General features: G+C 41.3%; 1 protein-coding gene, 1 long non-coding RNA gene and 1 pseudogene across 24 annotated transcripts; 2 read left to right on the forward strand and 1 right to left on the reverse strand.

Moving 5' to 3' along the window:
• Positions 1-7,669: 7,669 nt before the first annotated feature.
• LOC107525945 (cleavage and polyadenylation specificity factor subunit 7 pseudogene) lies at positions 7,670-8,747 on the forward strand (annotated as a pseudogene).
• A 5,121-nt stretch (positions 8,748-13,868) lies between these two features.
• Positions 13,869-30,938, reverse strand: LOC148094088 (uncharacterized). The gene is made up of 3 exons (XR_015714040.1): positions 30,920-30,938; positions 28,183-28,289; positions 13,869-13,883 (listed from the first exon to the last, which is right to left on the reverse strand). It is a non-coding gene; the product is annotated as an uncharacterized LOC148094088 (long non-coding RNA).
• A 3,159-nt stretch (positions 30,939-34,097) lies between these two features.
• TRIM9 (tripartite motif containing 9) lies at positions 34,098-118,571 on the forward strand. 23 transcript variants are annotated; one of them, XM_087814312.1, is made up of 14 exons: positions 34,098-34,919; positions 75,649-75,744; positions 77,979-78,101; positions 86,830-86,940; positions 88,054-88,207; positions 93,159-93,197; positions 95,609-95,766; positions 96,959-97,097; positions 109,218-109,406; positions 112,080-112,121; positions 112,538-112,561; positions 113,390-113,693; positions 115,958-116,120; positions 118,509-118,571. In XM_087814312.1, the coding sequence occupies exons 1-14, from the start codon at positions 34,098-34,100 to the stop codon at positions 118,569-118,571; spliced, it is 2,427 nt and encodes an 808-aa protein (XP_087670438.1). The 23 variants fall into 23 exon arrangements, with proteins under 23 accessions (XP_087670438.1, XP_087670435.1, XP_087670470.1 ...); XM_087814309.1 differs by lacking the exon at positions 93,159-93,197; XM_087814344.1 differs by lacking the exon at positions 93,159-93,197 and having other exon boundaries at positions 113,390-113,639.
• Positions 118,572-129,523: the final 10,952 nt, after the last annotated feature.

The raw sequence follows: 129,523 nt of genomic DNA on the forward strand, positions 1-129,523 counted from the left end.
TGTAGACAAACTGGGAAGCTATGTATCTAACTACGAATATTATGACTAAGAAGATGGGGAGGATAGCTACTGGGAAGCATCTACAGTCTCTGAGACAGCTAAAACTTTGATCTCCTGATTTGCTTCAAAGATTAATTAGAAGCTGTAACCCCTCATCCAATCAAAACAAAATCTTTAACATACATTTATTCAGCACATTTAAAATCCAGTTATGTTCTTACTGCTGCCATCTCCCTAGATTCATGCTCTTCTAACTCCAATAGGAGTTTCTGGTGCCCCACACCCCTTATCTAATAGGTGTGACTGCTTTACCAATGATCACTTTCTAAGGCCTGACCTCCAAACTTTCAGGACGATTACTCTATACCTTCCTCTCCTTTTTTCATGGAGAAAGAACAAGCAGCCCATGGGGAAAGCTGAATATTTTGCTTAGAAAGACCTGGGTTTTAATTACTGTAATTTACACAAGAGTTTTTTGTTTAGTAATGGACAACATGAAATGAGGTGTCTGTTCATGTGACATCACACTAAGTGAAAGAACAGCCCTCCACAGACAACATGTCAGTGAGTTAATTTCCTGCTGTTTTAACTGTTCTGAGAACCTCAGTCATCATCCCCCCTTTATGAATAATTTTCCACTTGTCTCTATGGGTGTCTGACTGTTGTTTACATTCACATTGGGAAAAAAAGCCAAAATTACTTGGCTTGTAATCAAAAACTGCCTCTATTTTTGCTTCACAGTGCTCTCATTCAATGCATTTTAATAAGTTTTTAACAATGCGTGAACTTGAGTCAGAGGAGCTGGAGGAGAAGCTAGGGTGACACACACTTATTATAGGATACAAAGGGACGAGACGTCACCCATTGTTTGCCATGCCAACAACCCTTAAATTAATGGCCTTTCTCCTTCGGAACTGAACTGTTCTCGTTTCGGCGCCTGGGCACAAGCAGCTTGGCATAATTTGGTATTTTCCTTTAAGCAGTTTTAAATCTGAAGTTGTGCTGGAGTTAATCTCCAAGTTTCATCTCACACAGATTTTATCAGCTTTCATTAGGGTTCTGGCTTTAGAAGGCTTCTTCCCTACATGGCCATTAGATGTTTGTAGTTCATTTTGTGGAGGTAGATCTTGACCCAAGCAAAGGCAGACAGGAAATGCAATACCGTTTTCTTTAGAGGCTGAAATAATCCTTTTTCTGCTTGCTATCCTCTTGCTCTTTGGGCCACAGTATTGAACCAAAAATGAAACAAACTAAAATTTAAAAGCGTTGAAGTATATTAATTTTTTCATAAGTGAAAAAGCAATTTGGACTCTCTTATTCAAGTCTTGTTGAGCAGCCCCTGTATCAAGGAAAAATCAATGTATTTAAGTTCCCTGCCATTTCTTTCTGTTGTTGGAGGGAGTCTGAATTTTAAGTTGCTGAAACTGAAAAACTGCCATCTGGGAGTCCATAGCTAATTTCTGGATGTTAAAATAGAAGTTGGAATCTATTCTGTGGACAAGCTCATGTTAGGTTTTGCACTGCAGATATATGTAAAGCAAATAACTCCACATTAATTTTGGGAAACCCTTGAACCACTGAAACAACACAAATATAGATGCCTCAGACTGAGATGTTTTCATTCAGTTGAGAAACAGGAATTAGATATGTCTTTAGCCATATTGTGTCCTTGCAGAAAAATGTCTTTTTTCTAAATATGGATTTGAACTGTACTGAATGTGTCCCCAAAGGGTAGTTATTAAGGACTGAGTAACCTAGACTTTGGTTAATAGTCACCCATTAATTACTGGGATTGCCTTGCAGGAGAAGGGGTGGGTTATCAAACCACATTGTGTTTTCCACCTGTCAGTCAGACTAGAATGGAAAAAAAGAGAGGTAGGCTTTGGATTGAGGGAAGGAGAACTCTCTCTCTCTCTCTTGCTTTCTCTCACTGAATGGCTGAGAGAGGTGGGAAACTAGGCTCTTGGGAGACATAATATGGGGTGGGCTATTTGTGGGCATGAGCAAGTGCTGCATATAGTGAAAGATCAGGAGAAATGACCTGTATGGAACCTCTGTGAGGGGGCATAGCCCATGGTCTCTACTTAACTTTTTTAGCCCAGGATTTCCTAGACTTATTCAAATAAGGAACCCCTGTGTCATATAATGCATTTTAATATGCCATAGAATACTTTTGTGAAGAATAAACTAGAAGAAATGATATTAGCCAGACTTCCTCCTGGCATGTACTGGATGGTTTGTTGGAACACAAATTGCTGGCCCCATCCTCAAAGTTTAGGCTTCAGTAGGTTTGGGGTGGCCCTGTAAGATTTGCATTTATAATAAGTTCCGGGATGTATGCTGGTCCAGGAACTGCATTTATAGAATGAATCACAGACTAAAATAGTCTGGGATTTTTTCTTTCTCTTTCTGGAGTAACACGAATCAAATCAAGTAGTCATCGAAATCAAAGCCAAATACAAGAAGACCACAGCTAAAATCATATTCGGTGGTGAAAACCTGAAAACTAAGCTCAGGAACAAGGCAAGGATGTCTGTTCTTGACATTTCTATTCAACATAGCACTGAAGTCCTAGCCAGAGCAATCAGGCAAGAAAAAGAAAAGACATCCAAATCAGAAAGGAAGCAGTAAAACTGTCTCTGTTTGCAGATGACATGATCTTATATATACCAGGTGTCCCCTCCAAAACGTATACAAACTTTAACAGCTGATTTTATAACTAGTTTTAACACTGCTTTTATAATTCAAAGTGTATGTATACATTTTTGGGGGGACACCCTATAAATAACCCTAAAGACTCCACAGGAAAACATAACTAACAAACTAATTCAGTAAACTTGCAGAATATAAAATCAATATACAAAATACAGTTGTGTTTCTATACACTAACAACAAAAACATTGAAAATTAAGAAAGAATCTCATTTATAATAGTACCAAAAAGAATAAAACATTTATAAATAAATTTAACCAAGGAGGTGAAAGACTTGTATACTGAAACGACAGAACACTGATGAAAGACCCAAATGCTGAGACATCCTGTGTTCATGAATTGGAAGACTTAATGTTGTTTAAATGTCCAGGCTATTCAAAGAAATTTACAGATTCATTGCAATCCCTATCAAAATCCCATTGGCATTTTTTTACAGAAATAGAAAAAATATTTATAAACCACATATCTGACAAAAGGTTAATCTCCAAAATATATAAGGAGCTCCTATAACTCAATAGTAAAACAAAACAAAACAAAAACAACACCCCGCCTCCCCCCCCCAAAAAGCCCCAAAACAACAAAAAATACCCCAATTTTAAAAAATGGTCTAAGACCTGGAATAGACATTTCTCCAAAGATGACATATAAATGGCCAACAGGTATATGAAAAAGTGCTTAATATCATTAATCATCAGGAAAATGCAAATGAAAACCACAGTGAATTATCACCTCACATCTGTCAGGATGGTTATTATCAAAACAACAAAAGACAGCAAGTATTGGCAAGAATGTGGAGAAATCTGAATCTTTGTACAGTGTTGGTAGAAATAAAGAATAGTGCAGCCACTATGGAAAACCATATGGAAATTACTCAAAATAATTAAAAATAAAATTACCATATAATCTCGCAATCCTACTTCTGGGAATTTATCCAAAAGAATTGACCTCAGGATCTTGAAGAGATACTAGCACTTCCATGTTCATTGCAGCCAAGATATGGAAATAACCTAAACATCCATCAACAGATGAAAGGATAAAGAGAATGCGATACACACACACACACACACACACACAATGGAATGTTCGAAACCTTAAAAAAGAAGAAAATTCTGCAATATGTGACAACATGGAGGAAACTTGAGGACACTATGCTAAGTGACATAAGCCAATCACAAACCACAAATACTGCATGATTCTACTTACGTTAAGAATTTAAAATAGAAAAAAAAAAAGAATTTAAAATAGTCAAGTTCACAAAATTAGAGAGAAGAATGGTGGTTGCCAGGGACTGGGAAGCAGGAGAAATGGGGAGTTGCTAATCTACACGCACAAAGTTTCAGTTAAGCAAGGTGAACAAGCTTTAGAGATCTGCTGAACAACATTGTATCTATAGTACACAATAGTGTGCTATACACTTAAAATTGTATTAAGAGGGTAGATCTTATGTTAAATGTTCTTACCACAATAGCATAAGACTAAGAGAACTATATAGTCATTGAATTCATACCATGAGTAGGACGTAGAGGGTTGGTTCTATCCTGGAAACTCCAAGACACACTGATAAAGATCCCAGAGACAAAGATTTAAAATAGTCACCCCTCAGTTATTGCAAGGTAGTTTTAAAAATTAATAAGCACTTATGTTATCCATGCTTCATGGCTATTTTGACCACTTATCAACTTAACAGTGGTTTTTGTGTGTGTGTGTTTTAATGCTCACCCGAGGATATTTTTTCCATTGCTTTTCAGAGAGAGTGGAAGGGAGAGATAGAAACATTGATGTGAGAGAGACACATCCATTAGTTGCCTCCCCTACTTGCCCCGACCAGGCCGGGGATCAAGCCTGCAACCAAGGTACGCGCCCTTGGCCAGAATCGAACCTGGGACCCTTCAGTCCTCGGGCCAATGCTCTAACCCCTGAGCAAACTGGCTAGGGCTTAATAGTGTTTTTGTTTCAAGTATTAAATAATTGAAAGGAATTTTACTCTTTAATATTAGCTATAGCAAATTCTCTGCAATCTTGTCAGCGTAGCCATTTGGGCATGCTGGTTTATGTTATCACAGCAGTTCGACATGCAGTCAATTAAATCTGAAGAAACCCAGTTAGTCATTAGGCAATTTGGAATGTAGAGCAATAAACAACTGGTTTTGTTGATTGCTTTGGCTGAATTGATTAAATGCCTCAGAGAAACAGAGGAAACACTTCAGTATGACAGCTTTACATTTCTGCTTTTCAGTAATTATAGTCTCTGTTGAGCCAATACTTCAAAGGAAACACTGAAAATTTCTGAATGGGTGTCTCATTTACAACATATTATTATCTTCATTATATTTACCTGAAACAGAGAATTAGCAAAATCAAAAACAAAGTAGGGCAGAATAGATGAGCTGCCTGTCCCCAGCCAGAGTTCATCTAGGGAAGTTAAAAATTTCTGTCTCTGTGAGGCAATTAGAAAGTGGTATGCTTTATCAGCCCACGAATTCAAATGTGCTTCACTCCACGTTGCTTTAGGCATTGCCTCTTGGCCCATCTGCCTGTTTGATGAACTTCAAGAAAAAGTCAAGGTCACTCATTCTGTGTTTCAAAGACTTAGGGAACCATTCATCTATCCATCTTCTTATAATGTGCATCTTCGTGACCATGGCAGCCCTGAACTTGTGCTATTCAGACAGCCACTGTGATGAGCATAACTGACTAAGGTCCTGGTCGCTGCCCCTCTGACACCATATTTATAACAAAGTCACAACTTCCACAGGTTGCTCCCAGTCAGTGACTGAGCATGATGCAGGTACAAGTGTGGTCCTATTCCTGTGCAGCAGGAAACTCCTTCAACGGGTAACTTGGCTCCACTCCCCGTTGCCTTGGCTGAACCTCTCTTGGGACTGCACTGCAGTCTGAGACTATTACTACCAACCTCCCTTCCTTCTCCACTTCCAAGGGGTCCGAGGGCCCTTGTTCCCTCCAAGAGCTCTTTCTGCCTACGCCTGTTCTCTCCCCCTTTACTTTTCACAGCTGCTACCCTCTCTCACACATCTAACCCCACCTTGGCATCTGCTTCTTGGAGGACCTAAACTCATTAGGACCATTATTTTTATACTGCCTCACAAAGCAAAATCAAGGTAACCTGTGGTTTACAAATAAATTTTAAATAATGGGAAAAATAATGCTGGGTCTAGAATAAAAACAAAAACAGAAAAATTGAGTTTTCTTCTCAGGGTCACAAATTAGCTATAAAACCAGATATTTTCTGATGTTACCTCCTTGGTATTTTGCATGACAAAAGTATCCACAGCAGCACATCGCAATGATAAAAAGTCTGGATTCTCCCGATGTGCACCCTCTATTAGTCAAAGACTAATGCTGAAACATCGAAAACTATCTTTTATGTAAAATTTATAGCTTTTGATTAACTAATACATTTTAGATCATCTTACTTGTTTCTGTTTAGAAGTTTTTCCTATTGGAAAATCACTATGAAAAGTATAAAACTTTTTTTTTTTTTAATTAAAACCACCACCTAATTCCAGCACCCAAAGATACTATAACCAGTTAGCATTTTAGTATGCTTTTGTCTGTATTTTTTCTCTGTTTATATTTATGTCTACATAGGTGAAATAATATACACATAGATTTAGTATCCTGCTTTTCCCCACGTTATGAAATTTTTAAGAATACTTTGAATGACTACATAACATTTCATTGTGCATTATTTTATCATTCCATTGTTCTTTATTTACTTAACTATTCTCTTTATTCTTGGAATTTAGATAATTTCTAATTTTCTGGCTATTAAAAACAGCCTCTGATGAATATCCTTGTTCATAAAACTTTAGTCTGCATTTTGGGATTTTTTTTCTCCTTCATATAGATCCTCAAAAGTCCTTCCTGACCTCCTGATAAGCCTGAAGCTTGAGGAGAATCAGCAGGCTTACTCCCCACATCCACATAGTATGTTAGAAGGATACGGGCCTAGGCGTCAGAAGACTCACTGACCCACTAACTAGTTGGGTGTCCTACACAAACAAGTCTCTTTACCTCAGAGTCCATGAGTATAAAATCAGGGAGCTGAATTAGATTATCTTTATCATTCCACTCATGTTTAATATTCCTTAAACGTTTATTTAGTGGACCTAGTTCCTATCCAGTGACATAATTTTTCTTACACCTTTAGGGCTGTATAGACACAAAGGAATACCACTAGTAATAGATCCTAAGATATTACTATCTTTACAGCACAGAGAACACTCAACATTACATAGGAATGTGGTTGGGCCTGTGATTCTTCTCTCTCTAACTCATATAACTTATTGTCTGTATGTTTTTAAATTACTTTTGGCTTCTAAGCATTAAGGAGTATATCATAGCTGTGTGAATCTGCTCCCTGGGCCTCCTAATATTAACCCAAGGCAAAATACTGTTCACTTGTTAGGTATTAAAAAATATCACACTTAAAAATTTTTATTTGTTTTTCCTGAATTTACATCTGGCTCAATCTTCATACAAAGACTGTTTTAAGTGTTTCTCTATGCATGACCTTGTGCTAGGAACTGGATAACAAAGACGTTATTTTTGATGTTGTGGAATTTCTAAATGAAAAACTACAACACTGAGGACAAAGGAACATCTAAGCAACCCATCCCAATCTCAGGGCCTGCCAGAGGCTGAGGGTCTCTAGATGGAGGTCAGGGAAGGAGGGCTCTGAGGAATTCTGGGTTTGGAGAGGCTGGATCCAGGACTATATTGTGCTCCTCCAAGAGAAGATATGTGAAGGAAATGGGATTCCGGAAATTTCTCAAAGGAAGTGGAAAGGCTTAGGACCTGCCAGGGAGAGAATATTTCCAGATCTGGATCTAAATCCTGATAGAGGTGGAAGAAGAACCATTTAATTTCTACAGATTAAATACCAGTCAGAAACAGAATAAACAGGAATAACTTACGGCAAGTCTTAGCAAACGGCATGCCCACGAGTAATGGGAGTTGGTGTGGAGACCAGCTGCTGACCCAGGTTACTCAGTTGGTAGGAGCCCATGATGTGGCGGAACTGAAATCTGCAGAGAATGGAGCAAGTGGCCAGGTATGCTGAGGAGGTAGCAGCCTCTGAAAACTCTGTTCAAGAGTGATTGGAATTCCTGCCAGGAGGAGTTCTTGAAGGAGAAAAAGTGGACATGAGGTCAGCCACCTAGAAGAACCTGTCCTAGTTTGAGGCATAGGCTCAGAAACATGAGTAGGTTTGAGTCTCGAGTGGGAATAGCTCTAGAGGACCATGCCCGAGATTCTAGTGACTCTGCTTATGGATGCGCCGCACCCTTTGAGTACCTTACACCTACCTCAGCCCTTCACCTGATGGGTCTGCTCCCACCCCCGATTCCATCCCCACCACTTCTCTCCTCAAGCTTTGGAGCTCTTCCTCCTCCTGGCATCCAGTGCTAGCACCTCATGACTCCTCCACTACCTCCTCATGCAGCTGTCCCTCCCCCTGGGCCATTTCACCTGCCCTCCATCTCAATCCAGCCTACTTTTCCCCACCAAATGCTATAGGGGGCATCGGCCAGATATTTATAGGAAGGCTTTTGAACTCTTTAAACACCATGGCAGCCAAGATTTGGGCATTCCACCCGCTGTGGTAGTGAAACTGAATTTGAAGAGATCATGAAGCGAGACAGCAATTTCCAGCAATTCCATTTCCAAAGCCATATATATCTGAAGCCAGTGCAACAGACGACAGTGACTCGATTGAGATGCTGCCCACAGCCATTCCTGTTATCAAACAGTCTTAGACTGTCCATGATGAGCATTGTTGTGTCCTCCTCACCTTTATTAAAAGTTGTCTTCATGGCATTGAAGCTGCCAGGAGGAGCTCTTCCAAAAAAAGACATCTGTCCCAAGAGGGGTCACCTAGCTGGTCCTCTAGCCAGGAGAGCAGCAGGATGCACTGGGACCTGTTTCAGAATGAAGATCGGCCTGACGATTATTTCCAACAAAGGTACCAAGAGCATGACAGATACCAGAAGAGAGAAGGGGACCCATACTACTGAGAAAGGAGTCTGGTTGGAAGCAAATGTTTTTTAATGGGCCTGCATTACCTCACCTCCATCCAGACTAAAGGACAGAGGCCTTCTCTCCCCTTCACCTTCCTACAAACCTGTAAACCCCTTTAGACACCCAGGGAATATAATCTGCCCCACAGGATTGAAGACTTTCTGACATCTCTCCCAATCTCACAATCCTATTTGCCAGTGGAAAGAATCTATCAGACAGAATGCAAGGAAAAGAAAGGGATGATTAGGTTAAAAGTGAAAATACATCTTTTTTTAATGAACAAGACGAATACATAATGACTGGGGACATTTTATCACAATTAGGAGATAAAGCTATTTGAAAAGCAGCAATTACTATAAAAGTAATTGGGGAAGAAAGTGTTCATCATGAGAAGGGCTTCTTAAATGGAAGGCAAAGCTTTATTTTCTGACCTGGATAGTAGTTACATTTATAAAAATCCATGCTGTACATTGTTTTGTGTATTTGTTCTGTATATTGTTATTGTACATTCCAATAAAAATTGTTCTAAAAGAGAGAATGATACCTAAAAGACATGGTAACTAAATATAACGTGTGGACCTTGTTTGGATACTGATTTGAACAAACCAATTACAAAATATTTGTGAAATAATCAAAAAAAGTAGAACATTGATTAGGCTTTTCATGATATTTAGGAATTATTTAATTTTAAATATGACAATGCTATTGTGTGTTTTAGAAAAAGAGTCCTTATTATTTAAAGATACACACTGAAATAATTTTAGATACTGTTTGAGGTTACTTTAAAATAATCCATGTAGGGTAGAAATAGCAGCTACGGGTATAAATGAAACAAACTGGTGAAATTATTAATTATTGATAATTGGTGAGACTGCAGAGTACATGGGGGTTTATTACATATATTATTCCTTCTACTTTAGTGCACATTTGAACATTTCCATAGTAAAAAAAATTCTTTTATTAAGATGATTGAGATGAGTGGTCCATAAGCAAAAGAAAAATGGGCCCAGAAGTTCTGCACGTGGATAGCTCAAGCAACTTCCTTTCTCTTCAATTAACTGTCTGAAGTTTCTGCCTGCGTGGGACAATTGTTTAAACAAAAACTTTAGGGCCAAGTGTCCAGATAAAATGTCCCTCAGTACCAAGTATCCCAAGGCTTCCTTCAGATCATACTGGGAAAATAAAACATATTTTAGCTTCTCTCAGGACCACTGGAGACCAGAAGCACAGGCTAAATTTCAGGGAGCACACTGTCCAGGAGCTGGCTCCCAGGTTGGTGCACCTTATAGGACAGAACCTCCCATTCCATTCCGCAGTTTTAGATCCAGACCTAAAAGCTGTCTCTGAAATGTCTCCCACACTTGTTGAACAGCTGCTCAATCTCAAGTTAGCGTCCAAGTAAAACATAATAATATGGGTTGTTTTTTTAAGGCCTTGCTGCCTCAATTTTGTCATGCTGGCATCAGCACCATATGCCGACTGGTGTGGCAAGTTGAGAAGAAAATGTTTCTATGACTGTGCTGATTTTAAAAATAACATATCTAATGAGCCAGCTGTGATTAGACAAAAAAACATTAATAATAACTTCTGCAGTCTATTTTATCCAGAACAGTTCTCAAACATTACTCTGTCCTTTCAAAACTGTAATGCAGATATCATACAGATGGAAAAATAAGGGGAAAAAAGATTGACCTGAGCATTAAACTATGCAATGGATATATAGTGACCAGAGCTGAGAATGCAAATCTGCTTATATGCCAAGCAGCTGTTAGGTCAGCAAGACTGAGCTATGAAAGAATGAATATATTATGATACCTAAAGAATGTATTTATCAAACATATGTGGAAGGGGGTGATGATGCCCATCACAGAAATACAGGAAAATGAGCATCACTAAGGCAAGTGTTGGCTATGCATGTCTAAACATTATTCAGGGGACAGGGAAGCTTAACCAATAGCTCTGGGTATTCAAGTCTCAGAGCAAGACCACCTCTCCTTGAGCAGATGCATTATCAGGCTATGGAAATTCAAGAAGAGGTCACAGAATGGAATGCTGGACATCTAACATGGCTCACAGATTGATTTGTCTGCTCCTATATGTTTTCAGTTTAACATTCAAATTAACTGGAAACATTTTCTTAAAAGATTTTATATAAGAGTCTCCATTTACTAATTTTCTTGAAAAAGCCCACATTCTCACATGGCAGCAATCAGCTAGACTGTATAAGAGCTGTCCCTTACAAACAGCTTTCCAGCTGTCCACAACACCCACCAGGCACCTTCACTCAGCTCTCTCAGTTGCCTGGTCCCAGGAGGCATCTGTGTTGGCCACCCCCAGATTAATACCTTCAGCTAATCAGTGGTCTCACTTCCTGTGTTCTGAGTCCATGCTCATAATACACTCTTCTGGTGCTAACTTTGGCTTCTGTTGCTAGTCTTCTACAGAGAGGAAGTGAGAACTCCTACCTATGTGACAGTTTTATATTTCAATATATATTACAATAAGAAACTGGTATTTTGATTTTACACATCAGTCTCCAGTAAGTCAGCCCTGGAGAGATGGACCCACTCCTGAGTCCAACCAAATCGAGGGCCTGTCTTCAAAGCAAGGGTCAAACCCCTGTTGCTGCCAAGCTCACAGTGGCATGCTCCCTGGTACAGTGACTTAGGACTGAACTATCAAGGTCACCATATGGAATCCTCCACATAGAGAACATTTTCCAATTTTCATTTTATGTTTGGAAGGTACTTCATGTTCTAATTGTATTTTATAAATCACATTTTTTTTACATAATACTTTTGTAGTTTTATGTATGTGTGTGTGATACCCAAAAATAGGAGACTAGGTTAGTGGAAGAGCATACAAAATGAAAGTTTTGGTTCAAAAAGAAAATTATCTTGGCCTTCCTAGCACTTCCTGCCGAGTGCTGAGTGTATGCTTTCAGGTGCTTTATTCTTCCTATTAGTATCAGATTTCATGGCTCTTTATTAATTGAGAAAGAATTATTGCTTTTTCTAACTCTCAAACCTTCTCTTCTCTACTTTGTTAATGTCATTGCCTCCACAGTCACCCACTAGCCTCCTATATTTTATAATTTAGAAAATGTCCACCTACATATTGCACCTCAATTGTGTCATCTGCCAAAAAATAAGATGATGGGGAAAGAAAATCTTAAAAACACTTCCTACACATTCACACATTGCAGAGGCTTTTCATCACAGGCATGGGAGTCCCACTGCGTCTGGGAGAACTTTAGAATGATTTGTACAGGAAACAACTTGGGGAAAGATGAACTCTCAAAGATTCTCCTTAACATGAGTGTTGTCATGTTCACTCACGTAGAAACTCTAAAATATTTAAGATCCTCCAACTCTCTCTCCATTTCAGCCATAAACAGAGGCATCTCATTCATTCACTCATTCATTTAGAAAATGGTTTTGCAGGTGATCAAAGGTACACCTGAAGACAATAGAAAGCAGTTTTCCTCAACTTATTTTTAATGATCATAATAATGATGGTGACAATAAAATAGACAAGAACATTTTTGCCTTTGCAACCACATATCTGATTTCAATCGTTTTGTTTTCTGCACTACAAGATAGAACTGTTACGCAGCACCAAAGAATTTCCAGAAAGTGCTGTGTAGATCTATACTTAGGATTTGGTTTTTTTAAAAAACACACACACACACACTAGACTGTCAGAAACCCATTTTCTGTCTCTGTTTCCACCTATACCTTTCCTATTCAACATCACTTATAGTTGAGCATCTTAAAGTGAAAAATGAGTATGTGGCATATTGAGAAATGATAAATAAGCAGGTGTCTTAACATGATGTTTTTGAAATCACATATGCATTTGATTAATAAATCAGGTACACATAAATGGATCTTAACTGAGTCTCTTCTCAGACCTTTCATTTTTACAAAATGGAATACTTTCAAAAGCTGATGTTTCAATAACTAAAAGACATCTTCAGTGACAGAGAGAAGTGTTTGGGTCAACTTTAAGTTTATTTTAGATCTTGCTTTCTAAGAATCAAAGAGAATGATAAAACAGAAAAGTGACCACATTTTTGAAGGAATAAATATTGTTGTGTTAATTATGCAATTGGTAGTCCAGATCCAGCAACTCAGATAAGGCACCTGGCATTGGCCTAGGAAGGTTTTATCCCATAAAGATGTTACGTTTCTTGCCTTGAATGAATATACTTAAACTTCAGATAAAGATAGGAACATCAAGATATAATTTCAATGTAAACATTATTATAGGCAGGATCTATTCTTTTTCCTAAAATAGATGTGCTTGCCGTGTAAACTCTGTCAGCAACAAGTCAAGGAACTTAAACTTGACAAATCATGTTTTGGAAGCTATGTGAGATTATATGTTGTTAAAACTGTTAACTTTTAAATAACAACTGTACTATTTTATAGTGATAAAATAATGACTCTGTGAGCGCCAGGTGGGAACCTTTCAATTTATTTGAAAACTTCCTTAGAGATCTACAGGTAAGCTCAGAGAACTGACAGCCAGTAAGGACATCTGATGGCCTCAAGGGGGTGGGTTTAATAAGGTATTTTATAATAGAAGGGGGAATATCAAGATAAATGCCAAGTAGCACGCAATCCATAAGTAACCACATAATGACCTGCCATACATATTTACCTGTACTACTCAAAGCCACTACCAAGCTGCTCTAAACTTGAAGGACAGAAGGCAGCTGATTCCCCTGCCTGGTATTCACTTTGCAAAGCAAGGACTGCAGTAAGTCTACTCCACTCCAGATCTTCGGACTTCAAAACTAGGCACTAATGATCTTTGTGACCTTGGCTGGTTTCCATAACCTGACTCTAAAATTTTTATCCATAAAGTTAATAAATTTAATTTATAAAATAGAATAGAAATACCTATCCATAAGAATGTAAGTCCATCGTGAGGGTCCAATGAGATGACATTCTTAGCAGTATGCTGGGTGGATAGTAAGTGCTCAATAAGTGAGAGGATTTTGTATTACCCTCCCCACGCACCATCTGCCACAGCTGGAGGCAAAGGAACAGAGCTGCTCCCGCTTTGCTGTTTTACCTCCTAGATGTGGTCACCACAGCTGAGCTGATGCAGCTTCTGGTTTCTTTCTAGAGAAAGAAACATATGTTAGGAACATAATGTGTGTAAGTCCCCTTACTGACATTGGTGAGATGCCAAGAAAGAAAGATGGTTTCCTGAGGAGGGCTGACTGAAGGGGAATATATGTATCCACTTCTGTGTGGCAGTGTGTGCCCGCTGCCCCAGTATAATTTAGAATGCCAATTGGCCACATAGGAAACACAGGTGAAAACCATGTTTCTCATTATGAATGGGATTGAACTCCCCTCCCCGCCCTCAGCCTCCATAGGTATTTTCCAACTCAAGTTATTGCTTAAACATCTTAAATATCACCTTTTCAATGAGGTGTCCTCTAACCACCATGCTGACGTTACAACCCACCTTTCCACATTGAGTCTACTTCTTTAATGTTCTTTTTCTTCCTTTTTTCCACTAATCTAATGGAAAATGTTGTTTTCAAATTTATTACATCTATTGCTTATCATCTGTCTCTTCCAGCTAAAATGTAATTTTGGGAGGAGAGGGGGACAGGAGTCATTGTTTTGTGCCTAGAACACTTGATAACATCTTGAATGAACAAAGAAATAAACAGATATATGCATTTGCTTGTATATGCACAGAGAAACTCTGGAAAGCTTACTGAGAAAATAATAACGGATGCTACATGGACAGGGAAAGTGGGAGGAAGAGGTGACCTCTATGAACTGGGGACTATGATGGGAGGAAGATTTCAGTTTTTTATTTTTATATAAAAATACATGAAGGATTTTATACATATCAAGCAACACTGTTTCTAAACTTACTTGCTATCTCTGACTTCCTTCTCTTATCTTTCCCTAAAGAGACCTCTCTCCTTTCCCTTTTACCTACACCCCCCAATTTCTCTGTCAAGCCTCAAAATAGCAAATGTTCTTCCTGCTACACATATATATATGCATCTGTACACATCTTTTCTGTGTAAATGGATGTTGTAAGAAATGTGTTAAACTGAACTTCAATTTCAAAACAGAGACATTTTACTCAAATACAGAATGTAACCAAAAGTCTTACCGAACTGTAAAAGCTTAATGAACAAAAGTGGCAACAAAAAGTTGAATCCAAAGAGGAAGGCCAACCAGGAAGAGCAGTGTGATTTTAGAGGGTTTGATAAACAGATGGTACATGACGGCAACTGCTCTGCCAGGCACGAGCCCTTACTCCAGGGGTCACATGATGGAAGGCCCATTCTGTAGCAGGAGAAGTGGCCTCTGGCCTAGGAACAGGTGCTCTAGGATGCTCCCTGCTGAGCATTTTCCTGAGGCCAGGGTATGTGCTCCTGGCTGCACCTTCCACCATTCTGATCAAAGGACTCATTCGTGTTAAGGTATCAGCCTCAGACAGACTGACAGAACACAAACAAGCATATTGCAACGTGGTGTGAAGAACACAGAAGGGAACCATGAGTTGGGATATGTTAAACATTATGAATTTATTTACAGTCATCAGTAGAAGCAACATGATCTGAAGTCAAGATGCAGCCAAGAGCCTTGCTTTCCAATGTCCAGTGTGTTGGAACATAAGTCAAATTTAAAAACATACGTGCTTTCTTCTTCCCTTCCATTTCTTCTTCTCCTCCCTCCCATGCTTGCCTGCCAATTTTAGGCAAGTGAATTATTATTCTAGCCACATTTCTCTAAGAGGAAAAGAATAAACTCAATCTATCTTCATTTCTCTCCTCTTACAAAGTAGATGAGACAGTGATAATATCGGTCTTTTAATTCACAGGATTTTGCTTGGAAGGGTTTAATGAATATTCATGAATGCACTTTGATAAGCAATGCAAAAATATGAAGCACAGCAAAGTGATAAAGGTCATAAATTACAAATTCCTAAATGCTTATTATGCAGAACACCAGTTTCTTGTTACTACTCCATTAAGAGCTCACCATCCCTAGACCCAGAGCCTTTTGTGTACTCCTATGAAAGGAGCTATTTTAAGTATAAGGATTTATTCCTAATTTCCCACAAAATGACTTTTCTTTATTAAAAAAACAACAACAGCCCAGTCAGGGGTGGCTCAGCAGTTGAGCATCCACCTAGGATCCAGGAGATCGAGGTTCTATTCCCAGTCAGGGCACATGCCTGGGTTGCGGGCTCGATCCCCAGTCGGGGGCGTGCAGGAGGCAGTCAATCAATGACTCTCATCATTGACGTTCTATCCCTCTCTCTCCTTCTCCCTTCCTCTCTCTGAAATCAATAAAGATATATTTAAAACAAAAACAACAACAAAGACTGTAAGGGAACAGTAGTCCAGCATTGAAAATTGTTAGTCACATACTACAATGACCTATAAATGTCTTATATTAAAACAAAGTCTAAAAATAATTTTTAAATCAACTTGTTAGATTGTATATTGTATTTCATCCACTAACTTAGAAAATCATGTTAAGATGATTGGAAATTAAAAACAACATTTTCTAAATTGTTGCTGGATATTCCTTAGGGCTGGCTGTTGCTTCTATCCAGAAGCATTATAATGACACCAACCTGAGACCCTGCACCCAAAACAAGACTGTCCTATACTGCCAAAGCAGCACATAGTTGCACTTCATTCAATTCTTTGCTGCATCCCCCCTTACTCACCACCATAACTGTAGTTATTTTTCCACTGTAGGAATCACACAACGAAAAAGCAGCAGACTATCACGCCTTCAGGTTACATAAGCACCCAACCTGAAGGGAGAGACCCAGGTCCTCTGAGCAGCACCCACTGGTAGAGGGCTTCAGACCCCAAATAGCAACTTAGCTCTGAGCAGCAAAAAGTAGACACAATTCCGCTTACAATATTCAGAGACCGCCACCCAGTCTATGAAATTGGGCTTTCCTACAGCACTAAACCGAAACCACGCTTCAGCAGTCAAGTGCTGGAGGAAGAGCCCAGACAGAACCAAAAGCTCTAGCAGTTGCCATGGCAGCAGCAACAGGACTAGGAAAGGTTTCCAGAACCAGAGTTTATAATACAATCACATGCTGTCTGTGTTTAACACATGCCGAATGAAGACAGATACAGTCTGTTTCCCGACTCCCTCCGTCAGTTTGCACTAAGATTATTTGGTGAAATTCTGGAGAGGGGAGCGTGATGTGCTCTCTGACCCAGGTCTTCAGGTTAGTCTGCAACAAAAAAGGCTCAGGCTGTCCTTCCCAGCTTAAGCAGGAAACAGCACAGGCCAATCACTGATGTAGGGTTAGCCTGGTAGGCAGAAATCTCCAGTTACACTGTAACATTTACTAGTCTCTAACTGCAGAGTGATTGATCTAATAACAAAACTGATTCAATCACTGTAGTATTACTTGGAAATATTAAGGGCTAATACATGGACAGGGGAATGTTCTTTGCATCTGAATTCATTTCATAAAAAGCAACAAAGGGATATTTCTCTTTTTTTCTCTTTATTTCTCTCTAAGTAACTTGTAGAGTAGAACCAGGCTCCGATTTTAGATATCAACTTTTTCCTGGAACAAGAGGCCGGACCCTTAGCTGTGAGTTCAATCTCTAGATAAATTTTACCCTTTTCTTAGCTCAACGGGACCGAGTTACCTTTTTTTTATTGTGGCAAAATATACATAACTAAACATTTACCATTTTAAACATTTTTAAGTATACAATGGCATTAGGTACATTCACAATGTTGTATAACCATCACCACTATCTATTTCCAGAAATTTTTCATCATCCAAAACAGAAACTCTGTAACCATTAGACCATAAATCCCTGTTAGTTCTTCCCCTCAGCCCCTGGCAACCATTATTTTGCTTTCTGTCTCAACGAATATGCCTGTTCTTGGTACCTCATGCAAGTAAAATCATGTAATATATGTCCTTTTATGTCTGGTTTCTTTCACTTAGTATAATGTTTTTAAGATTCATCCATGTTTTTGCATGTATCAGAATTTCCTTCCTTTTCAAGGCTGAATAATATATAATTATTATTATATTATAATTATAATTATATACACTATAAACATATTGTATATATTTTTGTTTATCCATTCCTCTGTTAATGGACATTTGGGTTGTTTCTACCTTTTGGCTATTGTGAACAGTGCTGCTATGAACACTGATGTCAAGTATCTGTTTAAGTCCCCATTTTCAATTCTTTTAGGTATATATCCAGTGGAAATACTAGATCATATCCATAAAATACTTTATGTTTAACTTTCTGAGGAACCACCACAGTGATCACCACAGCAGCTGCACCATTTTACATTCTCATAAAGTTCCCCCTCTTGCTACCTTTAAAAAGATATAACCTCTGTGTCACTTTCCCAAATATCAAGGCGCTGGAAGAACATTGCCAGTAGAGCCAACCCTATGAGTCAGTGTTGATACATTTTCCTGATATCACACTGAAATCCTGATAACTTAAAGCCAGTTAACATGTGTGGACTGCCTACTATGAGCTAGAGATAGGCAACAGAGATACAAAGAGCTCACAACTTAGGAAGATAGACATTTAAATGCAAAAATGTAGTGTGATGAATCCACTAATAGAAGGATGTGCAAGGCAATAAAAGGGCAGAAAAAGCTTTGCAGAAGGGATGATTGAATAATGAATAGTGAATTAGTTTGCAAAGAGGGAGGAAGGAGAATAGCCTAAGTAGGAAATAAGTTCAAAGAAATTCAAAGAGAAGAATATGGCAATGTTTTTTCACTTTTATAAAGCCAGTAGGAGAGCAGAGCAAGAGTTAACAACAAGCAGCCTTACCTAATGTAATGTAACACAATCATGGGAGAGACATCTCATCACCGCCATATTCTGTTGGTCACAGGTCTCATTCACACCCTAAGGGGGAGGATTATACAGGGCATGAACATCAGAAAACAGGGACCATTGCAGAACACTTTAGGGGCTGTCCACTTGGGTACAGACATTCTGTAGTGCCATGTCCCAGAAACATCTATCAAGAGGTTTCTCACCAATATCAAAGCAGAGTACTGGCTTCCCACGTCACCTTTGGCATGCTAGCGACATGGTTTGTCCTACAGGTATTGTCTATAAATGTTGAAGAATGCAAGATTTATTAATCTTTAATTTGTGTATTTTATGAAAGTTCTACGTCATTATGGAAACATTCCAAACAGTACAGATAAGTATAAGTACAAAGGACAGATTCTCTATCTCTTTTCCCATTCACAAACCCCCAGTATCACTGCTCAGAAGTGATTTTTGGAAATAGTTTATGCATAGTGCAAGTTATCAAGACTAGCACTGGTTCAGGAAAACAAAAGCACCATCTGTTAAAGAGAAAATAGGAGTTGCCCTGGGGCAGGGTCAGCTATTGAGTATTCTGAGGTACCCAAGGCGAAGATCAAAGGGTAAGAGATTCATTAAGGAGGTAGGAGGGGTGACAGGACAGCTGCAGAAGCAGCCCCCATTATGCCCTGAGGGGCTCTGGCTCAGAGAGTAAGAGTTCAATGCTAGGTTAAGGAGGGGTTAAAACCAAAAGATTAATTATAAAATAAGAGAATTAAAAATTATAAGGAGTGAAATAAAGAACTTTATATAAGGGGGAAAAAACATATTGGGAGTAAAGAAGAAAAATATTAACATAAAAAGAGTGTAAAGCATTAAATAAAGGTCAAAAGTTAAAAGAAAACACTGAAAATTAAATTGAAAGTCAAAACAAAGAATTATAAGAGTTAGACTTTTTTTAAAAAAAATATGGGTAAAGAGATGAATGGACAGCTTACAAGAAATACAGATGGTCTATATATGTGAAAACATTATAGCTTGATTTACATTTAACTAAAAATCACAAGGTACTATTTCTCAAATAGTAGATTAGGAAAGATTCAAAAGTTTGATAAAATGAGGAAAAAAGTCTCACACACTGCTAAAAGGAATATAAATTTCTGTAGACTGTTTAGATGGCAATTTGAAAATATCTATATTAGTTTGTAAATCTACTTGAATTAGCAATTCCATTTCTAATACTGTATCTTATAAGTATATTTGCTTGGTTTGTATGCATAAGTATACCATTTACCTTTATAAAAAAGACACAGAGATTCATATATAGATCATCGATTGAGACAGAAATGATAGAACCTACATGTCTATCAATTTGGAACTGGTAACATAAGTGATTATATCTCCATTAAATATGGCTTATTCACACAATATAGCTTTCTCCCACCTGAAATGGGCTTCCCTTTATTCTCCTCCTAAAGGAAGCCTTCATGGGTTATTCCATATCTTAATCATGATTTCTTTAGTAGATGCTAAGGTATTACCCACCATATCAATTTTCACTCACTTTAACTTTAGGGTAGCTAAAGTCTCAATCAATGGCTTTCTTGGTCATTGCATTAATGGTCCCATTCAATGTCCTCTCTATATACATGCTCTCTGCCTCTCTCTGTAGTTCTGACCCAATTTGAATCTGGGCTTGGCCATATGACCTGTTTAGACCAATAGGAAAATAGCAAACTTTACATATAAACACATACACACAGAGGCTTGAAAAAAGAGATTCTGCTGGAAGCCAGCGATTAAGCCCCAGCTAAAATCAAAGCATCAGCCAAACCAAGTGAAGATCAGCAAAATCACCCAACTGACATGTAGATTCGTGAGAAATAATAATTAGTTGTTGTTTTAAACTATATTTTGGAGTTGTTATACAGGAATAGCTAGCATATATCTGCCAACTTGCCTTTTCCAAAAATATGTATATATTCCCAAGATACTTTTCCAAAAATATGTATATATTCCCAAGATACTTAATTAGTATTCACTATCTTTAAAAATACAATTTCTCATTAAGTTCAGGACAGTCTATTATCCTTATGGAGGTTTAATTATTATATCCTCTATGAATGTAGATTTTTTTTTTTTTTTCAGAATTTAGTTGTTTCTTTTATTTTTCTTAAATCAACCTCCAGTAATTTTTTTTTTTTTAACTGAGCTACATTATCTTCAATGATATGGCAATGAAAAGGATGGTGATTAGGAGCAAAGGAAAGAGAAAAATCTTAGGAGAGGGTTTTCTAAAGTCACCAGATTGGAGGTTTCCATTTTCTCCCATCCTATCTCAGTTTTATCAGTGCTCAGGACCTCAGTTAACACAGGGCTGATTTCAAATACAGGAGAAAGATATGTATGCACAATCAATTACCCACAGTAAAAGAAGTTAAAAAAAAAAAAAAAAAAGCAGAAGCCTTTCAGATCGAGATGAATTTTGATCTTGAAAAAACATCAAGCATTTATTTTAACACGCTATCCTTACCTTTGTGGATGAAAAGGAGCCACATGCTAAATCTGACAAGCTCAGAGAAGGCCTGCAAGGTGGCCTTGCAAACTCAGAGACCTAAAATAACCACAACAGATGGTCTAAAATTAAAAATTTTTAAATATAAGCAGTTTATGGTTATAGCCATGTCCTGAGGCAGTATTTTTCCCTAACAAAGGTTAATTTTCACCTCACCTAAACCTGTGGGCAGTCTTTGGCATCTGAGATAACAATACCTGATAACACAGGCCTTTGCAAAACAAAGTAACTTCCCCTTTTTCCTGGCCTTCAATGCACCAGGGCACAGACCAAGAATCTTCTCACTGTTATTGATGTCTTGTTAACCGGTTATTGATGGTTAACTACCCTGTACCCACCTATATAAAAAAAGTGTGTGTCTATCATTTTACTTTTCATCCAATCCCAGCAGTTTCCCTGCTTTGCCTTCTCCCGCCTCCCTAATCTATTACCAATGGGTTTCATGTAACCCACTTACATCCCCCCCCCCCCCCCCCCCGCCCCTTTGATTATAACCTATAAAGCAAGGTGCAAACTGCCATTCTCCAAAGCATTATCACAATCCCTTGAGGTTCTGATTCCCGGCAATTGTTGACAGTTTGGCTCAAATTCACAAAAATTCTTCCAGGTTTGAATGATTTCTTACATTAACACCTTTATACTTTTAAAGCCTATGAAAGATAAGATGTTACAAAAGGAGAACATGCAAATATTAACATTTTAAATCCATCAGCTTTTCTTTCTGTTCAGTGCTTTTTCTAGAATCTCTGTCTTTTCCTGGCATTTTATTCTTTTTTTTTTTTAAACAGTCTTCAATTTTCTGAAACAAAGGAGGATTGATTAGGACCGTCACTGCTGCTTCAGGTGCCCCATTCTGGGGAGATAAAGTGCTTCTTCAAAAAACCCTTTCCAAAAGAGCTCTCATGTCAATTGTTCTCCTTTTTTGGTAATGTAAAACAAATTGTACCATTAGTCATTTAACACAACAAAACATCTTTCTTTGTGAAAACCACCCAGCCATTTGGTTTAAAAAAACTAAAGGATAAATCACATTTACTTAATGGATGGAACTTGATCATTTCTCCATAGTTTATTCTTAAAATTGATGTGGCAGAAGTTGCCAATAGGAAGGGATAGACAGTACCTCTAAAGAAAGAAAAATAATTCTTGAATTCTCATTAAACATATCCTTGTTCTAAAGTGTGATTCTGTTTCCACCAAGAAAATGACATTTTCACTTAAACTTTTGTCTACAATTAAACAGTTTTACGAGAGGTGTTTTCAAAATAACTATCCCCAAAGCCAACTTATGGAAAAAGCAACATCCCTAAGTTACATTTTATGATTCTTAGGTTATCAATGAGGCTGTATGCCCTTTTTATACCCAACAGAGCAACAAAAAGATGCCCACATCTGTATCACTTGTTTTCTAAGAGAGTCGACCTTGGCACTGAGCATCATCAATTAGACAGGAAACTGGCACCCTCCAGAGCAAAACAACCTAAGTTCAAACTGCTTTCTCCAAGTGCAGTCTGGGGTCTCCTAAGGCCATTGCTCATATTCAAAATGTACCCTCACTTCTCCTGGCAATTATGCTGTATAACAATGGAGAGTCCTCTAAGAAGCTGAAAATTCTATTAATTTTATTTAATTTCTTTTGCTATTTGGCAATGGTTTCCCAAAAATTAATTTAAAAGCCTATAATGGCAGCCTAAAATAACTCTTATTTAATGCAGGATGCCACTACTAAAAAATATATTTTTTATGTATTTTTTTTGCCTCACTAGTCGCTTTTGCTTTAATTTTTAAGATCGTTTATTCTTACCTGTCTGGACAGGTCATGGCAAAGACTATTGTTTCTTTTATAATAAAATCACATTCATGTTGTGGTTTTTTTGGAAAATGTCCCCTCCTACGTCCACTAAAGGAGAGGTGTGATTCAAAGAGAGAAATATAAGCTAATTTAGAAGTAACCATGAACTGAGTGCTTTACGTATATTATCTTATTCAGTCCTCACCACCACACTATATCTTAAGAATTTTATCAGTTTTGTAGTTGTCAAAATTAAGGTCCTTTAATAGATGAGATAACTTGTCCAAGACTATGAGTGGAGTCAGAGTTTAATCCCCCATGGGTCTGACACCAAAGCCAGAGATCTACCCATTTCCTATTACCCAGGCAGATTTTAATAAAACCCATTTGAACGACATTTATTAGAAGCCACCAGGATTCATCTAATTTAATTTCTGGATCTAGGATTATTTCCTCCTCTTTTTTAAATTAAATCTACGACTTGCTTATATTTGACCCTTCTTAGTTGTCCGAAATGTAAGCAATACAATTAAACTACAGTACCCTATTACAAAAGCTGAAACATCTGTGACTTAAAGGCAAGGGAGGCAAGCTCTTTGCAAGCATCAGGGCTTAAATTCCTGGCTCTGTCATCAAACAGGTCAATGTTCAAATCCTCAGGGGGTCATGTGAGGACTAAACAAGGTCATATATGTAAGCATATGTGTACAATAAATTGTAACATAATTTGTCAAATACTTAGAGTAGCAAACAAAGCTGAGCTTATTCCCGCCTCCATTAGACAGGCTTTGGAAGAGAAAGGTAATGAAAAGTGAAGATAGGGAAGGAGCGAGATGGGCAAGGGCCTTAGAGCCATGCGACCAAATGCCACTGAGGGCACAGAGAGACCAACCTTCCACTTTACAAAGTCAAGGGCTGTGGCTTTTAATTAAATCTGGGACTCGGTAAAGCTTTCTTCTCCGGTTAAAGAAACTTCAATTCCCACTTGAGCGGGAAACAATCAAGCCTGGCAGATAACAAGCAGCTCTGTGATGACAACAGTGCTCAGACATCAAGCCTGTTGACAGAACAAGCTGACAAGTTCATACCCTCTATGTGGGATGGCGAATTCTCAAACGTGTTTTGCCACCTTCAAGTGTGGATAGATGTATGTGGAAAAAAAATGACTTTATTGTAAATTAGATTTTTTATGTGTTGCTCAGCAGCCCCTGCAGTTTTGACAGGTGCAAGAGAGGCGGTAGAGACAGGTTTGCAAAGCTAGCCACGATGCCTCCCCCAACTGTGCGAGGTGGATGATCAGAGGATGTGCCATTTCAGTTCCTGCCGGTATTTGTGCCATCAGGATGTAAGTGACAAATGCTTCTTGGAAGAAGCTTTCCTAGCTAAACTCACCCCATCTCCATCTTTCATCCTTTAGGGAACTTACTGTGTGCTAAGCACTGTTCCGAATACTGTATCTGTAATAAATCATTTTATCTTCACATTAGCCTCTGAGGTAGGCACTATATTACCCCCCAGTTTACAAGTGAGGACACGGAGACACAGAGCAGTTAAGTAACTTGGCCATGGTCATACTTGTAAGTGGCTGGGCCATGTTGTGAGCCTAAGGAGGAGGACACTGGAGTCCACACCACATGAGGAGCCTTGTATTTCAGAGACTAACAAAGCAAGGACTCAATCCTGGCTCACCATCACCGCATAGCAAAAGCTACATTCATGGAGTGCATACAGTGGTCCCAGCACTGGGCTAAGCATCGTTAACACATTTCTCATTTAGTATAATACCTGTAAAAAGTGAATACTATTGTTTTCCTTACAAATGAGTTAACTCAGGCTTAGAGGGGGTAGGAATTTGCCCAAGTTGACAAAACTAATAAGACTGGAGCCAAAATTGAGAACACAATCTGTCTGACCCCAGAGCCCATGGTCTTAACTACTATAGTGTCTTGTATCTGACCCTTACTAGTTGTCTTGAGTATTTGACCTCTCTAAGCCTCAGTGTCCTCATCTGTGAAATGAGGATAATATTAATAACTATTAAAAGACTATGGGAGGGTGAAAAAAGAAAGGTATGTGAAAATGATCCACAAACTATAATGTACTAGATAATCTTAGTTATCATTTTTTTCCAAATTGTCTTAGATTTGCTCCTTAGCTCTTTCAAATACTTATAAAACTATTCCCCAAATAAAAGCAGGTTTTTCAAGGGTACAAATAATGACTTTTCTGCTTTTAATTTCATCTCTTACAGAATTTGAGTATATAGTTAGGTACACAGTTAGGGCCTGATAAATGCTTCTTAAACAATCATAGGCACGTGGGTCAGCAATACTAGAGGTTTTGTCTGAGGAAGAAGCTTGGTTAAGCCATTTTGCAAATGCTAATTCAGGCTTTTAGTCCTATATATAATATCCTATATATTCTTATATATAATCCTATACATATAGTCCTATATATAATGATCATAAAACACATATATATTCTTTTACTTTAAAGCAATACATAAACTAATGTAAATCAACCACAAATCAATGCTGGAAAAGACTCAAAGGGGAAAAAAAAAAGGCCTGTCATTTCCCTAAATCCCTAAACCTCACGTGTCCATCCCTCCACAGCTCTTCCAAAAGATCATGTGTCTAGAACAAATGGGAAATATGTGACTAGTGAAAATGACTTCCCCCTTCTCTTGAATTTTCTAAAGTATTCTCTACTTTACAAAGATAAACTCTCAGCCCTACCAGGTAGCTCAGCTGGTTAGAATGCTGTCTTGATATGCCAAGGTTGAGGGTTCAATCCCCAGTCAGGGCACATACAAGACTCAACCAATGAATGCATAAATAAATGGAACAACAAACCGATGTTTCCATTTATATATATATATATATATATAAAATCAATAAAAGTGAAAAAAAGTATCATTCAAAAAAATATATAAACTCTCTAAATTGTGTTAATAAAGGTATTCTCTCTACTACTAGTTTGATCGGTGTGTGACCACTATGTTATCAATATGCACTTTCTAAAAGGCATGCTGTAATTCATATTCTTTTCCATACAAATGTGTGACCCCCTTACTAATTTACTGACATAACACATTCAGAGGGTGGAGGTAAGAGAAGAGAGAGGACAAATCACTTGCCTCTACCTCTCCCACCAAGGGGTTTTGTGCCGGGGGACCCCAAACAATCCCTGTAGCACGGCCATGTCTTTAGTCTTGAACAAGGTAATGGCAAATACGCCTTTTCCCTTCCAACATGACAAGTAACCTATAGGGCAGGATCCTTGCCTTTGTTGATCCTTCTGTGTGGGGTGCTTGTCCCCAGGTTTCCCCATAGCTGTCTCTTTTCCATCTTCCAGAATCTTTTTCAAGAAGCCTTCATCCCTGACTATTAGCCCTCCCCCCACCCCCCACTCATTCCTACCCAGTAACCCTATTTAAGCATCTCCACAACATTTACCTGGCCTGACATTATCTTATGTGTTTACTGTCAATCTCCCTTAACTTGAGCTCCTTGAGCGCTAAGAACTCTGCTACATCCTCAAATGCTTGGCACAGAGCAGGTGCTCATTAAATATGTGTAGACTTAACTTGGAAAGACAAGTCCTCCTCCCCAAATCCCGCTTCTACCTTCACCCCCCATCTCCAAACCAAAAAAGCTGTATCAAGGACACATCTAAGGAAGTGGTGCTCCCTGGTCCTTAGTGGTACCCTCTAGTCTCAGCCGAGTGGAGCATCTCAGCTCTGCCTATGGCAGTCTCAGCTCAAATCTTAATCCATACATTTGGAATATTATTGCAAGGAGTCTACATCGTGATTGCCAGGGTTCAAATCCTGCTCTGGCTCTTATTAGCTGGGTGATCTTGGGTTAGATATTTAATTCCATATGCCTGTTACTTTAGTCTTACAACAGGGATGTATTACACCTATCCTGCAGAGTTGTGAAGATTCACTGACATAATGAATGTACCAGGCTGAGCCCAGTACCTGGCACAAGGTAAGATCTCAATAAACTGTAGCCCTGAATTTATTAGTGATGCAAGAAAATTTACACGTATGTTACTAGTCCCTCTCCCATGGCAGACCTCATTAATTGATTATACCATTCTTTCCTTAAAAAAAAAAAAAAAATGGCCTCACAACCTTCCTAACACTACCCTCACCTAGATAGTCACTACCAATAAATCATTCTGATTTGTTGTGCAAACTAAAATCTATTAGCTCTTCCTAATTCAGGAAGCTCTCAATAGGCTGTCAAGCAGGATTATTAACAGTGAGCTTGGTGTCCAAGAGTAAATTGGTAGTTAATTTTGCCTCTGGCAACTTCAGCAGTAGATATCCATGGACAAACTCACTATTGTGGGAGAAGAGGAAGTAATAGGAGAACCTGCTCTTGATAGATGAGAGTGGAAGGGAAGGCCCTGCCTCTTCCCATTAGATTTGGCTCCCAGGAGGAAGGCAGGTTGAGGGTAGTGCTCTGATTTACTCTCTGGTGTATTCCTTTATAGAACAGCTCTTATGGAAATTGGGAGTTCAGCAGGAAAAAGTCATCCCTCACAATTTCTTTGGATTCTTATTAAACATTCCAAACACCTCCTAACAACTTCCGGATTCCAGTAAATATCACCAGAGGTCTATAATTTTTAATAACATTTTTAAGTGAAAATAATAACATTTTTAAATTATTACTATTTGGTGGGGGTGGGGGGAGTACTGTTATAGAAGTGACAATGGGATTAATTAAGGAGCTTTTCCAAGAACTCTGGAGCCTGCCAGATTGGATTGATAACAATGACACTTTCAGAATAAAAATGTAATTAAAGTTAAATCAAGTCTTGAGGTGGGCCTTAACCAATATGATTGATATCCTTATTAGAAGAAGAGACTGGGAAGAGATGGGCACAGAAAGAAGACCATGTGAAGGCAAAGGGAGAAAACGGCCATGTAGCAGATGAAGCCTCAGAAGGAAACAACCCTACTGACACTGATCTTGGACTTCTTGCCTCCAGAACTATGAGGAAATAAATTTCTGTTAAGCCACCCAGTCTGTGGTATTTTGTTATGGCAGCACAAGCAGACAAATACAAGTAGCTTTGGAATCAGTCAAATTTGTGTTAGAATCTCAACTCTTCCATTTTAGTAACTGTGAAACCTCAGGCAGTTAACTCTCTGAGCTTCGGTTTTTTTCTCAACTGTAAACAGATATGATATAATGCTCTCAATTATCATACCTTTCCCTCAGAAGCTACAGGTGTGGTCTTGATCTCCAAAATGCAGACAGGAATTGTAGAAAAATATAAGCAAAGTCCATCTTGCAATAAAAGAGGCAGAGAATAGTCTGCACCAAAAAATGAAATAAATTTTAAACTTACAGAACTATGAGTGATTATGGTTAAATAAACAGTTTATTAAACCATTAATACTAATAAGGAAGCAGCTTGTTTTTAACTAATTTTCTGAGAAAGCCTCTTAAATGTAGGTTTTCAAGTAAAAGTCTTTCCCTGGGGAACAGTTATCTAATAATTATGGTTTCTGGTCAGGAACCTTAAAATTTAAGTTAACATTCTGAATTTTGACATTTAAATTATTTTTAGTATCATTGGTTTCTCTAGCAATCAAAATTCCAACATGAGGAGGGAACATATCATTAAAACGTATACCATTTCCCCTACCCCACAGTTTTACACAAAGGGTATGAAACATCACAAATCTGTTTACCCACAGGAATTCTGTACAGTCAATATAAATATGTTATGTTGCCTTGCATCCCAACAGGAAACAAGAACAGAGCTACTTTGGACCTCTGGGTTCTGGGATTTTAGAAGTGACCCCATTAGCATTCAATGCATATTTTAAGGATTTTCCCATGTGTTTATCAATAAGTGGAAGTAAAACTGAGGGTGAACCAGCCAGGCACATAACACCAAAATATAAAACCGATGTTGCCTTCCTTCTGAGTCTTGTCCCCAATGTGCACAGTCTACCCCTATTCATTCATTCTCAGCAGCACAGAGCTGTCCTCTCTTTGTTTCTCCATCCCAATCTGGTACAAGATGTCTCCATTCATGAATCTTGAGTCTGTAATGTTACCCACCCTGCAGCTGTATGTTCTAGTCTTTCCCCATGTTCCCCTTGCCAGGCCCTCTCTTTCCCCATGTTCCCCTTGCCAGGCCCTCTCCTCCAAAGCTCACTATACCTCCCCTTCGCAATTATTTCTCTCTTATCTACTTCCCTATGCAATACAGCTGATCCCATTGTACAACAGACTCAAGAAATCCTGAGTCGGGAGGCTGAGAGAAGGAGAGAACTGGGTCCCATTCTCATATCAGGCCTCTGGGAGTTTCTGGAGCATGGCTGTTAAAAATGGATCATTAGCCCAGCCGGGGGTGGCTCAGCAGTTGAGCATCGACCTAGGATCCAGGAGATCGCGGTTCGATTCCTGGGCCAGGGCACATACCCGGGTTGCAGGCTCGATCCCCAGTCAGGGACATACAGGAGGCAGCCGACCAACGACTCTCTCATCATTGATGTTTCTCTCTCTCCCCCTCTCCCTTTCTCTCTCTGAAATCAATAAAGATATATTTTTTTAAAATAAAAAATAAATAAATAAAAATTGATCGTTAGCCTGATAATTCAACACCTCCCCAAATCCAGAATTGACCCACAATGAATAAACATTAAAATCTTTGGAGAAGAACCCTAACAAAAGAAAAAAAGACAGCAGTTTGACTTTCTAGGCTTCTTTTATAGTTGATTTCCTCTTCAAAAAGAATATAAGCAAGATAACTTGCTTTGAATTGCAGTAAGACTCTTTACTGTGAATGGTTAATTACACAAGCCTTGCAGAAAACTGCTTTCCAACATCTCATCAGAACAGAAATTATCACAAAGATTGTTTACTTAGCTCCTGTTAGCCTGACACCTCTTTCAGTAGAAGAGAGGAGAAAAGACTGACTTGTGGTTATTATAAACGGGATAAGTGGTATAAATTTCCAGCTTGCCTCATGTCGTGGCTGAGCATGCTCCCTCAACTGGAAAAAATCCCTCAAAAACTCACACCTTTTTGCACTAAGCAGCCTTCAGCACGAAGAGGTTCATGTTGAGGAAAAACAAACAGAGCACCAACGGCATCTGCCACAGTGGAGGTCTAAATATGTAAGTGGTTAAAATGTGACTGAATAATTTGATTTTGGTCTTTTGATTGCAAGGAAAGAAGGCACTCTTAAGCTAATTGAGAAAAGTTAAATTTATTGTAAAGATACCAATAGTTACTATAGTTGGAAATACTACAGAATTTGAATAAGGTCATTGTCCAGTAGTAGTAATTAAGCAAAACACTCTTAATTTACTATGATAATTGCATAATGGAAAAGGTAAAGGAATATCAACAATAAATAAATATGGAAATCATTAAAGGATAGCAGAAATATACCAAGTATAAAATTAAATATTAATGGGCTAAATGATGCCATAAAAAAACGATTCCTCTGAATTCCTTTTGGAATAGAACATCACCACCATCGCCTTCCAAATAATGCAAACTGTGCAAAACACATTCAGTAATATCATTAATCACAAAGTAAATACAGATTGTTTTTAATCTTTGTGTCAGAATCTTAAAGTGCTAGAGCCTAGAATCAGTTCTTTTCATTGATTTTTGTCCCCTATAACTAAAGATTGGTGACTCCAGGAGAGAATGGGGAAGATGAGAGAATGCTTTCTTCTCTGAGTGTTCATTCTTTAGAATTAAAGACACTGCTGTGTTAACAATTAAGCACTGTAGTCAAAAGCAAACAGAAAAGCACCTAAATTTTTCATTGGTAAACATTAGTCTTTTTTAAAAAAATAGAAAAGCTGCTAGAACATTTTTAATTTGTTCAACTCATTGCTAAAGAGCATCATTTGTGTGAATAGTAAGTTTCAGAAAATAATCAGACACTTTACACAAATGGGAACATCTGCACTCACCCCAGGAGTGATGAAAGTACAGGGCTATCAATCTTTGTGCTTCAGGGCAAGGGCTTATCACCAGCTGTAAGAGAGAAGATATTCCTTATAGTATTTCTATATCATCAATTACACTAAGATGTTTATATCCCTTTAAATACAACTCATTGGGGGGCTTTAAAGTACATTGTGGCCAAACAGTACAAAAGGAAGGTAAAATCTTCAAAGGTTTACAAAAATATTTTAAAGAAATTCATTCAAGAAAAATAATAAACTCAGGGAAGGTAAGCAGAATAGCACAGAAGTGAAGAAAGATCATTTTGGGGTATTTAATCACACACAGAGCCTGACAGAGAGTAGAACTCAGAATCTGTTGAAAGAATGAATGAACAAACAAAGAAACAAACTTACATGTACCTGGGTTCAAATCTCACCCTCGCCAATATTTACTCATCTTTAAAATGGGAATAAGTGTACCCACCTCTTCTAATTATTACAGGATTGAACTAGGTAACGTGTGTAAATGAATAAATCCCGTGCCTGTAACAGAGTGAACACTCAACAAGTAACAGTCATTTTAAGAGCTTCCCTGGAACTGATTTAGCTAATTCTTGACCAAATAAACTAACAAATAGATCATCACAAAATATTTCATAATAGATCAAATATTTGTATATTGCCTGTAATATAAATCTGTATTCTATTATTCTGTGAAACCAATAGCATACTACACTACAGACATCCCTAAGGCTATCTTTTATTTTGAACTAAGCATACCTTTTCCACCAATATGCAGAATGCAAGACCTCTTGGATGGTGTCTTTGCTTGGGCTGAGATAACAAAATACCATTGACTGAGAAACTTATAAACAACAGAAATTTACTTCTCACATGTCTGGAAGCTGGGATCTACATCAAGGTGCCGGCAGTTTTGGTATCTAATGAGGGCCTGCTTCCTCATATGGTGTAAAGGAGTAAGGGAGCTTCCTTGTTCCACTTTTATAAAAGCACTAATCCCCTTCACAAAAGCTCTGCCCTCATGACCTAATCACCTCCCAAAGGCCCCACCTCCTAATACCATCATCTTGGAGGTTAGGATGTCAAGATATGAATTGTGGGGAGACATAAACATTCGATCTATAGCAGATGGTACACTGTAATAAGTGAAGTTCAAACTCATAAAAAGAGTAACAGCTGCTCACCTTGAAATGTCCAAAGCCCTGGCCCAAGGCTACTATGACTTTTGGCCAAATGCATACAAAAGTCATGTAAAGGATTGTAAAATATGAGTGGTACTAACACTTCTAATAGTTTCTTAATAATTACCTACTTGTTATTAGCAATTCTCTTGGGACCCCTAAATTAGATGTATCCTGCAGATACAGATGTTCCAAACACACATGAAATTCTATCTAAACAGAGTACATATGCTCTGGATCCAACTAGTTAAGAGCCAGGTTAAAAATAAATCATATAGCATTTGTGATTAGTGTAACCTTAAGTAACAATGAGAACACGCCCCCTCAAACAACCATCAAGTGCTGCGTTCCTTGGAAAGATAACCTAGTTTATTGGACTATTTCTCCAAGGGTAGGGTAATAAAAAGTCCTTTTTTTCCCTGGGCAATAAAGTGGTTTTAAATTATAAATGTAGCTGCATATAATCAAATTATCTCTTTTTTGGAAGATAAAAAATGGGAAGATTTCTTAGAACTTAAGAGTTTTTTTGTCATTTACTCCATGAATCATTCAGCAAAAGGCAGCCCATGTACTATTCAAATAAGTTGCTACCTCAAAATGTCATTATGTCACTTGACACTTGACTGAAAGATTTCTTCCTCCCCCCCCCCCCATTATCAACTCAACAGTTCTGCAAGCAAGGGAAGGGACCAGATATCTCCAGCAATGTGTGAGGAGAGGAAGAAGGGAGCTTAATATACGAAGACTAACACTAGAACCCCCTCCCCCCTTCCCCATCACCATCATTTAAGGACACAAAAAGAACCCACCATTCCGTGGAAAATGCTCAGGCCACGTGACACTAAGTAATGCTGTTTGGAGTCTTAATATTGAGACGCCACAGCGACACAGTGATGTACCTGGAGCTCGCTACCGAACTATGGGCGCTCAGAAATGGGCAACCCATTCCTGCCTCGACTGAACCGAAGGTCAGGGGCCTCGTGCGAGCTCAGCCAGGTGCCGAGGGCGGGTGGGAGCACAGCCTGGGGGGCAGGGAGAGGGGAGGGGGACAGAGGCACGTCCACCCCACACCTTCAGGAGCCTCTGTGCCCAGCCTGAATTTAAAGCGGGAACTGAAGGGGCACAGATTTGAACATGATGAGCCTTTACGTCGGTCACCTAGTTTAAATCTCTAGGAAGTCGATATTTTAGACACCAGGGACCGAGGGTGAAAGACTAGAGGAGACTCTCGCCCCGGCTCCCGCCCGGCGCCGTCAGGCCCCGGCATGGCGGAGCGCCTGGGGCAGGCTTCGGCGGGTTCATGAGGGGGACAAAAGCCCAGCTGCCATACAGAAACCCAGCCCTGAGCGAGGCCTGCCACGGCTGCCAGCGGCGGAAGAAGGGGGGTCTGCCGGGGTCGGCGCGGAGACCGAAGCTGGGAGCCAGGCGCAGGCTGTTGGCGAGAAGCACCGGCCCCCGCCGCCAGCCCACTCGCTGCGGGGAGGGGGTTCTCACGCCCCCAGCTCCTGGGTGACTGCGCCGGAGGTCGGAAGAAAGCGGGGCGAGAGATGAGTCATACCGCCTAATTCCTGCTTCCGAGTCCCCTCGCCAACGCGCGCCAGCCCCCTCCCGAGATCCTGCAGCGGGGAGCGGAGACGTCCCCAGTCCTCAGAGCCTTCCAGCAAAACCCACGGTGGCCTGCGGAGGGGAGGAGGGGAACGGGGCTTTTGACCAATCAGAGCTTCGCTTTCTCGCCTGCCGTCCAATAGGCCGCTGTTTATAGGCAGGGGCGGGACTAGGAGGGCAGAAGGGGGCGGTCCCGGGCTGGCGCGCGGCGCCGGGTGCCCTGCCTCACAGAAAGAGCGCCTCGCGGGGAGAGCGCGCCCAGGCGACGCTGGAGGGCCGCCGCCGCCGCCGCCGCCGCCGCTGGCCAAGGTGCTGGACCGGACGTGCCGGCCGGCCACCCAGACCGTTCTGCCGCCCGTCGCAGCCGCGGCTGCCTCGCTCCCATCCGGGTCCCCATGGAAGAGATGGAAGAAGAGTTGAAATGCCCCGTGTGCGGGTCCTTCTATCGGGAGCCCATCATCCTGCCCTGCTCTCACAATTTATGTCAGGCGTGCGCCCGCAACATCCTGGTGCAAACCCCGGAGTCTGAGTCCCCCCAGAGCCGTCGGGCCTCGGGCTCCGGGGTCTCCGACTATGACTACCTGGACCTGGACAAGATGAGCCTGTACAGCGAAGCGGACAGCGGCTATGGCTCCTACGGGGGTTTTGCCAGCGCCCCCACTACCCCGTGCCAGAAGTCCCCCAACGGCGTCCGCGTGTTTCCCCCGGCTATGCCGCCGCCGGCCACCCACCTGTCACCGGCCTTGGCCCCGGTGCCCCGCAACTCCTGTATCACCTGCCCCCAGTGCCACCGCAGCCTCATCCTGGATGACCGGGGTCTCCGTGGCTTCCCTAAGAACCGCGTCCTGGAAGGGGTAATTGACCGCTACCAGCAGAGCAAAGCCGCGGCCCTCAAGTGCCAGCTCTGCGAGAAGGCGCCCAAGGAGGCCACGGTCATGTGTGAACAGTGCGATGTCTTCTACTGTGACCCGTGCCGCCTTCGCTGCCACCCGCCCCGGGGCCCCCTAGCCAAGCACCGCCTGGTGCCCCCGGCCCAGGGCCGCGTGAGCCGGCGGCTGAGCCCGCGCAAGGTCTCCACCTGCACAGACCACGAGCTGGAGAACCACAGCATGTACTGCGTGCAGTGCAAGATGCCCGTGTGCTACCAGTGCTTGGAGGAAGGCAAGCACTCCAGCCACGAAGTCAAGGCTCTGGGGGCCATGTGGAAACTGCACAAGGTGAGCCCTGAGAAAACCCGCCCCTAACTCCCTGTGCCTCCGACCCTCGGGTTTTGCGCAGACAGCCCCCTCGGTTCGCGCACCGTGCATCCCAGCGGGGGCGCAATGCAGGTGCCTACAGCATTTGCTTCCCCCGTCTGGTGCATTGCAGGAAGCGCAGGGGGATCTGAAACCGCTCTCGGGGAGCTGACTACCCCCAGAGAGTTGTCGCGGGGATGCCTGAAAGCAGGTCCCCCGGGCCGCGCTGCCTGTGGGCCGGGCGCAGGGCGCCCCCTCTCCGCGGCGGGTGCGCGGCTCGCCGTCGAGGTCAGCGTGCAGGAAGGCGCTGCGTGACCGGCGGAGCAGCACCAGCGCCCGGGGCCTCCGGGGACGCTCCAGGGCAGAGCGGGCTGCTGCGCTCCCGCGGTGGTCGCGGGGGAGGAGGTGGGGCGGTTGCGTGGCGCGAACCGCGGCGGGCTGGAGCCGCGGGGTTGGCTGGCGCGGTGAGTCACCGCGAGGGCGAGAGAAACGCCGCGGGCGGAATACTGATCAGTCCGCGGGCCCAGATGCCGAGAACCCGCTGGAGGGGCTGCGGAGCCCAGGGGCTTTGCTCTCAGGAGGCCGGGGAGTGCGGGGGGGGGGGGGGGGGGGGAGGGGGAATCCTGTGGTCGCCTTGGCAACTCGGCTCTCAGGCTTAGATCCCGACCCTCCCCCAGGGGACCTGTGGCTGGAGCAGCTGGTTTCGGTGCAGTCCAGGCCTGAAGGCTAGGCAATCGGGTCTCCCAGGGTAACCCCGTTCTCCCAGCCACCCACACACTTTGTTCAGGATTCAATTCTTTTCCTCTGTGCAGACTTTGAGGCACCTGTTACCAGGTTTATCTTTCTGGTTCCTCCATCAAAGATAGCTTCAAGAAGAGTGCCTTTAACGTGTTAGGTCATGAGGCTCCTCTGCTCAAAATCCTCCTGTTATCCCCCACGTTTCTCATACAGTCTTTAGAATGGTCCACCAAGACCTGCGTGACCTGTCCCCCTTTGGCCGCATCGACGTCATTTCCAACCTCTCACTCCTGCTCCAGCCACCATGTCCCTCTTGCTGTTTCTCAGCCAACGCCAGGCACCTTCTGGCCCCAGTGCCTTTGCATTTGATATTCCCTCAGCCTAGGATGCTCTTCCCCAAGACGCTATACCCATATCCAAGTGGCTCACTCTCTTGCCTCCTTCAGATCTTTGCTTAGATGTCACCTTTGTAGGGACATCTTCCTGACTACAATTGTTGCCACTCATCTCAGACGCCCCTTAGTTTCCTCCCTACTTGACTTTTCTCAGTAGAAGTTATCCCTGTCTGGCATGCTATATATTTTAATTATCTTCTTTTTGTCTATCTATTGCTTCCCTCCTCTCCTCCCACACACACTAAAAAATAAGCTTCAAGAGGAAAGAGATCTTTATAATGTTATGTCCACACAGCTTGGAAGGAAGGGAACCACTCTTGAGAAGATGTACATAAATTTTACTTCTACTTTTTAAGTAATCTACTTAGTTGGGGGAGGGGGAGTTGAAGGGTAGGGCGGGGCTTCCAGATTGTTGTAGGGAGGGTTTCTTCACGTTATCTAATTGTAAGCCCAAGGATAAGGCAGGGCCTAAAGATGGTGACTAGTCCTCAGCTATGCCCCCACTCAGGGTTTCCCCAGCATTCCTTGGAGACTGGCCTTTGAGAGAGGCCATTGATATTTTATTTACAGAAAGAAAGAAAAATCACCACTTTCAACAATCAGGGAGGGTTTCTCAACTCAATATTAGCTGCATGTGATCCATATTTATAGTCATTTGTGTTCTCACGTATAACCTGTTAAACCGTATTAGTCCTGATGGAGATCTAATTCAGCACAAATTTGAGCCCCTCTAGGCACACCCCACTATTTTGAAAATGCTGCAATTTAAATGTTTTTAAATGGCAATTTTGAGTGGTTTCAAAAATTCAGTTCATGGCCAGTTTTTATTGTTCATTTTGTGATTTCATTCTTAAAATGCTATGTTGAGTTGCCCTACAAAACTATCCTTGGAACTAAGAAGTTAATCACCCTGTCTGGAACAAAAAACTTAGAGCCACTCACTGATTAGGATGGTCAAACCATAGCATTATTTTTGTGTGAATAAGAGCCTACATGTACTTCATTCATTAAGACTAAAAGCACCCTTTAAATCTGTCTAGCCCTGTGTAGATTTGAAATGTTAAACCATTTGTTTTATCAGTAATGGAAGCTGTGAGTAGACACTGTGGTGTGGACTGACTTGAAACTTAGATGTCTGCTAACAAAGAATAATGTTAGAGCCCTTGAGATTTGATATAAGTAGGCTAAGAAGGAAATGTTGGTTTTTGTTTTGCTTTTTTAAGTTAATTTCTTCTCTACTCTTATGAAGATTTTTTCCAAAATAGTAAATAGGTACAATTCTGGTCAGTTAATATCAGGATTATTAAACTGCCAAGAAAAAAATAAGGCAGAAGGGTGACAGATTTTAACATTCACTTACCATCTGCTGATGAACAACAAACATTACTCCCCCATGTTATCTCTTTAATAGAGTAGTTAAGGTGTTTCTCATATAGTTAATGATACCCTTATCGTTACAAAAAGCTCATGGGCTGGAATTTCTATGCCTTTTAAAACATAAGAGAGCAAATAATTACACTAAGTAATTCTCCCAAAGATGGGCAATTAGGTATCTACATAGGGGATTACTGGACCCAAAAGTTTTCATTAATAGATTACCATATTAATTAGCCATTTCTAGTGATAAAGAAAATCTTATGAATAAATATTTCCCTTGGGCACTAAGAAAAAAATGACTGAAGTTTATTTTTAAGTGATTTTAAAAACAACTAGCTAAAATTCATTAGTTGTCAATTGACCAAATTAAAATACTTTTCAGATATATATGACCTTCAAAATCCATGAAAAATTTGCAATGCTAGAAGTGGCTTATAAGACAAATATCTGATAAAGTTTTTATTTAGTATCAGCACTTGCTATGTTCCTTTATCCAACTTAGGTTGGTATAAAGAATTGCTACACACTCACACAAATCATTTTGTAGACACTTTCAAATAGACAATTGGAATCATTATTATTGCTTTGTAATTTTAGCAACTTACATTCCTAAATCTAAAATTATTTTTGAATTCCTGGTATGTTTAATCAAACATTGAATCAGTAATATATTTGTGACCGTTGTTTTGTTGTTGGTGCTGTTGAGCAAGACTTTTTTTCCTTTGCATTCTAAACACTGACTATTCATTCTGACTCTTGTCTCAAATGTTATTTCTACTTTTTTTATTGATGGAGATTTGCAATTTACAACACTTTAAAATAAACTGTCAGTTGTTATACTTTGATTTTCAAAGTATTCTGGAAAACACATATCTGCTCTGTAATATGGTGACAGCTCATCAAATAGTTCTGTAGCAAAATGTGTTATTTAATGTAACTAAAATGATATTCAGTTAACTATGGTAAATATAACAGGTAACATATATTCATGTTTTTTAATTTTGCAAAAGTTTACTCCTAGTACAATCAGAACATAATGTGTGCAATGTAAACATTCTTAGAGGCATTAAGGAGAATGTTACAGAAAAATAAATTTTTCCTCTTTGTACTGAGACATAATGGAAAGAACTAGATGACAGGAAATCTGGGTTCCAGACCTGATGCTGCCACTTACTTGCTGGATGTTAAGCAAGTCTCATAACCTCTCTGTGCTTCCTACCCACAAGGATGTAAAGGAGCTAAAACTGTATTGTAGAGGTATTTTGAAAAAACAATTTAAATGTTTATAATATAATTTACTAACTTTAGTTTGACCCAGGAGAAAGTTTTTGCATAAAACAGAAGTTGTTGTCTCACTAGTCAACAACTACGACATAAAAACCTCATCCCCCAGTTTGGGGTACTTTGCTCGCTCTTTTTCAGAGCACGGAGTGCAATACAAAGGCTACTCCAGATGGTGGTCTAAAGGAGTGAGCCACAGCATTATAGATCCAGAGAGAAATCTCAGTTGAGTTAAGCTCATGCAATAAGGACACTACACAAAAGTTTATTTATATATTAAACAAAGGTATCCTGTTTTTCAATAACAAAGCTAAAAATGATAACTGATATGACTCAGTTTTGGGGGGTTTTTTTTAGATTCTCCAGTAAAGATATCATTATCGATTTGAAGTATTAGAAATTATTCTTCCTGTGTAAGCCAAGAAAAGATGCTATTAATTGAAATTCAGGGTCAAATCAAAGTTTGCATAAAGTAAGAGAAAACTATCACAGCCATCTGTTATTAAATAATAAGATAATGCACAGGCAAAAATTACCTTTACCATGAGTGCAATAAATTCCACTTCTCTCACCTAAACATTTCTCAAAGTGTGTATAGGCATATAACTTAACCTTAGCACAGAGGATAGAATTCATTACAAGATAAATGTTTAAGGACAAAATAGTTCTAAATAATATCACTTTCATCAGTTTTATTAGAGATTGTTAGTTATAAACCCACTTAGGTGATCTCAGAGGACTTCATGGGAAAGGAAACAGAATCAACTCACAGGGGAAATGGAGCTGGAAAGCTAGACACTGAGCTCACTCTCTGTGTTTGTCAGCGTGGGCTAAGTTATGCTGCAGTGACAATTTCCAAATCTCAATGAATTACCGCAGCATCTAATGTCTTAACGGTGTCAATGCGCCCTGAGAGTCAGCTAGGGCCCTCCTCCACAACCTCCTTATTCCTGAAACTGGGCTGAAAGAGCATACTTGAGGCATGCTAACCTTATGGCGGAGGAAAGAGAGCACAGCAGAACCACCCAGTGGCACTTAAAGACTGTACTCGGATGTGACCTGTCACTTCCACTTACATTCCATTGGCTAAAGTAAGTCATGTGGCCAAACCTGGTGCTCGTGTTGCAGAAAAATACCCTCTTCCAACAGAGAAAGGCACCAGAGAAGAGTCCTGTAGAGGTGGGCAGAGAACATTTTGAACAAATAATACAATCCGCCACATGTTTAACTCTCTCATCTCTACCTCTCCTGGGGTGGGCCTCCTTGGCCTGCACGGGGCCCCAACTCAGCATGACATTTGAGTTCAAGTGTGCACTATCATCTAACTATGTCTCTGTGTCTCTTAGTTTCAGTCTTAGAGAAAGGACCCAGTTGGCTCAACTTGAGCCAGGTGTTGGCTGATGACCGTCTGTGTCATGGCCCTGGCCCCACCTCTTTGGTTAGGTGGGTGCAGAAGACTAGGGAGAGGCAAGGGAGGCTTTCACCTCAGGTGCAAAACTCAAGAGGGCAGCAAAAACTATAGGTTTCCTTTTTTTTTTTTTTTTAAAGACAGCAATGGCATAAAGGAATAAGGAGAGGGTTTGTGTTGTTGGGTTTTTTGCCATTTTAAGTATCTTTATCTCTGCAGATTAAAACATTTATAAGTCTATCTTGGAAAACATAAAATTATGTTTAAACCTATAAGCGGGTATCTGCTTTATGCTTACTTTCAATTTTTCTCTTGTACCTTTTGCCAAGGTGGTTGAAAGGAAATACATGTATTCCTGTTCAAGACTATATGCCTGGCCCACCTTTTAGATTCTCCAGTAAAGATATATGAAAAGGAATATATGAACTGGAAAAGCCTGTTGTTTTAAGAATGGGTTTAAGCACTGCCAGATAAAATTGTTTCTCATAAGCCTTGCGTGTTTGTATTACTAGTTCTGGTCAAAGAAGAAACTGTTTCTTAAAGAACTGACATTGGAAATAGAATGACAAATGCTGCTGTGTGTGTGGGAACAGCCACCTCTGTTTTAACCAGTGAGAAGTCTCACGAGTAATTCTCATCTACGGCTGGTTTATTCATGTGAAGCTGACTTTCCAGCCAGATAGCATCACTTCAGCTTTACTGAGATTTTTGTTTATCCTTTATTTACTTGTACTTTGCTTGTAGCTTGCATTTTTAAGAAGCAACTATTTAACACCAAACACTTACGACTCTCTCCTGTGTTCCAGGATGAGCCTGGGAGAGGGCCACACTGCTCTGACCTGTGGTGTATATCAGTCTAAACCATTACCTAGTCTATGAACAAGGCAGGTTGCAGAGAGAAATAAATAAATATTGAAAGTTAAACAGTTCCTACCCAATAAGGCTTTTTTTGATTTTGTAGAGAGCAAAGGCTTGGAAGGTTACACATACACAAGTTCAACTGTAATGACAACTCACCAAACACCAAAGGGAAATGACTCTATAACATCATCTACCGGTTTTGATCGTTTGTACTTTAGTTTCTTTCATCAGTGCAAATAACCAGCCGCTGATTTTACTGTAGATGTGTGTAGCCCATTACATAGTGCTGCTGATGATATTCATGCCATCACTCAGACACACCAATTTATGAAATTGATAAAATGGTGTCACATACGCTGTGCCAACCCCCCAACCCCCGCATGTATGAAATGTTATTTCAAGAGCATTAATAACCTAAAATCAAGTGTAAAATTGGACTTCCATCCAATCTAATAAATTTTTCATGGCACAGAGAAATCTGTGCTGCTTTTAACAAGCAGTTGTATTGATTTTATTGACTATCAATCATCTGGCCAAGGCTTAGCAAAGAAACATGATAAACACCTTTCGGCACACAATCAGTGTGGTATGGAGAAGCTTGATGTTTACATTCAGCTTGTGTTATCTGGCTATCTTCTGCTGTTATGGAAGCAAATCTGACATTGGTGGAATTTAAAACACTCTTCAGTATTAAATAAAATTTTCTCTACTTTCCACTCTGAGGATCAAGAAATATAGTATATAGAGACTTGTATAAGCACTGAATTCCAAGCTGGCTTTAACCAGCACAATAAGGATACAGAGTGTAGACCATTTCCTTACACTTCAAGAATGGCCCCTTTATACTTGGACTAGGACATGGATTTCTGATTCCTCTGGTCACTGCATATGATAATTTTGTGGGAAAGTTTGAATTGATAGTAAGGTGCTGCTATGTAGATATAAAATATATTACTAAAACTATTGGTATTAACTGGCAAATCAGCAGGTAAATATTTTACATGAATTTTTTAAACCATAAAGCCAAAGAGAAATTTAATGCTTCTAGCATTGAGAACATCCTCGATTCTTGTTTTCCAAAAGGATGCACAATCTTACATTTCTGCCAGCAATGTATGAGGGATCCAATTTCTCCCAATACTTGTTATTGCCTGCCTCTTCGCATAGTTTTGATTTGCAATGACCAGTGTTATTGAGTATCTTTTCATGTGCTTGTTGGCTGTTTTTACATCTTTTTTAAAGAAATGTCTATTCAAATCCTTTGCCCATTTTTAAATGGGTTACTTCTCTTTTATTGTTGAGTTGTAAGAGCTCTTTTCATATTCTGGGCACTTACTTTTAAAATGGAAGGGATGGAGATATGAGCCTCTTGTCTCTCAGAGATACAGGAAATAAAAAACAGACTTAGAGCTGAGCATGAAAAAAACTTGTCAAGACTGGCCCACCAGCACCTACTGCTAATTCCTTGCCTAAAACCTTTATTAGTCAGTTCTGAAGCAGAATTTGAATAAGCTCTGCCAGGATTGGCTCCTCACAAATAGAAACATGGAAAAATCCAAAAGCAGGAGGGGGAAATGATTTAGTTATCAAGGTCCGTAGATATGGTGGCTTGCTTCCTCCTTACCTCTAGTCCCACATCTCCTGACTTTGATAATAAATACAATGTTATCAAGTTCCAGTGGGGCTGTGATTTCTGTTACTTACGGGCTACCAGTGTGGTATTCAAAAAGGTTATAGTAGAGTGTCAAGATGGTGGCTTCTCTGCTACATTTAAGAGTTATGAATTGATAGAAAGGACATTGGATCTTTCAGATCATTCGTCCAACCCTCTTCAAGGTTAGAAAAATAAATCCCAGAACACTTTGGAATAAAGTACCAAAGACACACAGTACATATTACCAAAAAAACTTTGATTTTTTTAGAACTTATATTGGGAATTATGAATATCCAAGGACCCCTTTTCAGTTGCTTGTGTGTGTGTGTTTAATGAGGCTCAATTGAAACACTAATTCTCTCTTTTGGAGGCTCTTCTGTGCCCCCAGACAACTATAAACATGGGTCTTTTTCTATAGTCCTGACCACAACTATTGAAGTTTACCTTACCCTTGCTGTTCTCTCTTTAAGGGGATATTTTATATGTCTATACAATTGAATTAATGTTTCTTCATTATAAGTAAAGTTTTATTTTTTTAACATTGGGCTTCAATAGATAGTGCCTTTGCTCAAAGGATCCATCTAATGGTAGGAGTTTTAGTATGAGGATGGAAAAGGAGAAGTCTATAGAGATGAGGTTTTGCTTTGTCCCTCACACAGGGGAACTGCTGCATTCCAGCGCGGCTGTCCCCTTGCATTGGCTGTCTGACTGGCTCCTGCTGTAGCCAGAAGCACAAAGAAAGTTTATGGGATAAAGCAAAAGAGAGTCTCCTGCTGGTGCTCGACTTGCCAGCTTTGTTGGCTCCTTACTGACCACCAGTACTTCTAATTCTCCTCTCCGCCTGTGGTGCTCTGTGAATCCTCTGTCTGTGAGCCCAGACTTGGTTCCAGTGTATGAGCCTTCTTTCCTGATCATCTCCATGCCTTGTTCTGACCTGTGTGTGACCAGTCTTCTCATCCAGCTCCAGAACCTTGACCAGCAACTTCTGGGGAGTCTCGCTGCCCAGGCCGTCTGGCTTGTGCACCTTCTGCCTCCAGCCTAGCTCTGGTTTTGTCAGCCCTGACTTCCCTCGCAGGGAAGGCCCCAGTGCTGACAGCTCCTCAAATCAGACCTTGTGGGCAGCAACTTCAGGGCTGGCACTGATCCCAACAATAGATTACTGTAATGTATTTGGCCAATCCCCTATAATGTTAAAATATGATTATAATGTATATATCTGGGTTGTATGAAGAGGCACTCACATAACTCTTTTCTTTTTAAACATGCCATAAAATGATTTAACTAAATACAAACACAGAATCCACTGACATATAACTACCACTGAAATGAAATATGATGGATATTTAGTAGAGCTCGGAAGCTCTGCTAACGTTGAAAGCAGGAAGTACATACTAATTTATAAATTTCATCTGCAAATCATGGAAGGAATGATTTAGTAGGCATAAGATTATTACCCAATTTGGAGGCTAGCCAAAGACTGGTCAATTACTCTCTTCTGAGAGGAGGCAAATAGTTCAATTATATTATAGTTTTAGTCCCTCAAGTCTTCTATAATTTTTATGAGAACAAAGTCATCAATTTACCATTTATGTTATTAACTTGCATGTTGTTACAGCTTTTGGGTTATGGTCAATGATTAAGTTTTCTAAAACTCTGTACAAAAGGTTGTTATTGTGAGATATAGCTATTAAAAATTAACCCAGTGTTTTTAGAGACATTTTTAAATTAGTATGTCTGAAGGGATTGGTATAAAATTTGCATAAATATTAGACTTGAAAATTAATTTTGTTTAGTATTTATTTACATCTCCTGATTTTCTTCAGGGATTAAATCATATTTATCTTTGGTATATTAAACTCACTAGGTCCCTTCCTGCCATACTGTTCTTTAATCTTCTCAGCCATGTTAAGGAATTTATATGACCTGTATTCAAAGCTCCCACCTCACTGTAACTACTGCAAAGCCCGCTGTGGGCTGGGTGGGACCCTTACTGCTCTTGATTCAGACTCAAGATACAGATAGTGTAGCATGAGACCACTGGCTGTTTAGCTGGTACTGAGCTTTGATTTTATTCAGCTGCTCAACTGGGGAAATTCAGTTTGATCACATAAACAAAGCACTTTTATATGCCCAGAAAGAGGACTACATAATGGTTACACAGATAATGGTGTGTGACTATTTTAATTCCCAAGCACCTCTGAGAAAAGCTGGTTCTTATATTAAAACCAAAGTCATGGAACAGCAGATGCTAGAACAAGATTTGCTGTGTAAACTGTGCTATGAGATGTAATTTCATATCAGTGTCTTGTCCCTCATGAACTATTTCTTTGATTTAACAGTGAAGATCATTAGATTTGAGTTAGGAGGACATTGTGCATGTTGAAGCTGAGACTGAGGGCCAAGACTTAAATCTGACAGCTCATGAGTAGCTTACCTCAAACTTTAAAGTACCCCATCAAGGCAACCATGACACCTACAGGAACCGTGCAACTCCTTCCTCCCTGCTCCTAAAAGCAGTTGATCGTGTATGCCATTGTGAAGTTGCCACATCAATGCTTTGTTTTCTGAGAGCAAATGATGACTGCATTTTAACACATATATAAGCTGGGAAAATCTGAGATGTACAGCAGGAATTCAGGGAATGGGCAATAAAATAGTCAGGAGAAACAGGAAATAGAATGAACATGGCAGAAATGCAAAAACTGGTCAAGTCCCTGGTTAAGCCCTTTTGTAGAGAGTGAGGGCCAAAGGACTACAGCCCAGTGGAAGAGGCCTTTTCTTGATAGAGCTATAAGTGGGGATTGCCTCCATGGTATTGTGCAGTTTACCGGGATAGGGCCAGAAAAGCTGGGTTCTCTTCCTGAGTCTACTGTTTATTCAGGCAACACAATAGAGGGGTTCAGAACATGGGCCTTGAAGCAGACTGCCTGGGTTTGATCTCTGGCTTTTTCACCACTTAGCTGTGTGAACTTGGGTAAATCCCTTGACCTCTCTGTGCCTTGGTTTTCTCATCGTTTAAATGGAGATAATAATCAGACCAACCTCCAGGGATTGTTGGGAAGATGAAAGGAATGGTAGACACAAAGCCCTTGGAACAGAGCCTGGCCAGAATAAGTACATAATTCATGCATGCTAGTGTTACCTGTTAAATGGGGCTGGATGAGAGAATGAATGTCTGAGAAAGTCTTTTGTAATAAATCTAAGGCTGGTTTTGTTTTGTTGGGTTTTTTTTTTTTTATTATGATTGTGTATCTATACAGATGGAGGGCTACACAATGCATGGAAGACAGCTGAAATTATTTCACTGGTTCCCTTACACATCGGTCTCTCCCCTGGGAAAGAGGGAAATTCAAGCAGCCAAAGAAAGACATAGTGCCTTTCACAGAGAGGCAGAGGATAAGAATCGGAGAGAAAAGGAAGGTCCAGGAGACAGCAAATTTCCGCAGGAGGTTATGCGAATCCCTTAGAGTCACTCCTGACTTTGAGAACATATTGTTCCACAAGAAAAGGGGGACAGTACATTCTGAGAAAGAACTCCGGCTTTGGAGCCAGCAAATCTCACTTTCTTCACTTACTTGAGTTTATCTTTGTTAAATTATTTAGCCTATCTGTGACAGATTCCTCATCTGTGAACACACCATTCATCTCCTTGAGTTTGTAGGGCTAGCTCAATGAGATTGTCTTTGACAAGTGCCTAGCATTAGCAGGTCTTCAATAATTAATAGCTTTTATTATTCAAAGGTCATTCAATTATTTGTTTTGGTCCTCAAGTACTCTTGTAGGTGCTGGAAATATAGCAATAAAAAAAAAGAACACATTTAAAAATCACTGCTTGCTAAATTAAAGCTTATTTAATGAAACATTTGTTGAAGTCTTGCTGTGATTCTCTTTTAGGTTGTAATTTCTCTGACAAGAGAGCACACAAAAGATTTTTTTGCATTCAGTGTGTCTTGCATCAAATGAGTAAAAGTTGGGTGTATTAGCCGGGGTTTTCAGAGAAATAGAACAGTTGAATATATATGTATATGGTGGGGCAAAAGTAGATTACAGTTTGTGAGTACACAAAAAACAGAGTTTATCTTGTATTATTATTTATTAATTATTGTATTATGTTCCATAAGAACAACTGTAAGCCCACTTTTGCCCCATCCTATATGCATATATATGTGTGATTTATTATAAGGAATTGACTCATGTACTTGGGGTCTAAGAAGTCCCATGATCTGCAAGCTAGAGACCCAAGCAAGCACCAAGGGAGCCAATGGTGTAATTCCCAGTCTGAGGGCAAGGGGAGACCAATGTCCCAGCTCACGCAGGCAGGTATAGAGAACAAATTCTATCTTCTTCCACCTTTTGTTTCTGTGTGGGCCCTCAATGGATTGGTGTGAGGCCCATCCACACTGGGGAAGACAATCTGCTGTACTCAGTCTACCAATGCAAATGCTAATCTCATCCAGAGACTTCCTCACAGACTCATCCAGAAATAATATTTAGTTGAATATCTGGCCACCCAGTCAAGTTGACACAAAATTAACCACCAAATTGGGTTAGTTAGAAGTTGGCCAAGAGCAGATCAGACCCCTCCCCCACAGTCTTGAAAGTTAGGACAGCTCTGCCATCTGCGTTGCCATTTGTTCCTCCACAGAGCCTGTTCCAAGGCTTTCTGACTCTCACTTGCCTCTGGGTGTTTGCAAGGAATTTAGGCCATGACTTAAAGGAGGGCAGCAAAACTGAAAAGAAAAAAAAAAAATTGACAGGCAACAAGCTGCTCAGAAATGTTTCCCAAATGCAGCCCCATTTGGGCATGTGTTCCTGAAAACTTTGTGTAAACCAATCGCCTTTTAAATGTACTAGAGACATTTTCAATATAAAAAAATTCTGGTATATATTTTCAAATGTAAATATCTGTTGTAAATCTACATTGCCCAGTTTCCAGGGCACCAACAAGTTGATAACATGTTTTTAATTTTTTTTTTTCTAGAAATAAAAAAACACGGAAAATGATTTTTTTAAAGTATTGTAAGGTACCTCCCAATTTCAGAAACATTAACATGGAGTGAGGTGGGGGAGGGGGTGCATCACGGAATTTAGAGTAACGGGGCGAAGTATAATAGAAGAATTGGGAGACACAGAGTTTGAGGCCCCTTTTCTGATCATGTCCACCTCGCGGTCAACCTCCTTGACTCCTCAGGACCTCCACCTTCTCATGTGTAGAATAAGAATGTAGGATTAGGTGAGAGGTAAGGTCCCAGTCGGTAGCGGCTTTAATTGGGATCTAGATTTATTGATGTTTTTCTGGATCAGTTCTTGATAGAAGTTTCTCAGATAAAACTGTTACCTGCTTCTTGTGCCTTTGTAAGAGACACTTTCATTTTCTGCCTGTTTCAAGTTTCTCAGTTGGGGCTTCAACATATGGGGATCAAAGGAAGACAGACCAGGTCGCTGCAGCATCTTTCCTTCCCCTCATTTGACCCTGGCCTTGGAAGTGCCCCAGGGGCTCCAGGGCCATGTGAGAAGGAGCCTGACAGCATAGGAGGCAGCTAAGTGGGGAGAGAAGAGCACATGCTGCCAGCTTTGAGTGCTGCTTCGAAATCCCCAGTGGGTCTGTGATGACCTTGTCTATAGATGACACTCATTGTCCTTAATTTTTCTTTCTCTTCATTGCAGAGAAAGAAAAGGGCAGGGCAGAGTGGGGCGGTCAAGAAGGAATAAAAAAGCTGTTTTTGATATTTACTTCCTAAAATGAGAAGTGACATTTGATTGAGAGAGATAAAAGGTGAAAACTAATAAGTACACTCAGCCTTCTCACTCCCTCATCCTGGGGATTTTGCAGTTTGAGTTGAGTTGGGAACCTGGCCTGGAGTTCCTCATCTCAGGGCAAGAGCCAAGTTCGGTGCTAAACTTCTAAGAAAAGTAATGTGTTGTTCATTTTGATGCCAAATTCCTTCCATTTTGAGTGATTATTATTTATGCTGAAGAATTGGATGTGTGGGGTTTCGTCATCATTCTTGCAGTTATTCAAGGTGTGCAGGGAAATGTGTAAAGCCCTGATTTTCAGTATTTGCCATGGCTGAGTTCAAGCTCCCCGACCTGAGGGCACTGACCTTGGAGCTGGGAAGAGAGTGAACACAGGCTAGCTCTGGCACAACACAGCTTGTTTTAGCTCTGTTGCCTTATGTCAGACCGAAGGACCTGCTGGATTGTAAGTTTTCTAAAATAATTTTTCTAAAATTACTTAAGCCTGCAGCTGCAAAAAAGATAACGTTACAGAAATTTTTAGTGTAGAAATTATGAATGGAAAGCTCAGTGAATTTTCACAAACTGATCACATCTGTGTAATTAATACTAAATCAAGAAACAGAATATTATCATCCCCTGGAAGCCCTCCTCATGCTCCCTTGCAGTCAGCTGCCTCCACCCACCCTTCCAAGGGTAACCAGGGTCCTGCCTTCTAACAGATTAATCTTGCCTGGTTTTGAACTTCACATGACCATAATCGTACAGCATGCAATCGTATACATAACTTCTTTGGCTCACTTTTATGTTTACTGGACTCATTTATATTACTCCATGTAGTTTTAGAGCATCTTGTTGTTTGATAGTATTTATTCCATTTTAGGAATATTCTACAACGGACCCATTCCACCATGGGTGGGCATTTGGCAGTTTCCTGGTTTTGGCTGTTGTGAGCAGTGCAATTATAAACATAGTACTTGTCCTTGGGGGCACAAATGTAACCAGTTCTGTTGAGTGTGTCCCCACGAGGGGAATTCCTGCATGACTAAGAGTACATGCTGTCAAACAGCGCCACTGAGTCGTGGTGCCATAGTACATTGTCACCATTCTCACCAACACTTGCTAGTATATGTTTCCACTTTTCATTTCAGCTATTCTAGTTGGTAGATAGTGGTCTCATAGTGTGGTGATAACTAATGATATTAAGCATGTTTTCATAAATTGGTCCTTTTGCATGGAGTCTGCTAGGTCATTTGCCCACTTTTCCATTGGGTTGTTTGGCATTTCTTACTCACCTGTCTTTTTAAATTTCTTTTTTATCTACAAATACTAAAAACAACAACAAAAACACACCTAATTCTGAAATAAGCTGCTTTTTCTCTGTGGGCCAGAGGTACTAATTAAAATAGATTTGTCACCCCTGCTTTCTCTTATAATTTTCTCTCAATGCAGCTTCTGCTGTATGGTGGGTGCATTGCTCGTCTTTATCAGATTTTGTGCACATTTCATAGCTTCACTAAGAGCAAACAGTGCAAAAGCAAATACATTTTCAAAAGAGAACAATTCTTTCTTAAATGAAAGTAAGAGCTATTCAAGTAGTCTGCAAGAAAAAAAAAATGAATTGAAACCTCAATAACCTCAAAAAAGTAATTCTGATTTCACATGAAATATTAATTTCAAAAACTTTCCAGAGGTAATGCTTCTTTTTCCTTTCCATGATCTCAGTAGAAAGGCCTTCTCTCTTATCTACAAGTCTTTTTAAAAAAATCTTATGCACTAAAAATTGAATTCCTCCTACGTATTATGTGAGCTGCTTTATTTTTTAAAAATTCTTATTTAGATATGGGAGTGCAATCTGTTAATCATTGATTGATTCTATGGCAAGAAAATACAAAAACTTAAAGAATAGTTCACTATTTCAGAGGTTAAGGAACTTTCACTTGGAATGATGGATGTGGGTCAAAGATATCAAACAGGCTTTTCATAGAAGAATAATTGCTTTACCCTTCTTCAGTATCTTTTCTCATATAATAAAATAAGATAACGTATGAAGACTACTATTTCAGGAACAAGAATTAAGTCTCGCCAAGAAGTAACAATGTCCCAAATGTTCCAGGAAGAATTGGGGATATTCCCAGAAGCTCCTGAAGGTCTGGGCATGTTTCCCCGAAGCCCAGGTCTCATATGCCTTTTCGCTGCACGCAGCATGGGCAGCCCAGAGCAAAACTGGGAAGAAGAGGGAGTTCCCCTGCCATGCATTCTGCTCCCCTCGTCGCTGTGCGGTCCCTCCATGGTACTCCCTCACATTGCAGAGGCCAGGATTGGCAGATACATAGCACCTTACCACTCCTCCATTCTGGCCCCGTGGCAGCCATCACCGTCAATCATGGCACTTTTTCCCTACACTCACAGTCTTAGCCATACATACACTTTGTGACCAGAACCATGATTGAAAACAATCAGTTCATTTGCTATCACTTTCTGAAATAATATGATTCTTATTCCATATTTCCCATCAGCCCCAAAGTGTAAAGTACTACCTTTCCCAAGATTATTAACATTATCTTATATGGCAGTCCCTGTTGCCTGGATCTCTGACTCATTGCTTTCTATCATGGTTCTGGTCACTTTCCTGCTCCACACACACACACAAAGTGTATGTGTGCCTAAGACTTTGCATCAAATGCCTACAGGGACCAGATGCTCCAAGCAAGGTAGCAAGGTTTGCACATTTAATATTTAGTCTGTAGAACAGGAGTAATAGCAATCTTTTTCACCTTTAGAAAGGAATACACTGTCCATTTTTCAGATAACATGTGGCCCTTGGTCTGTCTTTGTTTTGTCCAGTTTTGAAAAAGGCATATAGTTGATTCTCATTATCCAAGCAGTTATGTTCTATAAACTATGTGCACTGAACTAGCAAATACTGAACCTTTGCTTCTAGGAGAAATACAGAGTTAGGTTCCTGCAATCCTCTGGGCACAGCACTTTTATCAATCGATCAATATATAACCTCATTTTATGTGTGTTTCTGTTTATAGATACGTTATTTTATATGGGTTGTTATTTCATTATCGTCGAGCTCACCAGCAGCATCAGTATAACTCATGTCTGAAAGAAGCTTATCTAACACATGATGAATTCATTCTCATGAAGCTATTCATAATATTTATTTGCTATCCTTTTAATGTTTGTAGGATTTGCAGTGGAAGAGATATTCTCTCTTCCAGTCCAGTTATCAGTAATTTGTGTGTTTTCTGTCTTTGTTTCTTAATCGTTATTTTTTCAAAGAAACAACTATGTCTTTAAAATTGTTCTCTAGTGTTTATTTTCAATTTCACTGAGGTCTAGCCTTTATTGTTCCCTTTCTCTTCCCATCGCTTTTCTTTTAACTTTTGTATCTTCAAAATACAAATATTTAAAGTGCATCTCTTGTAGATAGCTTAGAGTTGGGACCTATTTATTCAGCCTGTCAACATCTGCCTTTTATTTGGGGGTGTTAGATTTGAATTTAACATAATTATTGATAAGGTTGGATTTAGGTCTACCACGTTCTTATTTGTCCCATCCTCTTAATGTTTGTTGGTTGCTTGGTTTCTCTGTTTTTCTTTCCTGCCTTTACTTGGGGTTATGAGATATTTTTCTAGTATTTAATTATAATTTCTTTATCAGGTCTTTAGCTAAAGTTCTTAGGGTTATTTTTAGAAGCTGCTCTAGGGAATCTAATATACATCCTTAATTGATCCACAGTACTTAGAGCTAACATTCACATAAAATATCAGAACCTTGCAACAGTATAGTTTAATTCTCCCATCTCTAACTTTTCGCTATTATCATATATATTATATCTACATATGTTGTAAACTCCACAATATGGTTATAATTTTTGCCTTTAATAGTCATATGCCTTTTAAATAAATTAAGGGGGGGAAGTCTTTTATATATTACACACATATATTTACCCCCATGTCAGGTGCTCTTTTTTTTTCTGCAAATTCAAATTGCAATCTGGTATTATTCCACTTCACCCCCAAAAAACTTTGTAACATTTCCTGTAGTGTAAGTCGACTGGAGACAAATTCTCTTCCGTTTATCTGAAAATGTCTTCATTTTGCCTTAAGTGTTGACGGATATTTTCAATTGATGTGAAATTCTAGGTTTTTTACCTCTTAGCAATTTAAAAATTTTGTTCTGTTACCGTCTTTCCGTCTTTGTTTCTGATGAGAAATTGGCTGTTACTTGCATTATTATCGCCTTTGTGGGATGTGCCTTTTTCTGGCTAATTTCATGATTTTTCTCTATATCTTTGGTTGGGAGGAGTTTGACTATCATATGCCTAGATGTGTGTATGGTTGATTTGTTTGTTTATTTTTATATTCATCTTCCATAGATTTCACTAAGCTTCTTGAATTAATATTTTTGAGCTTTTTTAAACCAAATTTTGAGAATTTTTTTAATCACTGCATTATTTTTGGTCACCTCTCCTAATTCTACTTTAATTAAATGTGTTTTAAGTCACTTGATATTTTCTTGAAGACCACTCAAGCTCTGTTTATTTTTTAACCCTTTTTCTTTTTCCTTCAGATTAAATAATTGTTATTGCTCTCTTTTCAGAACCCTTTATTCTGCATACTTCAGTATAATGTTAAGCCCTGTGAATTGACATTTATTACAGATATTGTACTTTTCTGTCCTAGTATCTCTATTTGGTTCATTTTTTATAGCTTCCATTTCTCTGTTTAAATTTGCCATCTGTTTATATAATGACTATATTTTCACTTAAGGCATTAACATACTAATAATAGTTGTTTTTGAAGTCTTTCTCTGTGAATTCCAACATCTGGGTTGTCCCGGGTTTTGTTTCTACTGACGAATTTTTATTCCTTTTTTTTTTCTTTTTTTTAAATATATCTTTATTGATTTCAGAGAGAGGAGGGAAGAGGGAGAAAGATAGAAACATCAATGATGAGAGAGTCATTGATCCGCTGCCTCCTACACGCCCCCTGCTGGGGATCAAGCCTGCAACCGGGCATGTGCCCTGACCAGGAATCAAATCTCAATCTCCTGGATCCTAGGCCAACGCTCAACCGCTGAGCCATGCCCAGCCAAACTCCTTTTTTCTTTTCAATTATGGATCTCATTTCTTATTTCTCCACATGCCTCATAATGTTTTCTTATATACTGGACATTGTACATAATATATTTTTTAAATTATGCCTTCTGTTATTTCTCTAAAGAGTGTTTTTCCTGGTACACATATAAATTACTGGGTGATCACTCTGCTCTTGTAGAAGCTTAATGTGTTTACCAACTACTCCACAGTGCAAGACACAGACTAGATTCCTCTTAGATCCTCGTCATTACTCAAACATCTCTGCCCATTCATTTCACTTTTATAGCTGTTACTAGGTTGCCCTAGGCTCTCCAGAGCCTCTTCCATATATCTACAGTTCAGGATTAGCCAAGCATTTCAGGGGGAATTTAAATGCACATTTTAGGAATCTGCTCTCTGTAGCACTCTCCTTTATAATATTACCCTTTCAATTTCCAGCCACTCTAGCATATGTGAACTCTGTCTTCCCTAACCACAGGCCATTAAGACTTCAGCTTATTCTAGCTGCCCTTGTCCCCAAGAAAAATCCCTATAACACAGATCTACATGTAATTCCTTCCAGTTTATGTCTGCTTTTGTTTGTTCTTTAATGCCTTTACTTTTTAAGTATATATTTTGCCCAAGGTTTATAATTGATACTTGTATGAGGGTTATTTTAATAAAATCTACTCCACCATTAGCAAGACTGGCACTTTAATTATTCTTTTCAATGTGATATCTGACATACATTAAAAAATTGTGAAACATATGAAGAGTCCAGAAAATATAAACCATGGTCAAGACCAGAAGCAGTCAACATGGCAGTAACTGGTATTCTAAAGAAGCTACACTGATGGTTAGATGTCCAAAGGCATAGTAGAGGATATTAAGTTATTTAGTAGGGCTGTATTTTTTCTCATTGTCTTCATTATGCCCCCAATTCTGTTCCTCCAATTTGAATATTGATAACCAATTAAAAGTAAATGTTGAAAGAAAAGACTACCCATTATTGTATTTTTAGCAGATTACCTAATATTTCCTATTATTAATGAAGGCACCTGGTTGAATGCTATGCTTATCCGCTTCCGCAATTCCTGTTTCTGTAGAAATTAATTTATAAGTCATGTGGTAACCATGGTAGCATGAGGCAAAGTTGTAGAAGTGGTGTTTAGTAGAAATGAAATATCTCTGCCCTTCCTCTGCTCTGTGATTTTCTGTGCTCCACTGTTTCCCTCCTCAGAAGAAAGAGTTGATTTCCAAGAACAATTATGAGGAGGATTGTGGGGGCGGGAGGAGAGGGGGGGAGCTGTGCTGATATTGGGTTGGTCATAGGCCTGGCCAACAAAGCTTCCATTTTATCAGTTCTTTCTTTACAAACATATTCTAACCTGCCCTAGAGAACTTGGAGAACTGGGTACTCAGCCAAGGGTTCCAAAATCCTTGCTTCCTACTACAATCCCTGAAAAAAATGGCAAATCATCACATGAGAATTCTTACTTGTCTGGAAAGCTAAGAATATAATTCTTAAGCTTAAGAATCAGCAACATTTTTCTTATTCTTCAAACATCTCATAACAAATCCTACCCAGAATTTTCATGGCATTTGTCATTCTGAATTTGTGATAGAAACACACTGCATGCACCGGAATGGTAGGGGCTAAAACGAGAGAGAAATTTATTTCACATAAAAGCCTGAGTTCAGCGTATTTGTTCTGCTGAGGCAGTCATCAGGAATCAAAGCATCTTCGGTCTCGTTGCCATCGTCCTCACAGCCCAGGACGGCTCACCACCACACCAGCATCCTTACCACCACGATGGGAAAAGGCAAAGGGAGGGCATGTCCTGGAGGACCCACATACGACTTCTCCTCACATCCCAATGGCCAGAAATTAGTTCTAGGTCCACACCCTGTTGCAAGAGAAGCTAAGAAATGTAGTCTTTATCCTGGTGCAGAGAATTCAAATTCATATACAGCTGAATCAATAACCTAACATACATATATGATCTCATTTGATCTCCCCAACCAATAACATTGATAGAGTGGGCAAGGCAGGAATAACTCCCCTTCTGTGGATGAGAGACTCACAGCTCCTGAGTCTCTCAAGGCCCTCAGATAAGAAGTGGTTATGTCTGGACTACACTCCAGTCTCAGCTCTGAGTTCCAGTGCACATAGTGCTGTGCTGTGATGCAAGGACACCCTCAGCCCTAGTGTGGGAGGTTGTAGTGTATTAGCCTAGGCCCCTAGATTATCATGGGACTTTTCTTCATTTTCTCTTGTTTTTCAGTCTTTTTGCTGATAGGCTACCAGCTGTTGCCTTGCTGTAATCTATTGACAAAGGCATTACTTTCAATGAGTTGTAGACTTAGAAACTAAATAAATAATCAAGGTTGTTAGAATTTCATTTAAAAACAGAATAAATTGTCTTGGAATCAGGCCTCAAAGTTCTCTCCTTTGAGTAAATTATCTTTCATTGGTCTTTAAACTAGTATATCAATTTCTTTCTTACTTGAATTCAAGACAGATGGTTTAGCCTTAAACAAATGTTTTCATTTCAAAAGAACTTTTTTAATTTCTGGATTTTATAAACTCAGCCTATTTTTCATCAATAGACTATACTACTAAAAGAAAAATAAATTCAGATTAAAAGACCACAATTTTAATTGTATAGCAAAAATAAAAACATGATTTTTATACTGTCTGAAAATTGCTGATATTCAGTGCTGTTCTGCCCATGTATGTCATATTTTTGGGGGTCACAAAAGAACAGTTGACAAGCAGATTTTAAAGATAAAATAATTAAGAATAAATTTCAAATATGACAAAGCAGTATTTTAAATTTAATGTATTTTATTTTAGCACATAGACTATGACTATAAAAGATAGGGAACTCCAGTTTTAATCACATAATTATGATGACTTCTAGAAAAACAAATCCCTTGATCTATAAGAGAAAAGAATTAAGACTTCCATTATAACTTTCTTGAATACAACTGAAGGAATATCTGTAAATTTAGAAGACAGAATCATTTTAATTCTGTCAAAAGAGCAGCACTCCTAATAATCAGGCTAATAGCAGTAACAGAACAATTCATTAGCTCAGTTATTTGCTGTCAAGGGGACCCAAGTAACTTGCTTCCTTTGAAAGTATGAGCAGCAATTGCTATCAAAAGGTGTGTGGGGGGAGGGGGGTGATGAAATAAGAATCAGAAGACTTAGAGCATGAAGATATGATGTCTGAGGCCCTATGCTGGCTACCCAAAGAGACTTATCAATGAGTACTTCAAGATGTAAAAGGCTCCAGAATGATTCTGTTGATGAATGGGAGATGGGTTTGTATACTCCTTCATTTATCCGATGGGCAGAAGCTAAGCCAAGTCAGACGAATATTTACAGGTACAAGATATTGCCTTAAATGTCTATTTCACCTTAATAAATATTTGCTTCCTGATCCCAGAAACTGAAAACACTGACCTTTGATATGGATGAGATGAGGAAAAGGCTTGGGCAAGTTGCATTATGCATGACAATACAGTAATGATAGCGGAAACAAAGAAATAAAAACTGTTTTCTAGAAAAATCAAGATCTTGGACCAGCTACAATTGAGATTGTGGAATTGTGACACTGGACGGAATGATAATAGCATAGAATAACAAAATAATAATTTTCTTTGATAGTTTGCTGAGCTGTTGATCCAGACCAATTGCCTGGGGTCACCTATTTTGTATTCAGAGGACTGTGACCTCTGATGGATAGTTTGCTGTACATATGTGAGGTGGCATTTCTAAACTGCCTGAAAAATGTTGGACTTGTTTGTTTAATGTCAAGGTTTTATATATGAGATTACGAGATCTAGGATCTAGAGTATAGCATATCTGGCTTTAGGGGTTATTTCACAGTGAGTTCATTTATTTTGTTTTGTTGTTAGAAATTCAGCTTTGGATTTAAATAGTGCAGTTGCAAACCATGCACTATTGAACTAATGTATTTATGTGCTGGAATGAGGGCTAACACAAAGAATTTTATATTTTTAAAAAAATTTTAAGAAAATTAATATTAATTACTGTTTTTCATTTCATTGCATGATAAAGATTCACAGACTACAAACTAATTTCTGGTCTAGTTAGAGAGGTTTTAGTACTTCTGACATTAAAATATTTTTTTAAAAATGTTCTACATTTTTAGCTGGATCAAGGATGATGAATGCATAGGCATGATTTTTGCCCCATTGTAAAGGTTCACTTTTCCACATATATAACAGATTGAAGTGGATGAAACATCAGAGACATGAGTGGAGTGTTTGTTGAACAGTGAGGTTAGTTTTTGGACATACTCTTCTGAATTTATACATCTTAACGAAGGTTGTTTCCTATGGCAGAGGAGTGTGTAATTAATATCTTCAGGATTGTCTAAATTTTTTTATTTATGAATAATAGTTGAATAATTCTCATGAATTTTTATATCTAAATTGTAAAATAGAAATATTTTACAAGTTATATTGCAGTCATGGATTCTAAGATGTATATTACATTAGCTTCCTATCACTGCCATAACAAGTTCTACAAACTAAGTGGCTTGAACCAACACAAATTTATTATCTTTTATAGTTCTGTAGGCTAGAAGACTGATATGGGTCTCTCTAGGCTAAAATCAAGGTGTGAGCGGGGTAGCATTCCTTTCTGGAGACTCTAGATGAGAGTTCATTTCCTTTCTTTTCTAGCTTCTGGAGGCCCCTTTCTCCATCTTCAAAGCCAGCAACCTTGCTTTTCCCTGACCGTTCTTCTGTAATCATATCTCCCTCTGACTTCTGCCTTTGTCTTCTACTTTAATTTTTATCTATTTTTTTAGCATATCTTTATTGATTTCAGAGAAAGGAAGGGAGAGGGAGAGAGGGAGAGAGAGAAAGATAAAAACATCAATGATGAGAGAGTCATTGATCGGCTGCCTCCTGCACGCCCCCGACTGGGGATCAAACCAGCAACCCGGGCACGTGCCCTGACCGGGAATCGAACTTCAATCTCCTGGATCCTAGGTCGATGCTCAACCGCTGAGCCACGCCCGGCCCAGCTGCCTTCCATTTTATGGACCCTGGAGCTTACATTGTGATTATAATCTAGGATAATTTCCCCATCTGCTGATTAACAATCTTAATTCCATCGCAACCTTAAAATCTCTTTTGCCACACAACCTAGTAGATGTATAGGTTTCAGGGATCAGGGTGTGGTCATGTTTGGGGACCACTGTTCTGCCCACCATACACATGTTTTCACACTTTATCATTTTTGCCATCAGGATATGTCGAGTGTGATAAGAAAACATTGTTTTATAGTTTAATTGGCAATGCTTTTCTTCCTTATTGGAACATAAAATAATAGTGCTTCTTACAGTTGAGAGCATTGAGACTTAATGAAATAACATCATAACTTCAAAGTAATAAGCCAAATGAGTACAAGATCCAATCCTTTCTCTTCTGTGTGAGTCATAAATCATACTTTCAGAATGATGTCAAAATTATTTCCAGAGAAAGATTAGTTAATTCTGTGACAGTCTCTGGACATCAATAACTACATTTTAAAATGATGAATTTTTAAAATTCAACTTGACCATTCATCTGTCTTTAGATATGGTAGCTGATTAAACTGACAACTTTCTTTATTAAAGATTTTAAGACAGCAGACCCTTGTAAATTCATCCTCGCCCATAAATTTTTCCTTTACGGTCTTTATCTTTGGGTGATAGTTTGTAACCCTTCCCATCCATAAGAATACCTGTTCTGGTCAATTTTACCATTGATCCTGCGTGTCTGAGACACTCCCAAACAGGGTGAATCGTGCACCACACACTGAGTGTTGAATGAACTTTTCTGCATTTGAATTGAGGCATCCCCTATTGTCAGTATGCAGTGGGCATCATTTCCCCATCAATCAGAGACATCTTCTCCATAACTACTCAGCTCTTTATAAGAAGTACTAGAGGAAGTGCAGAATTTCCCTCGGGACCTTGGGAGGAAATGGACAACTGAAACTTGACTCCTCTTGGGGCTCCCTGATGAATACTGTGAGAGGACCTAAAGTAAAGCTCATCTTATTATCATTAATAAAACATTCCATAAATATGAAATAAAAGTGCTTTGCACAAGTCATTTTTCAAGATTCTTTTTGATTCTGATTTTGTTTTGACTCTAAAGGTAGTAAAATGACAAGCTCTCCCCATCAATGTCAGGAGTGAGGTATGGGGCTTATACGTACAGTGCACCAATAAAGGGATGTGACCTGCTGAATCCTAACTCTCAACAATTAGAGATTTATAGGCAATGATGTCTGCTTCTGGAGTCTAGAATGAGGACTGAAGAAGAATCTGCTTAAGTAATAAAGTCTGAGTACCTAGTGGCAGCAGCTAAATAGAATGTTACAGAATCTTGGCAACTTCTGCGCCTACATCAAAACTCCTACTTTGAAAACAAAGGCTCATATCATTGAAGAGGGATGGATGGTCTGTCAGATCAATTGCTGCTTCAGGCAATCAGAATCACTGTCTCTTTTCCATTCAGAATTAAATCCATAGTGATTAAATACAAATTAAATGTTCCTAATAGCAATGATAGATAGCAAGAAACAAATAGTGCTAAGAGATGAGGCTGTTGATCAAATTTAATTCCCAGGAGAAGAGGAATTCCAGTAGACACATAATGACGGTAAAAAGATTTTGAAGAGTTATTATTAACTGGGGAAAAAAATCCTAATCTTGTTTGCAGACCTTGTCTCTTTTGTTATTTTTAAAGGGGCTCCTTAAGTGTTAGGGAGTTGGTACTTTGCTTTACAACATTTATTGGTCTTTTTTCCACCACTGGAAAATATGTGTTGAGAGAATTAATTTAATGACAAGCCAGATAAGGACATTAATAAAATTTAGTAGCTGGATCATTATGTCTATCATATAAAAGACCTTAAGTATGGTTTGCTAGGCTGTTCCATCTTTTTCTTTGGGGGCCCACATTTATACCTCACTAACAATCCGAGTTTAGGATCAGTTAGCTGTTTGCATTATACTCCTCTGCTAATTACACCCACACTAGTAAGTCATGTGAATGCATCTCTTCCTAGGTGCTTTGTATAAAAATCTCCCATCTCTCAACCTCAATGTGCAGCAGAGGCCTTCCAGGTAAAAGCTGCCTGCCTTCACCCCACCCATTCCAAATTTCTCTTCAACCCTTTCTCCACAGTTGTGGCTTGGCTAACAGAATCACAGCTCCTCTGAATGGCCAAGGAGGGAAGAAATGAGAATAACTGAGAGGAAGGAAGAAAGCAACAAGGAGTGGGAGGCGGACAGGAAGAGAGCTAGAGAGAGACTTTAGAGAAAGAGCGAGGAAGGAAGAGATGAGATAAATAGATAAGAGGAAGGAAAAAAAGATAGATAAATTTTTCAGGGACAGAGAGGTGTTCCTGTGGTGATCTGATTATGATTTTTTTGGTAACTGATAAAGCATATCAGTTCTTTATTTAAAACTCTCTAATGACTTACCATCATACTTAGAATTAAATCCAAGATCCTTTCTATGCCCTTCAATGCTTTACATGATCTAGCTCTTAGACACCACTTAGAGACTAAAAACAGCTTATCATCTCACAGTGTCTTTGGGTCAGGAATCAGGAGTGGCTTGGCTTGGTGGTTTGTGAGGTTGCAGGCAGATGTTAGCTGGTGCCGAAGTCATCTGAAGGCTGGGAGAAGAAGGCTTGGTTGTAGAATTCATTTCCAAGGCAGGTAGGTGCTGGCCATCTACAGGAAACCTCATTTCCTCTGCATGTCAGCCTCTCCAAGTGGTCTGGGCTTCTTCACAACCTGGCTGCTGGGCTCCAATGGTGATCATCCTTTGGAAAAAAAAAGGGAAGGAGGAAGGGTTGGCAGGAGGGAGGGAAGAAGGGAGAGACAAAGACAGAGACAGAGATAAAAATTTGAAACTAGACAGAAACTACCTTTTTTACTACCTAGCCTTGGAAGGCACCTAAGATCAATTCTGACATGTTCCATTGGTTGGGACAATCCCAAGCTCCTCCCCAGATTCAAGGAGAGGGAACCTAGAGGGCTTTTCTTAGTGGGCCACACTGTTAGAAGCACATCTAGGAGGAGATAATTATCTAAATGTGGCCATTTGGGGAAAACACAATCTTCTACAGGGAGGGTTTCCTGTGGTTGCATAGTTATAACTCTTTTATATAACTGGTCCATCGGATCATATCAATCTGTCCAATGTCTTCCCATCAACTCCAGAATTCCTTACCTACAAAGCCTACATGACCTAGCCCTTCACTCTGAACCTCTTTTTTATCACTCTTTGCCCACCATACCCTTCTCCAGGCACACGCATCTTTTTGCCACTACTCACACGTACCGAGCTCATTCCCACTGCCTGGATTGGTTTTCTCCCAGATAGCCACATGGTTTGCTTCCTTGCCTTATTTGAGTCCCTGTTTAAAAGGTACCCACTGAGAAAGACCTTCCCTGAGGTCCCACACTAGGGTCCCCATGCACACACTCACTTTCTCTCCCTCTCTCTCCCTCTCCCCTTACTCTGCTCTATTTTTGTTGACGGCAATTATCACTACTTGACATTATGGATAGTTAGCTATATAGATAGAGAGACAGCCAGATAGATAGACATCTCTATCTATATAATGTCACATATATATACACAGTCTTACATTATATATCTATATCTGTATATCTGTATCTATCTTTGTTCTTTTGCCTCCCATCAGAATGTGAGCTCCGTGGGGGCAAGAACTCATTTTGTTCACCATCCTATCTCCAACACATGGAACAGTGTCTACCCCAGAGTGGCTGCTCACTGTGTGTGTGTGTGTGTGTGTGTGTTGGATGAAGGAATGAAAAAAACAAAACAAATGAATGGTAACTCTTTGTGAAGGTCATTTTCAAGTTGTTCTGACCAATGATGGCAGCACTGTAATGAATGTCTGGGAAGACTCGGACAGGCAGAACTCCACAGCATGTACAGATTCTGGGTGCTAAGAAGCATTCACATTACTGCAAGTCACAATGAGACCCAGTATAATCTTTTCAGACTTGAAGAAAGAATACAAGCTCGTAACAGCACCTACACTAAACTATGTTCATGTAAGTGATAAGACTGAGATATTGTGACATCTACAAATTTGTGCATTCAAAAGCTAACCCAGCCATTTGCTGTTGAATTTGTTGATGGTTCTTGCCCAAATCAATCATCAGTGAGGCTTTTTGAAACTGCCAGGCACTGTGTTAATGATGATATATCAAAGGATTAAAAATTTCAGAGTAAATAGGACTCTATAATGGATTTTAAAGGCATATCACTGGGTACAGGGTAAATTATACTGCTAATGAGATGATAGTTCAGACCTTTTCTGAAAGCCAGCAGAATAAAGCCGAGCATAATGCCTATACCTGGTAATTTAAGCAGTTTAACAACAGCTTGATCGGTGATGGCTGTGCTTACTACAGGAAACAGAGAGAGCGTCAGGAAACCTCTGGACCATGCTGACCGGCTTACCGTTCCGACCACACCAGCCCATCTTACACCTCCGTGCCTGTGCTTGCTATGTTCCTTCTTCTGGGAACAACCCTCCCCTACAACTCTTGAGCTTCACCTCCTCTCTGAACCTCTCAACACATACACACCCCAAAGGAGAACTGGGTGCTTCTTCTGTTAACTCCACGGTACCCTGTGCACACATTGCTCATAGCACTATAACATTTTTTGTGTTCATTGAACAGTTTGCATGTGTGCCTTCTGAACCACCAGCTTCTCAAGGGCAGAGTGTGGGTCATGTTGGGTTTTGTAGCCCTACTAACAAACCAATAATTTTTACATAGAACACATCCACCGAAGGATTTGATGGGTGGGCAAGCAGACAGACAAATGCATGAACTTTCATAACAGTGCTCAACGAACAAGGGCTCTTAAAAGTATAAAGGAAGATGCTGAGTAATCAGCATCCTGATATGATATTCCCTGGGGAAAGGGGTTGGTGCCTGTCTTCCTAGACTGTCACATTGAATATGGCTCCTGTCTGTATGTTCTGTGAAATGAGAATTTTCAAAACAGCTCTTTTGGGACAGAGCTGCATGATCTTTGGTCTGGCCAGCCCAGCATGGACAGTTTAACATCTATAAGGCAGAGAATGCCCCTGCAGTGATTCTTCCCTAAGCTGCCACAGAACCATTTTTACTCCAAAGACCTCTGCACTGCCAAACAGTCAGGCAATTTAATTTGGTTTAGCTGGATATTCATACTCTAACATTAATAAGAGAGTCTTAGGTAAGTAAAATTTAGGAAATGGCATCTCAAAGCCATTTATCAGGAAGAGAAATATTACTCTTCAGTGCCTAAATGAGGGCATGCTCATTTATAAGATTTGCTAAGGGGATTTTTTTTTTTTAATATATTTTTATTGACTTCAGAGAGAGGAAGGAAGAGGGAGAGAGAGGGATAGAAACATCAATGATGAGAGTCACTGGTCGGCTGCCTCCTGTATAGCCCCTGCTGGGGAGCAAGCCCGAAACCTAGACATATGCCCTGGCTGGGAATCTAACCACAATCTCCTGGATCATACATAGGTTGATGCTCAACCGCTGAGCCACGCCAGCCGAGCACTAAGGGAATTTTTTAAAGAATCAATTACATAAAAATATATACACATAAAATAGATTGTTCTTTTAAGTGTTTTTAAAGTTAGAATTAAATATAAATTTTTGTTAAAAACTACACTTTCCATTGAAATATTTTTAAAATATTGTTAAAAGCTCTATATTTCAATTGAAAGTTTTGTTATTGTTCTCTAAGATGTGTTTTATTTTTCTGACTAAGGGGGAAAAAAGAAATCTCTCAGATTTCCCCATAGCATTTGGTTGGTGCCCTTCTTTGGTCATTTTTTCTTACCACACACAGATCATATGTGTGAGTCTTTCCTATACTAGACCATATGTTTCTGACCCTCTTTGTCTTTGCACAGCAGGGCCTGAACCAGTGCTTTGCACATGTTAGGTATGTCATAAACATTTTAATTAATTACCAATCAGATAACTTGATGCAGAAGGTTAATTGCCCTCTCTTGCTTCCTAACTTGGCAACACCTCTGGTAACAAATCAGTCTCATGATTCCATCATCCCACAGAATGGTTTTCTGAGCATTATATTCATTCCTCTACCAGTCAGCGATTGCTCAGTGCATTGGCCTTGCCATGAAAGAGCTCCAAGAGGAAGAATGAGTGCAGCAGAAGCAAGTGAAGGTGCTGTCTGGGTGGTGACAGATGGTCCTACCAGGGGTGGGGCAGCCAAGGACAGCATCTTGGAAGAGGTGATGTTTGAGCTACAGGACTTGAGAAATAGAACACTATGCAGACAAATGATGCTGTCTCTGTGCCCCTCCTCAGGGACATTCCCTTTCCATTATCAAAGGTAATTCTGTCCTGAATTTGTATTTATCACTCCCATGCATTTTGTTTTAGTCTTACACTACACATATGGATCCCTATTCTAGTATCACCTATTTTCAACCTTTATATCAGTGGTATTGTCTCTTTCATATAATAAGAACCAACAATTTACTGGGCACTAAGACATGCCGCTGTTGTAAACATTGTGTGTACATTGAGGTAGCTAGTCCTCCCCACAACTCGGTGATGGTGGGTACTATTGTCATCCATTTTACTAAGCGAGAAATTAAGGCTCAGAGTTCTTAATTTGTCCAAGGATTCACAGATAATAAGTGGGAGAGCCAGGGCTCAATCCCAGGCAGTCTGGTTCCAAAGTATGAATTTTTTCCCTTGGCTTTCAAAGTAATTTTATTAATAAGGATCACCTTGCTTTTTCTGTGAGAGTGAAAAAAAATTAAATTTCTATCATAGGATAGAAAACTGAGAATATTTTCCAGGTATTTCATGTTTGAAATGGTTTCCTTCCTCCTTTTTTCAATGAGATGACTGTAGGTTCATATGCAGTTATAAAAAGTAATACAGAGAAATCCCTTCTACACTCTTCCCAGTTTCCCCAGTGGTAACATTTTGCACAAACTATAGTACAATATCACATGACATTGATACAACCCACTGATTTCATTCAGATTTTTTAACTTTACTTTTAGTTTTCTCAACATTACCAAAAATTTCCTTAGCTACAAAATCTTTCATTTGACAGCTAGAAATAAAAGATTTAAAAGGGAAATCTTTGGTTTAGATAAAAATTTAATGTGAATGAATTTCAATGACAGGATAATGGATGGGGTGTTTGACAGATCATTCTTAAGTGACTGGTATGGGATCATTCCTGAGCTTGGAGAGAAGGAAGGAGAGTTGCCATCAGGGGACAGGCTGAGGGGACAAGAAGCTGAACAAGGAGATGAACACTTCACCATATTTGACCATAATTATCTTCTGCTGGGTGGGGACAATGACAGGCAGTGTACTGAGAGATTGCTGTTGAATACTTGCAGTGGCTTTTAAAAACCAGCTCACTTAGCATACAAGCTGGGGTGGGAGAAAATCAATTTAGCTCTCAGGTTCGCACTTTGCAGAGGGCCCTCATCACTTCTTGAATATTTGCCTCCTTATTGAAAGCTGCATGCTCGTTCCCTCCTCAGATCTCTGCAGAGGACACAGCCTCACTCCAACAGAATTTCCTGCTGAAGCAGTGTCTCAGAAGGAAACGTGACTTAATGGATTCAGGACTGGCGTTAATGGAATTTCCTTTAATTATCTACCACTAGATTGATAGCAATGTTTTTCTTACAAATTCAAATGAACCATTAAGATCTATATAAATGTTATTGAAAAAAATACGTTTATAAAACATTATTTGAAACAACATCATGTTAGGTTTTTAAATGAAGATGAAAAACCTGAAAATGTTTCTATACAACTTTTAATTAATAAATTACTAAGAAGGGGAAATGATGGTGAAGAGATACGATAGCAGCACCCAATTTTAACAGAGAGAGAAAATAAGCAATTAAATTCATACCATACTGGATGCCTTAACAACAGCTCTGGGAATCTCATCTCTTCAAGGAACTAACAGTTTCCGGAAATAGAGGAAAGATATTTGGAGGTGAGCACTTGTCATTTGCTATGAGGTGCTCTAAAACCTATTCCCTCCACCTCGGATTAAAACATCATTGAAATTCACAAGAGGTCCAGGCTGTGCAGCCCACACTCGGCAGGTGCAGAACAGAGCAAGTGCAGCAGCTCAGAACAGGCATTTCCTGCGCGTTGCTGTCTGTGATGTTAGCAGCAGATTCACCAGTCACCTCGCATAACCTCCCCTTGCTTGTGCAAGCTTACAGCAGGCTTTTCTTGGGAAGTGATTGCACAGCTATTAAGTTGTTTACAAAATCAACCCAGTCCCATGGTGAGATTTATTTCTGTGTGAGTCAAATCTTACATTCTAACTAGCAGAGCAAAAATCCGTTGTCATGGAAACCATTCCCATTTCACTAGGTTGGAGCTGCAATTCACTTGCATGGAGATAGGTTGACAAAGATGCGGAGGGAAAGGGTGAAAAGAAATCAGACATGGCTTAAATCCATTTTCCTGAATGATATTGATGATCACTGTTAATTTTACTTTGGATGGAAATTGACCTATAAGTATTGGATCCTAATAAAACCTTTCCCTACTGGGGGTGGGGATGGGAGGTTAGTTTTAAATGTATTTTAGAAGCTACCTAAGATATCCCAATGGGTTTTTATTTTGCCAATTAATAGGATCATTTATTAAAATAATAAGATTGTGTTTTAGTTTGTTCTCAGGGTAATTAAAGCCATGATAGTGAGAGGGAGAGTTATGTTAAGGATAATTTAATTTCCTTTTATTCAGGATTTATAAATTAATTGTTAAGACTGTCAGAGGAGGAATATGTGGATTTGTCACCAGTAAAAAAGGATCACTTGCTTCTCAAACTCATAGTCAAAGTAAAGGAACCCAGCACATCCGCACCCAAGTTCTTCTTACAAACTTACAGCATCATGAGTTAACCAGGAAAAGCACATATGTATTACAAACCTAATGGTATGTGTGCCTTCCTAAAGGATGGGACATTTTGAGGGTGGATAGAGGCACTGGCAAGGTGGGTGTGTGTCATCCCATTTCTTACTTTATGGCCCCAATCATTCCTGCTCCCTCTGAGGAATCACCACTTTTCACACTAGGTATCCATCTCCTCTTGAAGGACTGCCAGCCAGACACGTCTTTAAATTTAAAATTATGTTATTATGAGAGGGCACACAGACCAGAGCTGCATTTACCATGTGACTAGATTTCAGGTGCTGCCGGGTGTCTGCAACAGAAGAGAATGGACAACATGACCAGGGGAAGGGCATGAGAGAAAGCCTCTGAGTGGAGAGCTCCCAGTATCAAGCGCAGGATGCTTAAGGGTTTTGTGGGTATTTATTTAAATTCAATTGGAAAAAACAAAACCACCTGAAAGAAAATACTTCTTTCTGCACAGCATGGAATTCTTAGTAAACAGAGATTAAATTATATAAGGAGTTTTTATCCTTGGGGGGGAGTCCATTTTTTAAAAAGCATAAATTATCTACAGTAAAATATACAAACCTTACGTTTACAGCTCAATAAGCTTTTACATATATATGTATGTATGTTTATATATAGATATGTAATTACTACCCAGATCAAGATAAAGAACCTATCTCTACTTCAGAGAATTTCCTCACAACACTTTCCAGCCGATCTCTCTAACTCCAAAACTTTACATAAATACAATATGTACTTCTTTGTATGTGGCTTCTTTTGCTTAACTTAATATTTTTTAAATCATTTATGTTTTGCATATATCATTAGCTTGTACTTTCTTATTACTAAGCAGTATTCCATTGTATGAATATTAACAATTTATTTATCATTATTGTTGATAGATGTTTGGGCTGTTTCCAGCTTGGGGCTATTATAAATAAAGCTGCTATGAACATTTTATCAAGTCTTTTGTGGACATATGCTGTCACATAGGGTAGGAGTATATTTAACTTTATTAGAAAGCTCCAGTTATCCCAAGTGGCTGTACCATTTCAACTCCCAGTAGCAATGCATGATTCTCCCCATCCTCACCAGCACTCAGTGTTGTCAGTCCAGCGGGTGTATAGTGGTCTCACCTTGTGTGATCTTTGTTTTTAAAAAAGCTAAGCTAATGTCTGCATCAATGTTGTCGTGGCATCTGGAAGTCAGAATTAAAATTCATATATTGTGATTAACATTTGCCAGCCTCTTAATGACCCCATGCCTTTGAAAAATGTAGCTTTTCTAATACAAATACAAGTTCAAGTAAGCTGAAATTTCAGGGTAGCCATAAGCCGATGACAGAACAGATTGAAGTTGGAAAGGAACCCGGGCATGTGCCCTGACCGGGAATCCAACTGCGATCTCCTGGATCCTAGGTTGATGCTCAACTGCTGAGCCACACTCAGCCTGGCAAAAAGTTACTTTTTAAATACAAAGTCTTGCTCCCACCAGCACTTTAGTTCCTGCCACTGGAAATTTGAGGGGAATGAATAAAAAGTCATTTTTACTTTAGCATTTAATACTTGAGTCTCCGAAAGAGCACAGGAAAAGCACTTCTATATGAAAAATAATAGCTCAGTGATTTTTCACTTTATCGCCTATATTTCTAAGAGCATGTTTTTTACTTACTTAGTGAAAAGCCCTTAATTGTGGAACAGGGAGTTTCTGTCTGGGACACTTTAATACTACAGAGAGCTGAAAATGTATAGATCTCAAATCTGTTTTCCTTCTTCACACTCTTCCCTGATCATAGCAGACAAAGCAGGCGCTGGAGAACCTGGGAGAACGCGGTGGGCCTGAGGGGTGGGTGTGAAGGCAGCCAGAGGGCGGTCACAGAGGAAACAGCTTCTGGAAAGGGACTCAGAGCCTGCTGGTTGGGGCCCTAGAGCTCTCCAAAGGAAGGCAGCACCCGCACAAAGGAAATCTGTCCTGTCGTCCATTTCCACAGTGTGAAATCCAATATTTACACAAAGGCTGAGCCCAAGGAAGGCATATTTTGGACCCTCATCTGTAAATACTTAGTAACCGCCTAACAACACACATACCACGGTTCAGAATATCCGCAGAAAGGCGTGCTCTCCGGCAGGGCCTTGGGCAGGGCGGTGTTGACCTTACAGCCTGGATGCCTCCTGGTTTATTAAAGTTTCATGCCTTCCATCACAGTTGCTGCATGAATCCTTTTACAGCCTCCAGCACTCTAAGCAGAAGCCGTAGAGACACGGCAAATCAATTTTCTCCTAAGAAACTGTGAACATCGGGTGAGGCAACAGTTTTATTTGCTATGCTGTGAGGCAAAAAGTGGCTCCTGTGTCTCGTTGCTGGAAAGACCTGCCATGGTGATTTGCGTTTCCAGTTTAAGCATTTCCACTTTAAGCGTTTCCAGTCTCAGGTAGAGAAACATCTTCCGTTTGTTGGACTTCGGTGTTCAGAGTAGCTCTGGAATTTTCAAACTATGGCCCGAACTGGCCGTGTCTTGCTAAGAAAGCAAATACTTGGCGTTTTTCCCTGAGAGGTAGAGAAGCTGCATTTCTGTGGTTGGTTGTTAGAATATTCTCACCTTCTGCTTGATTAGAGAGCCTATGGAGAGAATTTTCATATGCACATGACCAAGCTCAAAACAATGGTCGTTTCAGGGAAGTGATGGTCCCTTGAGAGAAGGGACTGTGTTTACTGTCTTTATTATTATTTCCTAGCATGAAGCACTGTGCCTGGCCCATGGTGGAACTCCATGAATAGGGATTAAATTAATAACTCATGAAGGGAAAATTTATCATTGCTATCTGTATTAGTTCATTTTATGGCATAACACCTCCCAAAATCTCAGCAGCTTATAAAACAAAGGTTTATTGCTTGTTCACGTGAGTTGCACAGGCAGTAGCCTGAGGTTCTGTCCTGCATGTCTTCTTTCTGAGGCCCACAGCCACTGTGTGGGACACGCCCAGTGCTGTGCTGACCTGGCTCATACCAGCTCACAGCTCAAGAGTTGACGGTACACATCTCTTCCCAACTCCACGTTCAGTGATATCATTTGGGTAGCCTAAAATCAACTTTGCATTTACACCATGGAAATTGGCAAACACTTCAAATCAGAATTTGTTTTTGTTTTTTGAGAGTCAGTTTATCAACACACTACAGGATTCATGTGACAAAGAAGAAGAGTAAAGGAGCTGGTAGAAAATCACAGTGCCTCTTTAAGCCAAAGCAAATCACATGACCAAGGACGATAATGGGTCAGGGACACAGGCTCCATTTACAGGAGGCCCTGCAAGTCATGTGGCAAAAATGGGGAGGGAGCAAAAGGTTGTGAACAATGCTACAATCTACCCCACCATCTGAGTAATTATAATTGACCAAACCCCAAATTGGGACATGCGGTATGACAGGGTGTTTTAATGATATATATGTATATTTTAACATAATTTTATTATAAAACAATACTACTTATTAAATAAATACCTACATTATGCCAGGTGTTGTATAGAAGAACTTCCTACCCATGATTTCCTATAATCCTCACCACGGTCCTATGATGTAGGTACTGTGATTATTCCCTAGTTGCAGATGAGGAAACTAAGCCTAGAGAGTTTAGTATCATAGGTTGGATTCCCTGGGCACAGACTTGGAGAGTTGCATAGGAATGCTTAGTTGCTGAGTGCTCTCAGCAGACCCACCTGTAAGGAAGTAAAAAGTGAGAAGGCAGAGGGAAAAGCAATGACATCAGTCATTCCTGCCGGGAGTTCTGGAACTGAGATGGCCCTGGAGGGTTGTTCTCAAATCGAGGCAAGGGAACCCCAGCAGTCACTCTTCTTTGGTTTTACATGCTCTTACCATGGGTTGTTTTCCTTCCTTCCTGCATGGGTGAAGGAAGAGTTTTCTTCTTTGGGAGGGTGAAGCAAAGAGCTTGACTTTGGAATCAGTGAGGGTTTGTGTTCCGACTCTTCCATATGTAAGCGGTCAGACCTAAACTCAGGTGTATACTCCCTGAGCCTCTACAAAATGGCAGGGTGGTGACTGGGATTAAACTGGGTACGTATTAAAAGCACCAGCCAGAGTTCCTGGCTTAGAATAAATGGCCAGTATACAGGGTGTGGCAAAAGTAGGTTTATAGTTGTTCGTATGGAAAATAATACAATAATTAATAAATAATAAGACAAGAATAAACTGTGTTTCACATACTCACAACTGTAAACATACCTTTGCCCCACCCTATATTGTCTCTACAGGGTGTCCTGAAAAATGTATACACACTTTGAATAATTATTAATTCCACTGGGTTAAATCTGAAAAGAAAGAAACATCAACTGAACTATCAGCTGTTAAAGTGTGTATACTTTTTTTGAGATACCCTATATTAGGATTTTTTGCTTTTACTTTTTAATTATATGTCAGTATGTAGTGAGACTCAAAACTCAGTATTTCTTCAAGAAATATTGTTATTCTCCTGTGCTGGGTGGGGGTCTTCCTACAGAATCACATTGCATGGATTGTCACTTTGCTCCTGTATTTTGTACCTTGGTACCTGGGAAGGAGGTGGATTGGGCTGCAGTCCTGAGCAGTGTGCATTGTAACAGAGCTTCCTTGGGGAGACAGCAAGGCTGTGCCTGTAATTTCAGATCCCAGACAGTCAGGAAGCTTCCTTTCATTTGCCCCAATCTGTCTCCATCCAATAGCCCTAGTAAACTGGGGGGCTGGGAGATGACACGTGAATAATGTTCATGGCAGGGAAAGGAGAGGAGACCCTGTCTTCTGTCTGGGCATGCTCTGCAGCCAGGCTGGGCTGGGCGGATGCGCAGGCAAATAAGGAGTTGGTCAGGATGCATAGAATTTCATTAGCCATCCACTGAGGCTAAATAATAACAGGTTTGGAAATATCCTCCCTGTGCACTCCCGGGTTGAGCTCCCAATCTCCTGTAACATTCTTTCCTTTGGGGGGAGGCAAGGGGAGCCGGTCGGGTGGAGATTGGAAGGTGGTAATCAGGAGAGGAGGGAAGGAGGAGGCAGGTCTTTGTTTCTCTCCTCAGGCTCTGGACAACTTGCCATCCTTCTGGGAGATCTTGGTTATTCAGAGCATGCTCTGAGCGCTTGACGGGAAATTTGTCAGTGCTTCCTTGCCTACATCATTTTTTCACTCTCATTCACTTTCTGATCATGACACTTTCTCAGTAAATTGGAAAACAAATATCAAGAAATCAAAATGCCATCGCCAAGGCATTATAAACAGCCTCTAATGGTGTGTACCATGAAAGATACCGTAATGAAAACACACTAAACATTTGCATCTTCTGTGTGCTGGTATAAATTTATAGGGCTGCTCTGTGGTCCTGAATACAGAACATCTCTGTTAGCACACAGCAGGAATTTAAATGCTTCCAGGAAACAAAATCAATCAATAATAAAATTCTTCTATATCAGATGTAGTTTATAAACGTGATCGAAAGACTGTCCTGTAAAAACAACACAACCATAAATCCTTACAATAAGAGCATTTTCCAGTGATAAACAGTTTCCAGTGTTTTTCATTGTCTCCTGCTCAATTTCTGCAAGTTAGCAAAGCTTCAGAAAGAGGCTTCTAGATCTTCATGCTATAATGCAGTTGTTTATCAAATACCAGAATAGTCATTTGCCAGGTAGAAGGTATCCTTAGGATTGATCATAGACACAAAGAGAGGAAATCTACAAATAAATAGATCTTTGCAGTTCACTTATTGCTTTGCCATATAAAATCCTGAGAGTGGATGAGGCCAGCATTCTTTGTCAACTACAGAATAATTTTATAGCAGCACCTCGTCAGCAATTCTTTGGGGGGATGAGGTTTAACTTACATTATGCAGACAATTAATTGCAAAGCTGGAATACAAGAAATCAGGTAGCTCTAGTTCTGTGTCGTTGAATGAATTTGGCTTCTGTCTTCTGACCTCCAAATATTACTAAGGTGTAGGTTATAATAAAAAGGGGAAGAAAACTGGGGTAGCCCAGCCAGCTTTTGCTCATTCAGTAAAAAAAGGGCTATGAGTTCCAAAGTAACAGTGAAAAAGTTTCTCCTTTAGAATATGTCTCTCATTTTATTGCTTGCTCTTCCAGATGAGACCCTCTTTCCTCCTTTCATCCCCTGGGCTCCCAGGAAAAGTTCTTGAGGAGAAAACTTTACCCCAAATTATAGTGGAGCTAGGACCTCGTAATAAACCTGAGTAGCCCTTTCAGCATGTGTGGGCCCATTTTGTGCTTTTTCTTACTCAGTTGCGTTGTTGGTCTAGCATCTCAGAGTCTGAGCACATAAATCCAAACACAAGTGATAGAAGATGTTCTTCTATAGGAATCTCCCCTTCAGATGCCCCCAGTCAGTCAGCAGGTTTCTGTGAGCAGGAAGGAAGAAGGTAAATAAGAGTTAATACAGCCCACGTTTATCAAGTATGCACCGCACACCAGTGTGATTCTGGGCTTTAGACACTGTATATCATGCAATGCCCACAACACCCAAGAGTAGCAGTATTGTTCTCATTTTATGGGTGAGGTAAAACTATGGGTAGAAGTTTGAACAGTCAGTAACTAGCAGCATTTATTAATTCAGAATAGTTCCCTTAACCACAACCCTTAACTAGCAGAAACTCACATTAGTGACGGCACTAAACCCTCACAGTAACTCAACTACAAAGTATTATTATTACTCCCATTTTGTCCATTGGAATAATTCAGCCATAAGTTAATTCTCTCAGCGTCACGCTTAGTAAGGGACAGAGTCAGAATTTAAACCCTTCCAAAGACTTTATTCTTTCTACTACCCCACATTGCATCCACTGAGCATTTGGCATGCATATTCTCAAAGAGATTTAGTGCCCAACTTTGTATTTAATAAAGCAAATGCAAGAAAAAAAACATGCATAGAAACCAAGAGATATAATTTTAAGATTCTGTCCCTTTACTGGAAAGAAAAAGTGGATGAGACATTGTGTTGGCAAGGAGGAGAGTGGGCTTTGGTTTTCAAAGAAGACTTGGGAAAAGGAGTTTGTCTCTTTAGTTTACAGGAGGGATGGAAGGACATGCCCAGGCTGCTAGGTGATGGGATTTTGTATTAAGTACAATGGTTATGGCTGCAAGTGATGGGAAGCTCCAGTACAGGGACTTAACTAGGAGTCACTTTTAACAAGAAACCTAGTGGTAGGAGACTTCAAGTGTTGGCTCAGCTGCTCGAAGATGCCATTGGAACTCAGGCTCTTTCTCTTCCCACCCACCCCTGCTCCCTTATTACATTGACCTTCTCCTCTTGAGAATCACAAGACATTTGCCAAAAAGTAAGGAACAAAAGGGAAGAAGGATCTACCTGTGTCACTGGTATCCTGTTAGCAGAAAAGTAGGGACTTTCTCAGACTCCACCAGCTCCCAGCTGACTTCCACTTAGGTCTCACCCATCAGCAGTGTGTCCTGTGGCTACCCCAGCAGACAGGGAGGTTGGGAAATCATGTGCGCCCAAGAGAACTGCATCCCTCTGTGGAAGGGGTGGTGTGGAAAATCACAGTGACAGTGCACCTTGGTTTAGGAAGCTAGCGTGGGGAAGAGGTAGGGCAACGGGGCTGCACTGGGAGGCCAGGGGTGTCTTGGCACCCTTTGTATCTACTTTTACATTTAAATGGCCCCAGAGCATCACACTGTGATGCTTCCTTCCTTCCCTCACCCTGCTCCTGACCCTCTTCACTCTTTCTGATCCAACCCCAGACCAATAGCCCTTTGGGCTAAATAATGTTGATAATCATCGGATCATCTAACTCCATGTTGTTGTTTTTTAATTCTTGCAAATAATAGACATTGGGTAAATTACTGCTGAATTAATTACTTAATGAGACTAGGAAATTCCAGGCAGATATTAGCGGGTGATTGCCATGGCCAGAAGTTCTCACTGCTTCAGAAGAGAACCACTCAGAGGCTGTTGAAGGCATCTGGAGGCCCTTCTTATCAGCATCCACATGTACCAAGGTCAGCTAAGTGGCCCAACTCAGACAAGAGCAATCTGAAAGGACTGAGGACTCTTGGGTCTCCAGTCAACACAGCGCTGTGTGACCTTGTGGCTACTTCATGTGATTGTAGCTCCTGCTTTCTTCTTCGTCTTTGCAGAGCCAACTCTCCCAGGCGCTGAACGGGCTGTCAGACAGGGCCAAAGAAGCCAAGGAGTTCCTGGTGCAGCTCCGCAACATGGTCCAGCAGATCCAGGTACCGGCAGCACCCGAGACACACAGCAAACCCCATGGGTTAAGATGCCACTTCGTGGTGGGGGAGTTTGTTTCTTCTCTTTCATATTTATGTGTTGAGGGGGAAATCCTATTTCTTTCCTTCCTGCTTTGTCTCCTCTAATACATACAAACACACATACAGACCAACTTCGGACATACCCCTTCTCGAGGTGGTTATGTTTGCCACCAAGCCAGGAAACCTAGTTTCCAAGTGGTTCCTATCTTCCTCAGGGAGGTCCGAATTCTCCACTACTGTGTATTTAGGAAGAGGCCTATTTCTTTGTGAATTTAGAGTTATTACTGTTGAGTTTTTTTAAACTCTATAGGTCTCCGAAGCGTCTTGCAATGATTGTATCTTATCTGATGGTAACAAACAAGTCACAGTTTCTCTTCCTTCCTTTCTCCCTTCCTTCCCTCCTTCCTTTTCTTCCTGTTTCCTTTCTTCCTTCCCCATAGTAATGCTTCTTCCCTACTTAGATACTTAAATTTATTTTTCGACCATGATCTCCTGGTGATGGTAATTTCAGGTTGCTTTATCTGGACACAATGACCAACGGATCAGCCAGTGTTTGGAAGCTGGTGAATTCTTCCCTATAGCTAAAGGGGAGAAGCCATAAATTGCATGAGATGCTAAAATAATGACATTCTCCACCTGTTTACCATTCTTATTTTTTGAGATTTGCCTCACAGACATAACCTTAGCTCTGGCCTCCAGTAAATTGTTTTTCTGAGCTAATATTTAATCCATGTCAATGCAGAAATGGGTTTTTTAATGTAAGCCAGCCTTCCAAAGCATCTCACACTGATTCTTTGCCTATTTTTGGCATATATACCCATGTTAAAATTTCTAACTCCCTAACAACCTAACAGTTGTACACTTCCTTCTGTTTTCTAAAGCAATGGATTCCCTTCTTTGCTTTTTTCTGGCGTTAAATAGACAACCCCAGACTTGCCTCTGAACCTTACCTCTTCGTCAGACAAAGCTCTCTTTCTGGTCTAAATCAGAGTCTATGAGGAGAAGGCTTCCCCCTCCCTCCCAGTATTGCCCTAAAGGGGACATAGAGAGCTCTTAAATCATGCTTTCCAGGGGACTTCTCTGAGAACTCAAAGCAATTGCCATGAAAGCCAGAACTTATCATTTGTGGAAGTCATTGCTCGAGCAATTACTAATCCATGTCTTACATGAAGAAGACCTTGCATTTGAAAACAACCACCAAATACCTACCGGTAGGTCCTTATATTAAAAGAGAGATACAGTTCTTGATGGCTTTGGTATAAATTAAAATTTGATAAGCTAAGCTGTTCCTTCCTTGCCAGTCCCCAAAAGTTTACAGTTTACTCAGCTGTGTTATTAGTGTTTACTCAGGTATTTAGTTTTCATTTGCTATAAGTTACAATAGTTTTTCAGATTATGGTTTGAGAGTCAAAATTATAAATGTAACATATTGAAAGGATTACCTTTAATGAATGATTTTAACTTAGTGACAGAATCACTTAAAATTAACATGTATAGCATATACAGATTTAAATGAATTTAAGAATTTAGATGCAGCATTCAATTTAAACATCATGGGGAAGCTATCACTCATTTAGAATATGCTTACCCTTCCTCCACAAGCTGTTGGTTCATGTCCGACTTTAACAGCCTACCGGTTCCTATTCACATTTTTTCCTTAATGAAAGGAGCAAGTACTTTTCCCCATGATTATTATTATAAATTCCCATGTCATTGGATTATTGTTTAATATTGAAGACCATCGCCATCCTTTCTTCTTTCTTTCCCCGAATTTAGTGACTTTTTCATCTCTCCTGCCTTAACAATACCCCACTCCCCCAGGCAACCAGCCTTTCTGAATGTTGCCTTCCTCCAAACACAGCTGAACGTATGCCAGCTTTCAAAAGGACTCACGTTCAACTCTATAAACAAAGCTTTATTTGAGTTAATATAATTCAGACTTTGGAGATGATTCCCTGTTGATAAAAATAAGTTTATCAAGTGATATCCTTTTCAATCTAAATTTAAAGCAAATCACAACCACTATAGGATGTAATTTATCCAGTTCTTTTTAAGGTGGCAGTTGTGCACTGTGGAGAGAGTTCCTCTTCATTCCCTTCAGCGGGATCTCTGCCCCACAAACGGACAGGTGAGTCCTGTCCTCTCTGGCAGCCAGGCACCCAGGCCCCTTCGGCTGAGAGGTGTGCTCTCTCACACAGGAGAACAGTGTGGAGTTTGAGGCCTGCCTGGTGGCCCAGTGTGATGCCCTCATCGACGCCCTCAACAGAAGGAAAGCCCAACTGCTCGCACGCGTCAACAAGGAGCATGAGCACAAGCTGAAGGTGAGTGCTGCGTGTCAGGGGAGCAGAAGGCCAAGGAGCTGGGCTCCCAGGGCTGTGACGCAGTCTAGATGCAAAAGGGGAAGCAGGGTGCCCACAGCCTTGGGTGGCCAGTGGCCTGCCTGGCAAGGAATGGGCACAGCCCATTGTTCACCACTTCTTCATTTAACTCAGCAGTGTTTGTTGAGTGACTCCTCTGGGTCAGAAATTGCTTTGGGTATAGGTGTAATAAAATAAATAAAAATCCCTGCCCCCACGGGTTTATATTCCACCAGGAAGGATAAACAATAAGCAAGATAAGTAAGTAAAATACCCAGCATATTAGGAAAAAGTGCTAAGAAAAAAATAAGGAAACAGGGATGGGGAGTACTGGGGATGGGGGTTGAAATTTTAGACAGGTGGTCAGAGAGACCATACAGAGACATAGTGTGTTTTTGAATTGGGAAATGGAATCTGTACTTTCCAGAAAGCAAACAAGATTTGTCTAAACTTGGAAGAGAATTGTGCATTTGGACAGCTGTACAGACTTGTCATCACACACTGGAATCAATTGATTACAAGTCTGGGTCCCTGTTGGCAGAAGGGCAGGTCCTCCTAGATGTCTGGAGACATCTGATACTCCATTCATTGCCCCATTAAAGTAGGGCAGCAACAGCTGAGAGCGGGCTGGGTAAATGGGAAGAGCCCAGCAGAGGGGAGCTCAGAAGGAAGAAGTCAGCAGAGGTCCACATACATGGTTAGTAAGCTTTCAGGGTGCCTACCAGTGGATGGTGGGTGGGTAGTGTGCAGTGTTGGTCTGGGATTGGGGTGGAGGAAGGAATGAGGTCTGACCATAGGCTTTCTGTTGGGGTCGGGCAGTCAGCATCAGGGAACTTCCACAGTGGACAGCAGTGAGTGGATACAACCTCGGGGGAGCAGGGAGCCGGTGAACAGTCCAGGTAGTGTCAGGTATCCCCCACAGGTTTGGAATAGGCTCTAGTCCCTGAAGGACAAGAGAAGGCCCCACTTCTAAAAGACTAAGATCCAGTAGGAGATCCAAGGAAGAGCTTAAAAATGAAGGAATATGAGAACACAGCTGACAAGATTTTAGACTAAAGCTTGGTCGCAGGGAGGATTTGAGCCAGGTCAGTACCCATTTTATGGTCACCAGAAACAAAGCAAGAAACCAAGTGCTAACAGGGGCATGAGGCCTTGGCAAGACCGTCAGCAGGACTGGCCATACTGAGCCCTGAACAGCAGAGTTGCCTGCCCATCCTTCCTATGTGCCCCACCCACACCCACGACCCAGAGCCCAGGTGGACAGGGAGCCAGGGAGCACCACAAAGAACACCATTCCCCCGGGGAAGCTTCCCACTTCTCCCCAACGGCGAAGAAAACCCCACTCCAACTGCCTCCTCTAAGGTGCCCTCCTCCACTACCCACCTGCTGCTCCTCAAAACACATTTAGAGCTGCACACCTGCTTCTTCCTTCCCCAAAGCCAGGGCAATGATGTGGCTGGAATATAAACCTTTCTCTCCTGCCTTTGCGACTTGCCCAGCTGTCACTCTGAAGGGGCCTGTGGAATGGAGGCAGACAGAAGGCTGAGCTGTGACCAAGGGGTCCAAGCCAGAAGGGGCTGATGAGAGCTGAGCCCCATGATGAAACTGGCCAGCAAGACCTCCTCTGGCGCTGTATCAGAACCATGTCTCTTTGAATGTTCCTGATGAGACAGCAAACGCACAGTTTGATCAAGGAGAGGCAAGGCAGATTCCTTGATAAAGAAAATGGCACAGCTTGCAGTTGAATCTGAACCAAGAGTTCAGAAAGAAAAGTAGCCAGGGCTCTAATGTTCAGAGAGCCGCAGCCTCTTGGTTTAGACAGCGAACCATGGCTGGAGATTGGAACACTCCTTCCAGAGAGACCAATACTGTTTCCTGGTGGTGAGTCTAACTGGAGGACCCTCTCAGGTTCATATCAGAACCAACTCAGGCCCCTGAGGGCACCACACTGCCCCGCCTGGTGGAGCCTGTGCACTGGCACTGAAGGTAATCGGGAAGGCACTGGGCTTTCGAAGGAGGCACCTCAGTGGCCTGTGTCATGCACAATTCACAAAGTGCTGAATGATGGCAAGTTTTATATACAGGGCTTTCTCTAGCTCATCAGTTTCCAGACTCCAGTTTCCTAAAGTCTGGGATCAAGTTATCTGCTTTTGAATTCCCTGAAAGACCACTGGGCTGTGTCTCATGGCAACACATATAGTAATTCCTAATATGTGAGGTAGGAAAGTGGGGGCAGTATTAAGGCTACTATTTTTTACCCAAAAAGTTCCCTGAAAGTTTTACCACGTGGATATCAGTCTTATAGATTTAGCTGCAACAATCTGGAAAATATTTCTACTCCATAAACATTTCCATCCAAAACAGCCAGTTTAGGTCTGAATGAAGAATTATTCTAGAGTCACCATTTTTTTTAACTGCATTAAAATCTAGACAAGCTCTGAGATATGATTCTATGGTTGCCCAGCGAGCAACGTAGAATGAGCATCCTTGACAACCAAGCCCCGGCTTTCCTAACAGCAGTCACCCACACTCGGGGACACTTGCTTTGAGGCAGCACTCTGCAAACTGTGTTACAGGAACCAGCTCCTCGATTCCTCACAACACCCCTATGAGGTCATTATTACCAGTGTCCACCTTCTCGCGGTGAGGAAACCATGGCACCATGATATTAAGAACTGGTCCAAGCATCCAGAATTCCAGGGCTGGTAACCTGGCTTCGGAGCCCAGAGTCTGGACCACAGCACTGTGTGCCTCTGGCTGGCAGAAGTACAATGCACGGGGAAGGCTTCTCTCCACTTACTGCCAGCCTGCTAGGAGCTGAGTGCTGGGGGGGAGCAGGGGAGGAGAGAGAGAGAGAGAAGGTGACTCAGGATGAGTCCTGCCCTCCTGGAGCTTACTTTTCAAATAGGTCACACCCACAGCGGACTCCAGCAGAGGAGAGGTGGCCTGCTGTGGAAGTTGGTAAAATTACCTCCAGCTGAAAGGGACACAGGGTGTATCGTGGGAGAGCGGGCACCGGGGTAGCCCAGACTTTGGGCGGGGTGTGCTAACGGCCGCTCACGCCCTTGCCTGCAGGCTTCTGGGGCTCACAGCTGGGGGGGAGGAAGGCGCCGAGCACAGTGCGCCCTGGTCCTGCTCCACCCAGCTAGTCAGGAGGACTGGCGGAGGGATGCGTTCTGTTCCTGTCACTGCCCTGACATTATTAAAAGATCGCAGTGAGAGCCCTTCATTTTAGCATGCTTCAGAAACCCATGACTTTCATTGTTACGACAGAACTCAAAATACCCTTTGAATCACACAGAGCGACTTAAAATAAAAACAGATTTCTTTAGGAAATGAGCTGGACAGCTGGGGTTTTCCCTCCAAATAGGGGGCCAACCGTTTTAGTTATCTAGCTATAAAATTTCAACTTTCTCAATGGAAATGTCTCTTTAAAATACTGTAGGCACTTTTCTGGCATTTTAAAACAGAACACAGTGAAGAGTTTGTGATAAGTCGTATGGGTGGTGACTACAGTGGCAACTCCAGGTTTCCTGTGTGGGAGCAATGTAAGGGCAGGGGTCTGGATGGGAGAGGGCGTGGAAGATTGAGAAAGCATCGCTTATTGGTATCAAGCTCCCCAGTCGCCTCCGCAGTGCTGCCTCCGCAGGATGGGACTGTATGGAAATCTGTTATGGGCTGTGCTGAGAATGCAGATGGAGACCACACAGCGTCACCGGGACTCCACATCCGTGACTGTGCATCGGTGCCAGTGGCCTGCCCCGCAGGGCACGCTAATGCCCTTGGGGGCTGCTGAGCAGAGAGCGCCTGCCCCCATTCCACCCTGCCCAGTAGGAGTTCCCTGCCCCAGATCCCAAAGGGCTACAGAAACCAGAGACAGGTGGCTGGATGTCCCCCATGGCAGCAAAGCTGTTCTGTCTTCTGTCTCGAGCGATTTGTTTCTCTGCAGTTTCAGCTGATTGTATCTGTCACTGCTTCTAAAAACAGCCGACAATGCTGACGCCGTGACTCCCCCTCTCTGCTTTTCTCCTCCTGCCTTTTCCCTTTCTTGTCACTTCTGTTGCTACTCAGACTTGTGAGAAAAGCCTGGCCTTTTATAGACATCACTTGCCAAGCACAGTTCTCCTTTCTGTCTTTGTTGGCTAACCCATCACTCACAGTCCCGCAGGGGTAATCTTATGGTTTTCACTTCCTTTGGCACAGTTCTCTGGGGGCCTGCTTTTTGCTGACAAAGAGGAGAGTTGTGTGTGTATTTTTCTGGCAACTCTCTCTTCTTGAGTGATCCAAAAGGCTAGGGATGCTAGAAGGTGAGCCTGTAGAAAGGCAGCCTTTGCAGTCTACTCATGCCCCTCTCTGAGAGCACTGAGGGCCTGAGCACATTGGACAGATCTGGTTCTAAGGCAAGATGGAGCTGAGTGGGGAAGAGCCAGACCCCATGTCCTAGATGACAGGTTTGAGGACACACTTTATCATTCACTGGGTCTCCACCTGTGGGCAAGTGTATGTCTCTATTTCTTTCACTTGTGTAAAATAAGGTTAGGAGTAGCCATAACCTCATATGACATTGGAAAACACCGAGCACAGCACCCAATAAATTCACTATGCCCTGGCCAGAGTGTCGGCCGGCAGACTGAAGGGTCCCGGGTTCAATTCCAGCCAAGGTCACATAACTCGGTTGTAAGCTTGATCCTGGGCTCCGGTCAGGGCGAGTGCAGGAGGCAACCAATCGATGGGTCTCTCTCACATCGATGTTTCTCTCTCTCTCTCTCTCTCTCTCTCTCTCTCTCTCTCTCTCTCTCTCTCTTTCACTGTCTCTGAAAAGCAGTGAAAAAATATCCTCGGGTAAGGATTAAAAAAAAAAATTCTCTATTATTATTTGTGTTATTACTGAGAGAGAATGGCTGGAAATCTGGTTTCGTTCAGCACACTGAAGAAGGGCTCCTAGGGGCTTATTTTTCATAAATTATAGTTCACAGTGTAGAATTAGCCTACATATGGGTGTCGCTGTCTCTGAACTTCAGAAACTCTTTAGTGGCCTACAATATAGTTCACAAAGTTTGGTAAGCTATTTTTAAAATCTACCAAAAAAAAAAAAAAAAAAAGGCTTTGAGACATATGCAGATGTGACCATATTTTAGGAACACTGTTTGAAATGTAAATTACAGCAGATACTATTTTGTGGTTTAAAAAAAGCACTGGGAGCCAAATATCTATTTTCAGGATGTAGTGAACTAAAGCAAATGTCAGAGGGCTACTGGAGAGAAAGAGCTTTTGAGCTTTCAAGAAATATTACCAGGTCATATTTGGAACTACTGGGCAGTATCCTGATGATCAACAGACTAGACTGGATCCTCAGGTTTCCTGTTCTATCTGTATGTTTATTAGCATCCTTCCCAGGTCCCCTTAGCTGACTAAGGCCCTGAGTATTGTTGCCTCGGTGTGATCTGCACAGGGAATTTGTGACAACACTTACATTAGAATGTGTCGTTAAGGAGGTCTACACTTCTTTCAGGAACTTTACAAATGCTATTTTTCTTTTGCTAAACCTAAAGAAATACCTGATAATCATTTTTATTTACATAATATTCAGAATTTAAAATAATTCTACAATTATCGTAAGTGTATTCTATCTCCAATATTTTAAAATAAATTCATATGTTGAATAGTACGTTATAGGTGACTTAGTCACCTTTCAACTCTAAGATCCTCTAGAAAAAGGGAGTTATAGTTATTCAAAAACATTTTGAAAAGTCTAATCTTTAATTTCCATATGTGGTTGGTAAAATAACATACGAACAAAATTATTCAGTGAGAATGCTGAGCAAGGGTGTCAAGGTAAAAAAAAAAATCAGATAAAATAATGAAATTTCCCTTATTGAACCTCAGTTCTTGCTGCTGGATATGTCACCTGAGCTGAATGGAAAGAGGAGATTGGCCTGTTAGAGATGGAATGGGAAAATGTAGACAGAACAAAATTGTGTATGTGTATTGTAGAAACTATCATGGGTTGCTCTATGCTACCGAAAAAGTCTGAGCATTCAAAGGACACAACAGTCCATTCTCAGATTCTCCTTTCCCAAAGGAGTGTTAAAGTCATATCCCGGCTCAAGAAATGACCTCTATAAATTTCCCTCTTAACAAAATGAAACTGTCCCCTTGCCATCCATAGCAGATGGTGACTGCTGATATAGTTAAAGCCTTCTCTGAGACTATGGACCAGAGATTAATTCATTGTCCTAGGAGAGCTGGTGTAGGCCATAATGCAGACGAAAGCAGGAAGCTTGTTCCCAGTCCCCATTTGTGTCATTCCTGCAACTTGCACATTTCCTAAGAAAAGGAACCCTTGAGTCCAACCAGCTGCAAACATGGAGCCAGGGATTTCTCTGGAGCATCAGAGCCACAGCACAGAAGCATGAAACTCAAAGAAAAGACAACAGAACAGCAAGCAACCCAATCAAAAAATGGGCAAAGGACTTGAATGACCATTTCTCCAAAGGAAATGTACAAATGGCCAATAGCACATGAAAAGATGCTCAACATCATTTGTCATTAGGGAAATATGGATTAAAACCACAATGAGACACCACTCCACACTCATTAGGATGGCTATTACTTAAAAAAGAAACCGAAAATAATTGTTGGTGAGGAAGTGGAGAAATTGAAACCCTTGTGCATTGCCAGTGGGATTGTAAAATGATGCAGCCGCTGTGGAAAACGGTATGATGATTTCTCAAAAAATTTAAATAGAATTACCATATGATCCAGCAATTCTACTTTAGGGTCTATACCCAAAAGAAGTGAAACGGACTTGCACAGATATTTGTATACCCATATTCATAACAGCTTTATTTGCAATAGCCAAAAGGTGAAAGCAACCAAAGTATCCATCAGTGGGCGATGGATAAACAAAACTTGGTATACATTTTCAATGGAATATTATTCAGTCTTAAAAAGAAGGAAATTTTGATACAAGTTAAAACATGGGTAAACCTTGAAGACAGTTGCTCAGTGAAATAAGCCAGACACAAAAGGACAGATGTATGATTCCACTTTCATGAGGGTCCTCGGGCAGTCAAATCCAGAGTGAGAAAGTAGGATGGTGTTTGCCTGGGACTGGGAGGAGGGGGCAATAGAGTTGTTGTTTAATGGGTACAAAGTTTCCGTTTGAGAAGATGAAAAAGTTCTGGAGACAGATGGTGGTGATGGTTGCACAACAGTATGAATGTATTTAATGCCACAGAATTGTCCAAATAAAAATAGTTACAGTGGTAAATGTTATGTTATGTTAATAAAAAATTAGAAGCAAAGATCGGTAATAATGAATGAATGAACTGTCAAGACAATTAAGAAGAATTTAAATGTCCAAAAATAAGGGAACAGAAACGGTTAAATAAATTATGATAACCCACTCAATGGGATATTTATGTAGCCAGTAACATGTATTGATGGTGGCAACATGGAAAATGCCTATGATAGAGTGTTAAGTGGGAAGGGAGAAAAATTGTCACATACTATTATTGAAACTATAAATAAATTTAGCTCAAGGAAAGAATCTAAAAGGAAACATCAAATGCTTTAAAAATATACCTCAGAGAGGTGAGATGATTTGCCTCTTCCCCCATCTATCTTCCACTTGTTTTGGAAAGTATATGCAATCATCTTTAAAGGAAAATAAATTTATAATAAAAAAAATAGAAGGAACAAGGAAAAGTTATTAAATAATTACTATTAAAACTCCTTTTAGTTATTATCTATAGAATCTGGAACGCTGGATGTTTTTGAAAGGCTTTTGCAAAGTAGCACAAATATCAGGATGTAAGTGACTGAGATTCCTAGGAAAAACCCTTGTTCCACCTTGTGCTTCAGAAGCCACTTTAGGATTTGGGTCGCTGAGCAGAAGACACACAGGGTGAACATCTCTGAAGAAAGAAACTTTTCGGGGACAGTCATGCGTCTGGCACTGGGCAAAGGCAACTTCCAGGAGGCAGAAACTGCCTTTCTAGGTTAAAGCTGACTCACAGCTTGGCAAACAGAGCAGCCTTTAAAACTGCTTTCCAAAAGGAGCTGATTCTAAGTGGGTTATTCTTAACACTTAATTCTGCAGCCATCTCTTTCTGGCTTAGTTGTCATTAGCTCATTGTCTTTCACCTCTAGCCCCACCTCTAGCCCCACCCCACCACCCACCTGAAGAAAGAGAGTCAGATGGAGGAGGGAACTGGGCTCAGAGGGTGATGGCTGCTGTTTAGGAGGGACAAGCAGTGGTGGGAGGAGGTGGGCTACTGTGTCCCAGAGCGGAAGCTGCAGGCAAACCTCAGGTTGCTCAGCTCCTCCAGGGACCGTCCATGACCTCCCACTCAGGGCAGATCAGCATCGTCCGCTTCCCAGAAGAGGGGAGCAAGGGGGACCTGTGGAAGATGCCCCTTGAGGTGCCAAGGGAACCAGATTCTCATGATTTCAATTTGCAAGCCTTTGTGATGGGTCCTGTTGTTACAAGTTCCTGTAAGAGCCACTATCTAACCTGTCCTCTGGGTCCACTGTCCACAGCAGAAGTTGCCATACACTAGTCTCATAAATTTAGTTTCGTTCCACGATGCTCTTGGATTCTGGTTTGAAGCAGCTTTCCAAAGTCCCAGTTTGCTTCTGTCCTAGTCTCTGCCATTTTTGGACCATTCTGTTCTGTCATCAATCCTAGGTGGTTCGAGATCAGATCTCCCACTGCACAGTGAAATTGCGCCAGACCACAGGTCTCATGGAGTACTGCCTGGAGGTGATTAAGGAAAATGATCCTAGTGGCTTTTTGCAGGTAGGTACCAATTAGTTTACACTTCAGGTTCTTGATGTCCCATGAGATTGAGTCTACCAAGGCCAGACTCCCAAGAGCCCTGCCCGGACATGGGTCCCTACCTTCACACTGCTAGGCGTCTGTGAGTGCCTGCTAAGCTCCACTGACTCCTGGAGGCCTCTGCCACCTCGCTCTACAATACTGAGAAGTGCGTGGGCTTTTTTATTTGTTCCTGTGTTTAGTCATGAAAACATAATTCCCAAATTCCTATGCATTCCTCCAAAGCAGTTATTGCCTTGCCTAAGAATTGTGTCCTTTTGTACAAACAATCTCCTGGACAGCTTTGTCAGCTAGGAACGTCTAAGTATAAAAGGCTTCTATATTCCTGATGCCTCCTACTGCCAGTAAGTCAGTGACTTCCCAAATAAAGTGAAGTTTTTCATTCCTTGGATGTCTCAGGGTTTCTTCCACGTTAGTTGTTTTAGTGAGATGCTATGGATGTCAGCTGAATTTTACTTACATTTCAATCCCAATGATTAAGAGACCTTTATTAAGGAATATGTAGATCCCTTGCAACTCACTTTTGACCAAACTGGCCAAGAATGACAGAGACTAAATATAAGAAATGAAAGCACTCTCTGCCAAAGAATAGAGTGATACATGAGGGTGATGATGGCTGAAAGTGTAAGAAATTCCATTTTACAGATTATCATAGGCAACCTCTCTAAACTATTTGTAAAACTCATTTCCAAGTCTTGATGGATTACCCCCACCTCACGTTAGAATCAGGGTTGATGGTTCTAGTAGGATTCATTCGTCGCCAACATATCATTATTTAACGTTGGCTCTTAGCTGATCCGTCATAAATAGCATGATCATATATCCAGGTTTGTCTATTAGAGAAATTAACAGCTGCTCATTATTTGTATCATCCACTCTGAATCACAGACATGTCCAGATTTGCATGATAAATCATGAGTCACCCTCACCCTAGCAGGCCCCTCACCACCTGCACAGAGACAGAAGGTGTAAGTCCCAGGGAAGGCTGCTGGGAACACCCCACAAGCGGAGGAGCGGTGTTCTGTGTCCACTGTGGTGGCATATTTCTTAGGCTGTGGTCTTTGATGTGACTAGATTTCTGATGCCCTCATAAGGAGAGTGCACCTGACTGAGGACCAGTGGGGGAAAGGCACGCTCACCCCCAGGATGACCACAGACTTCGACCTGAGCCTGGACAACAGTCCTCTGCTGCAGTCCATTCACCAGCTTGACTTCGTGCAGATGAAAGGTGGGTGCCTGGGTCCCCCCAGTCGGAGCACCAGCCGAGTGGAGACTGGTGGTTGAAGCAGGAGAAAGGCAACCAGAAGGCAGCTGCCAGGTTTATATGTCACCTGAGAGGTGGGAAGGTAAACACACACACCTATGGTTAGTGTCAAAACCCCTGAAATGGCTCCTGTCTTCTCATGTAATGGGCACATACCTGTAGCTGTGTAACCTGCCTCTCAGACAGTCAGAGAGAGTCAGACAAGCTCAGTGTTTGTCGCTTGGAGAATCTTGGAGATTTCAGAGGCTCAGCATCAGAGAATAGCTGGCAAAAAAACAAGACAGGAAGAGAGAGCAAGCGTCACTGTACATAAACATAATCTTGTTACAGAAAGTGACCCAGAAATATTGATAAAAATCCAGGGAGTTCAGAATTGAAATGACCGCTTCCACGTGGACAGAGACAGTGAGCAAACGGTTGAACATGGGTTAGTGGGAATCTGAGGGGATCGGTGGCTTGCCAATACCCGTCAGGAAAACTCAAGCCTGGATACAGAAAGAAAATGAAAATTTGAAATAAACTTTTAACTTTTTTATTTATGTGATTAAAGGATATGGCAAGTTCTCTGAGATTTTGGGGTGGCCGAGGGAAAGGAAAAATATTTAAAATTATTTTAAGGAAATTAAATCAAAATAAAAACTCAAGCCAATCATGCAATATTTAATGGCAGTGTAAATAATATCCATTTGAAAAATATTTCTGATAGGATTTATTTTTACTTTTTATATTGAAATAATTATACATTCATAGGAAGCTGCCACAATAGTAAGGAGGGGTCCCTGTACACTTTATGCAGTTTCTATCAATGGTTACATCTTGCATAACAATCATATAATGTCAAAAACAGGAAATTGACATTGGCATGTTGTGTGTGTCTAGTTCCATGCCATCTTGTCAGGTGTGCACCACCACTACAGTCAAGATACACAACTATTGTATCACCACAGAGATCTCCCTCAGTCTAACCCCTTATAGTTACAGCCACCCCCCTCCCTCCACGACCCCAATCCCTGATCTGTTCTCTCTATAAGTTAGTCATTTTCTGATGTTTCTTAAGAAATTGATTTGCTCTTTGCTTCTCCCAATTAAAGTGTCCACATAATAAATGACTTTGAAGTCAGTGCTTTAAAATTTTTGTTTCTTAAGAAAAATCTACATGCCTCCTTTATCAGACAGACAGATCCATATAACCCAGCAAGGTTTAGGGCCATGTACTGAGTTAAACTCATCTTTTTAATGGATCTTTGCCTTTTTATTTTTAGTTTCCTCATTTTTTGTTTTACTGTGTACTGCTTTGGGATGATGCTTTAATTCATATTTGAATAAAGTAGTGTATAGGTTGTAAACAAAAATGCTTTGCTGCGGTAACAAAATGTTTAGCATTTATTGACCACTTACTGAGTCAGACACCCTCCTAAGTGCTTTACATGGATTAACTCATTTTATTCTCGCAGCCCTAGTTGGCAGCTGAGAAAACTGAGGCACAAGAAGACTGAGTTACTCACCTGAGCTCACACAGCTAGTGAGTGCCAGGCCCAGGATTCAAGCCCAGGGAGCAGGGCTGGGAAACCCACACCTAAAACTTCCAGTTTGTGCTATAAAGCCAGTGCCTTGCTAAGCGGCTTCTTTAAGGAATAACTGAATTCCTCTCTTAAACTTAAGAAATTTAATTTTTTTGTTGCAGCAGCTCTTTCTTGCTGTTTAAAATTTTTTCTTTAAGACCTACACAGTAGCCTGTGGAATAGAGCCATGTGAGTCGTGGTTAGAGCCCCAGGTAAATTCCCCATCAGCATCTCTCTGTACCCAATTCTTTCAATGAGGTAAAAATCATTGAAGGGTTATGTCACAAGCAACTCAAAAGAGAAAATATGTCATAAAAGAGTAATATAAAGGCTTTGGTGGGGAAGAGGGAAAAAAAGAGCCAACCCAATTAGCCTTGATGATGGGCCAGGAGGGGAGGGCCAGGTAGAGGGTAAAAGCCTCAGGACTTTGAAGAGCTTCCATCAGCAGGCAGAGCCCACTCCTCCCCCAGTCGCTGTCATTCTGAGTCACGTCCATCTGCCTACCGTGGAGCCCAAGCCACTTGGGAGGGTGGTAACCATTGTGTTGGAGTGAACAGTCCCTTGGTCTGGTACGGGGACCTCAGCTTCATGTGCTGTGTCTCACAGACCACATTCCTAAAGCATCGTCACTTGGCCATTCAGGCCGCACACAGATAGAAGCGTGGGCACAGCTGTGTGTACAGCCCATTAGTCTGTGTACACAGCAGAGAATGCCAAGCGGTCTAAAGGCCAAAATGCAGAACTCACAGCAGGAATTCACCTGAACACAAAATTATCCAGAATGGTTATTTATGAAGGTGATATAACAGGGCATTTTGTAGGAGGCTGGATTATTCCATTTTTCTCTTCTTTTTAACACTTCATCTTAATTTAATTTACTTCTGATTAGTTCATTTATATGCTTTGCCTTGTGCTCATTACGTTTAATTAATTCAGAGAGCACAGTCCTCTTTAGAATCAGAATAATTTTTATCTGTCAGATGCTTGCGATGGAAGGAAAAAGCCAAACCTCCTTATGGCCTGGAACTTGATTGGCTGTTGTGAAGACTTCTACTGGCCTCTGATAACTGCTAACATCTATACAACTGTATCAGTGCAGTTTTAGACTTTTTAATTTTTTAGGATATTTGTAGTCAGTTTAATAAACTGCATTTTCACAGTTTATCAGTAAAAACATCTCAAGAAACTGCACCCCAAAATCCATGTATAAATGACCAAAATTTAAGTAGCATTTTAAGGAATCTGACCATTGTGAAAATAACAATACGTGTAATTCGATATGTTTTCTAATTGTTCCAATTGTCTTCTAATTGTGGGTTATAGTAGAAAGTTAAAATATTTTCAAAATTACATAAAATATGCATTTAAAGTTATGACTCAAACCGACAGCTAAAATGTCTGCTTACTCCTTGAGTCAAAATTTTAGCATCTCTCTGGTTTTGAAATTTTATCTCAGATGCCTTTTTTTCTTACTATCAAAGAAGATAGTTCTGTTGTTGGTTTTTACGTGTTTCCATTTAGGCCAGCTACTATTCAGTGAGAACACACTGCCTAAAATTATTCTGTTAACTAAGGATTTAACTAATCTGCTCTTTCTGATTTCACATCCCCCCCAAGCAATTTTAATGACATGTTCTCTAGTTGCCTTTTGATTAGAAAATCATCTAAGACTATGGGGAGTGGTGTTTCATCTCTCAGACTTTTCTTTTATAGAAAACAACAGATTAAGCTTTGTTTTCTTTTTGTTTTCATTACTTTGTGTTTATTGTTGTTATTGTTGTTGTTGCTTTTAGTTGTTCCTTAATTCTAAATTGCTATTGTCAACTTTTTCCCAGGTCATGGGAAGGAAGTTTTAAGATTCTTTTCCTAGTCCATAAAGGGCTCTGCTGCTTGGCTCAGAATAGATTTCAGATCCCTACCCCCTCCCAGAACAATATTACCCCAGAGACGTCTAAGTACACAAAGTATTGCAAAATTCACAAGTCCTGGTGCTGAAATGAAACACTAATGTGTTCACTGTGAACCAGGATGAAACGGTGACTTAACACTCCACCAAGCCTTTTAGCACATAGGCTGCCAATCCCCTTAAGTGCCTGGACTCACCTAAGACACATGTATCTTTATTAATTCATGATGAATGCAAGAGCTCTGAGTATGCACCAAGGTCATGGGCAAGGACAGTGTGACCTGAACAGACTCTCCTATAAATCATGGAGAAAGTGCACCCGGGGGTTTGGCAGCGATGGAGCTGAGCACACACAGTGGCTTGCATGTAATCTGTTCACTCATGTTACCCGTTCATGGTTTGGGGGTGTAAAAGCCATGTACTCAAAACCTGGGTTCATGTTTATCTTTAACACTGTAGTAGTGACAGCTTGCCAGAAACAGTCTGAACTCTCCTCAGATGTCATTTGTATTGTTCAGCCACCATAAAAAAAAAAATGACAGTTCACAAAGGGACTTTCAGAGAAAGTGACTCAGTAAAATGGTATTCCCAACCACCATAGCTTGTACAGTGAAATATTTCATTAATCCATACCATCAGTTGTTGGGAGGCTTTATTGTTCCCATATAGAAACAAAAAGAAACTTCCCCTTGGAATTAGGTGTGGAGACTTCCCTCTAGTGCACTATTAATAAAAGCAGACGAGAGAGGCAGTGTAATGCAATGCAAGCTTGGCTTTAAATCCCAACTCTGCCACTTACTAGCCATGAGACTTTCTGTGTTTCAGTTTCCTCATCTACAAAGTTGAGATAATAACAGTACCAGTTACTGTGGGATTGTTGTGAAAATTAAATGAGTGAATCCATATAAGACTCTTCACCACACTGTTGTGCATTCAGTAAGTGCTCAAAGGTGTCACCTATCATTATTTTTTCCTGTAGACAGTGGGAGGCCAACTTCCCCTCCTCACCTGTCCTATTACCTTTTACAGAGGAATTCTGGGTGGCTATGACTATCTGAAGGATTAGGAGGAAAATATTAAATGAAAATGAAAAATCTGAGCCATAATTTGAACCAGAATGGCCTTAAAAAGTTAAAACATTTGAAAACCTTAGTATAAGAAGACACTATTGCAAAATTTAATTTTGAGCCATAGCTCCACCAGGCCCCTTCAAGGAAGTCAGTGAGAGCAGCTTCCCCTTTCTATCTAAGAGGAGACTTTTAGCCTGAAGCTTGATTTTATGGGCTAAAAGAATGCTAAGTACTAGAATTCTGATCAGATAGGAGAAATTAGTTCTTTAGGAGAAACCAATGATGTCTAGGAATGATCACAAAAGCGTTCAGATTAAGATAGCTATGGCAGCTTCAGTTACAGGAGTTTCAATAAAATAAAACATTTTTTCTTGTAGTTCAGCCCAGGAACTGTGATGCTACCCATTTCCAAAAAGGTAAATTAATTTGGAAATACTTTGGATTCTTGTAGACCATTTATTTTATACCTAACAAAGTGAAAGGGGTAATGTTAACATTCACTATAAAATGTTTTTCTAACATGTCAGCCTTAACATTGTCACATTTGCCTTTCATATGCAACATCACTTTGGGATAAATAATGAAAAAAAATGATTCTGAGCACACTGAGAAATAAACTTAGACATGCAAATGTCTCTAGGGCCCTTCATTTAGTTTCTCTCTCATGCTCACTTCCTCTCTTTTTGTTTGCTTATTTGTTTAAACCTGGGACAATATTAAGATTTGAAGATTAGTGAGTGGTTAGACTTCTTTCTTTCCTTTTGGTCTTTTAAAGTGTGTGCACTGAGGACTTATAAATGAAGTTCACATGTTTTAATTATACATGACACTATGTATTTCAATTAATCTTTTCATTATACCTATGTCTATATAGGGAAATTTGAGGAAACTCCATACTGTCTTCCATGAAAATTTGAGTTTCTTATCAGAGACATTGCAAGCATTTGTATGATTCAACCTGAAACCATCTTATTGGTTTCTTACAGTGATCTCATTCTTTGATTTTAAAATTAATGAAATATAGACTTTCCTGAAACATGAACAGAGGGAAAATGAAGACTGATAGGAGAGCTAATGAAATAAAGAGAGTCCTAGGAATTGGTGATTTATGGTAGCTCTAACTAATAAGGCCAGTTAAGAGCAAATGTCCCCAGGAAGAATCAAACCATGTCTTTAGAAGCCCTTTGAAGAATGGTTTACTTGAACTTGGCATATTTTACTCCACAATTAATATGCTCAAATGTATTCTTTTTATAAGGAAAAATGTATAAATGACAAAGTAAGTCCCTAACATGTGTAATAACCTAAAGTTAACCCTCTAATTACAACTCTTGGGTGATACCTGCTTATGTGTAGATGGTCATTAGAATCATTAGAGGGAGTTATGTCTTCTCTCTTTTCCTTCCTCCATCCAGTCCTGTAGTCTTTCTATTGAACAAGGCAATGAATGTATCTCATTTCCTCCACATCCAGATGTTCTGGGATTTCTGGGGCTACAGGTGCCATTGTTTTCTGATAAGATTCCGTCTGAACTCTATGCCATTAACACTTGAAACATGATGTCCCTTCCTAAATAGAACACCTCCAATTAACTGGTCATAATTTTAATTTAATTATGTTTGATCTAGTAACTCAGGCATGGTCTTCTCGTAATGTATTGTGGTCTTTTCATAAGTATAAGGTAATTGACCTGCTTTATGTTCACATCTCTCATGGTATAGTCACTGCTTTTGTTTTCTAGGCTACCCACCACAGAACCTGTTTCTTAAACAGCTGTTAAATTAACCGTGTCCTTGTTTGGGGTGACTGGCAAGGAACAGATTTAATTCAATGCATGACATTCAGAGCCTAGTTTTAGTTCAGCTTACCAGGTGTTCCACAATTAGCATTTGTTCATCTAAATGTCCCTGGATGTGAGCTAAACTGTTTTCTCCTATTGTTAAAGTGCTACAAAAATAAATTTATATTCTGGTGCTGAAAAAAGATTTTAAGCAGTTGGTAAAAACGTTGTTCCCAGATATATAGATTGAGTTTATGTAGAAACTTGGATTATTTTTTACCTAGCATTTCTGCGTCCGTGTGGCTAAAGGCTTAACTAATCTGCAGTGTTAAGTAACACAGAAGACGTGGCACAAAATGAAGACAGGGTTATGTTGTGACTAGAAACACTGTGACAGATTCCCACAGGGTCACAAGGACACCTTGCCTCTCCCCTGCCAGGCCCCACGGCTCCCATCCTGCTCTCTAGACTCCCAGTTGACTGTTCAATACCTGCAGAGAGAATGGACTGGAGCCAGTGCTGTCTTCCAGGTATAGCTACCTTGGAAGAATGATGTCAAGTTCCTCAGATGTTTCAAAACTGAGGAATCACTGTGTCAGTTGATACCAAATTTTCAACAGTACACTGTTTTAGCTACTTATATGCACAAGGCCTTGAGTAGAGTCACTGGTTCAAAAAATAAATAAAATGATAGGACCTTAGAAATACAGTGGTTTCAGAGATATTTCTCAGAATGAGCAGTTCCAACTTTATAAACTTGGGGTGTAGGGCTCAGAATAAATGTTATGATAGATTTGTCAGCCATGGGATGGGTTAAACAGGCTTTAGTGGGCTGGACTGGAAATCTGTCCCCCATCTAAACCATTTCCCTTACGGATGATGTCTGACGGGGTGTGTGTGGGGGGGGGGGGGTCCTGTTCAGGTCCCCCATGCACCCGGGGCTAGCCCCTTAGCCTAGTCACGCTTATCAGAGGAATGTGTATCATTCCAAGACGCTGAAGCGTTTGCAGCGCAACAGAAGCCAGGGTTACACTAATTTCTGTTTAGCTTCCTCTCCAGTCCCAGCGACCCCCATCCTGCAGCTGGAGGAGTGCTGCACCCACAACAACAGCGCCACGCTGTCCTGGAAGCAGCCGCCGCTGTCGGCGGTGCCCGCGGAGGGGTACATCCTGGAGCTGGACGACGGCAGCGGCGGCCAGTTCAGGGTAAGCCGCGCGCGCCCCCTGCGGGGCAAACCCGCGGCGCCCCGGGGCCCGCCGCGGAGTCTCAGCCGCTGGCCACCTCCCCGGGGCCGGCCATCCCGCAGGGCCCGCCTGCCCACCCCGCAGGGCCCGCCTGCCCGGCGCCGAGACCCGCTCTCTCCTTGCACCGGGCAAAGGTGGATGCGGGAGCCTCTGATGGAAACAGCCCCACCGCTCCTAAGAGCAAGTCCGCGCAGTGCTGCGAGCTGCGGAGGCCATGCCCGCGTTCAAGTCCAGGTTCCCCGACTTGTGCCCGTTCCTCGCCTCTCTGAGCCCCTCGCCCTCAGTTGTAAAATGGGGGTGATGATGACAACGTGTACCTCATGCATTGGTTAAGAGTCGCGTAGATAGTCCATATAAAATCCTCAGCCTGCTGCCGTCCCAGGCTGCATCTTCTTAGTGCCCCCCTGGAGAGCTGTCGTTTTAAGGCAGTGCTTTGAACGCGATTTATTTTTACTCATGACATCAGCTTTATGTTGCAAAGCGTGCAGCTAAACAGGAAGGCAGATGCCTAACCTCTGCTAAAGATGCCTTATGCTAGGGCTTATTTTAAGCCTTCAAAAGGCCGCTCTTCCTCCCTTCCCTGTTTCTTCCCCTGCCTTCTGTACTGTGATGTAAGCCTATACTCCTATGGCTTTGCGTGTATAGCCTTCCTAACAGTTCCCGAAGTCATTGGTGGAATTATAATCACAGCATAGAGACCACCCTCATGTTTTCAAATTTGTTTTTATAAATCATGCTGATGGATAAAGAGCTCACAGGTATAATATACTGTATAAATGCTATGTTAATAATAATAAGTGTAATGCTACCTTATAACACCCAATTTTAATTTTTTAAGCCAGAGCTGCTAATAACTCCCATTCATTAAGCTGCCAGGCCCATGCTAAATACAAGGCAGTATGGTAGTCGGTTTGCCCATAGGACCTTATATAATCCTCACACCAACCTCATAAGCTGGGCATTACTATACCCATTCTACAGATGAGGAAACTAAGGCTAAAAGAGGTCAATTAAATGGCCCAATATCTCACAGGATTTGAATCCAGATCAGGTTGATGCCAAAGCACTTGTTCCTAACCACTGGGAAACACTACCCCCTAGCCCCTTACAAGGGTTCCCGTTAAATGGTGGCCTGTTATTTGTTGACCCTCAGGAAGTGTATGTTGGAAAGGAGACAATGTGCACCGTGGATGGTCTACACTTCAACAGCACGTACAACGCTCGCGTCAAGGCCTTCAACAAAACAGGAGTCAGCCAGTACAGCAAGACCCTGGTCCTCCAAACGTCCGAGGGTAAGGCCCTTCAGCAGTATCCCTCAGAGCGAGAGCTGCGAGGCGTCTAGAATGGCTGGCAAGCCGGAGGTAGCCCCACCACTGCCCACACGCTGCAGTGTTTCCATGACTTGCTCTGCATTCTGGCACAGGGCCACTGTCCTCTCCCGCGCTAGAGCCCATGGTGTGTGGATGTGCCAAACCAAAGAGTCCACAGCGGCAGCTCAAATGGCTTGGGCCGGCGGCTTCCTCTGCTAACACTCTAACTAAGAAGCTGAAGAAGCTGAAAAACGAAGGCCTGAGTGCCCCCCGGTGTGTGAGGCCAAGGTAGCCAGGCTCTAGGGCAGGCTCCCATTTTCCACCATACACACCCTTTGCCAGTGCTGCCCAGGTGATTGTAAATTGCTTTTTAGTTCTTGCTAATTCCTGAGGGTGGGCCGAGGTTCTTTCCAGCTGTGAGTTTGTCTGACTAAGCGTGTTTCCAATGGGTGTGGGGTGCTAGAGTTGTTCAGAGCGAGCCTGCCGGCCACCCCTGGCTTAACCAGCATGGACTGCTTCCATTTCGCGCCCAGAGCCCCGGCCGGCGGCACCAGGACTGAGGCCTCCTGTGGGCACCAGACAGGACAAGACAGGCAGCCCTGCCTTACTTTGCGATTTCATCTTTGCCAGTCCCTCGAGGCTTGGTTAGGCTGCTTAGGGCCACCACATAAGGTCATTCTCTAGAGAACTTTCGCTTCGTGGCTAAACTGTAAATATTTTGGTCATCAAAGGCAAGCCACCAACTCAGAAGAGAGGCTTGAATTTGATGGCCAGGTATAACCTGAGGCTTTTAACATTTTCGTTTTACTAGCAATTGCAACACATGAAACTCAACCTATGAAGAGGTATTTGTGGTTGGTGCCAAAGCATTTTCAGACCTTCTGGGTATGATTTTAATCATAGATGTCACCCTCACACCACCAGCATTCTCCATAACTTCCCTCTGCAGAACTAATTTTGTTGATTTGGGTCAAATCCGAGACGTTAGCTAAAAGAACTATGGTGGTGTGTTTTTCCCCACTTCCCATAAACCTCAGCCCATGCCAGTCACCCCTAAAATGGTTCACATGGTTAAAAACAAGCACAACTTCAAATCCCACAGCAAGGTTGATAGGCCCCTGGCCGTGCAAACCATGTGTGGGGAGCAGTCATAAGTCTGCGAGGAATGCTATTCGAAGAGAAGGATTTCTTGAGGGGAAAATGCCCACGTGGTCTATTTCCGTTTGGATTATAGGGATGTAGTAGCGAGAGCCAACTTGGAATGATCATTTTAGCAACTTCTCCCTGGGATGGCCTATCAGCCTGAGAGCAGTAGCCTCTTCTCCCAAAGTACCATGCTAACCTCCAGAGCCCTCCAGGAGTTCCTCTTAGACGCAGTGCACAAGTCCCTTCGCAGTGATGGCCTCATTTCCATGTGCATCCAGGATGTGTGATAGCAGAGTGGGGTGCACGCTGTCAGAGCAGGGAGACCATTTGCAGCCAAGTTACTAATGTGTGCCATCAGACTTACGGGGAAACTATTTCTTTTCCTAATACATTGTGGAAATCATACTATTCTGCTAAAATCAGTTATTAGCTTCGTAGCCTGAGCACTTATGTCTCTCTTTTCATCCTGCAGGAGGGTGTAGTTTGTAGCTTTCACTTAACGTTCCTAAGATTATGGTGTCTAATAAATTACAAAGTTGGAACTGCGACCCTTGGTACCACAGTCACAGAACTGGGGGTCGTTTTCTAAAAGAAACTAACGGAGCAAGTCCTCTTCCAACAAAGAAACTGTGCTGTAGAAAATAACTTCCTCCGTGAATTTTATATATTGTGTACAAATATAAGGTATGTATCTTAACTACAAAGAAAGAAACCTTATCACCGTGTAGATATCGGGATTCTCTGTTACTGCACAGAAGTGATTTTCTCATGATGAAATAAAGTTCACACACATACCTTCTCCATAACTTTGGCTTGTTCTATTTGTTTCTCCCTCATTCTAACTCATTCAAACAGTGAGACAAGATTTAGAAAGCAAGAAAAAAATACAATGAATAGTTTGTTTTTCAAAAAATGATTTAATCAATCTGTAACAATACAGAAAGCCTATAGAATTAAAGAATTATATCTCTTTTTTGTTTTTTAGAAATCAGTGGGGAAAATGCCATTAATGGAGTGTTGATATATTAAAGGATCTTATGCTTTATTGAGATTATTTCGTATAGTTCCTGGAAAGGTTTGCATCAGAGATTTTTTTTTCTTTGCTGCTACTGGGAGTGATGGGGTGGTTGGTTTTGGCTTTCTACTATAACATAATCTTTTGCATTCTTCTTAGCAAGAGTTAACCCTTTTCCAAAATTCAAAACAAAAAGTCTTTGTCACAGAATACAATCATAGGTGATTGCAAGTTGAACTTGTATTTACATGCATTCCATCTGAGGTTTAAATCACTTATCACTTACACTCTTTGAACTATCACAAAACCTTCTGCTAACCTAGAGGTAACCTTAGCCAGGAATATCAAATGTCTGCATTGTTATGAACTCTCATCACTTTTTTCAAAAGCAAATGTGTGTTTATTTATCTATTTGTTGAGCAGCGTTTGATAAGTACCCACTGTGTCCTAGGCTGTGGGTATGGAGTGTGGAGCAGGCCTCACCCCTGCCACCTGGGAAGAGACAGGCCTTGAAGAAATAGACACACCAATAGTTGCATATTTGCAAGTCACTATAAACAGCATGAAAGAGGGGAAAGGGACCAGCAGGAAGACATCATTTGTATAGGGGAATTGGTCAGGAGAGCAGTGGAAAATAATTTAATTCAATGGAAATTATAAAAAATGTGTTATTAAAAGAGAAGAGGAAAGGAAAATGCATGTTTGGTTAGTTGCCTGAAAGCAAAGTTCTTGGGAATGTACCTAAAATAGCCATGCAAATAAGGTCGGTTGTAGTCTAGACCAAATTACCCTGACTTAAGAAGAAATAGAACTATAAGCAATTAAGAATGTTAACAAAATTTTAAAATACGGCCTACAACCCTGGCTGTGTATATCTTTAAAGTAATTCATTAAATAGCCATCATGCCTGTGTTACACAGGCTTTGAAACCATCTGCAAAAGAATATCCATTGAAAACATTCTGTAACAAGACCGTCTTAATACACAGAGTTCTGGACTCATGCTGTATCTGGGAGACTACTCCTGAAAAAACAAAAAAAAAGACAAGGCTGACAAGAAGACAGGAAATATTTGTGTTTATTTTTCCCTCTGCCTACCTAAACAGACTATACCTTTTTCGTTTTCTTTACTCTGAAGACAAGTGAAATAGACCAAAGGTACTATTCCTGGGGTCACGTAACTCATGGAGACTGTTGATTGACTGAAAAGAAAGGTCTCTTCTCTGACCCGCCTCAGATCTCGGAGCAGGCGATTGCTCCGCGCGGCCTTCTCCGCAGAGATGGAGCTGCAGCTCACCAGGCCCTCTGGGGCTTAGGGCACGAAGGGTGGCACACTCTGTGCAATAGATACTCCTTAACACTCCGTGCGGAAAGATTATTTTTCTTGGACAAATTCTTAGAAGTGGCATTAGGGGCCAAGGAGTATGAACATTTTTAAGGCGCTTGGTCTGTTGCCAAATTGCCTTCCAAATAGATTTTACACCAGAAATGTATGAACTGTTGTTCCACTTTTGTCACTTTAACTCTACTATTTAAAGTTTAATTTTAACCTATAGACAAAAGCTTTTGACCCAAAGTTAAAAATGTTTCTAAAAGAGGGTTTTGGGGGAGGTTTTGTTTATTTTTTGTTATTTTTGTATCTGATTAACTTTTTATTTGAATTTTTTAATTTTATTTTTCAATTACAGTTTACGTTCAGTATTATTTTGCATTAGTTCCAGGTGTATGGCATAGTGATTAGATAATCATATACTTTGCAAAGTGAGCCCCTGATATTTCCAGTACCCACCTGGCACCATGCATAGTTATCACAATATTGTTGACTATACTGACTATATTCCCTATGCTGTACTTTACATCCCCCCGACTATTTTGTCACTACCAATCTGTACTTCTTAATCCCTCACCTTTTCACCCAGTTCCCCCAACCCTCCTCCCCTCCGGCAACCATCAGTCTGTTCTCTGTACCTATGAGTTTTTTAAATTCAACATATAAGAGAAATCATATGGCATTTGGTCTTTCTCTGTCTGACTTATTTCACTTAGCATTAAAAGAAAGTTGTTTAATGTATATTTTCATGGGAATAATATTCTGGCTATTTTACATCTAAGGGCTACATGAAATACATTATAACATATTTCAGGGGAAATGAACATGATCTAAAGGGGAGAAAAGACTTCCCAGAGAAGAGAGAGGGAGAGAGAAATCCAAACAAAGGGACTAACTGTATGCAAGACAAAAACTTCCAAATCGGCATTCAGGTGACTATGAAAAGGACATCATTCATTCAGAAACATTAATTGGGCACCTCGATGTTGTCAGGCACTGGGCTGGGCCCCAGGACCACAGAGATGCATAGGGCATGGCCCCTGCTCTAGGGCGCAGGGGTTTACTCCTACTCCTTCCTGAACTTCACGGCACATGACTCAGAGCGCCTAAAAGCTATGGCACCACCTGCCCTCTCTGAAGCTAAGATGCCTACCCTACGGTATAGATAGTCATCTGACAAGCAAGAAGTAAGCCACAGTGACCTCTGACTGGGCAAAAAGGAAGACAGAGTTCAGGCGTAGAAGCTCCTGTGTTATCCTCACAGCAGAGCCCTTGGTCTCACACAGTTCTCACTTATTCTTAGTTTACACACGGTCCCACTGACCTCACGACTCATTTTCAAAGAGCACTAGAAGCATCACATTGGAAGAGAGAAGGAGGATTTGATACAGAAGTGAGTTGAGGCTGTTGGTAGCATTGAGCAGGAAAGGTAACTGGAACAAGTAAACAGACAAAAATAAAGTGAGAACATTCTATGGCATATGTTGTGATTAAGAAGTTATATAATGCATTTTGCAAAGATTTCCATCTAACACACTTAAAAGTCAGTATATTACTTGGAATCTTCGATAATGAGGTATTAGATATACCTCAGAAGGCCTTATGGCATCACAATATGAAATAAGCCCCCCACCCGCCAAAGAACACTATGATGATAAACCTAATCCACTTTGTGTCACGGTCCTAAGGACCTTATTCATCGTCCATTAAAATATTCCATGAAAAATGACAGCTATATAGACTTTAGACTACACCTCAGTTCCCATTGCTAATGTCTAACAGCCCCCCATTCTGTTGCTGCAACATTCCATGTTTACCCTGTGCATTTTTTTTTCTCCATTACTGCTTAACAAGTTGCCACAAGCTTGGCAGTTTAAAACAGCACAAATTTATCACCTTACAGTTCTAGAGGTCAGAATCCTAAATGGGTTTCACTGGGCTTAAAGTGAGGTATCAGTAGGGCTGCGTTCCTTCAGGCTGTTGCAGGGGAAAATCCAATCTTTTTCCTTTCCTGGCTCCTAGGAGCCGCCTGTATTTCTTGGCTCATGGTTCCTTCCCCCGTCGTCAAAGCCAGCAGCATAGCATCTTCCCATCTCTGATTCTGACCATCTTGTTTCCCTTCTATAAGGACCCTTTGTGATTCCCTTAGGTCCACCTGGATAGTTAACGTCCCCAAATCAAGATCCTTAACTTAATCACATCTGCAAAGCCCCTTTACCATATTAGATGACACAGTCACAGGTTCCCAGGATTGTGATGTGGACACTATTGGGTACACCATCATTCTACCTACTACACACTCTATGAGGAAAGTATTATAATTATTAATACGATACTCTACATATGGGAAAGTTGAGTCTCTGAAAGGTTTAGCAACATGTCAGGCCTGGGCCTTTCAGCTTCCAGCGAGCAGCGCAGTGTGCTTGGGTGCTGACACCAGAACTGTGCTATTTGCTCTCAGCTAAGGGAAGGAAAGAGGGAAAACAGCCTTACGTCTGTCTGCTAGGTGTCTGAAACATCTTGTCAGAAGGAAGCAGCGTTGTGTAGCTGCCTCATGTGTTTATCCAGAAACCCCAGCCAGAAATAGGACTTTAACACTTTCAGAGTCATGTGAGAGTTTTGTTGAAAAGAATAACATTCCTGCTTTAAAAAGGAGGTGTGGGAGTAGCTGTCATTTCCAGCATGATATCTGAGCTCCTGCTCAGGTCCTGTCCCTTTTTCATGTCTCTGCACTTCCCCTGGTCCTCACTCCCACCCCAGGACCCAGGCGAGCGCTCCCCTAGACAGGCCCTTCAGCCCATTCGGTACCAGTGGCAGCTCTTGGTCTGCAGAGACTGGTCGCTGCCTGAGAAGGTAAAGGAATGTTGGAGCCACATCTTCGAGGCTATAGATAAGACTGTAAATTTCAACACTTCAGCAAATAGGTGCTCAGAGCACTGAATAAAAGAGTTTTTAAGCATCTTCTTAGTTGAATGTCCACAGCAGCCATCTTCCCCAACACCTTCCAGGATTGTTTTATCAAATGACAATAAAAGGGCTGAGATTCTTCAAATTTCATCTTAGAAATTGCTTTCTGAAAGAAAATGTAGAAGGCATTGTTCATAAAGATTAAAATGCCTTTTGCCCCATTAGACTCAGCATCACGCTACCCCTTCTAATGTGATAGCTCCTCCCGCGCATCAAAGAAATAACCCAGAGAATATTCAGTGGTGCAGACAGAATGTAGCCCCAGAATGACCTCCAATGCATCTGTCCTAAATCTCTTTGCAGATATTTTGTAGTGATTTGAGGACAGCATAAGTATTGCACTCTTAAACCCTGATGTCCTGAGATAGGCTCACTGCTCCCCCCACCCCCCCACCCTGCAGAGAAGTTGTAACCTTGTGGTGGGGGTTGGGGGGAGTGGAGGTGAAGAACCTCATCTGACCTCAGAGACAATCACAGGGAATGCCTCAGCTCACCCACCCCCTATGGCCAAAATCCCAAAGGGAAGGGTGATGTGTTTGCCTTTCAATCCGTAACCACCACAGGTCACGAAATTACTCTATTTAGAGAGGAAAGATTCATCCTCAATATAGTGCAGAGTTTGGAGATTGATATTCAGCCATCTATTCAAACCCTGGTCACCCCTGAGACCACTGGTGTGTGCCCCTTGGCCTGTAGCATAAATTTTACCTTTTATACATTTCCAAGGCATTGTCACCCCCAAAATGTTATCCACCAGGAATTGATCCTGCCTGGGTCCCTCTTCTGTCCCACCATAGCTGGCAGTTTGGTTCAGATGTGTCCCTTAACCTCTCAGGATTTCAGTTTATTGTTGTGGGGGTTTTTTTTGTTTTTGTCTATAGACTTAGAGCAGATGACCTCTAAGTTCTTTATAATTAGTACCCTCTGGTTTTCTTCTGTGGCTTCTCTTATCAAAATTACTCCTGAAAGCTGTTAACTACTTCAGAAAGTGCTGTGAACCAGTGTAGACAGCTCCTGCCTCCTCCGTGGGTCTTAGAGGTCTCCCTGTGATACTGGAAATTCAACACTATAGGAAACAGCTGATAAGGAATCGCATCAGGAGAAGTATGGTTCACTATAGATATTTTTCCTATGCTTCTGCTTTGCTTTTCCTGACTCAGAGCATTAAAGCCTCCCCCAAATAATTTAGTTAGAAGAACATGCATTTTCCAGGACAAAAATCCCCATGGGAAGTAAATCATACCTGAAATAACCTGGGTAGATTTTATAAAATCCAAGGTGAGAGGCATGATGCTAGGTCTCAGAGCCCAGAAAAGGGAGATACCTGGTTCCTTTTAATTTTGACAACATGCATGATATCCCAGGGAATTTCCTGAATTTTTCCATAGGGCTGAATTGGATCTGGACCCTATTTTTGGTTCTGGGGAATATGCTTGCAGTTGACACTGGGGAGCAGGTTAGTCCTTTGGAAACTTTTTTTCTATTTAAAATATAGGAATTTTTGGTTCTTCTGATGACAATTCCTTATAATTAATGCCATGGTATCTAAATTGGAGTGGAGGACTTGGGGACAAAGTATGCAGCAGCCCCAGTGGTGGTAAGAGGCCTTTTCATGTCTTATAAAAGGTTTCAAAACAAATTTGTTTCTCACTTCTCAACTACAATTACTGCAACACTTAAGAAAGCTTAAAATACCACCTTCTATAAATTACATGCCAGTTAGACATGATTGTGACTTTGAATGTTTATTAGACCATTGAAGGAAACTTGATCTCCTTCATTCATTTCTTTGTCTCTTTTAGAATTTTCCCAACAAAAGCAAATTCTTTTCCAGCTGGTTTATAATTGAACTGAAACTCACCTTTAATGCTGCTCCTGCAGTTCTTAATGACACCTCTTGCTTTACTACTCTCTGAAATGCAGCCATCTCGTTGGACCAGTGCCCAAGGGCTGCTGAGGTTACGAAGCTGTTCACTAGCAGACAGGGGGACAACCAAGAAGCCCACCAGGGCTCGGAAGATCCTGGAGTACTTTACATTTCCACAATATTCTGTGACATCCGTGGAAACCTTTAGTACTTTGTATATGTTGGAATCAGTCAAGAAGTTCTACCTTCAGAAAAGTAAAAATCAACTGATACTATAAAACACAGATTTTCTCTAAATTACTATTTTTCTATGGTCCGCTCTCCTGTCAGTTCATGTCCCGGCTGCTCAGTTCTAATGCAATGTCTGGCATGTGGTAGGTGTTCAATAAGTGTTGACTAATGAATAAAAGAAATATAATTAGTAAAATGGAAGTACCATCTAGATATTCTTTTTTCACCTCAAACCCAAAAGTCAGTAAATAATAAGTGTGGTCCCCCAGCTGAACTTTGCTTTGGTAATTCTTGATTGCTTCTCTCAAGCAGAGGCCCCAGATCCAGAATCCAGCAACCCCAGGTGAGAGGGGAAAGCAGTTCAGACAAGGGCCAGAGGAAAATGATGGTCTGTGACAGAGCTGACGGAAAGTGGGTCTTGACCGATTTCTGTTACGAACACAGTCCGCATCCCAGGGTCAGAGACGTGCCTGCAATGGCCTCACCCGTACACTGTTTTCCATTGCTCTTTCCTGCTAAACTGTTTTCACTTAGCAAAGCTCTTCAGCAGACAGGATCACTGCCTGGGATGAAACATGACAAGAACTTAAAGCTTTTAAGGAGCTACTGGTCTTTCTCTAGTGATCTACACATTAAAAACTAATGAGAATCATCCTGGATGTTAGCTATAAACTGAAACAAGGCTTTGTATCATGTATTCTGGGAAAAAAAAGAAAAACGATAATCTCATTCCTATTTGTCTTGACTAATAGAATATTAATGGCCGAGAAGCCTTCTCGAGGTATCAATATTTGTGTTTTGAAGGGAAAGGGAAGAAGTGGGATGCGCGGACTCCCTGCACTCCAGGGTACAACATGAAATACACACATGGACATGCACAATGTGATTATGTGATTTGGCTAAACCAGACAGTGGGCTATACTGTTCCCAACATTGTCTTATTGTCTTTGGTTCATGTCTTTGAACATGTCCAAAAGGGCATGACAAGATTAAATATTTGAAATCCTTACCATAGAAGGAAAATCAGAAATAGATCCTATTTATCCCAGAAAAGGGGAGATTTAAAGGGGTTGGTGGCTGCCCTCAGATACTTGAAGACCTAGTGATCTGTTCTGTGTGTCCCAGATAGTAATGCTACAAGTGATGAATGGAGCTCCCAAAGAGGCATATCCAGACCGATGTAAGCAATACCTACGCACTGAGAGGCTGCCCTGAAGTGATGAGCTTCTCAACCCCGCGGGATTTCAAGGGGAAGTTTGATGATTGCTCCTCAGATGTTACCAAGACCTGTCTTCCCTCTAAGACTCCTGCAGTCTAAGATAACATCAAGTGGCACAGATGACCCATAGGCAACCGACCAAACATTTGCACTATGTGCTCACAGGGATGGGCATAAAGGCACTGCGTTTTTAGTCTGGCTGGGATCAGGTGGAACGCATTCTCTCTTTTATAATTCATTTGGGAAGTTTTCATGACGAGGTAGAAAAAAATTTTTAGGAGCTGCTTAGAGAAAATGGGGTAAGAGCCCAGCTGGTAAGGTGTGGGAGGCCATAGGTGGGAAAACCCAAAGACAGAAAAGGATGGGTGGATAATGTGGATATTAAATAATCTTGCCTGAATAGAGGACATACTGCAAGAGGGAGAAGAGTCAAGGACAACTGGGTCATCAACAAACACTGGATCCACAGAAAAGGATAGAAAAATAGTACTATTTTAATGTCAAGTTGTTAATCCCATGAGTGGTTTCATCACCAGTTTTTCTTCCTGGTGCTGAGAGTAGAAACGGTAAGTACAATCCATGATGGGCTCTTATATGCTCCCCAAGGTCTGGATTCAGTGCATATCTCTTCACTGGTTTTCAGGTGATTACTTGGGGTTTCAATATACTCTGAAATTAATTTTACTAATATGTACTTTCCCTTAATTTTTAAAGCAACAAATATTTTCAATATAATGAATTGATTGTTACCACCTGGTGAAAAATACATTTTCAAGCAAGTTTTTGTTAATAAAAAACCTTTTACTGATCTAAATATTACTGTAAATGCCTAAAAGAAGCCCACGTCAGTTTTCGGTGCTGTGTTGTTATTTTTCAAATTTTCCCATTAAACTAAAAGGCTAATTTCCCCTTGAGACAATTATAACAGGGATTAATTCTGATTTGCTATTTCTGAACAAAAAAAAATGATAAAATGATCACATATGTGAAGTCATCCAAACCATATAAAGTTTAGATAGAAGAAAATTTAAATATATTATCATTGGGAACACAATGCCTTAGCTCCATAAATAGCAATTCCTTTTCTCTGAGACCTGGTTTATACTTTTTTTTTTGAAAAAATGCCCCTCAAGAATAAGTCTAAAACCTGAAAAGTCAACTTTAATATTCTAAGTTCAAAAATGAAAATGAGGCAGACTCTGAGCCCTTCAAATGGGATCATGTTCTGCACACATGCACTCCAGTTATTTTTGCTTGACTATGCCCATAATAGCATTTTCACAAGACAAAGGGTATGTTCAAACCAAAAAAATGTTCTCAAGAACACCCTCTGGGCACTGAAGTAAAATTACTTTTTCAATGAGAAGAAAGTTCCTTGTTGGTTTTGGACATCGACTCTTACCATCAGGTCATGTGCAGTTCCTAAATTATGACTATCAAACTGAGTTCTAAAAGGGACCCAGAGACATCTATCTCTGACTAGACCACCCTCCTGCAAAGAATCAGTTATAGACTGCCAAAAGAGAAAGAAGTGATTTTAATAATTTAGAGAAACTACCTCACAAGCCCTTCTAGGACCAGATCAAGTAATTGGTAAGTCTTTCCTCTAGTATAATAGTGATCTTCACACCAGACCTGCCTATCTGAAAATAAACAGTTGTGGTTTTTTGGCCACCAACACACCTCACCTCTGCCCAAAGTGTGTTTATTATTAGAGAACCAGAGATGTTCAAGGGGCATCCCAGGGTCTGATCATAACTCAGAAACATAGGTAAGGCTCCTTCCCCGATTATTGGTTCAACCCTATTTTCCTCTCTTGTGCAAAGAGCAAGTAAGTCTCTTGTCCATTTTGAAGTGGAAAAAGATATATATGGAGAGAAAAGGGAAAATATGGAGCAGCGAAGAACTGGTAAAGATCACCACCTCCTAAATGGAAACCCTTTAAGAGTACACTGTTGGACAGGTAGTAACTTCGGAAGTCTCTGAAGGGGGTTAAGTATTCCCCTCGGTCACCACTGGGTAAAATTTACCTCTGAAGTTTCTGAAAACTTTAACTCTAAAATATTTCATTGAAAGGAAACTTTCAATTAAATTGGGGGGAAATGAAAATAACTGTGTGTGGCGTGTGAGCTGTCCTCTGCCTGGTCCTGGGCTCTGACCTGCCAAGAATTGAGTGGCCGCCCAAGGCGCTGGCTTAGGAAATGCCTGGGGCAGCTGCGGCTGGGCAGGCTTTGCAGAGACGCACGGGGAAGCAGGCCTTGGGGGACTAACTGGGCACGGGCAGGTGGCAGATTTCTGATCTCCAGTTTGCGTTGATCTTACATTTAGACACAGATTCAGAAGAACAGACACTCCCTTTTCCAGTGCCTTCGGAAAGATTGCCGCTCCGTAGAATGAGTCCTTTCTCCTCCACACTTAATCTACAGCCCAGCTTCCCCGGGAGATCCTACTTTGATTTCCGACCCTCACCCCACCAGCTGAGCTTGCATTCCTCCTTACAGTCTCTCAATGCACCGGGTGAGCTGAGCTCCTCTGACCTTTTCCTCTTGATCTCTGTGCCTCAAAGGCATCTCTGAAATACCTGTTTTGTTTTTGCCGTTCATGTGCGTGGACAGGGGCGCCAAGCTAGTCTCTGTGTTTGTGGCCTGCTTCAGTATGAGGGGCATTTGGATGATGGAGCTTTGTGGTGGTCTTGTTTGTGTGGTGTGAGGACCCACCCCATCCAGCTGTGGTCAATGTACAATGGCATTGGAAAGCGATGAGTGAAGTTGTTCTTTTTGCACAAGCTGGTGCCCCTGGGACAGCCTGCTCTGTCATCACATGCAGTGGCACAGCACGGCATGGGAGCTGGCTGAGTGGAGGCCTTAGTCTGGAGGTTTGCAAGCCTGCTGTATCCAGGAAACCAGCTGTGTCTGGGGGGCTGGATCAGTGCATCCAGCCTGGAGTGGTCTGATTAAACATAGACTCAAGAGATCTTGATTGAGAAATAAAAGTCAAAGCACACCAACAGCAGAATGCATCATACAAAGCAGGCAAACCAGAGGGCAGAAAGTAAAAATTGTTTTCTGCAAACGCCTGTACTCGCTGGTCAGACAGTTGGGCTCGAGGCTGGGGAATTTTTTCTAAGCAAAGGGGAGGGACTACCACTAGCTGAATTAGAAACCCTTAACTAGCCTAAGGCCCAAAGACCTGAGTCATTGAAAAGCCTGGCCCCCCCAGAGTTTCCTGCAGCCAAGCAGGTTGTAACAGGGCTCTAGGCCGATTTCAGGGAAGCTAGACGTGCTTCCGTGTGTGAACTGTGTAGCAAATAGGATCTTTAAACACCTACGGTGCAGACCTATTTGATCTCTTTAGGACTATATTGTAATCATGGATACACGTGGCGCACATTTCACATTTCCAAAGGTTACTTTGGTTTTTTATTTTATTCCTTTTGCTCATCCCACATCCTGGAATGAAGAAGACCACAGCATGACAGTGCAAAAAGGGTGCAGGGACTTCAAGCTCTCTTTAAAATGACATTTTCCTTTGTGCTTTTACGTTCCTTATTGTTTTTCTGTGCACTACTGGCTTTCAGACATGCTTTGTTATAGAATTCTTTCACTTGTGTCTAATGTACTGAAATACTGTAATGGTCTCTGTAATGTATATTGTCTCAAGAATAAAGTGAAATGTGGGTTTGGGGACATTTGATGGCTGTATTTGACAGCACTGTTCTAGTTGTATTGTTAAATCGTGAATGTATGATGCTGCGTTTAAAGTAGGGTAAAACCATCTCAGAAAACTTGTTTTGAAAAAGACTTGCACAAGGCATGATTCATTTAAACATTTTTAAAGCCCTATTGAGATTCTACAAGTTTGTTTCCAAAGCTGGATATGAGATTCCGTTTTAATTCCATGTGTTCTCAAGAGAAAATTATTTCTTTTTTTGGTATAGAAATTCATCCCAGAGTGACATAAAGTAACCAAAAGTAAGGTCGAAAATCTTTAAATTTTGCTTTTAACTCAATCATTAGTCCTTTCTAAGTTGCTTTCTTAATTCTTCTGAAATTCTTTTAATTCAATATATTATCCTTCAATTAGCATATTTGGGAAATTAGCATATTGGGGTCTTACTGAATTAAAAACAATTAAATTATCCTTTTTAGGGAATACCCTAGTGCTTGTCAAAAACACATTTTCTTTTCTTTTCTTTTTTTTTAAATTTTTATTTTTGTTTAAAGTATTACAGATGTCCCCTTTTCTCCCCGATGACCCGTTCCCCCCCGCCCATTCCTTCCCCCTCCCCAGTCACTCTCCCCACCATTGTCCATGTCCTTGGGTTGTGCATATATGCATATAAATTCTTTGGTTACTCTCTCCCCCTCCACCCCCCTAAAACACATTTTCTAAAAAGTCCCTGGCACCACTTGAAATTGTAGTTCTCACATCTTTGAACATTTTAAGACAAGGCTGCTTCCTCCACCCCAGTGCAACTTCTGTGTGGCAGGTGGGGGGTATCCAAATCTTAAGGAAAGGGGGTGGTTGGAAAAGTTCCACAGATGATTCTAAAATATCTCCAAGACCACTCACGCCCCCAGCATCCACCACCCTCCTTCCTCTCCCTTAGAAGAGAAGGGTTGATGCAGTAAAACAATCTAAGAAAAAGATGAGGTCATTTTTTATTACATTTCACTCATGTCATTATTATTAATAATTACTAGATGTGCTTATTAGCATAGAGATTTCATGTCATGTTTGGGTATATATGTATCATTTAACGTGGGCCCAAGTCACAACCAAGGTCTAACCCAAGTTAGTAACACATGGAATAGTTTTGCAGAATGGAGCTTTGTCAAGATCCAGAGTTTCCTCCAATGTCAATGGGATTAATTTTTCTCGTTTTTAAACAGTAAGCCTCCTTATGTGGAAACTTTAATGGAAAAGATTGAATTTGGAAGATGAAAAGTTAAGCTGAACAGTTTAGAATCAATTAGGAGAGGATTTATTAAATGAGGGGAAAATGTACTTTCTATTTCAAAAAAGTAGAGAAGCAAATTTTGCTCGGCAAAGTAACACAAAAGGGCTTTGGTTTTTTCATGAATCAGGCCTCTGATGACTGTGTTCAACTGTGCTTTTTAAGTGCATACAAATAATTTTGATCCACGTGGTTGTTGTTTCATAGCTTTGATGTGTAGTATCTCTTTATAGGATGCAATTTTGAGCCACAGTCTGCACCTTACTCTCAATTAGGCAAGTATACCTATTGTAATTGTCAACTTCTACTTACGTGATTGGTATGCTCAATTTCCTTCATGAAATAAATGGCAGTAGCTTATTTTATGTCAATAAAATTGTCTGTCATTCAGATCCCATTATAACAGCTTGTCAGATACTTAGGAAAAAATGGAAAAGATATCTGTATTTTAATTTTATACCTCAAAGAAGATTTCCTTTTCTGACCAGTTTTCTTGTACATCAATGCAAAGCACTCTCTATGAGCGCTGAGTGTGCGTAACGGTACAGTCAGACCAACTGTTGTAGTGTTTGCAGAGTTTTAAATTGAGCCCTTTTTTTGATATTAGCCTATCAAAAGAACCATGTTTTCTTATCAATGTCAATTTTGCTTCCTGTTTCTCTCCCATGCCTCTCACTCGGAATGACAACAGTTGACATTAAAAAGCTGTTGGCAGGTATGAAATAACCTTATTCTCTTACAAATAGCAAAGCCCACAGTGCACGTGAGGTGACTCACAGGTTCCGTTAGTCAGCAATGACTTCTGTCCAGGGTGTTATCGGTAGGCGGCACCTAGAACTCAGGGGAAACCAATGTGTACAAAGACATCAATCTATCTGCACCTCATGTCCAAAATGCCTACTGCTCCAGCAAAATATTTTACACGTTAGTGTTTGGAATGACATGCAAACTGCGTGTTTAAGCTATGAAGGGAGCAACCCGTCTTGTGTCCAAGCCACAAGCACTCATGAACATCTGTTTATGTCACTGATAGTTTCTTAGCTTTTCTGAGCTTTCACTAGCGCTGAGGACATTTTCAAAACAACTAGGCTGGAGCTCTTCTGCAGAAGGACTATTCCTGGTTCCCCAGTGTGTGTCATCCCTCCTCCATCTGGGCCTCTAGATCCCAGCCTCCCCGCCCCAGGGTTACACAGGCATCTTAGCGCATCCCTCACTTTATGTCTCTGGTGTACTGTCTGCCAGTCACCGGGTGAAGGGACTCGCACCTTCCAAATCGATGCCACTCCACTCCCAGATCGCCTGGTTGGGAGTGCAGTCTGAGCCAGGTCACCCCTGCTGAATCGGTGCGTGTCCTCCATCTGCTGCTGGGCACAGAGGGTGCCACCTCCCAGGATGTGGCCCCAGCCCCTCTGGCCCTGGACGCCTCCCTCCTGCATGGCAGCATGGAAACGGGACACAACGCCCCCAGCCACCCAGGAGTCTGTTATGCTGTTGGGTTCATTGGGCCCGTCTTATTAACCTCACTCCCTTCTGTTGTTCCCAGTGGCCTGGTTTGCTTTTGACCCTGGCTCAGCGCACTCGGACATCATCTTCTCCAATGACAACCTGACCGTGACCTGCAGTAGCTACGATGACCGGGTGGTGCTGGGGAAGACCGGCTTCTCCAAGGGTGTCCACTACTGGGAGCTAACTGTGGATCGCTATGATAACCACCCCGACCCTGCCTTTGGCGTGGCTCGCATCGACGTGATGAAGGATGTGATGTTAGGAAAGGACGACAAAGCTTGGGCAATGTATGTGGACAATAACCGGAGCTGGTTCATGCACAACAACTCGCACACCAACAGGTACCCTGCAGCCCCCAAACCAAGCCTTCTTCACGTTGGCTTCTGGTCAAGAATGAGAGCCCAGCTTCAAAGACCTGTTAAACAGACATTAAGGAGGCGGGCAGGCGGTCTTCCTTAAGTAGCACAGGAGTTCTACTAGTCTTAACTGAGAACATCCTGGTGGGTATTTCTTGTTTGGTTGGTTGGTTTTTTGCATAATGGCAGAGACATGAGCTCCTTCTTAGGTCCTGCCTTGTAACATTCCACCCATGTCTGAAACTAAGAATTCCCGTGCATATCCATTATAGGAAAACATTTCAGGATTCTGAAGTCTAGTCCTACAACTTAACAGAAAAGCAGTTTTGGACAAGCTATTTAGTTTTTCTAAACCTCAATTTTTAAATCCACCAAACTAGGATATTAATATTTTTTCATGCAGGAGTGTTTCCCAGATGAAACAGAATATGCAGAAATGCTTCGTGTCAGAGGCACCTGAAAATAGAAGCCATTGTTCTTATTATGGTTATTACCAATGTCATTGCTCAGAATAGAGGCCACTTAAACCTGTGGATGCCAATTTGGATAGCTTGGTACTTGAAGAACCCTCTTATAATTGTACTGATTCAGAGCAGCCAGCGTTCAGGGGAAAGAGAACATAGTAATCTCCTTAGGTTTTCCTCTGCCACCAAAATGTAAGCAGTTGTCATTTAACCCATACTGTAGTAGTTTCTCTAGACTTCCCTTTTCATTTGGTTTGTGTTTTGTTCACAGATCTCCTAGATAAGTGTCTTTCATAGACCCTGGCCCTCCTCATTCTGAATGATACCCTCAGGATACATTCTCTCTGGTGTCACTGAAAAAAAAAAAAATCAGATTAAAAGGAAAGTGAGTCAGGCATGGTAGGAGGCTGAGGTTCACTGCGTCAGCCTTTTCTACGTGCTCATCACTGCCCCTCCTCCAGCCAGTAGGTGTCCCAGGGCCTCCACCTCCCGGTGCCTTGGACCTTTCCTTCCACCTCGCGCTGGTGTGTCACTGACTCCTTCTCTGAGTGAGCGTGCACACCGTTTCTGCCCCATATCAAACCCTACTAGACGCAGCTAAGCAGTTATCTTCAGTGATCTACATTTTGGGGGAACCCTCTGTACCTGGATCTCTGGGTCCACCTCCTATGTGCCAGGCTTACATTTCCCTTTTAGCTCCTTTATTTTGGAGTGAAGGGGTGAAAATTACACAACTGTCACACTATGCAGAGAAACACATTCTTAAAGCTGAACACGCCTCCCTGCATGAAAGCTCGTGTCACTTGTGCTGTCATTGTTGAAGGTGCGAATTAACAAGACACAATTTACAAACCTGCCAGAGGGAAAGAAGAGCACTCTTAAATGTCTCTGCTCTGCTGGGATGAGTATGAAATTCAGTCCTGCTAGATCTCAAAGACGGGGGAGGGCCAGGCTGGTCACCCACCCTGACCGGCTTTGGGGAAATCGTCAATGGAAGCCTAAGACACAATTCACTGTAAAATGACACTTGAGTGCCGATTCTTTAAAATCACTTCATCCCTACAGTACAGTTACTTCACAGGGGAGAATCTCTTTCTTCGATGTTGTGATTTTATAGAGCCTCCAACTTCTCAATTCAGACTCAACATGTCAAAAATTACCATCTTCCTGGAATGAGTGTTTCTGTTTAATGGGTAACCTAAGGCCCCAAGTCCAATTTGTCATGCATACGTTTAAGTTCTGCTTAAATTCTTCATTTTGATTTTAAAATTAAATCACTTTCGATTAAACAATGTTTGATTCACACCCTTTGTGCAAAGTGTACTACATAGCTCTGGGCAGACCTCTGACAGCCCAGAGGCCACTTTCTTTCTTGGCCTTTAATGCTTTGTTCTCTGAGCCATCTCGGGCCACGACCCTGTGTGAATGAGCTGACTCAGCAGCAGCAGAGCAGCGTGGCTGAACCCATTCTCAACACAGGCGATACCTCCCCCAGAGGAGTGCAAATTGGTTTGGAGGAGTAGGCAAAACAATTTATTCTATTAATATATAAAGCACAGATATGCACACACATAAACCGATACACAGTGTATCTGTGGTATTAAAATTTCATGTGAGGAGGTGCGATTAGGGAGGAGGGGCCTGTTTTAAAAGACTCCTGGCATTGAGGAGAGTCTACTTTTAAACAAGCTGAGAAACACTTAGTTAACCACACAAATGGGGAGCTCCTAGAATGATGACCCGCAAGTGAAACCCAATTGTTTTTTGTTGTTGTTGTTTTCACAGAACTGAGGGAGGGATCACAAAAGGGGCCACGATCGGGGTCCTCCTCGACTTAAATAGAAAAACCTTGACCTTTTTTATCAACGACGAGCAGCAAGGGCCCATCGCGTTTGAGAGTGTGGAGGGCCTGTTCTTCCCGGCCGTCAGCCTGAACAGGAACGTGCAGGTGAGCACCGGGCGCTGGGGAAGCGGCTTCTGCTGGCTCTGCTTCGGAGGCTGCCCCTGGGGGGAAATCCATCCCCCAGAGAGGGAGGCTGACCCTGTCAGGCCCAGCCCAAGACCGGCAGGAAAGCAGGAGGCAAACGCATCACCTATGACAACTGGTTTCCCAACCAGCCTAAGCTCCTTCGTTATACTTGGACACAGTCTAGTTAACAGCTGGTGGGAAACTGGAACTCTATTCATGGTTTGCTAATGATTGCCCCTCTGAGCCTTGGTTTCATCTTTAGTAGAAATGAAACTCTTGAAGCAGCTGGCGTGAAAACAGGTGCCTTGTGCAGTTCCTTGAGTGCCTGAGAAAGGAAGATGTGAGACTGAAGTATTAGCTCCATTATCAGAAATGCTGAGCATCTTCTCTGCACCCTGATTCAGTTCTATGGGGATAGAAAACAGCCCCTGCCCAAAAGTTGGTTACTTCTGATTTATTATGAATAGAGAAACAACAGGTCTTTCTCATTCACTCATTAAAGAAATATATATTGAGTGCTTTTAATACATGAGGCACTAATATAAGTATCATTTATAAGAGAAAACAAAACAGATAAAAATCTTGGCCTCATAGAGCTCACATTCTAGTTGTAGGAGACAGACAACAAATAAGCGCAATTGCCACATTAATTACATAGTGTGTTAGAAGGCAGTAAGTGAGGAGGAAAGACCGAGGCTAGGGTAAGGGGATGGAGAGCGCCGGGGTTGGGGCAGTGTTGCAATCTTCAACAGGCTGGTCAGTGTGGGTAGGCACGGTTGCAGTCCCAGGTGAGCTGAGCCTTGAAGGGGCCGAGGGAGCGAGCTGAGTGGAGCTTTCCAGGCAGAGGGAACAGCCAGAGCAAAGCTTCTAAGGCATGAGGGGCTTCACCCAGGCAAGGAAGGGCCAAGAGGCCACGGGCAGGAGCAGATGGGGTTGGGGGCAGTGGGAGAGACTCCCAGGGCCATGCAGGGAGGGGTGTGCCTTGCCAGCCACTGCTAAGGCTTGGCTTTCATTTCCCTCTTGAGCAGGAACTCTCATTGTGAGCCATGAATCTCATTTGGCAAATGGCTGCCTTAAGATAGTTAGGGCTTGCCCGGCCGGGCGTGGCTCAGCGGTTCAGCATCAACCCAGGATCCAGGAGATCGAGACTCGATTCCCGGGGTCAGGGCACAAGCCCGGGTCGCAGGCTCAATCCCTGGCCGGGGGTGTGCAGGAGGCAGCCAATCAATGATGACTGTCTCATCATTGATGTTGCTATCTCTCTCCCTCTTCTTTCCTCTCTCTGAAATCAATAAAGATATGTTTTTTAAAAAATAGGGCTTGAGAATCAAAACACTGCAGGTGATTTTTGCTCTATTCAGAACCACAGTCTTAGGAGCTAGTAAGAAACCCATTGTTGTTTATCAGGATGTACAGTAAAAGTAATGGCAACCCAGAGACCTCTGCCCTCCTCTCTTCCTGCAACTAGTTGTGGTTTTCTGAGAGGTTGAGATCTAATCTACCAAGTTCAGCCTCTACACTGGAAGAAAGAAAACCATAAAGTACCCTAGAAGTGAGCCTTGGAAAACCTCATTCAAAGTTTTCCACATTTTTTAGCTGCTCTATCTTTAGATAAAGACTCTTGGGCTGGAGAGACAGCAGCACGGCATGAAATGGTTCTAGCCTTGTCCACTGAGGTATGAGGTTGGACAGAAGTTAGTGAAATAGCGTAAGTGCCCACGTTTCCTCACACCTGGCAATCATCTATGCAGTCCCCAAAGGAAAGCTTTATCCTAATTGGAATAACTGGTGGACAAGTAATACAGGAAGGTTGTCTGCTCATCTGTTTTCTGACCGTGGATTTGACAGTGGCATCACCACAATGCGGCCAACAGGCTTTGCTACCTGCAGATCAATGCCTGGTCCTCAGTCACAAGGAACACTATCTCCCCAGAATCTTTTTTTTTTTTTTTTTTTTAATATATCTTTATTGATTTCAGAGAGAGGAAAGGAGATGGGGAGAGATATAGAAACATCATTGATGAGAGTCATTGATTGGCCGCGGCCCGCAACCCGGGCATGTGCCCTGACTGGGAATCGAACCCTGATCGCCTGGATCCTAGGTCGATGCTCAACCGCTGAGCCACGCCCGGCCGGGCTCCCCAGAATCTTAAAATGAGAATCATGTTATCAAGTGTCTCCAGGATTTGGGAGCCCACCACAATGGCCGGATTCTTAGCCCAGGCAGGATTCTACTAGAATTCTCTTCAATGTGTTCTAGAGTAGATGTTAAAGAAGAGTAAACATCCCTTTTGAATTAGGGGAAGAGGTTGCAGGGGTGGGGAGGGCTCCTGCAGGGCCTCCAGGACTCATAGTCTCTTCCCCCAGGTCACACTTCACACCGGGCTCCCAGTCCCCGACTTCTACTCCAGCAGAGCCTCGATAGCCTAAGGATGTGCTGTGGAGGCGCCAGCTGCCTGTTCTCACCTCCTCCTGAGAAGCAACGGCAAGGAGCCCGGCCAGAGTTTGGGGGGATGCCGGAGAGCTAGAGGAGACGCAGACGGAGGAGAGGAAAGCTGGTGCTCTATGGTCTGCCCCCAGCTCGGCCCCTTTCCCTCCCAACCTCTCTACCGCTGTGATGCCTGCGTTCGCTTCCATGTTCAGCAATTCCAGCCAGCAAAGGACCCAGACAGCCCATCCTGTCACTTCATTTCCACTCTCAGATTTTGCTTTTAGTTAATTTTTGTGTGAATTATATTTTGTTTCCTTTCTGATCATGTTATTGGTGGCATACGGACCTGGCACTGCCAAGAGAAAATTCTCCTGATCACTTGTTTGTTAAGCTTTCCGTCAGAGGTTGTAGGGAGAGGTAGGGAAGAAAGAGCTGGATTTGGAGCCTGCAGTTTACCTCCTAGAATGTTCTTGCCCTGTTACCTCTCATGCAGCGTTAGCTCTGCCGAGCTAATCCTTGGGGGGTGGACAGAGTGAACATAGCATTGCAAAGTTTTACTATCCACTGAAGCACAAAAATATCAGCTACACAGCTACCCAAGGGTTCACAGTGGGCAGAATCGTTAGGACAGCCGGGTCGTTAGGACAGGCTAGAAACCCTGGTCACTGAATGAAATGAGAAAGTCTCCAGACATCAGCAGGCCAGGGGACCTAATCATTTGATTCATTTACTTCATACAAGCTTTTCCTTGAGAGCCTGTTATGGACCAGGCACTATTCTAGACACTGGAGACACGGTAGTGAACATACAGGTGTGGTCTCTGCCCTCCCAGAGCTTATATTCTCTCGTGAGGACAAACCAAAAATAAAACAATGGCAAATTTTTATAACTAGACAGGAAATAAACAAGGGAGAGAGGGCCTCATTGGCAAGATGTTTTAAATCCTCTAGAATGATGCTACAACTCCATATATTCTGGCCATGGCCCCAGAAACACACCAACTCAATGCCTTTCAGCCACGCTGTTTTAATTGCGGTACCTGCTGCCATTCATCACAGAGCCCTTCTTTGGTAGAAATGGGGTCAGCATCCTTATTTGTCAGTGCTGCTGTGATACCAAGCCTTAAAAAGGAATGTGGAAAAAAATTAGTGGCCAGAGGGAGGTGGCGCCACCCTCAGTCACGGGGGGTCTTAAGTTGCAGGCCGTGGCTTTCACCTTCTCAGGATAAACACGCTCGTCCCCGTGTTCTCTCCGTGCCTGCTACAGACGAAAAGTCCATCCACTCGGCTGCCATTCACGGCCTGGCCTTCTGGAGCAGTTCAAGTCATGTTTGGAAGAGAATGGAATTGTATGTCATTGCCGTCAGTGACAGCAGAATAAAAATGTTTATTTTATATAGAGATAGGTTTTCATGCAGGTTACCCTTCAGATTCTTTAGAAAATGTAGGACCTGGGAAGACATTCTGATCAGTGGTCTAAATATCCGCCAGTGAGCCAAGAAATCTTCCATGAACAAAAAAACAAGAATAACAAATAAAAGGGAAGAGGTAGGATGCGAAAGCTAACAAATTAAAGCTTTGACAAAAGGTAATATATGTAAATAGCTAATTATTTAGTTTTGGGCTTACTTGATTTAGATTAGTTCTATCTAAATTAGTTCTGTCAGATACAGTTTTTCTAGTTGCGTGTACCTAAGTTATTGAATGGGTGCTATCCTGTTTCTGCCCATCCTGGTTTCTCTTGGCTACAGAAAAACTCTGTTGCAGGGCAACACTAGTTTGATATTTGATTTACTCTGCAATGAGACTCGATGGCTGGGCCGCTGTGGACTCATAGTTACTCTTGGTCTTTATGAAATTCATCCTGCTAATTAGATTTCTAGTGACCTGTAACATAGTAGATTACACAGAATTGCAATCATAGATGCATACAGCTACTGTACTAGAAAAAAAATGATATTCCTGGTGTGCCAATAAATGACTTTTATGAGAGAACATGACATGTGTCTTTAGAATATCTTATTTTTTGCCGATTTGGGAATAACAACTCGCCTTTGTCAGAGCAGCATTTCTTCAGTAAAGTATAATTGGAAATTTCCCCAGAGCTCTAGAAAACACGTGCTATTCACCCCTTTCCTCCTGGGGAGCTGCCACTGTCTCCTGGGGGTACTCGACTCCTCAATGTTAACTTAGTGTGAAACTTGCATAGTTTAGATGCGGGTGGGCTCTGCCTCCAACCGCCGGGAACTTGCTTTAACAAACCTGCTCCCAGAGAAGCCGCAAACTTGTGCTGCAAAATATAGTGTTGCTGATTTTCTCAAACCTCATTCCTTCAGCATTTCTTTGAATGTCTGTATGGCTAAACCATGCGATTGTTTTTTGTACATTTGTATGGTTAAACAATACTACTGTTTTTAAATAATTACAACATTATTGATCTCCTTTACATTGTTAACAGCCCCTTAAAATAAACAGCCTTTGTTTTTTATTAAAAGAAAAACATTCCTAAAAAAAAGAAAGAAAAACATCACCTGAAAGTATACGATCAAGGTTATCTCCAAGGGGAGCATCAGGCAGTGGGTGGCCTCTGCTGCTCTGCCCCCACCCAGGCTTCTGCTCCTTCCTCCCTCCTCATCGCCGCCTCCCCCAAGCTTTTTTCTTCTTCCTCTATTGTCCCCACCTCTCTTCTGATTTTTTCTCTCTTCTGTTCACTCCCTAAAGGAACACACTGGCTCTTTTTTACTCTTCTTATGGTACTAAGGTTGATGGAACTTCTGATTCCTGGTATTTTCTCATAGGAGTGATTTGCAAGAAATCATCCCATCTTCTGGAAATGAGATCCTGTTTTCCTGCTTCTAATGTGTGCGTTAATCTTTTGCCCACCTACTCAATGTGCTGATAAGAAAGGAGGGCTTGCTGTTGAATCAGGATTTCTGATTATGAATGAAGTGAACTACAGCAATTAAAGAAATTCTCAGATCACACTACCTTATCATTTATATGAATATGCTAAAGGCACCTGCATATATTCTTCAAATATCTGTGCCAGCAACTTCCACTGAGACTGGTGTTTAGGGAACCTTAGGTCTGACATGCATCACACATCACCAAGGCTACCTAAGTCTTGTCTTTATCTGAAGGCCAGCTTTTTGGATACAGGATGTGGGGTATTGAATAGGTGTGAGCAACGGAAGCACCTAATTAAATACACAGGAGCATCAGTCTGGTCCTTTGAATTCAGCATCTGCTCCACTCTGCACAGCTGTGCTAAGAAAAGGTGCAGGCATAGAATTAGATATCACAGAATCAGAAAGTGGGGGTGGGTGCCTAACCTTGTGAATATAGTAAAAATCACTGAAGTGTACACTTTGAAAGAGTGAAGGGCCATGTTGGACATGACCAGGACTCTCCTTGCAGCCACCCTCACACCACACCTAACAGTCTGTTCCTATTTTACCAAACCCGTCCTCTGAGGCAAAGCCCAAAGCAGAGGGGGAGGGGTGTCAAGGACCTGGCAGCTGACCCCCTGACCCTCCCTCTCCCTCCCACCTTCCCGCAGTCCATGGCAGGGCTCCGGCTTACTCCCTCTTTCCTCCCGGTGAAGTCATCTCCACCTTCCTAACAGGGTCTTGAACCTGCCCCTTTCCTGAGGGCCGTGGTGGAGAGAGTGAAAAACCTGGCTACCATGAAGGAAGCAATTCGAAATACCTCTTTCCTACTCCCTGCGGCTATGAATCTTGTTCACAGATTTTCCCTTCTCCCACCAGGTAAAAATAAACGTACCATGAAATCTAAAAGGGTTCATATTGTGGCTGATGCTCTTGCCTTCTCCCCCCAAAATTTTTTCTGAAGTTCTCTAATAGTTAAGATAATGAAAATAATTTCATTAAGAAGCATGACTGAATGTCAAATTTTAATTACCTGTTTATCAATTTACAAACCATATTTTGATGCATGACCATGATTTTTAATGTGTTTGATGAAGAAAACCATAAAGCTAGAGAAGTCACCTTGAAGAGAGGAGCTTCATGAAGGTATAAACCAGGACTTCTCAACTGTGGCTAAAACTCCCTGATAAGGGCAATATGTTCAACCATGCATTTATATGTGTTCTGCACAAAGAAAGGGACTCAGAGTGAGATACAGCATGCACAATAAAGATGAAGGACATGTTAATACAAGTACTAAGTATTGTAACCTCTGCGCTTTGCATATCAGACAAGCCTGGGAGCATAGTAAATAGTACAGTGGCCAAGGGCACAGTTTCTGCCAGTGACTGAATCCTGGTCCTGGCCCCCTGTGCGCCCTGGACCAAGTGACGAAAACTCACATACAGTTTCCACATCCCTAAAGCAGAGAGAATAATATAATTTTGGGGGGGTTAAATCAAACAATATGTGTAAAACATTCTGAAGAGTACCTGGCCCATAATGAGCGCTATGGTGTTTTATTTGCATATAATCTCTTAACGGTCCCACGGCTCCATCCCCTCCCTTTTTTATTATTAAGATCCATTTGAGTGTCAATAATGATTCTCACAATCATCTTCTTGGGTGACAATGTCTATTTTTGGGACCTGACAAAATGTTTGTTAAATTCTTCTGCAAAAATTAGTGAAAGAATGTAGGCAAGGAAATTCTGAGAAAAGGTAGTAACCCGACTTGTAGGACACATTAAAACCTATTTCAAAGCCACAGTAATGAAAATGGTGTAGTATTACTAAAATCAGCTACAAGATAACTCAGAAATAGAGATTTCAGTAGATGGTGAATAGAGAATCACAAGGGAGGAAATGAAAATTGTTCAAAAATGTTGAAAAATATTATTTAAAAATTGGTTAACTATTTGGAAAGCAAAACTATATCCTTAATCGTATCATTTTTCAGATGTTAAGGTGTTAAACATAAAATATTTTAAACTTTAACAAATCAGAAGAGAATGCTAATATGCATCTGATCTTTCTCAAGGAGGCTTAAGTCACTGTAAATTATGCAACTGGCGTATCAGTTTTCTAAGACTCCTCTGCAACTTATATTTTACACTGTAAACTCTTCTTTGTTCTCCTTCCTGTATATCATAGCTACCTGTTTTCTTCTTCAGCTAACCAGGCCCATCTTTTTCCTGTCTAAACCCACATCTAGCACCATAGATTTATTAAATGTATTGATTTATTGTTATACTCCCTTTTAACTAACTACCTTTAAGGAAAGATTGAGGTATTAAATATGAACTACTCTGCACTCTGTTTCCAGACTGTATTTTCAGCCTAATGGTTAACGAGTTTATAAGGAACAAGTCCTCTGAGGTAAATGAGGATCCTCATGTTTCCTTCTGCAGCGCTGACCCCCACGTGTGACCTATGAGAAGAAGACTCCACTCAATATATTTCCCTAATTGCCTGGTGGGCTGCGTGGCTACAGGTACGCAGAGTAAGTCTCCAGTCTCATGGCTCGGGCAGGCTTAAAATGATGAGCGGGCGAAGGTTAATTGCAGCTTCGCAAGAGGTTGGTTTCATGGTTGGCAATACCACAGGCTTTGCGGAATATGCGAACCTTAACCATCTAGGTAGAGCGATGCACTCAGGCTTGATACATATACCTGCAGAAAAAATTACAAATACCTGTCAGAAAGAAACCCAACTTAGAAGAAACTTCTGAGGATCAGACAAAACTTCATGCCACTCTTCCGTGTCTTCAACATTTCAACTAAGACCTAAGGCCAAGAATTAAAAAGTAGTGCAGTTACCATCTACAATACATACACTGTGCGAGCTCGCTGTCCCCCACCGAGCCGAGGGGACACTTGGTATTAAGAGGATCTGAGCATCTGCTCTCCATGCCTTGGGAATGGACAGAGTCTCCGTGGACCAGATGAAGCACTGAGGGCCGGCCCAGGGGCAATGGGGGTGTCAAGTCAGGGCCTCAAGGAAACAGTAGAGAGTAAGGCACAGGGGAAGACTCAGTAGCAATGATGTCCAGATGCATTTGACACATGCTTCCTTTCCTTTAGGGGCCCCAGGTCTCAGGTTTCATCCTGAAGCCTCTTTCTGGCAAAAGTTTGGCAGTAACTAAAGGAAACTCAGTAATCACTGGGGCACGTTTCTAGTTGAAACTTTCAAAAACACTGTAAAAGAGGACAACTAAGGAATATCATTCTTCCACAGAATGGGTCTGCCCAATACAATATTTTTCATGTTCTGAATCTAGATTAATAATAACCATAACAATATTACCCTATTTTCTTATTTCATAGATGCAAGAATTGTTTTGTGGGGTTTTTTAAATCCTCACCCCAGGATACTTTTATTGATTTCAGAGAGAGAGGGAGGGAGACAGAGAAAGAGAAAAACATCCATTGGTTGCCTCCAGTATGCACCCAAACTGGGGATCGAACCCACAACCCAGGTATATGCCCTGACTCGAAATCAAACCCGCAACCCTTTTGGTTTACGGGACCGTGCTCAACAAAGTGAGCCACTGGGCTGGGCTATTTTGTGTTTTAATTTTTGATTTTCACACTTTAATATCTCTGCAATGAAGATACATCTTACATGTGTCAAAAGAAACTCATCAGCTACTAGCAAAGTGATGGTTCTCAGTCCCCACTGCATATTGAAATCATCTGGAGAACTTTATAAATACTTAATTTGTCACAAACTGGAGGTAATAATACCTACAGGATGGGGTGATTATGAGGATTAAGTTAGAAAAGATGTGAAGTGCCTGACGCAGCACCTCATTGGGATTACTCTTAATTAAGCTCCTGTTGATCTTTGCAATGGAAAGTGGTCAGCATATAATTAAATACACATTGCTGGAATGTTTGCAGAGTGGAAGTGGAAGGTGAAAAGATTTACCAAAGATTTTGGCCTTGAATAACTTAAAAAATTTACGTCCCTTGAGTACAGTTCACACCAGTGTTTCTTAGGGCAAGTAATAGTCATTGCTACTGTTACTTTAGGGCTCACAATGTGCCATGTGCTATTCTAAATACTTCATTTTTATTAACTCATTTAATCTATACAACAGTCCTATGAGGTGGCATTACTATTATCCCTCATTTAAAAAAAAAATTTAAAAATCAAGGGTATGTCATTTGCCCAAGGTCACAGAGCTGGTAAGTGACAGAGCTGGGATTTGAACCCCCACGTGTTGGTTCTGGGGCCTTCACTCCTAACTATTCTGCTTTACTCTCTAAATAGCAGAGACACTAATCCGCACGTATTCGCAGTGGGCTGGGCAACTTCCTCCCTTGTGTGCAAAGTTATCCCTTTGGGATTTGGAGTAACAAATGAAAACTCCAATTTTAAAATTATATGTGTGTTTTGTTGATTCTCCAAAAATAAACTTAAAAATTTTTCAAGTTTTGCTAGAAAAGTACTTTATGTGAATATGAGGTTTTTGAAGATAGGGACCATGCCTTCTTCAATATTATTCCATGTGCCCACTGTTCCCCGTAACCTGCTCCTGTATAAATGTGAGCAAACCAACCACAACCACCTATGCACACACCTTTAGCACCGGTGCTGGCCAAGCTGCTCAGCTCCGTCTGTGCATTAGAACGGCATGCACAGCATGGAGAAGATATTGTCTGTTAGGGTAGGACAGTGGTCTGGAAGTGGAGGGAAACAGGTCTTCTCCCCATTTCCTAGAATAGACTTAAATGGCTTATGTCTGTGTATTTGACTATTTTAGAAACCTCATGTAAGTGGAATGATGCAGTAGTTGTCCTTACACATAATGTTTATTTCATTTAGTATCATGTCCCTAAGGTTTATTTCATTTAGCATAATGTCCCTGAGGTTCACGCATGTTGTTCCATATTATAGAATTTACTGCTTTTTTAAGGCTGAAGAATATTCCATTGTATGTACATACTATGTTTTCTTTATCCATTCATCCACAGATGGACCTTTTTTAGGCTGTTTCCATAACTTGGCTATTGTGAATAATTCTCCCATGATCGTGGGGGTGATAAAACACATAAAATCAAAGAGTGGTTGCCAGAGGCTGGGGACAGGGTATTGGGGAATTGCTACTCAACAGGCATAAAGTGTCAGCTAAGCAAGATAATTAAGTCCTCAAGATCCTCTGTACAACATTGTACTTATGGTTAACAGCACTGTATTGTGCACTTACGTTTCTCTAAGAGAGTAGCTCTAATGTTAAGTGTTCTTGACACAATAAATAACAATAATAATAATGATGATGATGATGATGTTTATGTCCAGAGCCTGGAGAAATTCTGATAGAAACCTGGTCTCCTGGCAGCCTGGCCCTTGACCTTGGCCCTCTTGGAGGGTCACCAAGCTGGGATAAAGAGGCTCTCTTCTCTAAGCTTTATTGCCCATCTAGCGTCCTGGAGGACAGAGAACAAAGTCAACTCCAGGCAAAATTCCAAAGTAAACAAGGTGTCTCTTTGGTGCCCTCCCACTTTCCTTTCTGTGTCCAGCACTTCTCACCCCGAATACAGTATCCAAAGTACTGAAAGTTTCCAGTAGCTACAACGTACCCCGTGCCTCAGGAGCCATACTCAGCTCAATCTCTTTTCCATTTCTCTCATTAATCAAATTTTTCAGAGTAAAACTCTCTAAAACAGTTTTTTTACAACTTCCCACTAAGATATCCATATGAGCTTCTTAAATACAAACGTTTCAACAGCATTAGAAACCCTGTTCGTTACTTGACAGTGCCTAAAAAGAACCTAGACCAATGTCAGCGTAAAGAAGACTGAACTACAAAACAAAATCGTGGCCAAGAGGCAAAAGGAACTTGTTGAAGTAAACAGACTTCACCAGCTTGGGTCACCCCACCCCCATCAGCACCCAGCTCAGAAGTACAGGGTCTGCACAGGATAATCCCCAGGGAGCTGTGCCCTGCTGCAGCCAAGGGGCACCCACGTCCTCCTAGTGTGCCCATCCAGGAGCACACCTCTCAGTACACACCACCACCAGGCAGGGGGTGCTGGCACAGGGGGGCTGAGGAGGGAAGATCTTCAAAGCCAGCCATGTGTTTTGCTAGTATTCCTGAAGACAAAAATTATTTTTCTCAGTGAAACAGAACAAAAGAGTGGGAGTTAGGAGCAGGATGGCTAGAAAGTAAGAATATTTAAAACTGCAGCCATTGCTGCACTGAGGACACTGTAGACAACTGCTTTGGGGGGAAACTGCCTTTTTTCTGTTTTTCCCCCCTTTTTTTTCTTAAAATTTAGCTTTAAAGGGACCTTGGATTATGTGAAAGGGAAGTCCCAGCCCAGCCCAGTAGGGTGACCAAGAGAATGTGGAGCTGCTTGTTCTGTACAGTAATGGGAGCGTTGCATCTTTGTGCTGATAGGGTTTGGGCACAGGGGTTTGTTCATTGTTTGTTTGTTTGCTTGTTTGTTCATTTTAAAGGACTTCTTTTTCCTCCTGGCAGCCCAGAGATTGCAGCTGGGGGTCTCAAGGGAATGAAAAGGTGGAAAAAAGAGTCTAAAACAGTCTCCAGGAACATGGAAGCAGAATAGGACACAAGGAGAGAGACAGCCAGAAAGGAATTCGCTCTGACGGTGTTTGCCCGATGGTCTTTGGGCACAACGATGCCTGATATTCTATTTCAAGATATTTCCTGTATTGTGAGATATTTCTCCCCTATTACCACCACCTCCCGTCCCCACCAGGTCTTTAAAGGAGCTCCTTAACTTACATGAACTAGGGCAGTCTTAAGTGACAAGTGCCCCTATGCTTGGTACTAAGTGATCTGGGGATTGGAGAGTAAACCAAAATGCCCAGGATTTATTCAGAATAAAATAGTGCTGCATTCGTATAATGGAATTTGATACAGCAATGAAAACATATGATGTTTGGCAAGAACATAAATGAAATTTACAGACTTAATGTTGAGTAAAAGAAGTCAGGCAAAACAGAGATGAACTGTTTGATTCCACTTACACAAGGTTGAAAGCAGCCGAAGATAAGTTGCAATATTAGAAATCAGGGTAGTGATTATCTTTAGGATGGGGTAGTGACTAGAAGGGAGCACAAGAGACATCTCAATCCAACACAAATGTCACTGGTATTGCTCCTACTTGCCTTACCGAACCTCCAAACCCTGCAGACCAAGTCCTGTATTTCTAGGAGTCTCCAGAAGATGTCTCTACATGCTCACAATCTGGCTGACAACACCTCAGCCCACTGAGCACAGGGGTGTCTCCAGACCCTCCTCTAAGCTGTGCAGAAATGAAACGCAAGAATGTCTCACCTGGGACGGGGCAAGAGGGAAGAGATTATTCAAAGAATTCATATGCATATATGCATAGCTCAGACTCAGACAATAATTCAGTGAAGGCCTGGGGGGTGGGGGTGGGGGGTGGGGAGAAGGTGGCGGGAGGGAGGTGGAGGAAGTCAATGGGGGGAAAAGGGAGAACACCTGTAATACTTTCAACAATCACGATAAATTAAAAATAAATAAGTAATAATAAATAAAAGAATGACTCATCTGTTCGTGTTAAAAGGTAAAACAGTGTTCCTGGAATCTGTGTGTTTTTTATAAAGCTGAGAGAGAAAAGTCTTTCAGTTTTTGCTGACAGGCCTCTTTGTCCAATGGAACACATGCCTCTAGGCCCCTAAACCAGAGAACAGAAACAAGAAGCTGCTACAAGGCCCCAACCAGACTTCCTATTATGCCTGACAACCAAGGCTTCTTCCTGGTTCAAGCTAATCAGCTGACTCTTCCTACCCTTAGGGCAAGTTCTCACCCAAGAAGTTCCTCAGCCTCCACCAGCCACCCACAGCTTGCTAGACAAGCCTCCCTCTACCTAAACCCCAGCAATGGGCTTGGCCTGACTTCTTTCCCCATGACTCCAACTCCCCTGGGCACACTGACTTCACTCAGGCCTGTCTCACCAGTTTGCAGACATGCCCACACGGGCTTGAAAACCTGCGATAGACCCCAGATAAACCAGTGTAGACATCCAGT

Source organism: Miniopterus natalensis, chromosome 1 (assembly GCF_054644295.1).
Source record: "Miniopterus natalensis isolate mMinNat1 chromosome 1, mMinNat1.hap1, whole genome shotgun sequence".
Classification (NCBI taxonomy): domain Eukaryota; kingdom Metazoa; phylum Chordata; class Mammalia; order Chiroptera; family Miniopteridae; genus Miniopterus; species Miniopterus natalensis.

Excerpts from the sequence above, each read along its gene's own strand:
- TRIM9 (XM_087814312.1), top strand. The coding sequence starts at position 34,098 with ATGGAAGAGATGGAAGAAGAGTTGAAATGCCCCGTGTGCGGGTCCTTC. Across the intron at positions 112,122-112,537 it reads TGCACCTTACTCTCAATTAG|TTGACATTAAAAAGCTGTTG; the intron begins GCAAGTATACCT and ends GAATGACAACAG. Across the intron at positions 116,121-118,508 it reads GCCTGAACAGGAACGTGCAG|GTCACACTTCACACCGGGCT; the intron begins GTGAGCACCGGG and ends CTCTTCCCCCAG.